Source organism: Callorhinchus milii, unplaced genomic scaffold, assembly GCF_018977255.1.
Source record: "Callorhinchus milii isolate IMCB2004 unplaced genomic scaffold, IMCB_Cmil_1.0 Scaffold17, whole genome shotgun sequence".
NCBI classification, from domain to species: domain Eukaryota; kingdom Metazoa; phylum Chordata; class Chondrichthyes; order Chimaeriformes; family Callorhinchidae; genus Callorhinchus; species Callorhinchus milii.
The window spans coordinates 1,874,659-2,003,597 of record NW_024704758.1 but is presented as its reverse complement, the minus strand read 5'-3'; the positions used below and the strand labels follow the sequence as shown (position 1 = coordinate 2,003,597).

At 48.8% G+C, this 128,939-nt stretch overlaps 2 protein-coding genes and 1 long non-coding RNA gene across 3 annotated transcripts; 1 reads left to right on the top strand and 2 right to left on the bottom strand.

Moving 5' to 3' along the window:
* The first annotated feature begins 21,951 nt into the window (after nucleotides 1-21,951).
* On the top strand, nucleotides 21,952-103,898 carry kcnq1.1 (potassium voltage-gated channel, KQT-like subfamily, member 1.1). The gene is made up of 15 exons (XM_042341439.1): nucleotides 21,952-22,039; nucleotides 32,812-32,938; nucleotides 33,204-33,282; nucleotides 33,637-33,733; nucleotides 34,341-34,481; nucleotides 35,297-35,407; nucleotides 35,827-35,922; nucleotides 36,926-37,042; nucleotides 37,425-37,572; nucleotides 43,445-43,568; nucleotides 68,145-68,220; nucleotides 68,958-69,052; nucleotides 69,434-69,480; nucleotides 70,262-70,323; nucleotides 103,396-103,898. Exons 1-15 carry the CDS (start codon nucleotides 21,986-21,988, stop codon nucleotides 103,582-103,584), a joined length of 1,563 nt encoding a protein of 520 aa, XP_042197373.1. The 5' UTR covers nucleotides 21,952-21,985; the 3' UTR covers nucleotides 103,585-103,898.
* Nucleotides 103,899-109,626: 5,728 nt separating this feature from the next.
* LOC121850343 lies at nucleotides 109,627-111,236 on the bottom strand. The gene is made up of 2 exons (XR_006085557.1): nucleotides 110,902-111,236; nucleotides 109,627-109,988 (listed from the first exon to the last, which is right to left on the bottom strand). It is a non-coding gene; the product is annotated as an uncharacterized LOC121850343 (long non-coding RNA).
* Nucleotides 111,237-124,133: 12,897 nt separating this feature from the next.
* Nucleotides 124,134-127,754, bottom strand: cdkn1cb (cyclin-dependent kinase inhibitor 1Cb). The gene is made up of 3 exons (XM_042341484.1): nucleotides 127,237-127,754; nucleotides 125,580-125,731; nucleotides 124,134-124,849 (listed from the first exon to the last, which is right to left on the bottom strand). Exons 1-2 carry the CDS (start codon nucleotides 127,736-127,738, stop codon nucleotides 125,622-125,624), a joined length of 612 nt encoding a protein of 203 aa, XP_042197418.1. The 5' UTR covers nucleotides 127,739-127,754; the 3' UTR covers nucleotides 124,134-124,849; nucleotides 125,580-125,621.
* Nucleotides 127,755-128,939: the final 1,185 nt, after the last annotated feature.

Sequence of the window (128,939 nt, the reverse complement as noted above, 5' to 3'; positions counted from 1 at the left end):
AAACACACATACACACAGAAACAGACATATACACACACAACCACACACACAGAGGCAGAGTTGTACACATACAAACACACAGAAGCAGACACACACATAGACATATCTACAGAGAGAGAGAGAGAGACACACAGAGAGAGAGACACAGAGAGAGAGAGAGAGACACACACACAGACAGACACACACACACACAGAGACAGACACACACACACACAGAGAGACACACACACAGAGACAGACAGAGAGAGAGAGACACACACACAGATAGAGACACACACACACACAGAGCCTCTGCGTCTCCCCTCCGCTTCACCACACGGTGCGGGCGATTCTCTTGTGAAGTCCTTCCCCGCGTTTAAAGCCCCAAAAAACTACACCATTTACTGCCATTCTCGAACGACTCTATTGATTGACTTTAAAAGTCAACAGAGGGGGGAGGGGGGGGGGAGGGGGGGGGGGGGGAGAGGGGGGGAGAGAGGGGGGGGGGAGAGAGGAGGGAGAGAGGGGGGGGAGGGGGGAGAGGGGGGGGGGGGGAGAGGGAGGGGAGGGGGGAGAGGGAGGGGGTGGGGGGGAGAGAGGGTTGAGGGGGAGAGGGAGGGGAGAAGGGAGGGGGTGGGGGGAGAGAGGGTTGAGAGGGGGAGAGGAGGGGGGGAGAGAGGTGGGGGGAGAGGGAGGAGAGGGGGGGAGAGAGAGGGGGAGGGGGGAGAGGGGGTGGGGGGGAGAGGGAGGGGAGGGGGAGAGGGAGGTGGGGGGAGAGAGGGGAGGGGGAGGGGGGAAGGAGGGAGGGGGGGGGGGAGGGAGGGGGGGAGGGGAAGAGAGGAGGGGGAGGGGGGAGTGAGGACAAGGAATCTAGAAAGTCTTATCGAGTCACTTCTGCTGGTTCTAAAAAGCGTCTCGTCACACGACAAGCGATCTGGCACGGTCTTGTCCCTGGAGCTGCGGCTGGTAGGAATTACACAGGGACGTTATGCTCTTATCAGCATTGCTTAGTGAGACCCGGTGGCTGTTTCCTTGACGCTGTCTTTGCATCTCACCTAAAAGAGCCACTTAATCATTGTTAATCCGTTCAGTTTAGACGTCTGCCTGCCTCCCATACGTGGGCTGAAGAGTCTCATTTATTAACGGTGGCTTATCAAATTCATTCCAAACATATCTCTCTCGCTCTCTTTCTCCCTCACACCCCTGCAAAGTGGGGGAAAAAGGAAATTTAGCAACTTGCGCCAAAGGTATAAGGCGCCATTCCAAATGACTGAGGGGGTGCCATCAATGATGATGTCTTTTGCATTCAAGGTCAGAGAGTTTGGAAGATAAAGGTTGAACCCGTTGGCTTGCCATAAAGAAGAACGTTTGATGAATTACTTGGACATTTTTTCACCCCTGCTTAGGAATGATTCATTGTTGAGCCAGTTGCTGTTACTTTTTACACCAAACCAGATGTCACGGCTCACCTTTGCTCAGTGTTTTCGATGTACTAACTCTAAAAGTCAGTGCATCCAAAACACTGACTCTGGAATGCATGGCCTGAAAGGGCGGTGGAAGCCAATTCGATACAACCTTTAAGAGACAAATAGATCACTATTTGGGGAGGATAAGTTTGCAGGGCATTGGGGAGACACCGGCAGAGTGTGATTGATTTGATTGCTCTTTTCAAAGAGCCGGCGTAGACGTGATGGGCTGAATGACCTCCTTCGGTGCTGTGCTGTGTAATTCTATGAAAAGTGAAAGGCCAGTTGCCTCTTCCTGAGTCACTTTTTTATATAGAACCAATTTCTCAGTACAGTACAAAATACAAAATTATACTTGTATAGCGCCTTTCAGGTCGGGAGGACGTCCCAAATTGCTGGACTGTCAGCGATTTGGACTCAGTAGGGCAAATACTTGGTACAGCACGCACGTGAAGGCTCGGCTGGGGCCAGTTTAAATGTCGCCCAGGGGAGGAGCCGTGGCGTAATGTTGCGGTGCCTTCCCTAGGGGTGCTGTTCATGGAGGCACGTCTTTACGAAGCGTACGGTCCATGGTCTAAAATAAAAAGCCAAGGCATTGGCACCATAAGGCACAACTTGATGACTAAATAGGTATCATTCCTGCTAAGTCTCAATAGAGGCAATTCCAAAGGCATGGTGAAAATTAGAAGAAGAATAATCCTGGCATTTGGCATGGCACCTTTCACTTTGGGAGGACGTCTCAAAGAGCTTCACAGGGTTTACTGTAAAGTGTAGTGATTCTAGATGAAGGTGGCAGCCAATTTGCATTCAACAATGTCCCACAAACGGCCAGGAGGTAAATGAACAATGTATCTGGAGGATGGTTGGCCAGGACATCAGGAGAAACTCCCTGCTCTTTTCATGGAGCGCCGTGGGTTCTTCAACATAAACTAAAACAGGCAAACGGGACCTCTGTTTAACTGAAGGATGGCAGCACCGACAATGCAGCTCGGCACCCCACCCTCCCCCCAGCACAGCACTAGAACGTCAGCCAAGACTGTGAGCTCAAAGTCTCAAATGTGACAGTTTCGAACCCGCAACCTTCTGACTCAGAGGCGAAAGGTGCAACCAGCCGAGCCAAGCTCAAGAGCTTAATAAAGTTAGGTGCCAAGTATGTGTCCACAAAAAAGCCATTGTAAGCATTGAAGATTACTGGACAGTTCAGTAGATTGTGCTCTTTCCCTTTAAGGATAGGGGGAGTAGCAGGAAATGTCATTCAGCGTGGCTTGACTGGCAGCGAGGCTTGAGTTTTACCAAGAATCTTCCATGTTTTCGCAATCTTGCACCCAATCACCTTGCCACTAAGCTTGTTCTCAGCTCTTCTGGTTATACTCGCAGAACTCGCTTGAGCTCAAACCTCAGCTCCCTCCTCAAAGGGCAGGCTAGGACGGTCAGATCCGCATTTGAGATTCACGTTGGCAATCCCCTTGCAGTCTGTCCATCTCGATCAAACCACTTTCCATCTATATCGGCACTGTAATCTAAGACGATTTACAGTCCTCCCCACCACCAACAACGAAAGCTGATAAGGTTGAAGATTGTTTGATACACATGCTGGGGATGGCGAGAGAAAACACAAAAGTTAGCTTGTCAGATCATTTGGAATATTGAGAAGGAAGCTAAGTTTGAAGCATGAAGGTTCCAACCCGTGTCGTCTCCCCCGCTCTCCCCTGTAGATAAATGAGCTGATAAAATGGAAATTGCCTTGAGATGATGGGCAGAATCCAAGGGATTAGCAGCCAGAACATTTCTGTCCTTTGAGAAGGGTGTTAATATCACAGCTCTGCTAACACTAACTCTGGGACAGAGAGTAGAAAGTGTGATATCAATGTTCAGTAGAAGGGGTGAGATGTGAGACGGGGAATTCTAGATGCATTAACCCGACATCTGTCAGCACTTTGTCCAAGTCACTGTCAGTCATCATCTAAAGTGGACAGCAATGAAAAGCAGACAACATAGCTCTCCACCCCGCCCAGCCGCGGGTGGGATCAGCTAACTCAGATGTCCTGAGGAGGTCCCGTCTGCTCGCTCAGGACGGACGTTAAAGATCACAGTGGCACTATTGGGAAAAAATTGGAAGAGAGTTTCTCCTTGTGCTCTGACCAGCATTTCCTCTAGATTAATTGGACATTCACCTCATGACTGCTTGTGGAATCTTTCGGGTGTACATGCCTGCTGAGTGTACCTACACAGTCACTACACTTTACAGTAAAATCCTGTGAGGTGTTTTGATAGTAATTACCTGAGAAGCACTTTCAGCGTTTGAATTCTGAAATTGGTAGAGTGTTTAAATTACATTATAATTATCCCCCCCAACCTTCTCCTCCTATTCCTCTCCCCCACCATTCCCTCCTCTGGATGCTCAGTTAGTCCATTCGGGGAAAAAATACGTTGATACACAGAATAGAGAAGTCCCAGAGTTCCTGATCGCTGCCCACTGCCCCCTGCTGGGACTGGATCTGCCTTAGCTGCAATGATCGTATAGCCTGACCGCACTCACCGCTAAAGTGGAGTGCCATAGAGCAGCGGTTAGTGCGCGCTCACTCTAAGCTGTGAATCAGAAGGTTGTGGGTTCAAGTCAACCCCCTTTTCAGGCTGACACTCCAATACAGTGCTGGGGGCAGGGGTGGGCTGGGGTGGGGAATTGCTGCATTACTGGAGGTGCCGTTCTTCATACAAGATGTTAAACCAAGGTACTATCTGCTCATTCAGGTGGAAGTTAAAATTCCATGGCTCTATTCGAAAATAGAAGGGAGTTTCTCTCTCAGCATCCCCCAACATTCCCCCAAACAACATCAGTCGCCCACTGTATGTGGGATATCGCTCTGTGCGATTGGCTGCAGCTATTGCTCCCAAAACGCACAGTCACTACTCTTTACGGTGAATCCTGTGAAGCACTTTGAGACGTCCTCCCACGTGAAATGATAATAATCCTTGCATTTGATATAGCGCCTTATCACGTCGTTGAGACATCTCAAAGAGCTTCGCAGAACACAGTGCAAAGTGAATTGGTTATGTATTAAAGTGAGATATCAAAGGCAACGATTATTGATATTAGTATTAGCATAATTAATATTTCTTTCTATCGCTTTTCTCTTCTCTTTCTCCTTGGTTTATTTCTTTGCCTCACAAATAAACAACGAGGTTTATTCATCCTAGGTGTCACACGCCTGTTAAAGCCCTTATCTCTCCCTTATCTAAAGACTTTATTGTTTAGTTTCCTACCCTCAATATCACCCTGGTAGGCTGTCTAATGCAAGTGCTGGGCACGTGAAGTGAAACTGACTCATGGGATTCCATTAGCAATTGAAGCTGCCAAAAATGTGGTTGTAAATGCTGAATCTGGAACAGAGCTGGGTTTTGGTATCAGAATTACACCCACATTAATGTGCTAAACTGATCAGCAGTGACACCATATGAATCACAGAAGGCTTGTTGATCAGAGGGCTCCATTGTGGAGTCAGTCCTGTAGCACTCGCCTCGCAAGCGGGAGGACCCGGGTTCGATCCCCAGCTGTGGCAAAACCTTAGGCAAGTTCCCTTACTCCACACAGCTGTGTTTATCTAGTGTTAGATAGGTTCCCAGTTGTTAGTTGATTGGCGGATCACTTTCTGGGGGTAATAATCCTCCGCCCCCCCCCCCGAAAAAAATATTATCAGTCCCTGAGGAATCATACCCCAGTGGAACAAAATTAGGAGGAAACCCCCCCCAAAAAAACCCCAACGTGCCCACTGAACACTGACCACACCATTAAATCAATGGACACACTGATCAGTGCATTCTCCTTATTAAACCATTGCCTACAAAACACACAGTCACTACACTTTACAGTAAAATCCTATGAGGCGTTTTGGGACATCCTTCCGACGTGAAAGGTGCTGTATCAAATGCAAGGACTGTGGTTATTATTTATCACAGCAATCTTGGCAAACGGACTATGAGTCTAACTCACAGCTTGGGATCCAAAGGAGTTCCATTTGGCCACTGTTAAGCACTCTAAGGTACTGCCCTGCATGTTGTTGTTGTTGGCCTCTCTAGGTCCTTTGTGCTCCCTTGTTGCCTGTTTGCTGGGCCCTTGTTTTATCTCCCTTGTCACACAGTGCAATAGTTTCCTAGCTGAGTAAACTAATGGCTATGTGGTGACACACTCGGGGAGTGATGATTGATGAAGAATGTTGCTTGCAAGGAGAAAACAGGATCTGCTGTGTTCAAGTGTCGCAATGACTAGTCATCTAGTGGGGACTGCCCGTTCATTGTGTACAGTACATGCAAGGCTGAAGGACATTGGCACACATACCCTCTGTGCACTTGGAGATCCTGGCATTGAGGTGTCTTTCCTCCCTAACATACATTAGCGGTTGGGTGCACCTGACACAAAGGCTCAAAATTACACCTAGTTTTACTCTTGAGAAATCTCAGCCTGTTGCTGACCACAAGCCCAAAATTCCACCGAGTCAACGCCAACAACAACTTGCTCTTATATAGCGCCCTCCACGTGGGGTAGCGTCTCGGAGCGCTAATCGTCTTAGTCTTGAGAAATCTCATCCAAAGTTGAAAGTCCGTAGTGCAAGGCTGAAAGGAACAGAAAAAAAATTGAACAGCTGAATTGGTAGCATTCTCTCCTCTTGGGTTGGAAAATCCTGGGTTCAAGCCCCACGTCAGGGCTTGTTGGAACTCATACTCTGGTGTAGTGCTGGGGGCGTGCTGCATGGGACGAGAAAGGGGCTATACAAATGTAATCTTGTTGTTGGTGTTGCATTGTTGCATGTTATATGCAAAGGTTTTTATTTTATTGTAAGATAAATGGTTAGGAGAGGTGGTATCCTTGGGTTTCAAATCCCGTGAAGCGCAGAAAGAGGGGAAGACTGGAGAAGGCAATAATCTAGGGAAGGAACGAGTTAGAGTTGGATTGAGTCAAGGACACACAGGCGCAAGGAGGAGAAGGAGGAGTGTCGTGTTTAGCACTTGACAGGAACATAGAACAAAATAGACAGAGAGCCCCCATGCTGTGTCATTCGCAATGAGAATGGGGAAGTTCCAGGCGGAGATGTAACTCACACCAATTCACATTGGACACTGAGTCTGAAACTCACTACGTTGCGTTGGGTTGAATAGCTTTTAGTAAAACATTCTTAAAGTTAAGGAAAACATTGGTGACAGTGCATCTATATGCAATAACTTTCAGTGCACACGCTGAGCACTCGTTTTGACCCTACACAGTGTCAGCCATGTATTAATTATTGCCTTTTACACACTTAACTGCTGATCTGTGCTGTATAATCTAACACTGTGCTGTGTGTTAGGAGGAACACTATGGTTTGAAGCCTGCTTTCCTTAAACCTTATGTTTGATCGAGTCTCTCTCTCTCCACAACACACTCACTCACCTTGACACACAGTTGGCATGTGTTGGAAATATGTACTTTGTTTAGGAATCTGCCCATTCGGTGAGTCCCTCTTCTTGTCTCTCAGTCCTCTGGCTGGGATAGGAAATGGCAAAAACATTCAGCATTCAAGATAAACCAGTTTGTAATCAAATCTCTGAAATAGGGTCAGTCTTTATGGTTCAAACACAGGGATTTGCTACTAAACTTTTGGGGAAGTAGGGTTTGTGCTCATAGAGATGTGTAGCATGGAAGGAAGAAAGCTGTTTGGTCCACCATGTCTCTGCCAGTGTTGTCTACCTGGTTTTCTAACTTGTCCTTTTATATTAATCCTCAGTGGCCCCCTTTAAATCTGCCAAACCAACAGCTCCCTTCGCTCATTTGCGTTTGATATCAAGCCTTATCACATTGTTGAGACATCTCAACGAGCTTCACAGTAATTATTGTAAAGTGGATTGACTGCATTTTGCGGGAGAAATGAGGAAGACAATTGCGCACAGCAGTATCCCATAAACAGTCGTGGATTGAGTGACCAATTATTATTTTTTTTGAGGGATTATTAATTACTCCTGGAAAGTGATCTGCCAATCGACTAACCATTTATTGCTAGGCAAACAGAGGCGAGTGGAGAAAGAAACTTGCCTAAAGTTTCTCCCCTGCCGGGAATCGAACCCGGGTCTTCTCGCTTGCGAGGCGAGCACGCTAACCCGCTACCCAGCGCGACTCCAAATGATAGCTTGGGCCCCCCGAGCTGGGTGGGGAGGAGAAAGATATTGGAATAATACTAACCCCTGCATTTGATATAGCGCCTTATCACATCTTCAAGACGTCTCAGAGCGCTTCACAGAATATAGTGTAAAGTGAATTGTCTGTACATTTTGTGGGTGAAACGTGGCAGCCAATTGCGCACAGCAGCGTCCCACAAACAGTCATGGATTAAGTGATGTCTGCTATTTGTATTCAGGGCAGTGTGGTCAGCTGCCTTGAGTTCCCTTGTTGGACAATGTTGTTTCAATGCCAGCTGAACTTTAACACTAGGATTTTAGTGACCCCACAATGTGTTTCTGAATGTAACCAACTTCACAGAGCCCGTTGCATGGAAGTTCTCTGCAGCCGTGTGCTGTTAATCCTAGCCCTAATTCTCCATATTTCTGCAGTTCTCACTCCAAGCCCCACGACTTGAAGTGCTGATAGCCAACTCTAACCCTCAGCTCAGCCGGCTCCATCCCAACCAAATTCTTGACATTTTAATGCAGGGAGCTGTGAAAACGGCACACGGTCAATGTGTGGGGATAGGAGTGAGCGAGTGAGTGAGTGATTGGGTGGGTGGGCAGGTTCCTGAGATAAGGCTCCTTGGAAGTGTGAGCTTCCTGAGACTGTTGGCATCAGGACTGGGAGTGGGTTTCTGGAATAGTTTTACATAGGGCTGATTCACTGGCCCGCTATTAGACTGCAGTCTGCTGTGTAGGAATTTCCAAAGGGATTAATGATAAGGACACTGGAAGAGCGTTAAATTGGAGTCCTGTAGCGTATTGGTTAGAGCACTCACCTCGCAAGCAAGAAGACCTGGGTTCCATTCCTGGGCAGGGCAAAACCTTAACCTTAAGTTTCCTTACTCCACATGCCTCTGTTTACCTAGCAGCACGGAGGATCCCGGTTGTTAGTCGATTGGCGGATCGCTTTCCGGGGATAATAATGCCTCCGAGAAATAAAAATTGGTCACTCAATCCATGACTGTTTGTGGGAACCTGCTGTGCGCAATTGGCTGCCGTGTTTTGCCCACAAGATGATACAGTTAATCCACTTTACAATATATTCCTTGAAGAGCTAGAGACCTCTCAACGAGGTAATGAGGCACTATATTAAATGCAAGGCTTATTATTATTATTCTATGACCATGCATGGGTCTAACACGGTCTCTTTGCGGTTATTTTCTAAGGCTGAATGTCATTGAGTCGCAGGTGGGGGGTGGTGGGCTGGAAATAGAGAAGAGAGCGGCTGTTTCTGAATTCATACCATTATAGGAATGAACAATGACTAGGCGTTGACTGACTAACCTGATAACACTGGATTATGGCCTGTCTGGAGTTATAAATGTATCCTTCCACTCCACTTTTTCTTAAAAAGACAATCTGTGGTAATTGCATTTCATTGTTATTTATTTTTTGGGGGGGATGGGAGGTGGGTGGAGGGGGGGCGGGGTGGAGTTAGGGGAATAGTCATCGTAACTCAAAAAATAGAAGGCGGTTTCTCTCTCCAAGTGTCCTGGCTAACAATGCCCCGGGTGAAATTGGGCATTATCTTCATGGCTGTTTGTGGGACTTTGTAAACCAACTGGCGAGTTTGCACACAAAACACACAGTCACTACACTTTACAGTAAGATCCTCAAAAGCACTCTGAGATGTCCTCTTGACGTGAGAGACCTTGTAGCGGATGCAAAGATTATTATTTGTATTATTATAAGTATCGAGTATTTGCATTGACGATTCTAAGAATTTTTATTGCTAAGCATTGACTAGGATCCTCGAGACTGAGAGCTATTGAGTCATTTGTAATCCTACAATAATTGGATTGTGTATGTGGCATTCCTGGGCTTGATTGTTTTAGATTTACACCCATTAACAAGACAATCATCCTATTTGCTTATGCCTGACAGACGTCAGGAAGTGTTTAGCATATATATTATTTGATACAGCGCCTATAGCATCGAAACCACTCAAAGCGCATCACAGGCAATTGCTGCCAAGGATAGTGATTAATTATTTGTTGATAAGGGCAGTTAATTTGGCACAAGGCAAGTTCCCACAAACGGTCATGAAGGGAATTCCTTTTTCTTTTCAATTAGCGTTTGGGATGTTTAACATCCATCTGAACTGGGCAGAGATAGGACCTTGGTTCAGCATCTCATCCAAAGGACAATAATAACTTTCAAAAGAGAATTAGATACATCCTTGAAAATAAAAATATTGCAAGGCTACAATACAACACAAAATTACATTTGTAAAGTGTCTTTCACGTTGGGAGGACATCCCAAGGCGCTGGACAGGCAAGGATTTGGACCCGAGGGTGCGGGGTGGTTAGGGAGAGTGGAGGGCACGGAGGGTAGGAGGGTGGCCAAAGGCACTGTTGTAGAGGAGGGTCTTGAGACATGCCTTGAAGGAGGCAAAGGAGGGAGCAAGGCAAAGGGAATGTGGGCTGGAATTCCAAAGGGTGGGAGCGGAGAGGCTGAAGGCCCGATGGTGGGCCCAGCCGGGTGGGGGACGAGGAGCAGGCCGGAGCCGCTGAATGTTCTGCATGATCTGTGGAGCTTGTGGAGGGAAGAGTTGGGAAGGCTTAATGGTTGGGGCACTCGTCTCGCAAACTAGAGAAGCCGGGTTCGATTCCCAGGCAGTGTGAAACGCTGGACAAGTTTCCTTACTCCACACGCCTCTGTTTACCTAGCAGTGAGTAGGAACCCGGTTGTTAGTCGATTGGCGGATTGCTTTTTCAGGGTAATGATCCCTTCAAAAATAAATAAAATAATAATAATAATTTGGTCACTTAATCCACGACTGTTTGTGGGGCACTGTTGTGCACAATTAGCTGCTCCGTTTCGCCCACAAAATACACAGTCACTCCACTTTACAATACATTCTTGAGACGAATCAACAACGTAATAAGGCGCAATATGAAATGCAAGGATTATTATTATTACATTGACTCGTGACATGGAACTTTTGTTGGGTGCTCCTCTCCCGAAACACACAACAGTTACATAATTCATTTGCGCGCGCGTGTGTGTGAGAGAGAGAGAACAATACAACGTATGCTCTCATTAAAGATGATGAGTGCTTACCCATCAGTGCAAATCCATCATTGCATCAGCACAATAACGCACCTGCTCGAAGCATAATAGAGTCCTTAATATGTGTTGAGGAAAGCTAGGCAGGTGGAGCGCAGGGTAATAATAAGGAAAACAGTGAGACAGAGCGAGAGACACAGAGAAAGAGAGAGATAGAGAGTCATGCTTGCAAAATGTGATTGACATACTGGCAGCACAACATTGGGACGTCCTCCCGACGTGAAAAGCGCTATATCAAATGCAAGGATTATTATTATTATTATTATTGTCCAATGTCCTAGGTGCCATCCTTTGGATGAGATATTAACCTGAGCTCCTTCATGCAGTTGTTAAAGAAAACCAGGTTGCTTTTGTAATGAGATGGGCATTCCTCTTGGTATCCTGGCCAACTAGCCTAGCCCCCTTCCCCTCCACCCCGCCGGCCTCAGATAAAACTGGTGACTGACATGTGCACAAACTCATCTCTGTGCTTAAGAACCAGACTAAGAGTTCAACATATGCATATAAATTTAATAATAATAGTTATCCTTGCATTTGATATAGCGCCTTATCATGTTTCGAGACATCTCAAAGCGCTTCACATAATATACACTAAAGTGAATTGACTGTATTTTCTGGGCGAAACACAGCAGCCAATTGCGAATAGCAGTGTCCCACAAACAGTCAGTCGTGGATTGAAGTGACCAATTTATTATTATTATTTGTTATTTTTTTTGAAGGAATTATAACCCCCTGGGAAAGCGATCTGCCAATTGACTAACATCAGGGTTCCTACTTAGTGCTAGGTAAACAGAGGTGTGTGCAGTAAGGAAATTTGCCTAACATTTTGCCCTGCCTGGGAATTGGATCCAGGTCTCTTGAGGCGAATGCTCTAACCACTGAGCTACAGGATTCCACAATTTCCCTGAGTCTGGAGTGAAATGCGCAATCCCTCCATGGAGCGCCGCGGCCCTACTTACCTAATTCTGAAGAGTATTAGGCGTAGGTTAGTAGAAGCCAAGGCTTGGGGGATCCCAGAGTGTGCCTCTGGGGGTAATTCCTGGAGTTTAACCAACTAAAGTGGTCCAGCATGCCTTCACAAACACTTGTCTGGGAAGCTTCCTGCTGCTTGTCCAGCTAGGACCACCCTACCCATCAGCTTTGGTTTGGTGAGGAAAGCAAACGGGTAGCCCTAGCTGGAACAGGCAGGCTTAATGGAGAGCCGACTGGGAAATGGAGAGGGTGGAATCCTAATATCTTTACTTTGATATTGGGCTCATGAAAAGAATACATGAAGAATACATCAGTTATTTTGTCATGTACGGCACGCTAATGCCATAAATCAGTGTCACTAATGATCGGGGGGTGGGGGGGAGGCAGGTTAGTGTGAAACACCCTGATTGTATTGTGAAAGTATTCAAACTATTTTGCATATAATACTTTAATGGAGTTTCGTTCTATTTGAAAAAACAACACAATCCCATTGTTTGAGCATTGTCGAACCACCTTTCCAAGATTTTGGTGCATAATTGATCCTTTGCTGAATGCATTTGGTTTACAGCCAATATTTGAATAGAGGATGTCTACTTTCTAGAGCAAGAATGGGGGTTGGGGTGGCGTGGGGGGTGGGGGGGTGGGTGGCGTGGGAGAGAAGAAATAACAACCTCTTCATTTATAGAGTCTTGGTCACTCCGCACCATTGAGAATCTTCTGATACTGGCATTAAAGAAGCTGTTTCTTTAAACATGGTCCCATCAATTTATAATTCAATAATAATAATCCTTGCATTTGATATATCGCCTTATCACGTCTTCTAGATGTCTCAAAGCGCTTCACAGAATATACGGTAAAGGGAATTAACTGTATATTTTGTGGGAGAAATGCAGCTTGAAGGGATCATTACCCCAGAAAAGCGATCCTCCAATCAACTAACAACCATGTTTCTACTTACTGCAAGGTAAACAGAAGCGTGTGGAGTAAGGAAACTTGCCCAACGTTTCGCCCTGCCCAGGAATCGAACCCAGGTCCTCTAGCTTGCGAGGCAAGTGTTCTAACCATTATGCTACAGGACTACAAGACTATTTGACAATCTTTGATCGAAAAATGGAATTAAAACAAAATGGGAGAGTTCTTCCCGCTAAGTTAGCCACTTTGATTCCACCCACGTTCTCTCAATGGCATGAAAGCGGAGGCATTGGATGCATCCACACATCAACAAGCAATAAAGGTGTGCTTGGCCCCTCTTGAGTTGTGCTTTGAGTGTTCAAACCCATTCACTCCCTGGCACCCCCCCTACCTCTCCGACCTCCTCACTCCCCAATCCACCACCTCCGCTTGACTGGCACCGGCCTTCTGCTTGTCCCTCGCACCGGCCTTCTGCTTGTCCCTCGCACCCTCCGCTCCACCATTGGAGGTCGTGCTTTCAGCCACTACGTCCCCCAAAACTATGGAACACTCTCCCTCAATCCCTCCGCCTTGCCCCTCTCTCCCTTCTTTCAAGTCCCGCCTGAAAACTTTCCTTTTCGACCGTGCTTATGGCCATCTCCCCACTACCCCCCCCCCACCCCCGGCAGCTCGGAATCAGGCTCCGTCACTGTTAAGCGCTCTGAGACGCTACCCTGCTGGAGGGCGCTATGTAAGCACAAATTGTTGTTGTTGAGTTGTTATGGGGCTTTGAATCTCCCCTTCCATTGATAATCTACTGAAGTATATTTTTTGGGCTCGTACGGCTGTTTGTGATAAATTGGCTGTTGTGTTCGCCTTCAAAATACAGTCACAGTAAAATCCTGCAAAACGTTTTGATAGGCAAATCAAAGTTGAGGATTATTATTATTACAATAATATTATTGTTGTTACAGCACGCCCTTAATTCTCTCCCATCGTGCCAGCGTGATTCACTGCGTACACTTTCGATGGTTCATTACATTACGTTAGAAAGGGCTTAAAAGATTAATGATTTCTGGCTTTCTGGGTTTGAGTATTCTGCTGGGATCAGTTTCCTATTCAGACAGGTCCGGATGCAGGAAGTAATATCTGGTTTCCTTCCTAATCATCGTACCTATGTCTGTATAAAAGCACTCTCACTTTTACACAGTCACTGACTGATACCTCAGCTCTCTGTGGGAAAATATGTCCATGGTGACTATGTTGATGCCATGTTACCAGGTTTGACATTTGGCAGCTATTATTCCTTCTGTTGTTCCAGCTGGATCTGTTGTCCCATACGCTCTGAGGCACAGGCACTGACGCCGTGAATGACCAGGGGACAACCTGGAAATCTCAGTGTGGTTTAACAGGAATGCTTTGTTTCCTGTTTGGACTGTGAGGATAATGAGGGAGCACTAATCTCACGTCCCTCAAAGATCTGTCTGAGCGGCAGGTCCTTCACTTGGAACAGAAGAAAAAAAAGAGAGAACAAGACCGCTCGTTTGGTTCCGGCCCCCTCCTTGTCCTCGCGCCCTCCATTCCATCATCGGTGGCCGTGCTTTCAGCCACTACGCCCTGAAACTCTAGACCACTCTTCCCTTATCCCTCCACCTTGCCCCTCCCTTCCCCATTTTCAGATCGCACCTGAAGACCTCGTTCTTCGACCGTCCTACTGTCACCTCCCCCCTCCCCTGGCTTGGCGTCGTTCTCCACAACCGTCAAGCGCTCTGTGACGCTATCTACCCTGCATGAGGGGCGCTATATAATCACAATTTGTTGTTGTTGTTGAGATCGACCCTAGTTTGCATTTCGTTCCTTCCCCCCCCACCCCCCACCCCCAATCTTAAGCAGCCAATTCAGAGCAAGGATCTAGACCAAGAGAGAGTGCAATGGCCTTACTATCTCCCCCTCCGTTAGCGTGTGTGTGCTGGGATCGAACTCTCTCCCTAGAGGGACGCAATCTGCTTACCTAATTCTGAAAAGTATCTCCCTCCCTTCAGATACCTTGAGTCTTGGGGCTATGTCAGTTGAAGGCACCTATAGGGCTGTCTTGATTATTTCCAGATTCCTGCCTCGAGGGGAAAAGGTGTTAACAGTAGACAATAAAACCCATTGTGTGTCCTGAGTTGTGTAAGTCTCAGGGCAGAACAAAAGCGAGGAGGTGAATTATTCAGAGGCATTTCACTGCTGATGCAAACCAGTTAGTTTCTTGTGTTGGGTCGTGTTGTGTTGTGCTAGATTAATGTTGAGTCAAAGAAGTCTTGGGGGAGTGGGGGAGAGCCAGAAATACTGGGACTAATTTACATTGGAAAAACACAATGATTGGAGTCAGGGAAATACATTATTGGAATAAGAGAAGGGATGATAGGTGCTGGTTGATGTAGTGTGGAAGCTTTTTGTTTTTTTGTCTATAGTTTGTGTTTTACAAACAATAGAAGTTAGCTATTTTAGTATTAGCATTATTTTCTTCTGCGAGTGATAGGGATTCGAAGCCATACAGAGGTTTATATATAAATAATGTAATATTATAGCGCCTTATCGCATCTTTGAGACGTCTCAAAGCGCTTCACAGAATATATTTTATAGTGGATTAACTGCAAGTTTTGTGGGCGAAACGCGGCAAGCCAATGGCTCACAGCGGCATCCCACAAACAGTCGTGGATTGAATGACCAAATACAAGATGATCAAAGGGACTGTATACCCAGAATTGTGCTTTCAGGTACCAATGGAGGACTGGAGGTCATGGGTTCAAGGTTTGCAAGTGGCAAGTTCAAAAGTATTTATTTTACCCGGAAGGCTAATTAACCGGGTTACCAGGAGAGAAGGGCAGTTGAGGCTAGGACACTCGCGCTCATTTAAGAAACAACGCCAACAAAATTACATTTGAAAGCGTCCTTCATGTCAGGAGGATGTCCCAAGGCGCTGATGTGTGATTGAATACGGCAAACAACAACACCTTACGTTTATATAGTACCCTTCACTCGGGGCAGCGTCTCGGAGCGCTTAACAGGGGCGGAGGCGAATTGGGGAGGGGGGGGGGTTGAGATCAAACGGGTCCCAGGGCCTTCTTCACTCAAACCGATCTTGTGGCGTGTAGTTAAATCTACAACGTAGTAACGCACGAGCAAAGTGACAGCGGTTGGTAAACATAAGTTGCAGAGGAGTCATGCCACTGATTACACAAGAACCTTCATTACTCCCTGGGAGCTCGTCATTTCATGAGCGATTCCCAGTCACAAAGGGACTAATTAATAATAAGCAGTGATCAGGGGATCTCTCGTCACTGCTTTCAAACGTTACAACGACCCTTCATAAGTTGGAAACCAACTGTCCGCTTGCCCACACCTAATAGCCCCCTTCCCAAAGGCTTTTGTCTTTCCTTGCTTTCTTATGGCTTTGCCTCGCACCGTGGAAAATAATGGGTCGCTCGCTCCATGGCTGTTTGTGGGACACTGTCGTGCGCAATGTCACAAGGTCACAAGATCGGTTCAGGACAAAGAGGCTCCACCGGCCCATTTGATCTCATTCCTCCCACCCGGCTCGGACTCGATTTGGAAGCCGGTGTCTCTAATAATAATAATAATAATAATCCTTGCATTTGATACAGCGCCTCATCATGTCATCGAGACGTCTCAAAGCGCTTCACAGACTCTAAAGTGAATTCACTGGGTATTTTGTGGACAAAACATGGGGAAAACAATTTCGCGCAGCAGTGTCCCATAAACAGTTGAAGACACAAAAAAAAGGTTGCGCGGGCAACGACTAGGTGGAAATTCGGGCCTCTGGTGTCTGCCCTGAGATTGCCCTTCACCTCTTCGTAACTGTGACCTCTCATCTCGCTGTTTCGGTGTCTCTGAAAGTACTGTATTGTTTACATTCTTTCCTTACAGCAATCGCTGTAATGAGTTCTATCAGAGCTGTTGAAAGCATCTCAATTTACCTGGAGTACATTAATACGGAGGGAGGGAGGGAGGGGGTGGGGTGAAAGCCAACGAAGTAAGCGTTCTGAGACTCTACCCTGCGTGAAGAACGCTATGTAAGTGCAAGTTGTTGTTGTTGAAAGGCACCGGGTTTGTTTCCCAGGCAGGGTGAAACGTTGGGCAAGTTTCTTTACTCTACACTCCTGTTTATCGAGCAGTAAGTAGGAGCACGGTTGTTAGTCGATTGTCGGATTGCTTTTCCGGGGGGTGGGGGGGGGTAATGATCCCTCCAAAAACAATTAAAATAATAATTTGGTGACTTAATCCACGGGACGCTTCTGTGCACAATTGGCTGCCGCGTTTTGCCCACACAATACACAGTCACCCCACTTCACAGTGTAACCTGCGAAGCGCTTTGAGACGTCTCCACAGTGTGACGAGGCACTGTATCAAATGCAAGGATTGTTATTGCAAACGCGGTGTAAAGTCCTCGGAAAAACGTGCCATTTGTTTATTGTCGGGTGGGTTGGGTTGGTGTGGAGGTGGGGGGATGAGGTGGCACGAGTACAAGAGAAGAGGGGTGTAGCCGACTGGACGGAGCGGGGATGGGTGGTGGGTGGGTGGGGAGTTCTTTTGCGCCTGGACTGTGAAATGCCTGTCAATGTTATTGATGTCTCGCACATTTTTAAGCGTGTCTGCGTCCATCTCAAACAGTGCCATTGACAGCCTGCTGGGAGGAGGCATCATCACAGCCGTCCGCGGCCTGTTGAATTGGTTGCTGTCCATCTGTTAGCCGCTGGCTTGTCCCTCGGAATATTTCTGGTTTGCTTTTGTGACGTCTTGCTGACAGTCGCATACAAGAGCAGGTGCTCTTACACACAAGACAGTAAATATTGGGATTGTTTTGTTCTGTGCTCGCGCCTCCTGATAGGTGGGCCTGTGTTGGGTTCGGTCGCAGATAATAATAATAATAATAATAATAATCCTTGCATTTGATATCGCACCTTAACAACGTCTCAAAGCGAAACTTGCCTAAGTTTCGTCCTGTCTGGGAATCGAACCTGGGTCCTTTCGTTCGTGAGGCGAGTGCTCTAACCAATGCCCTACGGGATTCCGCATGTTAATCGTATTAAGACAAGTGTACAAACAGTCACCTTTCCCCGCCTGTCACTTGCTTGCTGCCGAGTTATGTGCCTGGCATTGACTGGCAGGAGTTAACCTGCCTTTTTATACTGGGTGCAACTGAGCCGTATAGTAACTCACTCAATGCCTCCCTTTCCATCCCTCGCCTCCCCTCGCACTCTCTTAAGTCACATCATGTCTACCTTCTCTTGAGGGTCAAAATTCCCCGTCGTCGTCATTTATAGCAACGTTCACAATCCCCAGCCTCGGAATAGGGGTGCATTTTCCCCATTGCAATTCTCAATGGTATCTCAGGCCTGTGACCTACACTTTGGGACAATTTGCAAAAACTGGCAAACCCTGTTGGGAGACGGTTAATTAGAGCACTGCCTCGCAAACGAGAGGACCTGGGTTCGATTCCCGGGCAGTGCGAAATGTTGGGCAAGTTTCCTTATTCCCCCCCCCCACCACTCCATACACACACACCCCTCTGTTCACTTAGCAGTAGGAACCCGGTTGTTAGTCGATTGTCGGATCGCTTTCCTGGGATAATAATCCCTTTAAAAAAATAAGAAGAAATCGGTCACTCAATCCACGACTGTTTGTGGGGACGCTGCTGTGTGCAATTGGCTGCAACGTTTCTCCCACAAAATGCACAGTCACTACACTTTACAGTGAAGCGCTTTGAGATGTCTCGAAAAGTGATGAGGCGCTGTGTCAAATGCGAGGCTTATTATTATTGCTATTATTATTATATAAGATAACAGCCCGGCTCAGGTACGGGCCGCAGCGAAGTGTGGCTTTACACCTCGATCCGTTTTACGAGCCGCGCTATAAGGTTGAGCGCCGTCCCACTGACCCACCGCCCCGCACTCCGTCTGGCTTGGCATTGGCTGCGGGGTGTTGCACCTGGGGCAAAGTGGACCCGCTCTCCACTGGGGTGGCTCCGGAGAAGTGTTGTGCTGAGCGACGCTTGTCCCCTTGTTAACGTGAGCCAAGAAGCCCCTTTGCCCCGCCATCGCGATGGAAACCGGCCGAGGGCAGCTCGTGGACCGGCGTGCGCAAGCGTGTAAGTGAGTGTGCGCGTAGCAAGCGGGATCCGTCACGCCCGCCCTCAGAGCGATGTAGGAGTTTGCCCAACGGGCACACAGTGCCCCACAATAAATAATAATAATAATAATAATAACAAGCTTTGCATTTGATACAGCGCCTCCTCACGGCTTCAAGACGTCTCAAAGCGCTTCGCGGGATACACCGTACAGTGAATTGACTTGTGCATTTTGTGGGCACAGAAACGTCACCAAGTCACCCTGTGACTCACTTTCGGGCGGTTTTGACCGTTCCAGGCGTGGGATCAGAATGTGAGGGTTATTACTGTATCGTTATAATGGGTCAACAAGGGAAAGGCTGACACCAAATCCCTTTGCTTGTGTGTTTGTGTGTGTAATTAGACAATTGTTTTCAATACTGTGCTTCTGGTACACATGTAACAAATGCCTCTATTACCTGACTTATTGCTGTCCAGAAATCTGTCTCCTCGAAGGGAGAGGTTGGGTGTTGTCTCGTTTATTTCCAGTTTAGCCAAAATGTGGAATGTCACTCACAGTCGCAGGATGCTAATCAACGCTTAAGTGGTAAATTACCTGAAGTAACGTTGCAATAAAATTTGTTACCACACAATACAATAGCTCAGCTTGCGTTCTCCGGCTCGCGGGTATTTGGAGAAAGGGCAGTTTGTTGGCTCAGTGAGGGAGGTGTTCCCAAGAATCTTGCCTGTGGTGTTTCTGTGAACAAAGCACAAGTCACTGGTGTGCTTTCTGGCGTTACTCCCCACTTAATAATAATAATAATACAGTAAACCACAGTTAACTCATCACTGCAAAGGAAAGGAGCTTGTAAACTTGTACGAGGAATGAGCGCTCGCAAAACACAGCAAACGTTGGGCCTGTGCCATCGCCTGTTGCTGGTAGCTGTGTAGAACAGCCCTGTGTGGAACATGGCTCGTACCCCAGGGAGCACCCACCAAGACCTTCCCCTGAGCTTAACCCCAGAAGGTAAACACTCTCCTTAGCTGTTAAAGGGGCAGAGTCTCCGTGGGAAAGTCCTCAACAATGTGCTACAGTTTTTGTGTGTTCACGATAGTAGGGAGGGAACGTATATGAAAGGGAAGACAAGATCCGATCTCATCCCTCCAGAACCACCAACCCTACCATTCCCCCCTTACCGTCACAGCATCGAGCTCCCAGTGTCCCAGCCTCAACCACCCTTTCCTGGCATCTCTTTTCCGGTCGTTAATTACGCTCTGGTGTCTGTCCTGAATCTGCCACTTTGCAACGCTTAAACCCGTGTCCTCTTGTTCTACTGTTTTGGTGCATCCGATATGATCCGAAAGATCATGATAATAATTCGGTCACTCAGTCCACGACTATTTGTGGGTCCTGCTGTGCGCAATTAGCTGCCGCATTTCGCCCACAAAATATACAGTCAATTCTCTTTACAGTATATTCTGTGAAGCGCTTTGAGACGTCTCGAAGACGTGATAAGGCGCTGTATCAAATACAAGGAATATTGTTATTATTACAGTATTGTTCTGGGTTTACTTTTTCTGTTTAAAATATTCCAGAACCTCAGTAAGGTCCCCTCTTTGAGCAGTGAGCAGACCCCCGGGTTGTCTAATCGTTGCTCGTAGCTCTTTCCCCGTGAGATCTCGATCGTGGAAACGACCTACATTGTGTTGTGTTGAAACAGATTACAACGCCCTCCTCTGTGACTGATCAGACACTAGCCCAGGCTGGTACTGTTTGCCAAACACTACCGCGAGTACAGCATCGCTTTAATCCAAATCCCACCAGGTATTGCGTGCTGCCACCCGAGGGCGTTTTCAACCAGTCACAAAGGGAAAAAGGTCTTCGGGGGGGTGGGTTGGGGGGGGGGTTAGGGGCGGGGGGGAGGGGCAGGTAGCCAGCAGGCAGCCAGCTCATAACAGAGCAGAAGCCCCTTGGCAATTCAGTCTTTGCTCTGAGAGTCACACAGTGTTTACCTCTTCGCTCGGTATCCTTTCAGTCACTTGGCTTCCAAACCTTAACCGGTGATTGACTTTAAACAGCAGGACGCGATTGGGACTTTTCACGACAACAACAATTTACATTTGCACAGCGCCTTTCACGTCGGGAGATGTCCCGAGGCGCTGGACAATCAGGGATTTTGAACCAAGCAGGGGGTCGGGATCCAGAGGGGTGGAGAGCAGGGGAGGGTAATCCATAAACGACTGGGTGGTAAACAATTAATATCAGATCTAATAATTATAATAATAGTAATAATCATCCTTGCGTGTTGTCGAGACGTCTCAAAGCGCTTTGCAGGATACACTGTAAAGTGGACCGACTGTGTATTTTGTGAGCGAAAAACAGCAGCCAGTGTCCCACAAACAGTCGTGGACCGAGTGACCCATTTTAATGGAGAGCTTGTTAATAAATATTAAATCTTTGCATTTGAGATGGCGCCTTTCGAATCTGATGCGAAGCATCACGTTTTGCACCCGTATGCTCTTAATGGCTGAGGTGACTTTTGCAGTAGAGTTAGTGTGTGCGAGCTCTGGCTGCGGAGTGAAGGGTGACCTTGGAGTTGGAACTTGGAGCCACACAGAGTTCACTGAATTTCAGTGACAAACTAGCCTTTGTTACAACCCGCTGGTATTTTCTTTGGCCCGTGGAACCCTATCACGCAGGGTTTAGCAGAGGGAGCCCAGGGTTCCAGTAGTTTTCCAGGGTGTAAATGGACCATTTATTAACCGGACTATGGCACTGTTCACCGCAGCAACTCTGACCCCACTCTCGATACTCGACAGTCGGTATGCGTCCAAATTGGCTGTCGCATTCGCCTACGAAACTCACAGTCACTACACTTCACAGTCATCCTTGCATTTGATATCGCGCCTCATCACGTCGTTGAGACGTCTCAAAGCGCTTCACAGAATATGTTGCAAAGTGGACTGTATATTTTGTTGGGCGAAATCCTTTGAAGAGCTTTGAGACATCCTCCTGATGTGAAGGGCGCTGGATCAAACTCGAGGATTATTATTGGACGGAGCTCCAGAGAACGGGAGGATAAGTGACTGAAGGTCGGTCACCAATGGTGGGTTAGAGGGAATGAGGAACAAGCCGTATAATCACATGGGAAGAGCAGAGAGTGTGGTCTGGGGATAATGATAATCTTTGTGATGTTTCGCCTTAAACCGGAGCGAATATTCTCTGCCGTCAGCTCAAAGTCTTCTCGTTCCCTTGTTTTTCAGATTCCTTATAGTTTTGGTGTGCCTCATCTTCAGTGTCATGTCTACCATCGATGACTACCGCTACTTTGCCAATCAAGCACTCGTCTGGATGGTAATAACTTTCTCACTTCACTCCGTGGCTGTTTGCGTGGGTGCTTTGCGCTCAAATTTGGAGTCCTATAGCTCAGTGGTTAGACCACTCGCCTCGCAAGCGAGAGACCTGGGTTAAATTCCCGGGCAGGGCGAAACGATGGGCAAGTTTCCTTACGCCACACGCCTCTGGTTACCCAGCATTAAGTAAGAACCCAGTTGTTAGTCGATTGGTGGATCGCTTTCCGGGGGTAATAATCCCTCCCCAAGAATAAATCAATAAAAATACTCATAATTTGGTCACTTCAATCCACGACTGTTTGTGGGGACACTGCTGTGCGCAATTGGCTGCCTTGTTTCTCCCACAAAAATATACAGTCAATTCACTTTACAGTGTGTCCTGTGAAGCGCTTTGAGACGTCTCGAAGATGTGATGAAGCGTTATATCAAATGCAAGGATTATTATTATTATTATTGTTATCAAATTGGCTCCAGTAGGCAGTAGGATGGGCAGTACATCATGTCGCCACCAGATGACAACATTGACCATGTTTCCCATCTAAGAAACTCACTTGACTGAACCTCAGAGACAATGATATCCTAATTGTGGCATTTATTTATAATTGCGTGTGTGTGTGGTGGGGGGGGGTGTCTCCTCCTCCCCCCACTCCCCAAAGTTTCACACCACATCCTTCCTCAGGCGAAGCCCATTACAGCACTCAGTGCAACTGGCTGGAAGGGGTTTGAAAGCAGTGCAGATTAACGCAGGGCTCAATCAAGGCAGCTGGAGTCTATTGTGTTGGAGCAAGGACGGTGCGTCCGTCCGAGAGAACGCGTGGGACTGAGGGGCACTGGGAGCTGAGCTGAGCTGCGAGTCGTGGCTGTGGTTCCCAGACCTATTGTTGTGACGAGTGCCTTATTGATCCCCACTGCTGCCCTGCCCTGCCCTGCCCTGGGCTGGGCTGGGTTGAGCTGAGGCTCAGGCTGTAGAGCGTCTGCCCAGCTGTCACTGGGGGATGCCAAGCTGGGCTTGAGGATAGGTTCCTGGGAACAGAGCGGGGCCTGTGGGTAACTCAGTGGCGATGGCGGTGGTGGCTCAGATTGCCAGGCCCTGCTCAGCGCTGCGAGTTCCCACGTCCGTTCCCCCACCCCCCGCCTCTGGGGAACAGATGCCGGGACCACAGAACAAGGGCGGACCTGCTGCTCCCTGTGTGAAGCTACACTGCAGAGCACAGTGGCTGAGCTGTGTGTCTCAGGAGCTGTGAGTGTGTGCGTGTGAGTGTGTGCGTGTGAGTGAGTCTGTGTGTGAGAGAGAGAGAGAATACGCTAATCACAACCACCCAGCACAGTCACACAAACCCCCAAACATGCTCTTATTTTAGGATATTTCCCGCCTGACTTAATCCTTGCATTTGATATAGCGCCTTATCATTGATGAATACTACTAAGTTATTATTATATGATTCGATATGGCAATTTATTATTTATTAATGCTAATGCATTATGATTGATATTATTATAAGAAGAATTTGGTCACTTCAATCCACGACTGTTTGTCACTCCACTTTACCTGGGAAGCGCTTTGAGACATCTCCCAAGACATGACAAGTCGTTGTATCAAATGCAAGGATTGTTATAATTATTATTATGTCTTCGAGACAACAACAACAAGATTAGATTTGTATAGCGCCTTTCACGTCAGGAGGACGTCCCAAAGCGCTAGACAGTGTACAGCATTTCAGGAAGGGGTCAGGAAGGGAGAAGGGAGAAAGTGGGGTGGCCGATGGCATGGTCGAAGAGGAGGGTTTTGAGGCGGGATTTGAAAGAGGCTAAGGAGGGGGCGAGGCGGACTGATTGGAATTCCAAGGTTGGGGGCAAGTGGCTGAAGGCTCTCCCGCAATGATGGGTTGGGGGACGTGGAGCAGGTCAGAGCCGGCTGAGCGGAGGGAACGGGCGGGTTGGTAGGGGGTTAGGAGGTCGCAGAGGTAGGGTGGGGCGAGGCCATGGAGGGCTTTGTAGGTGAGGACCAAGATCTTGAACTGGATCCTCTGAAGAATAGGGAGCCAGTGGAGTCGGGCGAGAATCTGGGAGATGGAGTCACGGAGTTTGGTGCGGGAGAGAACACGGGCTACAGAATTCTGGATTATCTGCAGCCTGTGGAGGGAGGAGTTGGGAAGGCTGACAAGCAGGGCTTTTGCATAGTCGAGCCTGGAGGTGATGAAGGCATGAACAAGAGTTTCAGCGCCTGAGAGGTGAGGTAGTGGCGGAGTCGGAAAATGTTACGGAGGTGAGGGAAGGCAGAGCGGGTCATGGCTTGGACGTGGGGAAGAAAAGACAGTTGAGGGTCGAACGAGACACCGAGGTTCCTGACTGGCTTTGGTGAGTTGTAGTGTGCAACCATGGAGGTTGATGCTGCCAGAGACTGAGGTGCTGAATTGACTATATTTTGTGCCTGAAAGGCGGCGGCCAAGCACTGCATCGTTGGAGGTACCGTCCTTTTAGATGTGACGATAAACTGAGCTCCCAGTCTGCGTTTGATCGGGTGGATGTTAAGGATCCCGCGGCGCTATCGGAAAAGAGAAGAGAGTTTCTCTCTTTCTTTCCTGGCCAAAATTCCCCCCCACACTCCCCCCCCCCCCCCCCCGCCCACCAGATAAAACCGATCACTCACTTTTGTGGCTGTTTGTGGGACATCTCTGTGCGCAAATTGGGTGCAGAGTTCGCCAATAAAATACGCAGTCACTACACTTTCAAGATAGGGGTTATACTAAATGCAAGATTGTCATTATTATTATTATAAATAATACAATGCTCAGGTGTTTTTAACACAGTCTAAGGTTTTTAACTCTTAAGGCGTCAGGAACTTTCGATTATAATCCAATGACCAAATTCCTCTTCCTGAGTGTATTGTGAGCTGCAGTACCGCTGAGCAACACCAGGAGGCAGCGCTGAGCTGTTTGCTGACACTGCGGTAGCAGCGCCGCCACCTGCACAGAATTGGTACTGCAGCCCCGGTCCCATTATCTCCTCAATCCATCCTCTCCCAACAACAACAACAACAACAACAATCACATGTGGACAGTCTGGAGAGTCAGGGATCCGCACCCGAGCTGGTGGTTGGGATCAGGAGGGGTGGAGGGCGGGGTGGGCGGGGGTAGGAGGGAGACCGAAGGCAAGGTCGAAGAGGAGGGTCTTGAGATGGGTTTTGGGATGGAGTTCCCAAGGGTGGGGGCAGAGAGGCTGAAGGCCCACCCGCCAATGGTGGGGCGGACGAGGCAGGGAACGTGAAGCAGGCCGGAGCCCACTGAGCGGAGGGAGCGGACAGGTTGGCCGGGCTTATAATAATAATAATAATAATAATAATAATCCTTGCATTTGATATAGCGCTTTTCACGTCGGGAGGATGTCCCAAAGCGCTTCATAGAACACACTGTAAAGTGAGTTGACTGTATATTTGTGGGCGAACGCGGCAGCCAATTGCGCACAGCAATGTCCCACAAACAGTCGTAGATTGAAAATGACCAATTTATTATTGTTTTTGGTTTTGGAGGGATTATTATTAGGCTCTGTGTGGAGTAAGGAAACTTGCCCAAGGTTTCGCCCTGACCTGCCGGGGATTGAACTCGGGTCTCTCACTTGCAAAGCGAGTGCTCTAACCACTGAGCTACAGGACTCCACGAGTTAGGGTTAGGAGTGTCACAGAGATCGGGGGAAGCAAGACTTTGGAGGGCTGTGAAGGTGAGGACCAGGATCTTGAACTGTACCCTCTGAACAACAACCACAACTTGGGTTGAGGGCAACAATAGCAATATTCGTTGCATTTGATACAGCGCCTTATCACGTCGTTGAGAGGTCTCCAAGCGCTTCACAGAACATACTGTAGAGTGTAGTGACTATTATTTTGTGAGCGAAATAAGATAGGAGTAAAATTTGGAATCATGGAACTGACACAGACAGAAAACGTAGTGAATGCTTCGCATCGCAATATGTGTTTGTACAGGATGTCACTGTGGGTGGGGGGGGGGGGGGGAGCGAGCGGGAGAGTGAGAGAGAGAGAGAGAGAGAGAGAGAGAGAAAAAGAAAGATGGGGCGGTGGGGGGAAAGCGAGCAGGAGAGAGAGAGAGAGAGAGAGGTGGGAGGGAGTGGGAAGCTCTTCCTGTAGTAATGAGTCGGTCACACTTGGCAGCTCATTAGCACTGCGCTGGGAGGAAAGAGCCACTGAAAAGGCTTCCTGAATGTTCCTCGCGGCGACAATTCTGTCACTCTGCCCGTGGCCTTTCACACCGCGGGTGGAAATGGCTGTTCGAACTATGAAATGAAGACACTTCACTCAGGCTCGAGCCCTCGCCAGCCCACCTCCCTCCCTCCCTCCCTCTCCCCCTCAGCCCCGCAGAATGTACCGCTTTACTTTTGATTCCCCTTTCCGCCCCCACCCAACCCCCGACCCACACATAGAAACAGGAGGAGGCCATTCAGTCCCTCGAGCCCGTCCAGCCATTCTATAAGATCATGGCTGATCTGTACCTCGAGTCCCAACGACCCGCCCTCGCCCGGCTTGAGCCATTGCCTGTTGTCGTAAGCAAATAATTTGGTTGTTTGTGGGACGCTGCTGTGCGCAGTTGGCTGCCTTGTTTTGCCCACAAAATTCACAGTCAATTCACTTTACAGCATATTCTGTGAAGCGCTTTGAGACGTCTCGAAGACGTGATAAGGCACAAGAATTATTCTTATTATATGTGGGGTCGCAGATGCATTGTAGCTGCTCCACTGTCAGAAAGGTGAGCAGAGACTGACTTGACCACAACTGAAACAACTTGCTTTTACATAGCAGTTTTGGATTGCTTCCCAGACACAGACAGAAAGAGAGAGACACACACATAAAGAGCGACAGACACACACACACACACGTAAAGAGAGAGAGACACACACATAAAGAAAGACACACACATGTAAAGAGAGAGAGAGACACACACATAAAGAAAGACACACACATGTAAAGAGAGAGAGACACACACACATAAAGAGAGACACACACATACACAGAGATGCACACACCGAAAGAAAGAGAGAGAGAGACACACACACACAAAGAGGGAGACATACACACACACACACACACACAAAGGGACAGACAGAGAGGGAGGGAGAGAGAGACACAGAAAAATAAAAAGAGAGAGAGACTTAAACACAGACACAAATAGAAAGAGATATAGACACACACAAACAGAGGGAGAGAGGGAGGGAATTAGAGAGAGGGAGAGCGAGGGGCCATCCGTCGTGAGAGAGAGAGAGAGAAAGAGAGAGAGCGAGGGAGCAAGTGAGAAAACCTCAGTAATAAGTTCCCGGGGGCTGGGAGTGGGCCAAAGCCGGGTCCCGCTCGCTCCGGCATTATCCCAGCGGATCGAGCAGGGAGACAGCAGCTGGCAGCCACTGCCGCTGCTCCTGACGGCTGCTGGGTGGCTGGGAAAGGATGGTCCCCACAGCAACAGGCACAGCATCCATCTGCTCCCCCCCACCACCTCCTTCCTCCCCTCACCAGAGCCAGCTCAGCCCTCACGTCTCTTCTCCCCCCCCCACCATCAAACCCCCCGCAGATCTCTGCTGGGGACATCTGGTCGGTGAGGTTTAATTTCACCCAGGACTGAGCACAGGGGCTGAGCTCGGGCACCGGCTGATCAATGGGACGGGAGGAGATGTTAGCGTCAGTGGTTTTTTTTGTTCTCCCTCAGGTCAAGGGTTATCTGCCTTTAAAGGAAGCTTGTGTACTCTCTCGCTCCCTCATTCCCTCACTCTCTCGCTCTCTCATTCCCTCGCTCTCTCGCTCTCTCACTCCCTCGCTCTCTCACTCCCTCGCTCTCTCACTCTCTCACTCCCTCGCTCTCTCGCTCCCTCGCTCTCTCGCTCTCGCTCTCTCGCTCCCTCGCTCTCTCACTCCCTCGCTCTCTCACTCTCTCGCTCCCTCACTCCCTCGCTCTCTCACTCCCTCGCTCTCTCGCTCCCTCGCTCTCTCACTCCCTCACTCTCTCGCTCTCTCACTCCCTCGCTCTCTCGCTCTCTCACTCCCTCGCTCTCTCGCTCCTTCGCTCTCTCACTCCCTCGCTCTCTCACTCCCTCGCTCTCTCACGCCTTCGCTCTCTCACGCCCTCGCTCTCTCACTCCCTCTCTCTCTCACTCTCTCACTCCCTCACTCTCTCACTCTCTCGCTCCCTCGCTCTTTCGCTCTCTCACTCCCTCGCTCTCTCACTCCCTCGCTCTCTCACGCCCTCGCTCTCTCACTCCCTCGCTCTCTCACTCCCTCGCTCTCTCACTCTCTCGCTCCCTCACTCCCTCGCTCTCTCGCTCCCTTGCTCTCTCGCTCTCTCACTCCCTCGCTCTCTCACGCCCTCGCTCTCTCACTCCCTCGCTCTCTCACTCCCTCGCTCGCTCACTCTCTCGCTCCCTCGCTCTTTCGCTCTCTCACTCCCTCGCTCTCTCTCTCGCTCTCAGTCCTGTGAGACCATATCCCCAAAATAGTCTTTAACGTCCGCCCTGAACCAGGGACGGACGGGGCTCGGTTTAACATCTCACCTGAAGGACAGCGCCTCCGACAATGCAGTGCTTCTCCCCCACCAACCCCCCGCCCTACCCCCCCACCACCCCCTCCCACCACACTGCTCCGTGTCTCCCTGTGTTAGGTTTTGCATGTGTTTCATTGCTGGTTCAGCTCATTCCCGCTCAAAAGGTAACGGTTAAATCCAGGTCGTTCGTAAGCCCGATTTTTCTCTTCTTCTTGTCCGATTCTCTCTCTCTCCCTCTCCCTCTCCCTCTCTCTCTCTCTCGCCTCCGAGTCACAAGGTTGTGGGTTCAAGCCCCCAAATCGGGGACTTGGAATCAGCGTAGTCTTAAGCTGACTTTCCGATGCAGCGATGGTGGGGGGGTGGTTGTTGCGTTGTCGGTGGCACTATTTAACATTCAGGTGGATATTCAAGATTCCGCGGTGCTATTCGAAAAGAGAAGAGAGTTTCTCTCTCTCTCTCTCTCTCCTCGTGTCCCTGGCCGACAATTCCCCCCCAAATAAATTCGGACGCTCCCTCCATGACTGTTCGTGCGGACACTGCTGCGAGCAGCTGGCTGCCGAGTTTTCGCCGACAAAATAACGGGGTCACTCGGTTTTACAGCATATCCTGTAAAGCGCTTTGAGTCGTGATAAGGCGCTACATCAGGTGCAAAGATTATTATTATTATTATTATAGAAAGAGGTCAAGCGAGTCACTTGACTTGTTCCTGTGGAGCCTCTAGTGGCTGGTTGTGGAACTGCACCAATTTGAGGCCAAGAGGAAGGTTTTCGGGCAGGACTTGAGAAGGGGCGGGGAGGGGGCAAGGCGGAGGGGGATCGAGGGAGAGGGTTCCAGAGTTTCGGGGTGTAGCGGCTGATCACAGGAGATTGTTTGAAGAAACCAAAGAGAGAATAGTGATGGGTGTTATTGATGTTATTTTAAATGGAAAACGGGAGGGCTTCAATCAATAAGACCTTCTTTCCCACTTTCTCTCTCTCTCTCACTCCCTCTTACTCTCTCTTTTGCTCGCTTTTTCTCCTCTCCATCTCTCTATCTCTAGCTCCCTCTCCCTCTCTCTCGCTCTCTCCCTCTCTCTATCTCTGTGTAGCTCAATCTTTCGCCCTCTGTGTGTGTGTCTCCCTCTCTCCTCTCCCTCTCTGTGTGTCCCTCACTTCTCTCTCTCTCTCTCTCTCACCCTCTCTGTGTCTCGTTCTCTCTCTCTCTCTCTCTGAGTGACATCAGTCTTCCCGCTGCTGTTCTGTTTCCCACCCCCGTCGCCCCCACACCCAACCCTGGGCCAAGGCAGGGTCGGGAGCAATGGATTTCTCAATACTGTGGTGCTGGTAATTTGTTTTTCTGGTCAAAGCAACAGGTGCCCATGTTGTCCTGGGCCTTTCAAGCAAAAAGATTTAGCGACCCAGAATTTAGCTCATTCATCTGCCAGGCTCCTAGGAGACACATTCCATCAGACGTGTCATTGAGTGAGATGCTTCCCACTGAGGGACCAGTTCATTTATCCTCACACACACACACACGCGGCTACTGTAGCCAACAATAGCGTTTAAAATACTGTACATCTACATAGTGGGAGAGAGAGAGAGACAGAGAGAGAGTAAGCGAAAGTGAGAGAGAGTGAAAGGGAGAGAGAGAACGAAAGAGGGGGAGAGAGCGAAAGGGAGAGCGAATGAGAAAGAGAGAGGAGGAGGAGGAGAGAGAGAAAGAGCAAAGAGAAAGAGAGAGAACAAGAGAGAGAAATAGGGTAAAAGGGAGAATGAATGAGAAAGCGCAAGAAAGGGAAAGAGATTGCGAGAGAGAGAGACAGGAGGAGAAAGAGAGAGAGAGAGCAAGAGAAAGAAAGAGCATGAGAGAGACAGAGAATGAGGGAGAGAGGGTGAACGGGAGATATATATAGAGAGAGAGAGAGAGAGAGAGAGAAGAGAGAGAGCAAGAAGGAGATAGAGTGAGGGTATCAATACAGAAGCCTTTCTGCTGCTCTCGAGTTGAGGAGATCAGAGACCAATCCTGGAATTGCTTCCATCTTGTCTTAGCCTTAAGAGCATTAGGTCCTGAATTCCTCCCGAGTCCACGAAACTGTGTTGATTTAACACATAAAATTGTGCCGATCGATGGAAAATCCTTAAATTCGGGTTCGCTTGAAAACCTCAGGGATCTCCTAATCCGATGTGAAAGGCGCGTAGGAATATATTGTAATTTAGCTGCTGCGTTTCAGTCAATTTAATTTTTTTACAGTATATCCTGTGAAGCGCTTTGAGACGTCTCAACGACGTGATAAGGCGCTGTATCAAATGCGAGGATTATTACTGCAGCTCCGGATCTGCTCCCAACACTTTGACCGTCTCCCCGGGGGTGGGGGGAGGTGGTGGGGGTGTGGATGGAGAGTGTGTGGGGGGTGGTGGGGTGGGGTTGGAGGAGGCAGGAATCCAGATTAAGTGGAGCCAGAGAGCTAATTGCTGTCTGCTCCAGACGGATACTGGCTGCAACCAACGCGCTGGAGAGATGCCCCGTTTCGCTCGGGCACTCGGCTGCCCGTCACGCCAACCAAATCCTATTTGTGTTTGGCTCGAGCTCCCCCTCGGTTGGACCCAACTCCCCACACACACCCCCCCCCCACCCACTGCCTCTTAAAAGAAAACTCGACGCCACCCACTGAGGTTAACCACATTCACAAAGAAACTTTCATTAAAAGTTTCAGTTCATTAAACGTTGTCCACTTGGCTTGGGTTCAGCTGCGTATAGAGATTAATGTGGCTTCCAGTGATCTCAATGAGCTTAGCCTCAAGGCTATTTGTGTTACATAATAAGTCCGTCTGTCCGTTTCCCCCCCCCCCCCCCCCCCACCACTCTCACTGCCCTGTTAGAATCTCCTGCACAGTTCGCCTATTTACCAGTAATAGTAATCCTTGCATTGCATATGACTGGGGGTGTCTCGAAGCGCTTCACAGAATATATTGTAAAGTGTGGTGACTGTGTATTTTGTGGGCGAAACCCACAAACAGTCATGGATTGAAGTGACCGAAATTTTTTGTAATACAGTCCCCGCACTTTACTGTAAATCCTGGGAAGTGCTTTTGAGACGTCTTAACCATGTGACGAGGCATTATATCAAATTAAATTTATTTATCGACGTCCTGTGCGGCCTTTGAGACGCCGTCTCAGTGTGAAAGGCGAGCGCTGGACTAAATGTAAGGATGGTTACGATTTATTTAGGATTATTCTGTAACGGTCGCTTCTAGACCTTAAATGTGCCTCCTCGTAGGATCCGTTTACCTCGCCCTAAGTCGGAACACGGTTGTTAGTCGATTGGCGGATCGCTTTCCGTGGGAAACAATGCCTCAAAAAAATCGGTTGCGCAATCCACGACTGTTCGCGGGGAAGTTGCTGTGCGCAATCGGCTGTCGCGCTTCACCCGCAAAATACGCAGTCGATTCTCTTCCCAGTACGTTCTGTGAAGCGCTTTGAGATGTCTCGAAGACGCGATAAGGCGCTGCAATGGTTATCAGAATGTACTGTAAGGGGATTGCAGTTCAGCACATGCCCAGACTCCTGCCGAAGAGACCGCTCTCCGTCCTTCACCACAGTAACAGCAGCAGCTCCGAGTCACGTCTTGACAAACTTCAATGACAGGATATTTATAGCTCCCCCGCCCCCTAACACCCTCCCCCCCCCGCACTCCCCACCCACTTTAGCTTTGGCTGCCAGGGTGGGGGGTTGTTGTGGTTGCCAGCAGTTACCTGCCTGCGTTCTTGTACAGCCGCCCAGAACAACTTGTGCACCTTTGACCATTGACCTTCCGTGAGTGTCTGACATCCCCCCGGGGTCAGCAGCCCTTTATTATAAATATCAGACGTGAATAATGGCACCTGGCACTCAAACCCCCCCCTCCCCCCACCACCACCCCCCACCCCCCAGCTCCTCCGCAGTCACACTGGCTCAGAGCAGGACTGATCGACGTGAACTTTATCTGCCTAGGTGTGTGTGGAGCAAGAAATTCAAACCTCCTCACTGCTCCCCCACTCTCCCCACCCGCCCTCGGATCAGAGATGCGCTCTCTCTCGCTCTCCCTCCCCCCACTATCAGGACAAGTGCCAGCTCACAGAGTCACTGGGGGGCCGGGATTCTTTCCTCTCTGCTCCTGTTAACCCTGGCAGCCAAAGCTAAGATGGTTCCTCCCCCCCTCCCCCCCCCACCCACCCACCTAACCTGTCGGCTTCATCTTCTCGGTTGTTCTTCCCAACAGGAGATCGTATTAGTGGTTTTCTTCGGAATCGAATACTTGGTCCGACTGTGGTCAGCCGGGTGCCGGAGCAAGTACGTCGGATTCTGGGGGAGGCTTCGCTTTGCCAGGAAGCCCATCTCCATCATCGGTGAGTGGCAGCCATATTGGGTGTGGGTGGTGAGGTGGGGGGGTGTCACTGCGTGTGTGAGGCGTGCAGGGGGGTCACCAGATTCTTGGCCGCGCCCAGCACTGTTGGTACACAGGGTACACGATGTTGTTATTGTTGTTTATATTCTTGATGTTGTTATTGTTTTTGATGTTGTTGCGGTGGTGGTGGTGGTGAATGTTGCTGTTGTTGTTGTCTCCTCCATTTTCCTGGGGAAAGTGACCTCCTGTGACCTCCTTCCCCACAGACCTCATCGTGGTGGTGGCTTCAATCATCGTACTCTGTGTCGGATCGAATGGGCAAGTCTTTGCAACGTCAGCCATCAGGTAACGTGTAGGAAGAAGCTTCATCCCATCTAGCACCAACAGACCACCTCCCCTTTGGTTGATATTTCATTCACAAATCTTGGAATACGGGGTAATAATCCCTCCGAAAAGATAATAATAATAATAACAAAATAATAATGAATCAGTCGCTTCAATCCACGACTGTTTGTGGTGACGCCGCCGTACGCAATTGGCTGCCGCATTTCGCCCACAAAATTACCCGGTCAATTCACTTTATCCGTGAAGCGTTTGAGTCGTCTCGACGAATGTGATCAGGCGCCGTATCAAATGCGAGGATTATTATTATGAATGTTATCGGTTGTTGTTGTTATCCGGGCTGCCCTCTTGTTGCAGAGGTATCCGCTTCCTGCAGATCCTCCGGATGCTGCATGTGGACCGTCAGGGTGGCACGTGGCGTCTCCTGGGATCTGTCGTGTTTATCCATCGTCAGGTAAGGACTGAGCCGCCCGCACCCTCGGTGGGAGATCAGTAGGTGGAGGGAGGGATGGGGTGGGGGGGGGTGGGGTGGTCGGGGTGGTAGGTGAGGAGGAATCACTTCCGCACTGAGCACTGAGACTTGAGAGACATTCACCCCCAAAAATATCCATTTAACATTCACGTGAAAGAGACAACCCTTGGAGGAGAACTCCGAGGCCTGTCTATTTCTCCGGGACTTGGAACCCATATGGTCTAGGCTGACGCTCCAATGCAATGCTGGGGGGGGGGGTTAGGGGATGGCGGGGGGGGAAAGTGCTGCACTGTCAGCATCTCTGGCCCTCAATGAGACGTCGAACCAAACAGTAAGTCCGTGCCTGTTCGGGTGAACGTTAAAAGTTCCCGCGGCGCTGTTTAAAAAGAGAAGGGAGTTTCTCCCTCCCGATGTTGTGGCCAACAAGCACTGGCCACCTGCCACCTGTGCCCACGGAAAAAACACGTACAGTCGCACCACGTTACAGCGAATCCTGTGAAGCGCTTTGAGCCGCCGCCTCCTGATGTGGACGGCGCTGCGTCAAAAGTAAAACGGTTTGTTGTTATTTCTGTCCCCGTCCCTGAAACAGGAACTGATCACCACGCTGTACATCGGGTTCCTGGGCCTGATCTTTTCCTCCTACTTTGTGTACCTGGTTGAGAAAGACGCAGTGAACGACAACGGGGAACAGCCCTTCGGGAGCTATGCGGACGCCCTGTGGTGGGGGGTGGTGAGTTCCTCTTGTTGTTGTCCCTGTTTAGGTACGAGCTTGGCTCACTCACTCAGCCGGTCGCACGCTCATATCTGAGTCTGGTTGTAGGGTCAAGACTTTGAGACGTTGACCGGCTATTCTGACCCTCCAGTGCATTGCTGGGGGGAATGCCACATTGTCGGAGATGGAGGGGATCTCTCTCTCTTCTCTCCCCGGTCCTGGTCGACAATCCCCCAGATAAAATTGGTCTTTCACTTCACAATCATTCGCACCACTTTACAGTATATCCTGGGGAGGGTTTTGGGGACATCCTCTTGACGTATTATCCCCAAATTTTACATTATTCATCGTTTTGGAACCGTCTGCAATTCGGTCTCAATTTGGAAACTGGTCTTTGTAAAAGAGATTTTTCCCATTAAAGGGAATTGCCATTAAAGGGATTTCCCTATTAACAACAACAACAACTTGCATTTATACAGCGCCCTTTAAGCCAGACGGCCCCTCGAATCCCCTTAAAGGGATTTCCCTAGAAAAGGGATTTCCCATTACAATACAATACAAAGTTACATTTGCAAAGCGCCTTTCACGTCGGGCGGACCACCCAAGGCGCTGAACAGTCAGGGATTAGGACCCGAGCAGTGGGTGAGGAGGTGGTGTTGGGATCAGGGAGGGTGGAGGGGGGAGAGGGCGGGGGGGGAAATAAGAGTGCGGTCGAAGGCACAGACGAAGATGAGGGTCTTGAGGCGTGCAGGGAAGTGATAAACCCTCTAGAATTGGAATGGTTGATCGCATTCAGGGAGCCAAGCTGTTCCGGGTGTTTCTATGCTCAACAGGTCACAGTCACTACGATCGGATACGGTGATAAGGTCCCTCAGACATGGATTGGCCGAACAATCGCATCCTGCTTCTCCGTTTTCGCAATCTCGTTCTTCGCTCTTCCAGCAGTAAGTTTGCCGATCGGTTCAGATACTGACCACTTAACATCCTCCCGAACTGTCCGTTCCCTCCGCTCAGCTGGCTCTGGCCTACTTCACGTCCTCCGCCCTGCCCACCCCACCATCGGCGATCGGGCCTTCAGCTCTTCTGCACCTCCACCCTCTGGAACTCCACCCCAAAATCCCTCCGCCTCACCCCTTCCCTTGTTTCCTTCAAGGCCCGTTTCAAGACGTTCCTCTTTTTTAACCTCTCCAGTCACTCATTTTATTAGGTGATTGCTGGATGTCCTGACTTTAGACTGTAAACCTCAGGGCTAACTCCTAGCTAAGACTAGGTAGAATTTCAGGTCAAGCCCCCTCTTAAAGCTGCCAGCAGCTTTCACGTTCCCCAAACAAACCAATGATTTAATTTTCTTTCATTATTCCAGGGGATCTTGGGTTCCGGTTTTGCTCTTAAAGTTCAGCAGAAACAGCGTCAGAAGCACTTTAACCGTCAGATCCCGGCCGCTGCCTCCCTCATTCAGGTACGTTCCCGCGTGGGGGTGGGGGGGGAGAGTGATGTCTGGTCACCGGGCAGAACAGGGACCTTCCAACCCCAATCCAACAGGGCCGAAGGCGCGGTCGAAGAGGAGAGTCTTGAGACATGCCTTGAAGGAGGCAAGGGAGGGAGCGAGGCGAAGGAAATGCGGGATGGATTTCCAAAGGATGGGGGGGCGCGGAGAGGCCGAAGGCGGCGTGGGGTGGGATGTGCATGGGACGTGGAACAGGCCGGAGCTTGTGAAGGGAGGGAGCGACAGGTTGATAGGGGCGTTAACAGGTCACAGAGCAAGGCCATGGAGGGCCTTGAAGGCGAGGACGAGGATTTTGAATTCTACCCTTTGGAGGATTGGAAGCCATTGTAGCTGGACGAAGGTGGGGGTGATGGGGTCACGTAGCCTGGTGCAGGAGAGGAAACACGAGCTGCAGAGTTCTGGATGACCTGCAGCTTGTGGAGGGAAGAGTTGGCAAGGCCGACAGGCAGGGAGTTGGCGTAGGTAACAGTGTGTGAGAGAGACACAAGTGAGTTTCGCTGTGATTGTGACCTCTATGAATAGGAAACCCTTCAGTAAGGCATGTGGTGGGGGCTTTGTTATTCTATGTAAGCATTCAGGGCTGTAACCTGATATATGGGACTGTCTTCTCAAAACAAAAATCCTTCCCATCGTTGACTGGGTTCGACGACAAAACAAGTCTCACAGCCACATGTGCCATGGCTACAGCAAACATCTGGTTTACCCAAGCCGCAGACAGCCTAATCTTATTAATCTATTACTTTTTGAACTGTGACCGAAGAACAAACTGTGTCAAAGGACACAATTGGCGAACGGTTCTGTCATTTTGACTGTGAGCCTTTCAATATCCTACGGAATTACACAGTCACTACACTTCAAAATGAAATCATGTTCTAAGTTGATTGTTGCTGAGTGCTTGATGTGGGTTTGTCTAAACAGCTTGCTGTTGTTGTTGTTGTCTGTGTTTCCTGCTCAGACCTCGTGGCGATGTTACGCATCCGAGAACCACGAGTCAGCGACGTGGAAACTGTACGTCCGGCAACCGGTCAAGATGTATATTGGCTCATCCAGTCCCAAGCTGAAAAAATCAGCGGTAATTCTCATTCTGCTTCCTTCCCTTCTTTTCTCCCTAATTCCCTCCCTCCCTCCCTTCTCTCCTTCTCTCCTTCCTTCCCTCCCTCCCACCGTCCTTGGCGCTATTGCTATAGTGCAGAGATTACAGGTTATTAACCCACAGGCACAGCTCAGGGTAACCCCAGCTACAAACGCCTTTCACGCCAGGAGGACATCCCAAGGCGCTGGACAGTCAGAGCAGGGAGGGTAAGGGTAGGAGGGTGACCGAAGGTGCGGTCGAAGGGGAGGGTCTTGAGAGCGACCTTGGAGGAGGCTAATCCCACTCGCTGACATCAGACCGCATCGCGCCCGGCGCAGAGAGGTCAAGGTCACACGGTCATGATGCGGGCTTCCAATTCCAGGTTAAAAGGAAGAAACTCAAGCCCGAGAAGGACAACGGGCCGACCTCGGAAAAGTCGCTGACGGTGCCGTACGTCACGTACGACCACGCCATGGAGCTGGACGTTTGCAAACCAGAGACCTCCAACTCCGGGGCGTTCGATTCATCAGGTGAGAGACGGGGGAGGGGTGGTGGGGGGGTGGGGGCGGGTGGGGCACAAGGTCAGATTTGCTTCCAAAGACTTGCTTCGGGCAAAATACAAAGACCATTGATCAATGGCAATCGGTGTCCAGCAGTGACCCCCAGCTCTGGGTTCTCCCCCCCAAAGCGTTGGCTTCTGCCATCCTGTGCCTAATACTCCCTGAGATTAGGTAAACGGAATGCGTCCCTCCAGGGAGAGAGAGAGAGAGAAGGAGGGAGCACATTCCATGCCAACAAAATCTGTCTCTGGGATTCCCATGTGTAGGTGGGATGCTTGGAATTCTCAGTTGGGTCCGGGGACTCTTAAGCAACGGTGATGGATTTCCGCGCGTGTCAGACACCCGGCCGACCAAAAATATGCCTTGATGGTTGATATGATATTGGCTGCTTTGCCTTGCACTAACACTGAGACGCAAATAAATGGCACTGTGTCTGCGATCTCTACGAACAGGACTGTTCCACGTTAGGTACAGAGAGACTGTCTCCTCTGGTGGGTGGAGGGGAATCCAGAAGAAGTGGGTATCTTAATATTCGAGCTCGGCAATTCAGGAGTAAAATCAGGAGGCAGTTTGTCACACACCCAAAGGGTAGTGGGAATCCGGAACTCTCTCCCTCCCGAAAGGCTGTGATGCTGAATCCGTTCACATTTTCAAGACTGGGGTGGATAGATATTTGTGAGGTCAGGGATTCAAGTTGAAACGGGGTAATGGTGGGGAATTGGAGTTGAGGTATAGATCAGCCACGATCTTATAGAATGGCGGAACAGGCTCGGGGGGCTGAATGGGCTCCTCCTGTTCCTATGTATTACAGTCCAGTCAGCGAGGAAATGAAAGCGTTCGGTTAGTGCGATCTAAGACGGTGACCCGCGGTTGGAGCCGATCGCGTTTGGTCTGCCGTCGGGTGTTTACTGACTTAACGCGTGAGTCACCCTGTCAAACCGCACACTGCTCAGCGCCTCCTGTTACCAGTTCAGCGAAGGGTATATCGAACTCCCTGGATGCTCCTGGAAGCAATTGGGACCAAGCGAATGCAAAGCGAGAGAGCGAGAAAGAGAGAGAGCAAGCGAGAGAGAGAGAGAGAGAGAGCGTGAGCGGCCTTCAGATGTTCCTGATCAATCTCGCTGTAACTCGGTCCCGTTCAGAAACAAAATAAAACACAAGCGAGCTGCTTTTAATTAAAAAAAACTAGGAGCAGCTTCGCCAATGACACGACACAATGGCTTTGAACATCTGAGAGCTGCCCCTGAGCAATTGAAGTGTGCGGAAGGTGAGGGGGCTACAGTATAAACATCAGACTTGTGGTGCCTGGCAAACAAATTGATCCCTTAAGTATTCGCTGCAGTTAATTGGAATGTATCTTTTCTTGGCATTGCTAGCCATTAGTCGCAACGTCAGTGCTAGGAATTGGATAAAGCACGAGAGAGAGAGAAAGAGACTAATCATATTTGTGGACAGGCTTGAAGACGCCAAGTGAGTTCAATGAAAAATCTCGCCTGATACGTTCCCCTCTGATGGAGCAAGCGGAGTTGATCTATCTATTTGCTGGGCCCTCCGGCAACACAGGGAGAAATAGGAGATTGAAGCAGAAAGCATCAATGAACTTAAGAGAGGGAGGGAAAAGGGAATAGATGGGATGGGATGTAGGTGAGGGGGATAGGAGAGGGCGAGGGTTCACGTGGAGGATAACCACTAGAGCGACCGGTGGGGCCAAATGTCCCGTTTCCGAGCCGCAGGGCTCTGCGTAACTCTATACATCGTTTCATCGTGTTGCGTCATCCAATTAACGTAAGGACCTAAAGCTCTGGGCGTAGTTTATTACCCAAGTTGGCATCTGAGAACGAAAACGGGTTTCCTTGTGCCTTTATACGGTTTAAGGGATCAGCAATACATCAAATCAAGCCCACGCCGTGAGACTGCAGGCACTAGCAGAGGGTGCAGTCCGTGGGTAGAGTGGAATCTCTCAACCAACACTGACTTGAATTGGGTGCGACAGAATACAATGAGTTTGCTCCCTAAAATAAGGCAGCAACCAGTGACTGAGATGGTTCCTCAACAAAAGGCTCACAGGCCTGAACATCCACATAGTTTTAGCCTGCGTTTGAGAGACTGTTTAGCCTTTAAGATCACGCAGAGTTGTGCAAAGTCACTCAGTGTCAGTCGTATTTTTGAAGCCATCCGTTTCCTCTGACGTTTCTCTGTCTTTCTCTGTCCATGACTTATCTTTTTACCTCTCTCCCGCTTCTGCAAGTAAACAGGAAAAACACAGATGTTGAAAACAGACGGTAAGTTGCTTGTCGTGGCAGTAAAGATAGATTCTACCTTTTTATTCTTTCTCTTTTTTTTTTCCCCCTCCAATCTAGTTTCGTTCGTAAGTGACGTCTTGGGTGATTTTTCTCCCTGGTTGTTAACTTGAATAAGTTCCTCGGCTCCACCATCGGCAGCCACACTTTCAGCCACCGCGTCCCGAAGCTTTGGAACTCTCCCCCAATCCCTCCACCTTGCCCTGTGCTTCCCCTCTTTCAGATAATGACTGGAGAACCTTCCTCTTTCACCTCCTCGCTCCCCCCGACTCAGCGCCAGACCTCACCACTGTCAAGCGCTCTGAGACGCTGCCCCATGTGAAAGGCGCTGTATAAATGCAAGTTGTTGTGGTTGTTGAAATAACACCTAGACACAAGCTAAAGTTCTCTGCATGTTTGGTTTTTTTTGTGTGTGGTATACAGGTATTGATTGCACCTGCTTGGCTATATGCGTGTGATACAGTAGATAGCGAAATAGGTAAAACTCCAAAACTCTATCCACTATTTGCAGTTGGTGTAAAACTTGGGGATGGAGTGATTTTCGAAACAGGAAATATTTCTGTTTCATTCCTTACAGACTGTCCTTTGACCTCGAAGCTCCTGTCTGTCTGTCTTTGAGCCCCAGCACTGTCCCCAGAGATGTCTTATCTCTTGGGAGACGGTCCAGAATTCCGTCTAGTTTTAGCCTGTAAGACCATTTGGTCATAAACTCTTAAGACTGTGGAAATATTAATAACAATCCTCACATTCGATGCAGCTCCTTTCACGTCAGGAGGACGTCTCAAAGCCCTTCGAAGGATTGACTGTAAGGCAATGCAACCACGAATTTGTGCACAGCATTAATTAATCATATTAATAATAATTATAATCTATGCATTTAATACAGCACCTATTGCAGCGAATAGTTTCACATTGTTACTGTTAAGTGTCGCGGCTGTGCATTTGTAGCCTCACTAACCTATCTCCCACCCTCCCATCACTGTAGCTTTCTACAGATAAATGCTTTCTTCTCCCCACCCCCACCCCAAATGTTCTGCTATGGATCATTAGGGACTGAATAGTATGACAGCTTGGTTTGGGTACATTTAAGAAGAGTTTCCGTGTATTTCAGACACTAAGCTGACCAAAATAGATTACTTCCGAGTCATCTCATAAGATACCAACAATAATAATCCTTGCGTATAATACAGCGCCTTTCACGTCAGGAAGACGTCTCAAAGGGGCTTCGCGGGATCCATGTTAAAGTGAGTGACTGTGTGTTTTGAAGGCGAGTCTTGCAAACGATACCTGTCCGGTCTCGCGGAGTTTGTGTTTTGGGTGGAGAGTGAGACCGTCCCTTTTCAAATAGGTTCAAAGTCACTGAAAACACCTGTTTCAGACCCACCTGTGAACCACCGTGTGTTAATAACTGTTACTTGTTATCTCTTCCCTTTACGCTATCTGATTTCAAATTCTGTAATGAGAGAATGGAATGGATTGAAGTCCTTTCGGGCAGGTACGAGACTGTTTTTATTCTTCCATCTGTAGGTAACATAGTCTGTCTCTCTGTCTGTCTCTCTCTTTCTTTCTTCACCCTCTTCCACTGTCCTCCTCTCATTCTGCTCCCTCCCTGCCCCTCCCCTCTCTCTTTCTCTCTCTCTCTCTCTCTCTGTTTCTTTCTCTCCCTCCGTTCACCCAGGCCATCAATCCTCTTGGGCATCCTTTGCTCTGATCTTCTCCTCCAGCTCCCTTCTCCTTAAGGTACTACTCTAATACTGTGCCATTGAGTCTTTATAATAATAATAATAATCCTTGTATTTGATGTAGCGCCTTTTGAGGCGGGGTGCGGGAGAGGGATTATTACCCCCGGAAAGTGCTCCCCCATTCGACAAACAACTAAGTCCTACTTACTGCTGGGTAAACAGAGGCGTGTGGAGTAAGGAAACTAAGGAATACGCTACAGTGCTCTCCACTCTTTGTGTTGACAGGATAATGAATTGGCAGAGGAGTTTTTATTTCTACACTGGATTGAATTGCGATTCTCGTTGATGAGAAACGCTGAGTTGAACCCACAACAAAGTGCCCTGATAACCAGATCCAGTAGCGCACACCACGCTAGCCTCTGCAGTTGGCTCTTGGTACATGCCATGAATTGGCAAACAAAGTCATGTTGACTGATCTGGCGCCAGAGTCCAGTCTACCTCCTGCCTGGAGGTTGGCAGATACCCATCCATTTTCCTTCCCATTTCCTACTTGACAGCAGAATATAAATCAAATAGCATTTGGTCTATAAGTACAGGGAACGGTGGGGAACATGTCTCCCAATAAGACTAAGACTGTTTGCAAAGGGCTTCCATCCAACTGATTGCCACACCTTCCTCCAGAATGAAAATCCATCTCTAATAGAGACGCTTAAAGCGCTAAGAGCTCTTCACTTGGTAAGTTGCTCCGTTAGTTGCAGTCATCGAACAGTCTTCACTTAAGGAACTTGTAGCAAACCGGAATGGGATCAGAGTCCTGAAAGCTGAGGACACTCAAATCCTCTGGAGCTGGTTGTGGACATTGTGACAGCACTGAATTTCCTTGCTAGCCTCCTGCATAACCTGTTGTACAGACTAGTGGAGCTCTGAGTTGAAGGTTGTTGGTTCATGCTCACTGATTTAGGATTTGACGAGAGGTTAGGGTTAGGATTACGATTAGGGTTAGAAGAGGTTGGTCACAGATTTAGTGTTGTAGAGGGCAATTTTAGGCCAGACACCAGAAAGCTTTACTACTACAACAACAACAAGTTGCATTTATACAGCTCCCTTCACGCGGTATGGTGTCCCAGAGCGCTTCACAGACATTAACGCGCACGCAGTCTCTCCCCCCCCACCCCACACACCACCCTTCTCTTAAAGGGGACATAACAGACCTTCGGCCCCTTGTTAAGAAATCCCATTGGCAATCACCACATGTGAGAGACCGCACTCAAATAGATACCAAAAGTGTTAGTGATTCACAGTGCCTGGAAGACGAAGGTGCTTTAATCTTTCCACCCTCATTGGGACATGGTTTTCGGATTTTTTTCTTTCTCTCCAACCACAGGGAGGGTCGTGCAGAGCTCTTATTATTATTAATAATGATCCTTGCAGTCGATATCGCACCTTATTACTTTGTTAAGACGTCTCAAAGCGCTTCACAGAATATGCTGTAAAGTGTGTACTTTTGTAGGCGAAACGTGGCAGGCAATTGCGCACAGCGGCGTCCCACAAACAGTCGTAGATTGAGAGATCACTTTTTTGGGGGAGGGATTATTACCTCCGGAAAGCGATCCGCCAATTGACTAACAACCGGGTTCCTACTTACTGCGAGGTAAACAGAGGCGTGTGGAGTAAGGAAACTTACCTCAGATTTCATCCTTCCCGTGTATCGAACCAGGGTTCTCTGATTTGTGAGGCGAGAGCGCTAACTCCTACAGGACTCCGCATTGGCCTTTGACTCTTAACGAAGGTTCGGTGTTGAGGTGTTAAGCTGCGAGGGGGCGACTGACTCTTTTCCTTTGATTCTTGATTCCCCTGCAGTGAAGAAGTCGCTGGGAATGCTCGATGCCAACACGGGAGCCATCTCCAGAGCAAACAGCTTTGCTGACGAGCTTGACCAGATCGAGGGAGAGCCCATGCTGTACCCCATCACCCACATTTCACAGTGAGTCCTGATACCTGCTGGCAATGGCTGATAAGATTATACACACACACACACACCACACACGCCAGTGTCTGCCAAGATCAGCCGGCCACACTCTCACCTCTCGGAGTCAGACACTTCTGGACTCAAGCCTTGTGTCGAGGATTTGAACTCCCCTCCTGTCTACTCCCTCCGCTCAGCTGACTCTGGCCGGCTTCACGTCCCCAGCCCTGCCCGCCCCACCATCGGCGGTCGGGCATTCAGCCTCTCTGCCCCCACTCTTTGGAACTCCCTTCGCCTCCCTCCCTCCCTCGTTCCCTCCCTCGTCTTCTTCAATGCTCCTCTTCGACTGCACCTTCAATTACCCTCCTACCCCTTCCCTCCACCCCCTCTGATCCCAACCCACAGCTCAGGTGCAAATCCCTGACTGTCCAGCAGCTTGGGATGTCCTCCTGACGTGAAAGGTGCCGTGTAAATGTAAAGATGACGATTATCATCATTATTCTTATTATTATTGTCTGATAGCAAAGGGATTCGGAGATTTACAATAGTGGCAGAGATCCATTTGGGTTACTCATAGCCTCGCATTAAGCCCTGACATCAGCCAATGACATTGGCAATGCACAGGTGAAGAGTGTGAAGGATCTGAGATGAGATAATATATTGGAGGCTGAGGATTTGTACTGACAGATCTTCAATACTTTGAGTGTTTTGTGCATGCGTGTATGTGTGTGTGTGTGTATATGGTGTGGGAGTGGGAAGTGGGTGTAAAGTACGTACTTAACATTGAAACCACTACCCTATGGAATACAATCTCCCCCCCACCCCCACCACTTTCCCGCACCAGCCATCTCCCCTGGGAATTGGGATAAAGGTATTTACAAAGAGACGGCAACCTTTGCTAAACTGGAAACAGATGGGAGCGCGGCAGCCCAGTCTGGGTGTAATGGTGTCTGGGAGATGAAAGGGCGGCCGCGGTTTGCCTTGAAAGGAGCGGCAGAGAGATAAAAGTAATGAGCCGGCAGGTGTCCAGCCATCTCCTTGAAGCTCCGAGTCTGAGCAATTAGAGCTTCACTTCTTACTCTTATTCAGAGGGAGCTCGCAAGTAGGTGATGACCACAGTGTGGTAATGAGTCACTTTGCTGTGAAGTCGTGTCCACCGTATAGACAGACAGACAGACACACGCACATAGATAGATAGACAGGTACACACACACACATAGATAGATAGACAGGTAGACACACACACAGATACACACAGACACACACACACATAGATAGACAGGTAGACACACACACACATACACACAGACACACACATAGATAGACAGATACACAAACACACACACAGGCAGACAAGGAAAAGGGCCTGAAATTCCACCTAGTCTTAACCTGTAAGACGGATTTTTTTTCTTTCTGTGTTAATATTGACGCACAGAACAGTGGCAAAACACTTCAATTCTGCCTTTGTTTCAAAGTTGTCTCAGTCTCTCTCTCTCTCTCTCTTTTACTCTCCTTTTTCTCGGTATCTGTGCGTGCGAGTGTCTCTCTCTCTCATTCACTCTTTCTTTGCGTCTGTCTGTCTGGCTCCATCTCCCTCTTGCTCTCTCTCTCTCTCTCTCTCTTTCTCTCTGTTCTGGTCAATAGACCTCAGAATTAATTGGTCATTGGACTCGCTTCTCTGTACGGGACCTTGCTGATGCAGTCGACTGCTGCATTTGCCAAGAGGAACGGTCACTACTCTCTCTCTCTCTCTGTATATATATATATCTTATATATAGATATATATATATCTTCCCCCACAAAATATACAGTCAATTTACTTTATTATAATAATAATCCTTGCATTTGATTTAGCGCTTTTCATGTCTTCTAGACATCTCAAAGCGCTTCACAGAATAAACTGCAAAGTGAATTGACTGTATATTTGTGGGCGAAACTTTACCGTAAATCCTGTGAAGCGCTTCGAGACGTCTCGAAGACACGATAAGGCGCTGTATCAAATGCAAGGATTATTATTATTAAATGGGAGCTCTTTAAGAAGAAGCAAAGCTTTTACGAGGGCTGAGCTGGGGGCTGGGGGGGGGGGGTGCTGCGGTGTTGTCTGGTACTCGGGGAGTTTATGCGTCTCTGGTCTCAGCCCCCTCCTCACAGCTCTGTCAGGCCGGGCGGGCACCAGCTGCGAGCCGAGCCGGGGCTGGATGTGATTGATGTCAGTAATTAAAGTGCTTGATCTGAGCTGCTCACTTAAGTCAGCGCGGCTTTGATCCTTTGATCTGATAATGAAGCCTCAGCCCCTCGATGAACATCCTCCTGTTATTGTTTCTTTTGGGATGTCACACGAGGGCACAGCTCCAAGGCTCACAATTGCCAGCCTCACATCGGAGGTAAGCTGGTAAACACCCCTCCCCCACTTTCCCCCCCCCCATCCCCCTCTTCCTCCTCTGCCCCACACTCCACAGTTCCACAATGTCTGTCTATGGACCTGCTAATGAGAGGGAATTATTAAACTGCAGGAGTCATTCCCTGATAAAGGTCTGAACTATTCCATGTCTTCGCCCCCCACCCTCTCCCCCCCCGCCACACTCACTCGCCTGAACCTTTTCACCAGCTCATGTTGGGGGGCTGTGGAGGGGGGTGGTGTGTGGAGAGAGCTGTGACACTTCTGTCTGGAATTAGTTAAGTCTGTGTAAATTTGGGGTTCGTTTCCTGCTGTAGGCTTCTTACACACCAAGTTTTCCAAACATAATATTGACACTCAATAAGACACAGGACACTCAATAACAGGAAGAAGCCTTTTTTTTCTCTTCCCCTTTCCCCACGCCCTGGCCACCCCCCAATTTTAAAGACCCCCCCCCATCCCACCCCCGCCGTCCCCACTCCCCCAGGTAAAAATGTCATTGCCTACTTGTGGTACGTTGCTGTCCGCAAATTGGTTATCTTGAAATGCACAGTCGCTACACTTGATAGACGTGACTTGGGAAGTGCACATTCACAGCCTGACTCAACCCGGTCCCCGCTCAGTACTCAGTACTCCACTCTAAATGGGTAAACCCCGTGAAGTGACTTGAGACATCCCAAAGATTTGATAAGATGAGACCTGGAAGGCCAGGGTTATTCTGGATTACAGTTTGACTCGCTCGGTGAAATCACCAGCAGAGCGCGCTGTGCTCACATGTCAACCTCACTCACTCACTCACTCACCGAAGCAACACAACAACTGAACGGTCTGGGAGCGAGCAGAACTTGTGCGTGCGTTAAGTGAGGTTACTTTTTGTACGAGAGGAACCGAATGCAGAGGCGGAAAACTGATGGTGACTGAGATGTATCTTGGGTTACCGCTTTGTTTTGCTCTGTGCGTGTCAAGATGTGACCGTCTGGACTGCGTTGGGTTACGAGGTGGTGTTACGTGCTGGTATTCGGTACATGGGGTGGATTGTGGGGAGCGCTGCCGTGCGCAATCGGCTGCCGCATTTGGCCCACAAAATATACAGTCAATTCACTTACGGTATATTCTGCGAAGCACTTTGAGACGTTTCAATGATGTGATAAGGCGCTAAATCAAATACAAGGATTATTATTATTATATTATTATTATTGAAGAAATCCTCTGAGGGTTGGAGGTACACCGTGTCATATAACCTGTTGGCGGCCTGAGCTCTCTCCTATTCATCCCCATTATATAGAACTACAATGTGGAGTCCTGTAGCTCAGTGGTTAGAGCACTCGCTTTGCAAGCGAGAGACCTGAGTTCAATCCCAGGCAGGTCAGGGCGAAACCTTGGGCAAGTTTCCTTACTCCACACAGAGCCTAATAATAATCCCTCCAAAACCCAAAACAATAATAAATTGGTCATTTTCAATCTACGACTGTTTGTGGGACATTGCTGTGCGCAATTGGCTGCCGCGTTCGCCCACAAATATACAGTCAATTCACTTTACAGTGTGTTCTGTGAAGCGCTTTGGGACGTCCTCCCAACGTGAAAAGCGCTATATCAAATGCAAGGATTATTATTATTATTATTACAATGGACCTTCCCATTCACTGATCCTCTTTGGAATCCCAATGGACACAACACTTCCCTTTGACTCCTACCGTAGAACATTCCGAATGGGCCAAACCCCTGTTTACTCCCATTGCTTATAGAATTCTAACGGACCAAAGCTTTTCCCCTTCACATTCATTCTCCGATATTCCAGTAGGCCAAGGCGCTCCTCATTCACTTCCACGAGACTTGACTCTTTCCGGTCTCTTCTATCGTCCGCATTCCCAATGGATCAAACCCCTGCCTCTTCCCTCCCATGAACACACAATTCTGCTGAACGCAACACTCTCCCGTTCCCACTCTCATTGTACAGAAGTTGTGCAACAACAAATTACATTTGTGTCACACCTGGAGGACGTCTCAAGGCGCTGGACAGTCAGGGATTTGGGTCCGAGCAGGGGGTCGGGATCAGGAAGGTAGGCGGACACTGAAACCCTTCCTAATAATTTTGGCCTAATAAATGCTCCCAAGTTATCCGTTTCATGTTCCAGTGCTCAGCTTAACACGCTCGCCAGGCGCCCTGGTGTGTCCTAACCGGAGATAGGGTTGCTTCTAGCCATGCCCTTTGCGCAAAGTATGTTTTTGTTTAGTGCAGGCTTGGGTTTCTTCGAGAACAGCAATGTGTCTTGGGCAACTTGTGGCTGCATTTATCAGGACTCGCCTGAAGCTCTAAAAGGTTAAGTGGTTTAGTTGATGTTCATTGCGAACAGGATGTGTAGCGAGAGGCAAAGCGTTTAAGGCTTGAAAGGTTATTAATCATCAGATCAGATGAGCCTTTCTCTATTTTTTGAAGAGGAAAAAACTGAGGAAAGGTTGGCAGTTAGCCTCAAACACGGGTGAGTTGGGAGCAGCCCCATTGCAGTGGGAACTGGGGAGAAATCAGGAGAGTAGGAAGTGAGGCTTTAAACCATTCTTTCCAGGGAAATTCCTATTTTTGGGGGATCAATCGCTCAAAACCCTCTAGAAAATCAATCCAAACCAGAGTAAAGCTCCATCTACACTGTCAGTCCAAGCTCCCAGGTCAGCAACAGCACGGGTTAGAGACAGAGTAAAGCTCCATCTACTCTGTCCACCCACATTTGCAGGTCAGATATACTTGTTCCCCCCAGTTCTCGGCTGTTGCACTGATAACTTGCAGCACTATGCGGCAGTTTTTTTTCTTCTTTCTCTCATTCTGTCGATCCACTGAGAGGCTATCTCGTGTGGCGGGAAGGCTTATAAAATGCAAGTTGTTGTGGCTGTCGATGTCAGGAACCCGGTCGGGAGGTGAGTGACAATTAAGTGATTTCGCTACAGATTGCCGGAATTGGTGCACGTTAAGTGTTAAGCGAAACAGCGGTTAAACTGGCTTGTTCTGCGTGCAAGGGGAAGTGAAAGTGTTCGCTTTGCGTCTTTCACAATGACTCGGAGATTCATGAGGGTTCGGCTACAAGTGAGACACTGAAAAGCAGCTGCACAATGACTAGCGGTGAACTCTCTCAAAGTTACCTTTAAACTTTATGATAAATAATAATAGTCCTTGCATTTGACATAGCGCCCTATCACGTCTTCGAGACGTCTCTAAGCGCTTCACAGAATCTACTGTAAAGTGAATCGACTGTGTATTTTGTGGGCGAAACGCGGCAGGAAATTGCGCGCAGCAGCGTCCCACAAATGAGTGACCAAGTTATTAATTTTTTTTAGGGATTATTTGATGTCTGCACTGCGTGAAGAGAGCGACGTATATACAAGTTGTTGTTGACATTCAGGCCCACAAAGTGGGAACGGATCTAAAACCCCGATTGGGTTTAATTTGTTACAATTACAATAATAATCCTTGCAAATTGAACACACAGCAACTCCCCCCCCCCCCTCCCCACCGAAACAGCCATGAAGCCATGGGATTGTCAGCCCGGACACCAGGAGAGAGTAATTCTCTTTTCTTTTACAACAGCGCCGTGGGATTTTTAACGTCCATCCAAACAGACGCGGGCGGGAGCTCGGTTTTTACGTCTCACCCCGAGCCCTGCACCTCTCAGGGTGCCAGCCCGATAGGGTTTGGACCCAGTTTTCTGACTCGAGAGGCGAGAGTGCTACCCACCGAGCTTGCATTTATCTAGCGCCCCTCACGCAGGATAAGGTCCCAGAGCACTTGACAGTGGCAGCACAAGACTCCCAGCCAGGGGGAGGGGAAGGTGACCGTAAGCACGGTCGAAGGGGAAAGTCCTCAGGCGTGATCTGAATATGGGGATGGAGTGGATAAGAAGTGGGGTGAGGAAGGAGTTTCGGGTCACGAAACTTCACATTAAAACCCCTGAAGCGCTTTGAAACGTCCCTTTTGGCTTGAAAGGCAAAGATAACTAGTTATAATAATCCTGCTGCTGTTATTATGAAATTGTTGTTGCTGTGCACCATGGCTAAATCTTATTGACCCCACTCCCCCACATACCCTCGCTGAGGACATGGCCCTGTGCATCATTGGGTTTGCGTCCTGTAGCTGCCGTATCGTGAAGCCTGCGGTGGCATTGACAGTCCGTCAGGGCTGGTTGGTACTTCACTTCCTGTTGTCTGATCAGTGCACTGGTTTCCTGATGCAATGTGAGCACCCACAATCAGGCCTTTGCATCAAACCGGTGGTTACAAACCAAATTGGCAGCGGGGAGTTTCTGCGTAACTCTGACGCACATGCACATTTCCAGCGGCGGCCACAGAGACTCCCCAGCAGAGGCCAGACCAGCCTGTGTCTGAGCAATCGAGAGCTGCTGAACGGCTGGACTTACCCGGGCAAACCGCAGTAAATAAACAAGAGGAGATACGGTGTCAACGCTTTGTTTTTAGTTATCTGAGCAGCCACATCAGTCGGGCTGGTAAAGGAGATGGGTAACGTTTCGAAATGATATCTCGCCAGGCATCAGAAGCAACTCTTTTCGTTTCACATCTTTGAACCAATTTAATTTAAGCCACAATCACCAACAACTTGGATTTCTATAGTGCCTTCATAAGCGGTAGCGTCTCTGAGCGCTTTAAGATTTAGTAGTAAACGCACGCACAGAGTCCTGTAGAGTAGTGGTTAGAGCAAGCGAGAGAACCGGGGTTCGATTGCTGGGCGGGGGAAACCTTAGGCAAGTTTCCTTACTCCACGTGCCCCGTTTACCGAGCAGTAAGTAGGAACCCTTAGTGGATGTGAGGTAGACTCTGCCTCTTATCTGAATGAACTAGTTGTGATTTCCAAGCAACCAGAGGCAGAGCGGAACTCCATTTGTAGCCACAAAAGGTTATCTGATAACACTTGGAATTACCTCTTTGAGGTTGGTGAAATTCATTCTGGGTTTACCCAACGCGTATCACATTCCTGTCTGATTAAGTAGGGAGAGAGTTCGGTGGTGGGTGAGGGGAGGTGGGAGGAATTGGACCTCTAACCTTGTCTGCGGTTTAGATAATAATAATAATAATCCGTATGTTTGATATAGCGCCTTATCGAGTTTTCGAGACGTCTCAAAGCGCTTCACAGAATATACTGTAAAGTGAATTGACTGTATAATTTTGGGGCGAAACGTGGCAGCCAATTGCGCACCCAGTCGTGGATTGAAAGACCAAATTATTATTTTTATTTATTTATTTTGGAAGGGATTATTACCCCCGGAAAAACGATCCGCCAATCGACTAACAACCGGGTTCCCACTTACTGCTCGGTGAGCAGAGGCCTGTGCAGTAAAGAAACTCGCCCAACGTTTCACCCCACCTGGGAATTGACCCCAGGATCTCTCGCTCGTGCTCTAGTGCTCTGGACGAGTGCTCTAACCACTGAGCTACAGGACTCCACAATGAAAATAATCATCTTAAAAAGGTTGGAAGATGGGAGCTGGTGTTACCGGACAGACGAGAGATCACAACCCTCAGAACCCTTTACTAACCAGAGCCGGGAACCACTTCCATTAGTGGCACCTGGATCGAAAAGGAACTACAGCATTGGAAATGTTGGCCTCTTACGTTACAGTATTCCTTCAAAGATTTTAGCTGGTTAGACTCCAGCAGGTTCCCTAACGCACACTCTAGGATTCCCCCAAGCCTTGGCTCCTGCCAACCTGCGCCTAATACTTTCTGGAATTAGGTAACCAGGATGTGACTCTCCAGGGAGAGAGAGAGAGTGCATTCCGTTCCAACAATCTATCTCTGGAATTTCCATGTGTGGGTGGGATGTGTGGAATTTTCGTCTTGGTTTGGATACTCTTAAGCACGGTAATGGGTTTCCGCATGTGTCAGACACTCGGCTGACCCCCCAAAAATATTCCTTAAAAGGATTTCTTAATTAACATTCCTCCAGCCCAGTGTAGCTCTAGTCTGGTCTGGTCTGGCGTGTTCTGCTCTGCAGTGACACACAGTAACAGTGGCGTATTGACGAGTTGGGTTTGTGTGGTCAATTGCACTTTGCATGACACGTTTAAGCTGCCTTCACAACCCTACCGCCACCACCAAACTTTTGCCTCTCTCTCTCTCGCTCGCGCTCTCTCTCTCTCTTTCCTTTTCAAAAGACACAGAACGTGCTGTGCAGTCAGATCATGTTCCTCAAGTTAACTTAACAGCTGCCAAGGTATCAGCGTGTTTGCTGTCCGCTGAGAGACTGACCGAGAGAATGGCGAAAGTCTATTGTAGAACAATACCCTCAGCTTCCCGGCTTCCACCCTCCCAAATGCTTGACGGACGGACGGCAGGAAAAAGCCGAACCTTTTGTTTTGGGTCGGGTTCGACTGGTGTAAATATCTTGAGAAGTCCCAAAGGAAATTTTGTTTACCTCTGGGGCTATTCCAGCATTGGCCAGTTGCCCGTCCCACCACTGCGCCCACACACCCCCCCGCACCCCGACCATCAACACCACCGCTGTTGACACACTACAGTCCAGTTCACTCCCACTTCCCTCTCTGAATTTCAGAATAATACAATACCACACACCTCTGATTACCTAGCAGTAAGTAGGAACCCGGTTGTTAGTCGATTAATGGATCTCTTTAACCGGAGGTAATAATCCCTCCCCCCAAAAAATTGGTCACTCAATCCACGACTTTTTGTGGTGACGCTGCTGTGCGCAATGGGCTGCCGCGTTTCGCCCACAAAATACACAGTCAATCCGCTTTACAATATGAAAACACAGCTAACTGCTCCTAATCGTCATTTTCTTAACAAGAAGGCTCTCCTCTCCCTCCCAGTGACCAAACTCTCTCTCTCTCTCTCTGTGCTCCCACACCTCTTCCCTTTCCGATCCACTGCCTTTCGCCGCTCGCCATTATAATAATAATCCTCGCATTTGATACAGCGCCTTATCGCGTGGTGAAATCTGAAAACAAAACCAGACGTCGCCGGGAACACTCAGCAGGTCAGGCGGCATCTACGGAGCAGTTTCCCCCGAAACGTTGACTCACTTTCCTTTCTCCATAGATGCTGCCTGACCTGCTGAGTGTTCCCAGCGACGTCTGGTTTTGTTTTCAGATTTCACCACGCGATAAGGCGCTGTATCAAATGCGAGGATTATTATTATAATGGCGAGCGGCGAAAGGCAGTGGATCGGAAAGGGAAGAGGTGTGGGAGCACAGAGAGAGAGAGAGAGAGTTTGGTCACTGGGAGGGAGAGGAGAGCCTTCTTGTTAAGAAAATGACGATTAGGAGCAGTTAGCTTGGGTGTGTGCGAACAGGAAGACTGGAAATTGGTATGTGAATAATAATAATACTAATCCTCGCATTTGACACAGCGCTTTTCACGTCTTCTCGATGTCTCAAAGCGCTTCACAGAATATGCTGTAAAGGAAACTGACCGCATATTTGTGGGCGAAACGCGGCAGCCAATTGCGCACAGCAGCGTCCCCACAAACAGTCGTGGATTGAAGTGACCAAATTCTTTTATTTTTTTTCTTCTTGAGCGATTATTATCAGGCGCGCGCGTGTGTGTGTGTGTGGAGTAAGGAAACTTAGCCCAAGGTTTGGCCCTCCCGGGAATCGAACCCGGGTCTCTCGTTTGTGTGGCGAATGCTCTAACCGCTACGGGGATCCGTAATTAGAGGATCCGGCACTTTAACACTCCTTAAAAAATGACGGGCGATTAAGAAAGGAATTCATTGTACGGGGGCCTGACTAGAAGAGAGGTTTAATTATCCTCCTTCATTCCTCCTCTCCCCCCAACCTACCCTCCAGTGGGAGGGTTTGAGTGGCAGGGGCAGAACGCTCTATGCTTCCTGTTATTGTTGGTGGCCTGAGGTTGCATAAAGGTGTCACGTGCACAGGTGTTTCTTTCTTACGAGCCTTCATTAAACCCCCAGCAGCTGCCAGTCACGTGTGTTGCTGGGAGGGGGTGTGGGCTGCACTGTGCACACAGGGAGCTGCCCTGACCCTGTAGCTGCCTGTGTCCATCGCCCGCCCGTCCGCCACACAACAGCAACCCTGCCTCTCTGACCTTCCCCCTGACTGTGTGTGTGTGTGTCACCTGTGGCTCAGTCGCTTACCGCACTCGTCTCAAGAGTCAGTCAGAAGTCATTCGAGACCCCCCCCCCCCCCTACCCTACCCCCCTTCCCAACCCGCACAGGGCGATTTTGAGCTCACCATCCAGGCTGTCTCTGCAGTGCAATGGCATGGAATGCGTTGTTGGGGATGTCAGGAAATCATACATTTGATCTAAATTATTTGCGGGGACTTTGGGTCAGCGCTTTGCCAGGGGAGCAGCGATGCGTTGAGTGAGGACAGATGCGCTGCTTGAATTTGACACAACTGATACAGCCTTATCACTGAGCGCTTCGCAGAACTCACTAGGAAGTGTAGTGTCTGTGTGTTTTGTAGGCGAACGACCTCCCTCCACCCCCCCATCCCTCTCCCCCTCAACGCTGCACTGGAGCGATAGTATAAAGCGAGCAGCTGTCCTACGCTCAGCTACAGGGCGTTGCAGTAAAGCCCTGTTCTAATGGACAGAGCAAAGGTGGGTGGCAGCGGAGTGGGGGGAGGGGGAGGGGTTAGGCGGGGAGGGAGAATAGAGGAGGGTGTCTGAGCTGTGTTTGCTTTGCCTTTATCTTCTCATGAAGAGGTACAACCTCTTAAAATTAACAACCACCAGTCCTTTTGATAGCGAGGGCAAAAGTAGCGGAATTTTATGCAAAAGGAGTCCTCAACTTTTGTCCCCCATGGCCCCCTCCCCTGCCCCCATGCACTCCCCCCCACCCCCTCCTTTACCACCCAGGTTTGTAAGGGCTGCTTTCAGACGAGAATGACATTGACAAAACCCCACACAATAGAGCCGTTACATGCCTCGTTTCATCATTTTTAAAACTCATGTCCTGCCCAGCCAGAAGGAGTCAAACTTAGAGGCTGTGCTGGTGGTAGTGGGGGCTGAGGGGGTTGAGGGAGAGTTGGGGGGGCTGTTGAGGAGTGGGAGAGAGAGGGAAGGGACACTTTGCAGACTGCGTGGTGCACGCTGGTCAGTGAGGAGAGACAGGATGGAGAGACACACAAAACTCGCGTTGCTAAAAACCCGAACAACTACCCATGTCATGATGATGACGGCTGGAATGGGGAAGCCATGGAGAGCAGACCTCAAACTATTTACACCTCCTGCGCTAAGCCGATTTCCCCCCCCCCCCCCCCACCCCTACACCCACCCTCCACAGACATACATAGACACACGCACACACAACAACTCGTATCAGGAACTTGTCCCGTTCCTCTTTGAACGTCCAAAGTAAGTCCTCAGTGACTGCAATAGCTGAATCTGAGATGAGGTGCTCAGGCTCGGGGTCACTTCCCCTCGAAGTGCCTCAGCATGGAGAGCGACAGGAAAAGAGCTGGACCGGGAGGTTTGAGGCAGTGTGGAGGGGTAAGGGTAGGCCTGTTGGGGGCTAATCAGGCGGACTGTGGGAGGACGTCCCAAGGCGCTGGACAGTCAGAGATCCGCACCTGCCTGTGAACTTGTGAGCCCAACTGAGATGCACATTGTATTGTATCTGGAACCCTACCCTGAGTGAGGGGAGCTATATAAGTGCAAACTGTTATTGTTGGGCCATATCGCATTCCAGCGCCATGGGACGTCCTTCTGACATAATAGGGGCTCTATAAATGTAATTGGCTGTTATGAAGATTGACCACACAATCCCATATTAAATCTGGGGTATTAGGATCGAGGGTGCGATCCTATATTTTGCGCTCGACGGATCAGGATTGAGCGTTGAGTCCCGGTTTTCCGGTTAACAACAGGACCTTTCGGAGTGCCGGGAAAGGGAAGCGTCGAGCCGGTCCTCGGGGTGTGTTTAAACTCTTTACGCCGTCTTTAATTACTATTTCTTCTGCCGTTGGAAGAAAACAAAATAGGTGAGCGATTCAGGTCAACTGGAATGGACACCCAGAACTGCAGCCAGCGCACAGCAGAAGTGTGCAGAGAGGCTACAGGGCACTATAGACCACCCACACTGTTTATGCTAAACTCTTTGCCCATTGTGTTCATGAACCAGAAAATGCACGGCTCATATTTCACCTTTTAAGCCCCCACAAGATTGATTTAAATTATAGACTGAACGGTGGAGGCAAATGGCTTTTTTCTAAAGATAGCAAACCCTGCGTGCTTTCTAGTGTAGCGGGCCAGTTGAACACTCAGCCAGCCTAGGGATCAGAGCATTATTAACGCAGCCATGTGTGTGCAAACACAGACAGAATACCGAGAGGGAAGAGATTCCTTTACAATAATAATAAGCCTCGCATTTGATACAGCGCCTTATCACGTCTTCAAGTCGTCTCAAAGCGCTTCACGGAAAATACTGCATAGTGAACTGACTGTGTATTTTCTGGGGCACAACGCGGCAGCCAATTGCGCACAGCAGCGACTCACCAACAGTTGTGGATTGAGTGACCAAATTCTTATTCTTCTTATTTTTTTGAAGAGATTATTATCCCCGGAAAAGCGATCCACCAATCGACTAATAACCGGGTTCCTACTTACTGATAGGTAAACAGAGGCGTGTGGGGTAACGAAACTTGCCCAATGTTTCGCTCTGCCTGGGTATCAAACCTCATTTGCGAGGCAAGTGTTCTAACCACTGAGCTACAGGACTTTAATACTTAAAGGCTGTGGAATGGTTGTGGGGGGAAGTGACATAGGGCTAAGTTGATAAATAAAAGCTCTTTGAGAGAGCGCTTGCTTGGAGGAGTCGTAGAAATGGGGGGGGGGGGGTGGGGAGCTGTGGAGAGTGGACTCGGAATGGGAGGAGGTGCGGCGGGGGGGAGTGGGGGAGTGAGAAGGGGGACTCCGCTGTTTTGGAAATCTTTTACAGACGCTTCGTACCCACTTTACCCTCAACCCCACAGTAACCGTCCAGTGACACGGCCCAGGAAACAGTCCGTGGCTCTCATTTGGGGTTTCTATGTCCATCTCTCCTCTTCCCCTCTCCTGCATCCTTTATTCCCCTCTCCTACACCCCTCTATTCCCCTCCCCTACACCCCTCTATTCCCCTCCCCTACACCCCTCTTTTCCCCTCTCCTACACCCCTCTATTCCCCTCTCCACCATATATAATACTTTTACATGACAATTCCCACATCCCCTCTCCACCCTCTCCCCCCCCAAACACACTCACACACTTTGTCACAATGCTAGGACCTGATATCGCAGGTATCCATCACTGTGCTTGGCGGAGCGCGCCATTTAGGTGCTGCTGGTTGAAGGAGTGGTGGGTGGGGGGGATTGAGCAGGAGCCCAGTCCGTTCAGTATAACATGGGTTTGTAATGTAACGTGGGTGCGTCGTGGGCCAAAGCCAGAGGAGGCAGAGCCCAGTGCATCTCAACGCCTTCAGGAGAGGAGGAGGAGGAGGGGGAGGAAGGAAATATATTAAATAGAATAAAGAGTTAATTAAAGTGTGGCGGCCCCTCGAGCCAAATACCTCCTAATATATGACCTTCCTGCATCTAATCACTGCACAATTAGAGGCTTCACTTCATAAAGATAACCAAACGGTTGAGAAAAGGGATTGTCTAAATCGACGCGAGTCGCACAGTGACCCTTTGTTAGTAAACATGCCAAAAACACACTGCAAACCATTCCAGCGCTCAATTAGCTCCTGTCTCCCTCACAATAACATATTTTCGATTCAGAGCGTAAAACTTTGTGCCCTATGTAAATCCCAATTTACCCATTTGCGAGCGTTAAGACGTAGAGTGTGGGCGATTGAGTCCGCTTGCCTGCTGCTCATTAACATACTCGGGTTACAAACTTAACCCCTGGTATTGTCGCAGTTCGCAAAGCCTCACATACTGCCGCCCGCACCTATTATTGCTTTGCCCACTAACGAGAGCCGTTGGTGAATTGCCCCAAGCAAAATATTCTCAGCTTTGTTCGGTGTCACTCGTCCAGGCTAGGGATCCCAGAATATTTTAACGTTTGGTTTCCGAGCGATGTAGGGTTCCTGCTCCGCCCGTGGGAGTTTGAGATTCCGAAGTCTTTTTTTTTAGCATAATAATGATATGATAATCCTTGCATTTGATACAGCGCCTTATCGCGACGTTGAGACGTCTCAAGACGCTTCACAGGATACATTGCAAAGAGGATTGATTGTACATTTTGTGGGCGAAACACGGCAGCCAATTTGCACACAGCAACGTTCCCACAAACAGCTGTGGATTGAGTGACCAAATCATTAGTAGTATTTATTTTTGAAGGGATTATTATCTCCAGAAAACAATCAACCAATCAGTTAACAACCGGGTTCCTACTTACTGCCAGGTAACGGAGGCGTGTGGAGTAAACATATTTGCCTAAGGTTTTTCCCCGTCTGAATCAAACCCAGGTCCTCTCGCTTGTGAGGCGAGCGAGGTGAGCTACGGGACTCCACACTCTAGTAGACTGTTGGGATTTGGGTTTGGGCAGCGGTAGGTAATGGCTATCAATTGATTTTGAGAAGTCAGCGTTAACCTGGTAAAAATGGTGTGAGAGACGCAGAAAATGGCCGGCCAGAGTTTTCAGAGGGGAAATGGAATAATCATCCGTATTCGTGCAGACCGAGTCCTGAACCATGCATGTGTTCTCCTTGCTTCTCAGACTGAAGGCATTTCTGAGCTGAGTGCTGTCTGCCCACACCGAAATTCTTAGAGGTTGTCCAGTAGGCGTCTGGCCCCCTCCTTCCTCTCCTCTTGAAAAGCGAGAAGAATATTTTATTTCCCTGTTAAAATGCCAGGAGCTCGTACAGGCTCTGATTGACATGTTGTGACTTCAGGAATTAGTGAGGAACGCCAGCGATGAGGGACATTCACTGCTGCCAGGAAACAGAGGAGTGGGTGGGTGGTGGGGGGCACGGGTGGAGGTGGAAGGTTGTTACCCCACATCCCAGATTACTACTAGGAACCTACGGGCAGATGTGTGTGTGTGTTTAAGGATTGGTAAGTGCTTTGGGATGGCCTCCAGATGTGAAAGGCACTGTATAAATGTAAACTTGTATTCCATCGAAATATTTCAAAGTGCTCCACGGGGACTTTATTTCCTTTTTAAGTGTTCCGCGACGCTGTTTCACGTGCACGGAATTCTCAGGTTAGTTTGGATACGCTGAATCCTGTAACTCAGTGGTTAGTGCACTCGCCTCGCAAACAAGAGGACCTGGGTTCGATTCCTGGACTGGGCGAAATGTTGGGCAAGTTTCCTTACTCAATGTCTGCTTACCTAGCAGTAAGTGGGAACCCGGTTGTTAGCTGATTGACGGATGGCTTTTCTGGTGGTAATAATCCCTTCAAAAATAAATAATAATAATAATTTGGTTCCTCAATTCATGACTGTTTGTGGGTCACTGCCGTGCGCAATTGGCTGCCACGTTTCGCCTAAAAAACATACAGTCAATTCACTTTACAGTATATTCTGTGAAGCGCTTTGAGAAGTCTCGACGATGTGATGAGGCGCTGTATCAAATGCAAGGATTATTATTATTATTATTATTACTCTTAAGCGTGGTGATGGGTTTCTGCATTTTTAGACATCCGGCTGTCCAAAACAAATATGGTAAAAGTGGCACAGAAAGTCGCAGCACTTTTTGTGTTGTGCCACTTTAACAGCGGGCATCTTGCCTTGTCACGAACACTGGCACTCCGAGAAGGTAAGGGGCAATTTTTGCAGAGACTTTTCCCTAAATGCCAACCACCCTGCGGATCAATGTTTCCCCTTGCCCCCAAACACATACACCACACAAACACATACATACATATACATACACATATACACACATACACACAGAAATATGCACACACATACACGCGCGCACACACTCACACATATACACACGCACACACGCGCACACACACACACACGCATGCACACACTGGCATTGCCTGGGACAGTGACTGAGTGTTTAGAAAGGCAAGCTGCTGGGGGAGAGGGAAAGGCCCGTGAATGAGCACGGCTCAGCGAGAGGCGAGTGAGCATTCCATTGTGTGCTTTGTTTCAGGATTGCAAATATATCATTACCCGGGGAGCAGCATTCCTGACTTATTTCATCCCTTAACCAGACAGCATGCATCGGATTAATCGATTGACTATTCTCCTGTCACTCACATCTGTTGCTTCTTTTCTCTCTCTCTCTCACTCTCTCTCCCCCACCCCTCATTCTCTCTCTCTCTCTTGCACTTATGCACAAATACTGATATACTCGCACACAACCTACACACACAAACACACACACACACTAGACACAGGCTCTGTACCCTTCACTCTATTGGCTCTGACGTGGCCGTCAAACCTCAGAGCAACAAACAAACCTTGGGAGAGAAAACTCCTGTAGTAAATTTCCTTCAATTCCAGCCACAATGTCGGTGAGTTGTGGGTTTGACCCCCAATAGATAGCCAGAGGGTTGTGGGTTCGAACCCCTTCAGGGCAACTCTACGAGGTGGCGGTGAGGGCGGGTGGGTGGGTGGTGGTGGAAGAGGGGTGGTGTATGTGGGGCAGAGAGAACCATTTACTGGCTCAGTCTGTAGCGCTCTCGTCTCCCGAGTCATAAGTTGCGGGTTCGAGCCCTCTAAAGTCAGGGCGTGTGGCTCCCCGTCTAAGCTGTGTGAGCGCGTGCGTGCATGTGTGCGTGGAGGGTAAATAAATGGACCCGTCTCTCACAGTTCTCGTACTTGCAGAGGCAAACCATTTGGGTGCTTTTCTGTTGAAAAAGAATTGCCGTGCCCCTCACTGCAATGGGCTGTGTGTAAACAGCAACCAGCTCTGTTGTGTTTACAGCTGACACACGCTGCATTTTCATATCAATGCAGATGGTGGGCTGGCACCGCAGGGGTTCGGGGCTTCACGCATTGCAAGGTACGTATCGGACCCTGCCCCTGACAGCTGAAAGCCCCTCGGTGTTCCTTTCACACCAGGCAAGTGCGGCGGAGTGATTAAACCCTCTCCAAGGCCTGCACTGTTGCATTGACGGTCTAACACCTGCCTGACATGAATGGGGAGGCTAGAGGGCAAACCCTCACCTCTTCTTGCCTAGTGCTCGGCTCACAGAAGCTGCCTCGCTGCCAATAGTGAATGCAGGTGCTGAGAACTGAGAGGTGATGTAGGGCAGTGGTTAGAGGGTTCGCCTCGCAAGCGAGAGGACCCGGGTTCGATTCCCAGGCGGGGGCGAAACCTTAGCCAAGTTTTCTTACTCCACCCACTTCTGTTTACCTAGCAGTAAGCAGGAACTCATTGGTGGATGACTTTCCGGGGGTAATTATCCCTTCTGAAATAAATAATAATAATAATTTCGTCACTCAATCCACGACTGCTTGTGGGGACGCTGCTATGCGCCATCGGCTGCCCCGTTTCGCTCACAAAATACACAGTCAATTTACAGTACAGCCTTTACAGCGAAGAGCTTTCAGACGTCTTGATGAGATGATAAGGCGCTATATCAAATGCAAGGATAATTACTACAACAACTTGAATTTATATAGCGCCCTTCATTCTGGATGGATTTGTGTCAGAGCACTTAATAATAATAATAATAATATTATTAATAAGGTTCCCCTGCATGCGCACAATGCAGTGAGGCAGAGATACGGTGCAAGACTTGGCAAACTCTCGGGGGAGGGAGAGAGACATCGCAAAGTGAGGTCATTGATCTTGTGAAGTATTGAGTCAGCCGGGGACCTCTGGTGATCAGCTGGGAAGCTTGGTCGTGTCAGATCCCACGCTGATCAAACGCTCTAAACACACAGCCCGACTTCCTGTCCCACCGAATGTCCCAGAACAAAACTGAATACAGGCGTCTCTCACCGTGCGCTAGAGAGAGAGAGTGAGGCCTGAGATTGCGTTCCTCCAACCCCAGCCTTCGTCTTGTCACGTCACTTTGTCTTCATCGGGAAATTTTGGAATGGATGGCGCACTCTCTCTCTTTCTCTCTCTCTCTTTCTCGACTTTCCCTGGAGGGACTTACCTAATCCCGGAGAGTATTAGGCGCAGGTTGGCAGGAACCAAAGCTTTGGGGTGGGGGGGGGATCCCCACAGTGTGGGTTGGGGTAACTGCTGGAGTCTAACCAGCTAAAACCACATAACTTGCCATCGATAGCACTGTCTGGCAAGCTTTCCCGCTGCTTGTCCAGCTAGGACCACCCTCGCCCATTAGGGCTTTGACTTGCAGGGTTAAGGTAGGTAGGGTTAAGGCAGGGTTCCTCCCAGTGACCGGTTAGCCTTGCGTGAAGGACACTGTATAAACACAAACCCTTGTTGATGTGGTGCACTGTGTTTGCTCGTCCCAGGGATAGGAGTCAGGTTACTGAGCTACCTGCAGGCTATCCTGATTCCAGGCTCTGAGTTGATCCCAGGCTATGGGCACCCGTGTCTGGCCTCCCGATCACGTCTGCCCCCTTGATTGATGTTCCCGTAGCCCCTCTCTGTAATTTGGAGCCAGGTTCCTATCCTGGTGCCAGTTAATCATTGACTAGAGCGTAAAATAGCAAGTTTCTCGATAAATTGCAATAAATTGCAATGTTTGTGTTTTGGTTTTGCCTGGAGTGGCTCCTGATCCCTTTGATTACTGCAGACTCTTCAAAACACTTGAAGGAAAAGTGGGACCTCTTATTTGAGGGCTCCAGATCACAAGGTCGTCTCTTTTGAAGGTTATTTTCTGATTTTCAATCTCTTTCGCACCAACCACCCCCCCCTCTCCCTCCACCACTCCGCTCCCATTCCCCCTCAAGTGGGGGGGGGGTTATCTTTGAGTGCTAGAATCGGAATACCTTGCGTCCATCCGCCTACAAATGCACAGTTACTACACTTCACAGTCAATCGAGGGAAGATTCGGCCTGCGTTTTTGGAAATAACGCACGCGATCTGAAGGGGTTGAATTAACCTTACCGAGAATTCCCCCCCGACCCCCACCGACCCCATCACCAAGAGAAAATCTTAATGAAAGGCCCCGAGTTTGCCAGCAACTTAGCGTGATGATAAAGCGCATGATACTGCTGCTTTGATTGAGATATGCTTAATACATCCCACACCCTATCCGTTCAACAAGTCCCTGTGAATTCACTGGCTGCAGCTTCGCTGGCTCAGCAGAGAGAGAAAAAAACCTGTGCTGTTGACATTATTTATCTTATCTTCTGTTTAAACGTTCCGCAATTTGGGACAATGTGTTTCTACGACAGATATCGTGTTCCGGCTTCGGGGCTGGGCTGGGAAAATCCACAAATCCTGATGTTCTCAGGAAGTAAATTATTTGTTTGTTTGCTGTGTTGATGACGATTCACACCACGATACTCATCAGCAGAGCGAAGCCAAAACTTACCAGGTCACAGGAAACACTTTCTCACTCTCTCTCTCCCCTCTCCCATCTTTCTCTCTCTCTTCACTCCCTCCCTTCCCTCTATTTCTCTCACAGAGCATACAGTCGATTCACATTCTGTGAAACGCTTTGAGACGTCTCAAAGACGTGATAAGCCGCCGTATCAAATGCGAGGATTATTATTATTGTTGTGCAGAAATCATGAATCTTCCTTGCTTATTTAAAGAAAGCCGAAAGGATTGATTTTTCTTTAAAGAAATGATTTTTTTAAAAAATCGGCGTTAATCGAGGGCCTGAACTGTGGCGTTAACACTGCCTCATTCTTGTCCTGGTCGGGAGAGAAGGAGCCTGACAGACCCCACTCGCTGCACATCAAAGAGCTGCTTAGAGGATTAAATAAATGCTAACCGGCAGGAGGAGAATGCTGCAATTGTTTCTGCTCTGTGTCATTAGCGCTATATATTCTGTGGATTATAGTCAGCGTGCCAGTGATCAAAGTCAGACTGGCCTATGTCGCTCTCCAGAGCGTGAGTCATTGCAAAGCCCAACTTGAAGCAAAGACATCCATCCATCTATACACCCACCCCTCCTCTCTCTATCTCTCTATCTATATCTCTCTCTATCTCTGTTTCTCTCTCTCTCTCAAAAGAAAGAGAAACGAGAAAGAAAGCTTTTTGTAGTCTTATCACGTTGAAATGTCGCAGATGGGGGGAAAAACACATTTGGAAGGAATCGCAGGCAGGTGTAGTGACTTGTTTCTGCTGATTTTTATTTTCTGGGAGCTTGAATTCCCTTCAAATCTTCAAATCCTTTCACTCCCTGGCACCTCCCTACCCCTCCAACATGGTTACCCGCCACTCCACCACCCTCCATCTCCGCTCGGCTAGCTCCGGCCTCCTACATGTCCCTTGTGCCTTCTGTTCCACCATCGGCAGCAATGTCAGCCACTGCGCCCTGAAACTCTGGAACACCCTCCCTCTATCCCTCCGCCTTGCCCCCTGCCTGAAGATCTTCCTCTTCAACTGCGCTTACGGTCGCCTCTCCATCTCCCCAGCTCGGTGCCGTGCTCCGCCACTGTCAAGCGCTCTGAGACACTACCCGGCGTGAGGGGCGCTGTATAAGTTGTCATTGTATTGAATTCTGCCGTGAGCGCTGAGATCTTCTGGTCCCTCAGTCGCTGCACGGAGCTTTCCAGTGGGAGCGAGCGCTGTGATGTCGGGAAGTGCCTCTGTCCCTTGTGATGTAAACGTAAAAAATGTAATGTGTTGTTGTTGTTGCGATCGCCTTTTCCAGGGCGGCCAGGAATGGGAGTGAGCTCTGAGAGTCAAAGGTTAAATGGGTCAAGAGTGGAGTCGGGTGTGACCCTCCGCGTAACATCACCTCTGACCTCTCGAGGACGATTCCGACTCAGTGTAACTATTGAGTGGGTTTAATGTGTGTGTGTCTGTGTCTGATCAATAACGTGGCAAAGCCCTTCACAGAGTACACCGTCAAGTGAAGTGACTATAGTTTGTGCGTAATTGCGCACAGCGGTGTCCCTCGAACGATCGCGGAGTGGAGTCACCAAATTCTTATTGTTTTGTTTTGGGAGGGATTATTACCCCTGGAAAAGCGATCTGCCAATCAACTAGCAACCGGGTTCCTACTCACTGCTGGATAAACAGAGGTGTGCGTGTGATGTAAGGAAACTTGCCTGAGGTTTCGCCCCGCCCGGGAATCAAACCCTGGTCCTCTCGCTTGCGAGCGCTCGAAGCACTGAGCTACAGGACTCCGCAAAGTGGATGGATCTGATCTCTGTGCACCCTCCCCCCCCCCCCTCCCACCCACTCATTCCCCCCACTCAGTATTGTTTTACGTACCTCAGTGGGCGGTGTGTTGTGGGCAGGGCAAACGTTGACCTCGGACACTCGGGAGGGGCTTTAAAGGATGATAAATGTTTATGGGAGAGCCCGAGCCAGTGAAACGGGATCCGGGTTATGGCTGAAGTGATTCTAATGCAGTAAAATGCTTTGCAGTCCAAACCACGCTCCGAGGCTCAGTATCACTCTGACCCTCAGCGGTCTGTCTAGCTTCAGAGGGTCATTGCAGTACAAGCGTTGGTACAAAACACAGAGATTACCAATTAGAGGCAAGGCCATTAACCCCTTGAACTCGCTGTAGACCACCCATTATATGTTAATGCTGGTCCATTTGAGAGCAACGAGGTGGAATGGAAACTAAGCCGAGTGCTAATCTGTGGCACCACGTCTGGCAACAGCAGTGCTTGAGTGGGAGGGGGGGGAAGGGAGAAGGTTCAATTAAAAGTGTCCTCCCTCCCCCACACTGCCACCGATACACTCTGGTTGTTTTAATATAAAGGCTTTCGAACCAGCTTCCCACAAAGTGAAGAGATAGTGGGGCATAGGAGTGGGGGTTCAAACCCCATGTCAACTGGCTGCTGTGTTTCGCCCACAAAATACACAGTCAATTCACTTTACAGTATGTCCTTTATGTCCTTTGAGACGTCTCAATGACATGATAAGGAGCTATGTCAAATGCAAAGATCATTAGTAGTACATGTCTGTTTCTCTCTCTCTCTCTCTCTCTCTTTCCGGCTCTGTGTGTGTTTCTGTCTTTTTCTGTGTGTCACGTGTGTGTGTGTGTGCTCCTGTGTGTGAATGTATGTTTCGCTCTTTTCTTTGTGTGTGTGTATGTCTCTCTCCAGCTCTGTGTGTATCTCCCTCTATGCTGTTCCTGTGTGTGTGTTTGTGTGTGTCTCTCTTTCTCTCTCTCGCTCCTCTGTGTGAGTATGTCTCTCTCTCTCTGTCTAGTCTGCCTTTCTCTTTTGCATTGGTTGTCTCCCTCAAGCGCTTTGGGACGTCCTCCCGACGTGAAAAGCGCTATATCAAATGCAAGGATTATTATTACAAGTGCTCTTGCACTCAGTCTCGCTGGGTTTGCTATCTCTCACTTGTGTGATCTCACTCTCACTCAATTGTTATCTTGCTCATTCTCTCTCTGGCTGTTTCATTTCCTGCCTCGGTCTCTGTATCTGTCTTGTTTACCAGCGTGCTTTATCAGCTTACTCACGCTTTCCATAGTCTCTGATTCTCACACTTGATTTTTACACTTCTTTCTGGATTGTCTTTCGCTTCCTCTCTGTCCGTCTCTCAATATCTATCTGTTTGTCCGTCTGTCTGTCTCTAATAATGATAATAATCCTGGCATTTGATATAGCGCTTTTCATGTCTTCTCGACGTCACAAATTGCTTCACAGAATATGATGTAAAGTGAATTGACCGTATATTTGTGGGTGAAACGCGGCAGACAATTTCGCACCGCAGCGTCCCACAAACAGTCGTGGATTAAAAATGACCAATTTATTATTTTTTTGAGGGATTATTATTAGGCGTGTGGAGTAAGGAAACTTGCCCAAGATTTCACCCTGCCTGAGATTGAACCCAGGTGTCTCGCTTGCAAGGCGAGTGCTCTAACCACTGAGCTATAGGACTCCACTGCCTCTACCTCTCTGGCCATCTCTCTGTCTATCTCTATTCTCTATCTTTTTGTCATCTCCCTGTCTCCCTCTACTTCTCTGTCTGTCAGTCTGTCCATCCCTAACTCTCTGTCTGTCCCTCTCCCTCTCTCTCACCTGCTCCGTATATCTTTCAGAGTCTCGTTTTAAACAGGTAATCTCTAAAAACTTGAGCTCTAGCAAAAGAGTGCGAGAAACAGAGAAGATATCAGTATCCATGTTGTATCAGATACCCCTATGGTTTTCAGTGACAACAGTGTTGAGTTACCCATGTTTGGCTTTCAGTGTTTATTATTACCAAACCTTGAAGGTTTCTGTAATTAATTCCACTGTTGAGGGGGAGGGGACGAGGTCACTGAGCCCTTGGGTGAATATCAGCTTCCCAATGCCAGCCAATCTCACCGACTGTACCGCAAGCCACAGGAAGCCTCGGCTACAGACTTTGGGTGTCGCTGGCACGAAACGGGGCAGAAAGCGCGGTGGGCATCAGTCTTTACCAAACCCTCGCCTCTCGCTGTCTGTCCCCGGCACCTTGTTGTCAAATGGTTCAGGCAAAGAAAATTGACGGGGTTCAGTTTCATGAAATCTAAATGTGCTACGGGTTTTTGTCTGGAATCGTGGCCGAGATTTGTCTGGGAGCAGAGTTTCATGGGGGGGGCTGTGGGTGCGCGTGTGTGTGCCTGTGTGTGTGTGTGTCTGTGTGGTTATGGGGTGGGGGTTAAGAGCTTAAGAACATAAGAATTTGCTTTGGTAAAAGAAGACGAAGATCCATTCAGTTTGCCTTCCACCATAGCAGATGAATGCACATGTTGAGTTAGGTTATGTTTATGTGCGCGTGTGTGTGTGGTGGGGGGGGATTTGTTTGTGTGTGGGGGGGGGGTCATGTGTGTGTGGGAGAATTGGTGTGTGGGTGTGTGTGCATGTGTGTGTGGGGGGGGGTGTTTACGTGTGTATGTGAGGGGGGGGAGGTGATTCCAATCACCAGTGTTTCCAAAATCTAAATAAATGTTGACCCCACCTCCCCCCACACACACTTCCCATCCACACACACACACACACACACACCTGGAAAATTTTTATTCCTGGAAAAACATAGGTAATAGATACGTTATTCCCAATTGTCAGCTAGCCCCCGCCCACCCTTTCCCTCCCCCCCAACACTATCCTCATCATGGTGACCTGGCTGGCGCAGTGCGAGATGCCGCAATGACAGTCACTACACGTGGCTGAAGAGACGTCCGTTGGGAGAGGTTTATTTGGGACGAGCTGAAGCTGTGTCTCTCTCTCCCCCCCCACCCCCCGCAGGTTACAAGAGTCTCACCGTCTCGCCATCAAGGTGATCCGCAGGATGCAGTATTTTGTCGCCAAGAAAAAGTTTCAGGTGAGGGTGAAAGTTATTTTTCCTCCTTACATTTCCGCCTCCCAGAGAAGAGGAGTCTCTCTCTCTCCCGGTGTCCCAGCTATCAGTCCCCCCCCACCATAAAAATTGTTCACTCACTCCACAACCCTTTGTGAGACGCTGCTCTGCGCAAATCGGCTGCCGCGTTTTGCCCACAGAACGCACAGTCACTCCACTTTACGGTATATCCTGTGAAGCGCTTTCAGACGTCTCGAGGGGACATGATAAGGCGCTGTATCAAACGTAAAGGTTATTATTATTCTTGTCCTCGTCTTCAAGGCCCTCCCCGGCCTTGCTCCTTCCTACCTCTGTGACCTGCTAACCCCATATCCACCTGTCCTCTCCCTCCGCTCAGCAAGCTCCGGCCTGCTACAGGTCCCCCGCCCGGCCCACCCCCCACCAGCGGGCAGGCCTTCAGCCTCTCAGCCTCCACCCTTTGGAACTCCATCCCACATTCCCTTTGCCTCGCTCGGTCCTTTGCCTCCTTCAAGACACGTCTCCTCTTCGATCGCGCCCTTGTGCACCCTCCTACCCCTACCTTGCCCGATCACAACCCCCTCCCACCCCCTCCAGCTCGAGTCCAAAATCCCTGATTGTCCAGCGCTTTGGGATGTCCTTCCGACGTGAAGGGGTGCTATTCAAATGTGATTGTGTATTGTATTATTACTATTATTATTGTTATCATTAATATTCTCGGTTGTGTTTTTTTTGCTCTGCAGCAAGCCCGCAAGCCCTACGATGTCCGAGATGTGATTGAGCAGTATTCCCAGGGCCACCTCGACCTGATGGTGCGGATCAAGGAACTGCAGAGAAGGTACTTACCCGGCTCGGTTGGGACCACAAGTTTTAGAGCGAGGAGATGCAAAACCTGTCACGTCGGATGGGTCAGCCTGCAAGACACAGCGGCCAAAGGGAGTTTGGGTTTACGCTCGATCTCCATTGTTGCCCCCGCTTTGTTATGCCATTGACCTCTATCGTTACCCCTTTTCCCCTTGCGACCGGCTAGGTCCGTTCCGCACACCGTGCTCCGGATGACCGCTTTGCGGGTCATCGGGTCACTTCCTGGTGCTTACATGGGTCTTTGGAGTTGACGTACGGATCAGCCATGACCTAATACGATGGTGGAACAGGCTCGAGGGGCTGAACGTCCTGCTCCTGTTCCTATGTTAATACAGCTTCTCCCCTTCACCCCTAGACTGGAGCAGTCGTTAGGAAAGCCGTCGATGTTCCTGTCTGTCTCAGGTAAGTACACCAAAGTTGTCTTGCCCTCTGTCACGATCAGACTAGGCCGGACAAGAACGGCGGATCACAAGAGATGCTCTTCCCAAGTTTGGTGAAAAGTTCTTCAGGGTTTGCAGATATCTGGAGGAAACTTAGCCCCACGTGCTCAGTGCAGTCACTACTCTCTCTCTGATTGTCCATGCTGTAATCGTGTGGGCGATCACTGCTTCCCAGACCCATCGCTCCCCGTCCTCCCAAATACTATTAAGTTCACTCCAAGCAGCGACCTACACCCTGGGTTGGAAAATTGAGACATTTCGTCATGGGTTCGATATGATATTTAGCACATGTTGCATTTTCAGGGGAATTGTTTGGCGTATAAATTCACAAGCACCAATTCTCTCGTGAAAGGTAGAGTTTTACACACAAACAGCAACCCCCCCCACCTTTGACTGCACTATCAAGGCTGTATTTGCCTGCAACCCACAGTCACTGCATTTCACAGGAAAATCCTATGAAGCACTTTGGGATGTCCTCCCAACGTGAAAAGTGCTGTATCGAATGTAAGGATTATTATGACTGATTAATTATTATTATTATGACAAGATTAGTGTTAATTTCGCAACGGAAAGGCTTGCTTCATTCAGTCTGAGCGCTCGAGAGCTCGGCAGGGAGTGGGGTCCAGTGGCAAGGCTGTTGTGAGGTTATTTTAACAGAGTTTTAACACATGTCTCTCATATCTAATTGTTTGCTCTTCTCTCCTCCCTCTCTGCCCCCCCCCCCAATGGATGTGGCGGTGCAGAAAAGAACCAAGATCGGGGGAAGAACACGATCGGAGCTCGACTGAGCCGAGTGGAGGAGAAGGTAAGAGTGGGGTCTCCTCTCTGGGTGTGTCAGTTGTTTGCTACAGTCACGTATCTTGGCTGTTTCTCTGACCTTCCCCGTCCAGGCTTTTCTGGGCAGTATCGCTCACACACTCACAGACTCGCACTCTGGCTCGTTGTCAGACTCCGCTGGTGTCCAGCGTCCCGGGGACACCACCCCACGTGAAGGGCGCTATATAGATACAAGTTGTTGTCGTCCTCGTGTACACGATTGGGAGCACGTCTTGTACACTCACAGAAGGATAAACACACGTGTACACGCAGACGCACACGCCTAGGTGTGCAAGTGCCTTGCCAGCCAAGCTGGAGCGCAGTCTCCCGGGGTTCAGCGCTGACGGCCCTCCCGCTGACCGTTGGGAGAATCTCCGCTCGCGTCTCCTGAACGAGGAACGCGGTCGGGAATTGCTGAGGTCACAGACCGTCACTGAACGTATTCCGGGCAGCGCGGCAACCGCCTCAGCGATCCCGCAGAGAGTAAGTGCCTCATCAAGTCGTCAAGACGTCTCAAAGCCCTTCATGGGACATACTGTAGAGTGGAGTGACTGTGCGTTTTGTGGGCGAAACGCGGCAGCCAATTGCGCACAGCAGCGTCCCCGCAAACAGCTATGAAACAAATGACCAATTTTTATTGTCGGCAACCCGAGGATTTCACCCTCCCTGAACCTAGTGGTGCCCGTGGCCCATTTGTTGCCCCAGTGCAGGGCGTTGATGGCTCATTTCTCCCCCCGCCCCCTCATCCCCCCCCCCCCACCCCCAGCCCTCTCCCCTCCTCCGAGGAGCTTGCCTTTACCCTCTCGGCCAGTGGGGGGAGCTAGCAACCTGTTTTCGGGCTTGCAAGCATTGTAGCCTTCCTCTCCTTTCTGGGTTCCTGAAGGGTTAACGGCAGCTTCGGGTCTCGTTGTCGAATCATTAACCTGTCGCTGCCCTTGTATACACGCTCTCTCTCTCGCTCTCGCCTCTCTCAACACAGCCAGATCTACCTGAGCCTTTCGGCTGTTAGCTCCATGTATTTGGATTTTTCTCCCTCCAAAAGCACGACGACAGAGAGAGAAGAAATTAAATCTCACCCCCTGTCCCCCGCCCACCCACCCACCGTATACCCCCCCCCACCCCGAAAACATAAGACCCCAATGGCTTAGAGCCAGGAGACCAAAGAGTGCACAGATTGGCAGCCAGCCCACCAACCAGCTCATCTGACAGCTCTCAACAACAGTAATAACGCTAATGAAAACAACATGGCCTGTAGTTTCATTGACTTAATTTTACTAGGTAACAACTTACAAATAATTTGGATTGAAACAATATGGGAACTTGCCCTCTTCTTTCCCCTCCCCCCACCACGCTCGCTTCTATCCTCCTCCCCCACACCTCCCCCACCCCCATCCCACCCAATTACTCTCTCCCCCGCTTTCCCTTCAAGCAAACATGACCAGATACCGGGGACATTAGGCTTCCTGATCATTATTTAGATATACCCCATCCCCCCCCTCCCACCCCCATTCACACGCACATAAACACTGTTTCCTTGCAAGAACGTGAGCACTTTTGAAGGAGAGAACGTTTTAAGGATAGATGTGGACAGTCATGTTATCTCCCCGTTAAGTTGAGCCACTGTTTCAAGCCACCAAAAGGCTCTTCCCCCTCTTCATCCAAACCTCTCTTGCCATCTTGTGACGAGGATTGTTAGGGGAACGTGGCGGACAGATTTGCGCGCGGCAAAGTCCAGCAAACGGTCATCAGTCGATCTTTACCTAGGGGTAGGACAGCACCTCCCAATAAGGCACTGCCCCCCCCAGCGCTGGACTGGTTTAGCAACTGACAGCCAGCAGTGACCAGTGTGGCGGTCACACTTTGGGACAAAAGTCCGGCTTTTGTGTGGAAGGAAGTCAAAGGTGTGTTTTTACCAGAGATGAACACAGAGAAGAAAATTTACCTTTAAACACATTTATAAAGCTGCCCACACCCCCTCCCCACCCAAATCCCTAAACCTTCTCCCCCTGCTCACGCCGCTGGTCTGTAGCTGCGTTGGGAAGATATGAGTTCACCAGCTTATATACGGTGGTTGAATATTACAGAGCTGTTGCCCGTCTTCAGGAAATCCTTGGAATGTCTTTGAACGGAGACGTTAATCTGGCTTTTAAGCTCCATCTCCGAGTGAAACGATCTTGATATTTCGCCGCTTTTCATGTTATTCCGACTGAGTGCCTTCTCTCAGCAAGTCACGACGGGCAGGTCACAGGAGACTTCTCCACCTGCCTACTGAGCACATAATAATAATAATAATAATAATCCTTGCATTTATTGTGGCGCCTTATCACACCGTTGAGACGTCTCAAAGCGCTTCACAGGATACGCTGTAAGGTGAATTGACTGTATCTCGTGTGGCCGAAACGCAGTGGCCAATTGCGCCCGGCAGCGTCCCACGAACAGCCGTGGATTGAGTGACCACATTTTTTTAATATAAAATCCCAAAGGCTATTCCTCCACTTTGGCTCGTATCAAAGACACCTTCAATATATTGACAGGGTGGTGGTGGTGGGGGGTGTGGATAGTGTTCAGGTGGGGGGGTGGGGTGGGGGAGACTGCTTTATAAATGCTGCCGTTTGTTTCTGGAACTGCACTGCCTGAAGTGATCTGCTCTCTATCAGAAGATTAGCCACCCTCGATAGAGCTGCCCCGTAAACTCAGCGGTGAGTGAGTGGGTGTTGTGCTGGGATCTCGAGCTCGTTTCCAGTAAGTGTTTGCTCGTCAGTGCAGATTAGCAGAAGAATGTTCAGTTCCAGCCCAAGGACACACTGGCCAGTGCGCTGGCAAAGCTTAGTTGTTGCTGAGGTTCACTGCACTGATTGCATAATCTGCCCGACAGTCATTCTCATCTCCTGCTCTCTCTCCCTCGCTCCCCCCCCCCCCCCCCCGCCCCCATTCGCACGCTTGCTCACCGACCATCACCGTTTCACTTATCACCCGCTCGCTTGCCGCTCATTCGCTCTGTGTCTCCCGAGACACTAACTCTGGGTGTAGGGTGGTATAAACCTGCAAGTTGTTGTTGTTGTTGTCGTTCCATCTCGTGTGTGTGTGTGTGTGTCTCTCTCTCTGCCGTGTGTGTGCGTATCTGCCTTTCACTGTCTCTTTTGTATGTTGATGTCTCATCTCTCTCTGTTTGTCTCTCTCTGTCTTTTCTCGCTGTGTTTCTCTTTCTCTCTCTGTTTTTCTCACTGTTTGTCTCTCTTTCTCTCTGTCTGTAACTCTCCTTGTCTCTCTCTCTCTCTCCTCCTCTCTCTGTCTCTCTCTCTCTTTCTCTCCCCCGTCCCTGTTGTGTGCCAGATGAGAAGCTACCTTGCATTATCAGTCAGCGGTCTCTGCTCTATGGAAGTATCTGCCTGCTGCAGTAAGTAAGAGTGGAGATGGCTCTGTGAGGTTTGCTCCCCTCCGTGGGCTGCTTCTTCAAATCATTTCTTTTGTTTGAAACCTTGGAAGTGAGCCTCAAATTCCACCAACATGGGGAGAGGGGGAGAGAACGAGAGAGGGTCTGTGGTAAGCTGAGACGACAGTGCACACTTAAAACTCACCGTGCGCACAAGAACAACAACAACAACAACAACTTGCATTTATACAGTGCCCCTGACACACATCCACCGCCTGACACATCCGCCCTCTTATAACTGTTGCTGAAGCATTCACTGCCTCCTCGCTGGCTCACGTTTATCAGAACAATTCTCCACTTCACTCAGAAGGTTAAATAAAACCTTTTCGTCTCCAGTTGTGGTAAACCACCCCCCCACCACCCCACCCTCTTCCCTCACCTCTCCCCTCCTACCACCCCTCAGTATTTCCACTCCTCCCCTTTCTCCTCCCCACCCCCCCCAAATCCGTGACTGTTTAGTGCCATCTTGTTATCTCTGGACCTGCAAAAGCTTTGGACCAAGGTAGGCAGACAGGCAGGGAGGAGTGCAAACCGTTGTCTGTTCATCGCCTCGAGACCTCATCCCGACATGAAAGGCGCTGTAGAAAAGCAATTGGTGGTGGTGGTTGTTGTTGTTGTTGGGTGATGTGTTTCGGTTGGGATCCATCACGCGTGCTGCAATTTCACCTAAGCTTTTCAACCCCTGACGATTTTTCTCCCCTCTCCCTGACCCCATCACATCCTCCCACTGTCCCCGACCCGTCCGAGGACGGAGGGAGAGGCTGAACTGGCGGGGTTTCAGTGTGAGAACGAGTTCCGCCCTAGGCTGGGTGCTGTAGGTGTCGGCCTGTGGCAAGTGGGTAGCACTCTTGCCTCTTTGAGTCAAAGAGTTGTGGATTCGAGTCACACATCAGGGACTTTGAGCTCATGGTCTAGGCTGATGATGCAGCGGGGAGAGTGCTGCCTTGTCGGAGACGTTTGCCGAGGCTCTGCGCTCTGTTCGGGCGGATGTTAAAGATCCCGCGAAGCTATTGGAAAAGAGAAGGGAGTTTCTCTCTCCCGGCATCCGGGCCGACAATCTCCCCCAGATAAAATTGCTTACGCACTGCCTGGCTGTTTGTCGGGACGAGGCTGTCTGCAAAAATTGGTTGCCCCGTCCGCCCTGCAAAAACACACAGTCACTACACTTGGCAGTGTATCCTGGCAAGCGTTTTGAGACGTCCTCCTGATATGAAAGGCACTGTTATCGAATGGGAGGCCGAGAATAATAATAATAATAATAATAATTCTTGCATTTTATATAGCGTCTTATTACATCGACAAGATGTCTAAAAACTGTTCACAGGCTATACTGTAAAGTGAAGTGACTGTGTATTTTGTGGGAGAATCAAGGCAGCCAATTGCGTGCAGTAGGGTCCCACAAACAACCTCAGAGCGAGTTACCAATTTTATTTGGGGGATTATTGACCAGGACACTGGGAAAGACAAACTCCCTTCTCTTTTTGAATAGCATCGTGGAATCCACCAGACGGGACCTTGTGTCATCCAAATGATGGCACCTCCGACAATGCAACACCGCCCCCCACCCCAGAGCTGCATTGGAGTGTCAGCGTAGACTGTGTGATTCCAAGTCCTGACGTGAGGCTTGAACACACGACCTTCTGACAGGCGAGAGCACTACCAACCACACCGGGCTGACACGTGATAAGTAGCAAATCAAACCCGTGTGTGTGGGGGTGGGGGGAGTGGGGGAAGGCAGTGAGGGGGATGTTGTTCAGAAGAAAAAAACCCGCTCTGGGAAAGCCGAAACGCTTTCCGTCGCAGGTTCCTGCGAAGCAAAAAGATATAAGCTGTAATGTTCGCTCGCTGCATTTCTTGCCCGTTCCCCACACGACAGGGAGGAATTTTAATTGGCCCTGAGTTGTTCAGGAATGTTCTCCATGGAGCAGAGTTTTTACAGGTGTATCGCTGTCTGCTTTCAACTAAATGACCCTCACGGTGACGGCAGGTGATCGATTGGAAAGATGCTTTTTATTTTATTTTTTCGGGCGAGGATTTTCCTGTGGACTTCTCCCCCATTGATTGTTGGGAGTCCTGTACCCTATTGGTTAGAGCACTCGCCTCGCAAGCAAGAGGACCCGGGTATGGTTCCCAGACGGGGCAAAACCTTAGCAAGTTTCCTTACTCTGTTTACCCAGCATTACGTAGGAACCTGGTTGTTAGTCGATTGGCTTTCCGGGGCGTAATAATGCCTTTTAAAAAATAATAATAATTTGATGACTCAATCCACGACAGTTTGTGGGACACTGCTGTGAAAATGGCTGTCACGTTTCACCTGCAAAATATAGTCAATTCACTTGACAGTATATTCCTGTGAAGCGCTTTGAGACGTCCGAACGACATAAGATGCTATATCAAATGCAAGGATCGTTATCATTATCATCGCTTTTAATCAGCAATCAATATTGGTTGGGGATGGGGAGGAGGTCACGTGATTTTATGTGATAGGCAATCACTGAGCTCTGATGTGAGCTAGGAGTGGATTGGGGCAGTGAGATTTACTACAACAACAACAACTTGGATTTATATAGCGCCCTCCACGCTGGACTGCGTCTCAGAGCGCTTTACAGTAACGGATCCTGGGGCCGAGTCAGGGGGAGGGGGGAGAAGGTGACTTACCAAAAGTGCGGTCAAAAAGAAAGGTCTTCAGCAGTGACCTGAAAATAGGAAGGGAGGGAGGGAGGTGAAGGGAGGGAGGGAGTTCCAGAGCCTCGGGGCGTAGTGGCTGAAGGCACGGCCGCCGAGGGTGGAGCGCAGGAATCGGGGGATGAGGAGGAGGCCAGACCCCAGAGGAACGAAGGCAACGGGGGACTGTTTTGAGGAGAGAGGAGGTCAGAGAGGTCGGGGGGTGCAGAGGAGTGCAGGGATTTGAATACGAGGGTGAGGATCTTGAAGTCGATCCTCTCTGGGACAGGCAGCCAGTGCAGTCTGGCCAGGACTGGGGGGATCGGGGAGCGGAGTTTCGTGCGGGTGAGAATGAGGGCAGCAGAGTTTTGAATGATTTGGAATGGTTTTACTAAACAGCGTTGTGGGCTTTACCACAGCCTGGTTTGAGTTGTGTGTGTGTGTGTGTGAGACAGAGAGAGACACAGCCTCCGTCACTCAGAAAAGCCAGACACAGACAGTGGTTTATAGGTTACAAACCACAGGTTTTCAACCCTCCCACGCCCCCGATTTATAGGTTCGAGTTACCATTGCCAACTTTTGGCCAAGTTTAAGAGGTCGTTGATGGTACTGTGAGTAAAGGAACTCCCTGGTCTGACTAACTGACGGTGCAGAGACACTGAGGTTGGCTCTGACACCTTTCTTCCCTTCACACCCCACACCCGAAGGCCAAGTGGGAGTGACATTTCTGAGTGTCACAAAAATAATCACCTTTCACAAATCTTATTCGTCCCAGTTGACCTCTAAGACCGTGCTTATAGTCACCCTCCACCCTCCGCCCAACTCAGCATCGGGCCACGACACTCTTAAGCGGTCGAAAACGCTGCCCGGTGTGAAGGGCACTATATAAGTGCAAGTTGTTGTTGTTGTTGCCCCCACACACGCACACACACACACACACACACACTCTCCCTCCGGCCCGAGAATCAAGGCACCACCGAGTGCGGTCACAGAAATACTTTTCAATTGTGTAACTTCTGGATAAGATTACTTGCGTTCAACAAAGTGTGTTTTACAGCGCTCAATTAGAAAGAAAAATCTCTTAATTACTGGCGGCCAGCCTGGGTTTTTTTTTAGAAACTGTGGCCGCAGCTGGAACTCGTTCGGAGTATAACCCCCCCCCCCCCCCCCGAGACAACGTTTGATTTAAGGTTTTGAAATGGTTTTTTATGGGAGTTGGAAAGCTTCCTTCACACACGCGCGCACACACTTTTGTTCCAAAGGTTTGACACTTCATAAGCTTAGTAAAATGTGTATATATGTGTGTGGGGGGGGGGTTGGGGCGCGAAGTGGTGGGGGAATTTGTTGGATTATTACTGCACATTTTTTTAATTCTCTCCAAGAAAAAGTAGAACCTCAGTTATCTGCCAAATTCAATTATCCATCAATTATCAATTGGCTGTCGCGTTTCGCCCACAAAATATACAGTCACTTCACTTTACTGTATTCCTGTGAAGCACTTTGAGACGTCTCGAAGACGTGATAAGGCGCTGTATCAAATACAAGGATTATCATCCATGGCTTGTCAGAGTGTCTCAGTATGTATCTTCAGTGGCTGGGAACACGCAGCAGGTCAGGCAGCATCTATGAAGAGAGGAAAGTGAGTTAGTGTTTCAGGTTTCTTTCGTCAGAACAGAACAGGGAAGGGGGGGGGGGGGCAAGGTGGGGAGAGAGGTCCAGAATTTGTGGAAGAATGATGATGATAGTTGTATTTAGAAGTACTTAATTGTATTCCGTACAAGTGTTTAACTGTATTTAGACAGCCAGAGGATGAGTGAATGTGTGGGTGAGAGAGTGTGTGAGTGTGTCTGTGTGTGTGTGTTTATGTGAGTGCATGAGTGAGTGTGTGTGTGTCTGTGTGAGTGTGAGTGAGTGTGTACTTGTGTGTGTGTGTGTCTGTGAGTGTGTGATTGTGTGTGTGTGAGCGTGTGTGTGTGTGAGTGAGTGTGTGAGGGCCATCATTTTCACGGCAGATCTGTTGCCATGTTCGGCGCCGAATCTTCTGTAACATGGATGGAGTCAGTGAGGAGGAAGTTACTGGTGTCAGACATTGTTACACTCGACTCAACCAACAGAAAATAAAAATTCATTGTCAGAAAAAAATAATGGGGTGGGGGGGGGGGTGGCCGGTGTGTGTAGTAACAGGACTTTGCGAACACCCTGTATTAAGCGTAGACGTCCCTGCACTCAAAAGGGTTAAGTGCTTGACATCTCTCTGGCCGGTCGTTCAGTGTGTGCTGTGCTGTGTAGTGTGAGCCAAGGCACACTGCGTAGCTGGCAGTCTGGACTGTGCAGTGCTCGCTAGGCTTCGGCTGGAAAGTTTACACTATACACCCAGCTCTCGCTCCCCGTTGCCAGAGCTCCTTTACCGTCCAAACCTGAATGAAATCAGACAGGGAAATTGCGTGGCTCGTAACATTACATGCTTTGCTGACGGCACCAAGATGTTCAGGGAGTTGGGAATATACTGTACGAGGAAGGTGAACAGCAGTGTAAAAGATATTTAGATTAATCCTTACATTTGATATAGGGCCTTATTACATCGGGAGGACGTCTCTCTCTCCCTCAATCCCTCCACCTTGCCCCCTCCTTCCCCATCTTCCGGTCCCGCCTGAAGACCTTCCTCTTCGACCCACAAAACAACGCAGTCATTTCACTTTACAGTATATTCTGCGAAGCGCTTTGAGGCGTCTCGGAGTACGTGATAAGGCGCTGTATCGAATGCAAGGATTATGATCATTATTTCGACCTCGTTGTAGTTAGTTCACTCGGAGAATGAAACAGAGTCAATTGAGCTTCAGGAGAGTAAGAGGGTGGTGGGGGGGGGAATAAAAACCTGGCGATTACAACAATTTGGAACAAATTAACAAAAAATGTTGGAAATCAGTGGAAACCCAAGCTGCAGTTGGCCCGTGGTTGCCCTGATGCATTGCAAGTCCTGGTGGGACAATGCATAACACAATAAACCTGTGCAGCTTTACAGCTGGCAGAGAGCAATGGAAAAAAGAGCGAGGGGGAAAAAAAACAAGAGAGAGGGAGAGAGAGAGAGAGATTATCTACAGACTCTTGTGTTGTAATGGAAAAATGTTGTGGACAGTGTGTGTTAAACGCCCCCGCGGGCTAGCTGCTCTTTTGAGCCCCCGATTCCTCAGCGTAAACAGCCAAGCCTCGCACCGCAAGCCAGACCGCAGAGCCTGGGTGACACTCTCACAGCTCAGCTGACCAAAACATGCTCTCGCCACAAAGAGCACGAGACAGGGGCCGAGCAGAGATCCCTCACTCGCCTTTTGCTTCCTCTTCTCTGGCTTCCAACCGCTCCGTTAACCCCTTGTTGTCCGCAAAAGCACACAGCGGCTCCGATTTTACAGGAGAACGATGAGAGTAACAATAATATTAATCCTTGTCTGATCCCGTCATCGAGTTCTCTAAAAGCGCTTTACAGGATACACAAAATGACATTTGTATAGCGCTTTTCAGGACCTGAAAGGCGCTCCACAATATACTGTCAAGTGGAGTGACTGCGTATTTTGTGGGAGAAACACGGCAGCCAGTTGCGCACAGCAGTGCCCCACAAACAGCCGTGGATTGAGCGATCGATTTTATTTGGGGGATTGTTGGCCAGGCCACGAGGAGAGAGAGAGAGAGAGAGACCCTCTTCTAGTTTCGAATAGCGCCGCGGGATCTTTAAACAGATGGGACCTCAGTTTAACATCTCATCCGACAGACAGTGACAATGCAACACCTCCCCAGCACTGCATCGGAGTGTCACCTTAGACTATAGAATTCCAAGTACCAACGTGGGTTTTGAAGCCATACTGACTCATAGGCTGCGCCAGGCTGACACATAACGCTCTTTGAGACGCCCTCCCAGCGTGGAAGTCGCTATACTTATCTGATTTGTAAAAAAATAGATATGCTTGCATCACCTCTGAACATCAAGGGCCCGAGATTCCTCCTGAGTTTAGCCCGGAGACCATTGCCTTAGCATTTAGAATGGTGTGGAGGTTTGAGACGTTCTTAGTTATAATAAGTAAAGCGCAGTAATCCTTACATCTGATGCTTTCACGCTGGGAGCAAGTCTCGAAGCGCTTCGCAGGGGCTGCTGGAAAACTGTAGCGATTGTGTATTTTGCTCACGGGAACCTCGCCCCCAAATATCCGGCAATGTGCGTCCATGGGGGCGGTCATATATCTGACTATATGGGAACCTTTCAAGAGATGTCAATTGGAGATTTCTCCCCACCCACCCCTTTGCCCAAACTAGTCCTTGATTATTTTTTGCAACAGCTTAATTTCGCTTTTAAAGAGCAGTCCCCCACCCCCTGCTATCCCCCCACCCGCCCCAGTGTTTGTCTCACCGCAGGATATTGAGTTGGTTCCTGCAGTGCTGTTTCTACGGGTTATGTGCTATGTTACGTAAACGTCAAAGCCCAGCCTTTCTCTTCAAGAATAACTCTTTCCGGCAAAGGAAAGCGACTTCAAGGCCACGGCAACCTGCACCTGGATTTCCCTCCAGATCTGAAGTTGTGGCTTATTGCGGGCGAGAGCGTGTGGCTGGTGTTAGAGGTGGGTTAGAGCTTTGTTATGGATGCACGCAGCTAGACTGGTGTGTATTTGTGGGGCGGTGGGGGGGCGATGAGTGGGGGGAGATACTGTCAGCCCATCTATTCCGAGGCAGTGTTTATAGCCTCTATTTCCCCTCTCTGTTCCCTGAGTTTGCCAAGTAGGAAGAGGAGGAGGCCATTCAAGCCCTTCCAGTCTGTTGGGCCATCAAGCCAGTCGGTCTCTGCAAATCCCTGCCTTTCCTCCAAGAATAATCCCTACTTTTGACACAGCAACTTTTACAGCGGGAGGTCATCTCAAAGCGCTTCACAGGATTTAGCGTAAAGCGCAGTGGCTGTGTATTTTTGCCGGGCGAACGCAGCAGCCAATTTGCTCGCAGCGACACCCCACAAAACAGCAATGGAATGAACGACCAATTTTATTGGGTGGGGGGGAGATTGTCGGCCAGGTCACCGGGAGAGAGAAACTCCCTTGTCTTTTCCGGTAGCGTCACACGATCTTTAACGTCCACCTGATCAGGGCACAGATGGGATGGGACCTCGATTCAGTGTCTCATCCAAAGGACGGCACCTACGATATTGCAGCCTCCTCATCCCGCCCCCCCCCCCCCCAACCACCACCACCTGCCCGTCTGTCCATCAGCAACACGGCAGAATATATCCCTTTATTAAAAAAACACTGACAGGCACCTTGGAGTCCGCAGTTCTCACTGACTGACTGACGGACTGACAGGCCCTGCATTCTTCCTGCTGTTTAACAATATTCCCAAGCACTGCGCTCCAAGGTTTTTTTGGCTGGAGAGTTGTCCGTAGGGAGAGAGAGAGAGAGAGAGAGAGCAAAGAGACAGACAGAGAGAGAGAGAGGGGGAGGGAGGGAGGGAGGAGGGAGGGAGGGGAGTGTGTGTTATTCCTGCTATCCCGAGGCAGTGTTTTGATGGACATCCCTTTGGCGGTGACTGGGGAAGGGCGGCGGTGGTGTTGGGGGGGGTGGGGAAGGCAGCTGTACTGTGCCGAACTAAAACCCCACAGGCTGTTTGTGCTGTTCTGGAGCCGAGAGTGCCAAAAAACTTCAATCAGAGTCAAGTGAAAGAATTTTAATCAGGTTTTTGCTGAACTAGGGATTTGGCTGCACTCAATCTCTCCCCCCCCCCCCCCCACAGATACACACACACACTCCCTATTTGTCTTAATGTTGGGTTGGCTTGAAGAAGCGCTTATTAACTGTTTAGTAGCCGTTTATCTGGCTAACACACTACCGGCAGTCTCCAGTTCCAACTCGGTCTGTCTGCGGTCAGTCAGTGGCCATCCGCCAAGCTCCTATCGTCAGGAGGTGGAACTCAGGCAGATGTTCCAGTGCAGCGCTGGGGGGAGGAGAGGTGGGGAAGGGGACACACAACACTGTTTCGTCGGAGGTGCCGTCGTCGGATGACGTGAGCCCTGGCTGGGCTGGACGTTAACAATCCCGTGACAATATGGGAAAAGAGAAAGGAGTTTCTCTCTCCCGGTGTCCTGGCCAAATTCTTCTCCTCACCCTCCCCCTAAGTTGGGACCTTCAAGTCCTCGGAATCTTCTCCCAACCAGATCTCCAGACACCAAGAGTTACATCAGTCAGGACCTCTGTTGATCTCCCTTCATGAATGTTGATACGTCCAAGATCTCCTGGTCCTTTTCGTTGATTGTAATCCACTTTAGACAGATTAAGAGGGCCTTTATAGCCTTGCCCTTTCCTACCTCTGTGACCCGCTAACCCCTTATCAACCTGTCCGCTCCCTCCACTTAGCAGGCTCTGGCCTGCTCCACATCTCCCGGCCCACCCCACCATCGGCGGTCTGGCCTTCAGCCACTCCGCGCCCCCCCCACCCTTTGGAAATCCATCCCACATTCCCTCCCTCCATTGTCTCCTTCAAAGTAGGTCTCGAGACCCTCCTCTTTGACCGTGCCTTCGGCTACCTTCCCACCCTCCTTCCCTCCACCCCTCCCTTACCCCAACACCCCCCTCCCTTTTTTTAAGGGATTATTATCCCTCAAAAAGTGATCCGCCAATCAACTAACAGCCGGGTTCCTCCTTACTGTAGGTAAAAAGGCACGTGAAGTAAGGAAATTTGCCCAACGTTTCGCCCTGCCCGGGAATCGAACCCGGGTCCTCTCGCTTGCGAGGCGAGTGCTCTGGCTCAGTGGTAGTGCTCTCGCCTCGGGAGTCAGAAGGTTGTGGGTTCAGCCCCCATATCGGCACTTGGAATCTAAACACACTCTCACAAACGCTGTGCGTGGGCAAGCTTGCCCTAACACCTGTTACTGGGAGAGCAGCAGCCCGCCCGCCCACCCACCCACCCACCCGTCTGCCCGCCCGTCAGTGGTCAGTGCACACATGGTATTATTTAGGTGCTTGGCGTCAGTGTTTTCTAATCAATGTTACCGCTCTGCAAACAAGCTCAGACAGCAGAAGATGCCTTCACAGTCAGCGCTGCCCACACGGACTGACCCCCGGTCAATGGGATTTGGGAGCCAGTGAATTCTTCACCTTCCTTCGTCCACTTTGTTCCACGTTCCTCTTCTTTCCGACCCCCTACAAAGGATTTTAATTTGAGCTTCACCGTCGGGCTCCGTTCTGTCCCATTAACACTGAGTTTGTGTGTGGGGGGGGTTGGGGTGGGGATGGGGGCAGTGAAGGGGGGTGGGGAGGAAGAGCGAGAGAGCTGCTCAAAGCTTGTCTCTCATCCATTAACCCCTTCCTGCCACGAGCTTCTTGAATAACGGCGATCCACATACTTTAAAGAGCACAAACAGAGAGCATGTTCTCTCTGTCTGTTAGCTTCAGGTCTATCGTGGAGGAAGGGTGTTAGAGGGAAAGAGCAGCAGATCGTGGTTAGGATAATAATAGCAATAATAATCCTTGCATTTGATGTAGCGCCTTATCACGTCATTGAGACATCTCAGCGCTTCGCAGGATATACTGTGAAGTGAACTGACTGTATATTTTGTGGGTGAATCAATGCCTTTAACATAATAAACACAGCAAAGTACTGTCAAATAATAATAATAATCCTTGCATTCGGTGGGATTTGGGAGCCAGTAAATTTTAATGACGTGACTATAGTGTAGTGACTGTATTTTTGTAGGCTGGTAGCTGGTCAATAGCTGTGTGTAACTACACTCCCTCTCTCCCTTCTTCGCTTCTCCTCTATCAGTTGAATGTCTATGTCCTGGCCTGAGACTGGAGCCATCTCTTTTGGCCTAAGGTGACTGAGTTACTGTTCACACACTGACATGAGGTATCTGCTCTCAGAGCTGCTGAGTAAGGGTTGCGTTTAATTTGAGTTTGCTGCCAGTGTCTGAGATTCCTAGAAATCTAGTGGGAGAGTAAGAACTGTCTGTCATCGCCAAGCTAACAAGCCGATTCATGTGCCGTCAACACTCCCTGATATTTGCTTCACCAATAGTAATTTTGAGCACAGACTGGACACCCCATTTACTTCGCTCCTCGTATACAGCTGATATTCTCCAGGGGTTCTCACACACAGAAAAGAAGGGGGGAGAGAGAGGCAGCTTCTCTTTCTTTCTCTCTCTCTTTCTCGGCCCCTACCTTCCTCTCCTATTCTGTTAGATTCATGTCTGACGAAGAGAAAGGGTTTAGGATCCTCTCCCTTCCTCCCTGCTATCAAAATCATTTTTAAAAACGTACTTCTTTCATCCTCCAAGTCGTTATATGAATGCAATTTGTTCTTGTTGTGCCTTCGGCCATCTTCCCCTCCCACCAGCCCCCCAAATGTCTGCAAAATACGTGACGTTAGTTAATTTTTTCCTTCTCCCTGGCCAGGAATGTGTCTACGCTCCATTTTCATACTTCTCTCTTCTCCCCTTTTCCCACCTCACCCCCCCCCTAACCCCCACCACACCTATCACCAAGCTATGGGGTTCAGCTATTTGAACTCTCGCAGTTACCATAACTCAAATTCTGGGGTCCCCAAGCCAAGGGGCTCTTGCAACCTACGGGAGAGAAAGTGCGCATTCCATTCCAGATAGAGGGAAATTTCTATGTGTAGGTTGTACATGTGTGGAACTATTAGACTAGTTTGGCCACTCTTTAGCACGGAGATGGGCTTCTGCGTGTCAGACACCAGGGTTATTTGCTGATTGGTTTCCATTTGTGTCAGACACCTTGCTGGTCACAGCAATGGGTGATATCGGCTCATCATGACAATGTGTTTCCCCAAGCCTTGACTCTTGCCAACCTGCGCCTAATACTCTGCGGAATTAAGTAAGCAGGATGCATCCCTCCAGGGAGAGAGAGCGCATTCCATTCCAACAATCTATCTCTGGGATTTCCCTGTGTAGGTGTTCTCAGTTTGGTTTGGAAACTCTTTAAGAGTGGTGATGGGTTTCCGGCGGACCAAAATGAAGGTTTCCTCGTGTGTCAGACACCCGGCTGATCATGGCGATGGGTTTCCACGTGTCTCAAACACCCCGACTCCCCAAAACAGATCCACAAAGAGTTCCTGGTTTTCACATTATGATCCCTGCATTTGATATCACGCCTTATCGTGTCTTTGAGACGTCTCCAAGACGCTTTCAGAATATACTGTGAAGCGAATCGACTGTATATTTTGTGGGTGAAAACGCAGCAGCCAATTGCGCACCACAGGATTGATTGGTTTTATTGGTGGGGTGGAGGGGGAAGATGGAGAGGAGGGGGTGGCTGAAAAAAGGGAAATAAGAGTGCAGCTTGGTGAAATGTGAAAGCGATAATTGGCTCCTGAGTTAGTTGTTGGCACCCATTCACTGCCGATCCAGGGTTTTGTTTTGGGGGTTCGTTTGGGATGGGGGAGGGGGGGGAGGAGGATGGGCTGAGTTCCGCTAAGCTTTTGCTGAGCAGATGGTGCCTTGGCTTGTGTACGCATGAGACTTGTGTAGCGAAGGAAGTGGTTACACACCAAGAACACACAGTCCCCTCGGTGGGCAGGAAGTTGCATTTTGTGGCTTTTCGTCTCCTACTGCAGAAGCTGAGATGCCCAGCGCACGTATCTCACAATAAATAGGCCTGCTTTGTACTGCGAACTGATTGGGACTCGGAGCAGAGAGAAAAAGAGAGAGAGAGAGAGAGAAACCTCCGAGCGTACCACAAAGGGCACTCATTGGTCTCACTGTACTTAATCTCCAACCACCTGGTGTGTCACGTACATTTGAGAGAGTGAGAGATGAGAGAGATAATAGTAATAACAATAATAATCCTTGCATTTGGTAAGGCACCTTATCACGTCGTCGAGACGTCTCAAAGCGCTCCACATACTGTAAAGTGAATTGATTGTATATTTTTGTGGGCGAAACGCGGCAGCTGATTGCACACAGCAGCGTCCCACAAACAGTTGTGTCTTGAAGGGACCAAATTATTATTATCTATTTTATTTTTGGGGGGGGCGGGAGTTCTTACCCCCGAAAGCGATCCATCAAACGATTACCAACCAGGTTCCTGTTTACTGCTAGGTAAACAGAGGCGTGTGTGGGCAGGAAGGAAACTTGCCTAAGGTTTCCCCCTGCCCGGGAATCGGACACGGATCCTCTCGCTTGCAAGGCGAGCGATCTAACCACTGACTCCACAATGAGGAGGAGAGACGAGGGATTTGGTGAGGAAGGGACACTGGAACCAAGTGCTTCAGGTGTCGGCCGGGCTCAGTCGCTGCCGATCTTGCCTCTGTGCCTACGTGATGAAGTCACGTAGCCCTGGATTTCGAGCCTCACGTAGGTGACTTGAGCTCACGTAGTCTAGGCTGACGCTCCATTGCAGTGCTGGAGGGGAAACACCGCGTTGCCAGAGACGCCGTGCTCCGGATGAGACGTGATTCCGAGGTATCGTCTTCCTGCTCAGGAGGAACGTTAAAGATCCCAGGCCAAATATTGGAGAAGAGAAGGGAGTTTCTTTCCCCCGGTGTCCTGGCCAACAATCTCCCAGATAAAATCGTTCGTTTATTTCATGGCTGTTCTGGACTTGGCTGAGGTATCTGCATTTTAACTCCCCCCCCCCACCCCCTTGGTTTGGTTTTCCAAATGGGGCAGAAGAAAAGTTTGCCAAATACTTCCCCCGTATCGCCTCCTATCTCTCTCTTTCTCTGCCTCTCTCTCTCACTCTTTCTCTCTCGCTCTCTCTGTCTTCTCCATGAACACAATGGCTCTTTAAATTCCCCTTTAAAGATTTTTTTGGAGGGAGGGAGGGGGAGCGGTGGAGTGGGGGGGGGAGCTGTAAGCCTCAGGCAGTAAACACAATTTCGAGAAATTAAGAGTTTGAGTGAAGCGTAGTAAAGGGGGGGGGGGAGTTTTTTGGGGGGGAAGGGAAGAGTTTTTCTAAACGGGTTTTAAAGACTTAATGAAGTATTAAAAGCCGTCAGAGCAAGAGCACGCAGCCCTTGAGTTCCAGTTATTTTGGAGTTTAATGTGTGTGGGTGTGTGTGTTTGGTTGGGTGGGGGGGGCGGACGGGGTGGAGGGGGGAGGGGGTAGGCTAAAGGGAGCCCGTGACTGTGTCGGAGGCTGAGCTTTGTGTAATGGTCTGAAGAGAGAACACAATGTTCTAGCTCCGCAGCATCTCCCGGCTGCTTCCTGTGTTTACATCAGTCAGGGCACAGGGCAGAGAGAGTCAACGCCATTGCTCTGCTCTGCTCTGTTCCGTTCGGCGGAGAATCAGAGGGGCAGGTGGGCATCCCTGAGTCAGCAAGTGGGCAGGGGCAACAGATAAGCCCCCTTTGGTCTCACGTGTTTATGATTCACAGCATCCCATCTCCCCTTCCCCCACTCACCACCAGATACACACGCACGTACTAGAAAAGTACATCACTACCCCATCCTCCTTACCCCCTCTCCCCACACCGCTCCTCCCCCAGGCTCCCCCCCCCCCCACCACCCCTCCTGCCCTCCGCCCCCCGCCTCCTCCCCTCCTCCTCTCCCCCCTCTCTCACACACAGACACACACACGTGTCTCGATCTTGGCTCACTCAAGTCAGAACTGACTTGTTTTTCTGCGAGATTGTTTTTTTTTTTGGAAGGTTTTTCTTCGAATCTCAAAGGATCCGTGGGTTTTCTGCGTGCGCGTGTCTAAATATACTTAAAACTTTTCTTTTGAAAACTCCCGTCGTTTAAAAGGGGTCCTCCTCCTGTAAAAAAAATGTACGTTTTGGGCCAATTTTCAAAAAAGTTTTCTGCTTAACATTTGTTATCTTTTTTGTTGGAAGAGAAGAAAAGGTCAGCGTCAGACGCACAAAAAAGTCAGTCTCAACACAGAGGAGAAACCCTTTAGGATCCCCTCCCCCCCTTCCCCCCACCTGCGCCCTTTCTCGTTATTTAATATTAATAATAATCCTAATCGTCCTTACGTTTGATAAACGCTGTATCACGTTGTGGAGGCACCTCCAAGCGCTTCCCGAAATGTTACTGTAACGTGTAGTGACTGTAGGTTCTGGTAGGTGAACGGGGCAGCCGATTTGCGCTCAACAACATGCCATAAATAATCATGAAGTGAATGACTGATTTTATCGTCCACCTGAACAGGCACAGACTGGCGGTGGGGGGGAGGGGGCGGGGGCGGAAGACTTCACCTTAACGTCTCATCCGAAGGACGACCCAATCTCCTGCCCAGTGGCATGGACCACTTTTGTCAATGGTCCGGGAAATGTACTGCCTGCAGGAGGAAGTGGGGGGAGGGGAAGAAGTTAGGCTCAGGGCAAATCAGTGCATCTTCTTTGCTGAGTGAAGATGGGTATCTAAAAGGGCTTCACGTGCACGTGGGAAGCAAACAAAAACAGGCTTCAACAGGTTTCCAGTTTCAGCTGCATGTTATTATACAATAATATAGGTTACATTTACACAGAGCCTTGCCCTTCACGTCAGCAGAACATCCCAAAGCGCTTGCTAAGCCTGGATGGGTTGTTGGGTGGTGGTGGATGAGTGGGGGTTGGGGGAAAGATGACCGAAGGCACGGTCAAAGAGGTACGTTGCCTTGAGGAGGGGAAGAGATGGAGGGGGGCAAGTTGTATGGAGTTCCAGAGAGCGTGGGGTCGGGGGGGGGGGGTGTGGCGCAGAAATATGGCAGAAAGCCTGCCCGCCAGATGGTGAGGTGGACAGGGCGAGGGACGTTAAAGGAATGTGTATGGATGTAATGGGGGAGGGTGGGTAGGAGGGAAAAAACAGTCACTACACTCGACTGTAATTACATGCAAAGCACCCTGACGTGTTTGTAAGACGATGAAAAGCAAAAAGAAAAACAAACTCTTTCTCCGAGTGCAGCTGAGCTTGCAGTGCTCTGTATAATGGTTCAGCGCAATGGTTGTGTCTTGAACCGTCCTGAAATCTTGGCACAATCATCGAGATCGCACGCCAGTCCCATAGGGGAATATTATTGTACGCTTGGGCGGGCAGTAAACACAGATTCTACTATTATTTTGCTGACCCACATTTTACTTCCCTTTTCTCTCTCTCCAAACTTTCAAGACAGAGCATGTTGTGTTTCTCTGCCGGGCTCTGGGAAGCAAATCGTCTCTCTTCCCAGGCAGACCACGCTCTGGAAGCCATCCAAGTCCCATGTGATGTCTAATCTCGTTGACAGACACGTCATGTTCATAAGAAACAATTATCTAATTGCTTCTGTGTTGACCGTTTTTGAGCACGTTAATGTCCACTGTTGCTTTAATTGTTTGTTTGTTGTTTAAATCTCATGAGAAAGTGCTTACCCAGAGCTCAGGCCACAGTTTAGCTTTTATATAATCGACAAGCATATTCAGGTTAGACTCTGCTGCCAACTCAGGTCTGTTCCCTGACAAAACAATGTGAGCCCTGTGTTTGCTTAGCCCCACGCCTAGCGAGAGGGGGGGGTTTTGTGCTCACAGCCTAGGCTGACATGCCAATGTCACTGGTGCCCACGAGAAGGGGGGTCGGAGGGGGAGGAGAAAGACAGGGGGGAAACCACAATTATTTTATTTCACTTGCATCATTTACAGACCCATTGCCAAGGGGTAGGCGTCCTGTCTGCCCGTCCATCCCCCCCACTAATTTTTGCTGAGCATTCCTTGTACATATTGCTGGCGTCTCTTCTTTTTAATCTGTTTTTGCTAGTTTCAGCGATACAAGAGCTTAGCCTAATGAATTATCTTCAGTATATGGTGTTATAGACTGTACGCGAGTTGAGTTCGATAGGTACTGGTGGGCTGAGCGGGGTTAGCGGGGGCTGGGGGGGCAAAAATAGCTCAGAGGAAGGGGCATGGGCAACCCTTGCCAATGCAGTACAACAGCAACAACTTATTTATATAGCAGCTTTCACACAGGGTAACATCTCGAAACACTGAGGGACTCAGTCCCGTCTTGCTACTCGTTTTTAGTGGTGGATGTTAATAATAATAATCCTTGCATTTGATATAGCGCCTTATCACGTCTTTGAGACGTCTCAAAGCGCTTCACAGACTATACCGTCAAGTGATTTGACGGCATAGTCTGGGGGGCGAAACGTGGCAGCCAGTTGCGCACAGCAGCGTCCCACAAACGGTCGTGGATTGAAGTGACCAATTCCTTTTGAAGGAATCCCGCCACGCTGTTCACAAGGAGAAGGGAGTTTGTAATCTATGATGTTCTACTCCTCAGCCACGCCCACACCCCCAACACCCACACCCCAACCTGAAGGTCGTGCATTTGAACCCAGCCCAAAACACACTAGTGATGGAGTATGACCTCGGCTGGGGGGGGGGGGGGAGAACTGGGCCTGACCGATGAGAGCAGATGAGAGTCTCTCCACTCTGAGACAGCCTGAGCTGATTGCCACCTACAACCAAGCTCACTCTTCTCCATCACAAACAGGTAGATAAATGGCCATGAAAAGCCCTTTAGGATAGGCGGCATTGTGCAGGGGCAGAGGGGAGCACTCCCCAGTTCCGTAGACAAAACGCCTTTCAAATGCTCGGTCACTACACTTGAGAGTAAATCCTTTGAAGGGTTTGAGACGTTCTGACGTCCTTCAAACCCGCACTGTGAAATAATAATCATCCCTGCATTTGGTACAGCGACTTTCACGGTCAGGAGGACGTCTCAAAGTGCAGTGACTGTGTGTTTTTGCGGCATAAACGTAGAGACGTTGACATTGTACGCTTGCAGGCAACAGGATCGTACATTACGCTGGACAGCAAATGCAATATCATTGCCCAGGAATTGAACCCAGGTCGTCTGGCTTGTGAAGCGAGCGCTCTAGCTACAGGACTCCACAAAACAGAGAGGGTTAACAGGACTTTGTAAACACCCCCGTGTGCAATAGGAGACTGGGAGTGGAGGGTGGGGGGAGGGAGATTTCACTTTAAGAAGTTAAAAAAGACTTTTACTGCTCAAAATCAGCAGGATAAAAAAGGGCAGAATATAAGAGTCTGGTATTCTGAGGCTGCTGGAATGCTGAGCTGTTCTTGAAACGCTGTTTTTAGAGGAAAAAAGCCAAGAAACCTTCTCGCAGCAAATGATAGATGAACGGCTGTGCTGAGCTCTCGGTGCTCAGAACTGCTGACTCAACTGCTTTCCAGCAGCCACATCCGAACCAGGAGGCCAACCTCGGCTCACAGAGGTGTGCTGGAGGCTCGCTCGCTCGCTCATTCTCTGGTCTTCCGTCTCTCTCTCTCTTGTGTTCTTTCTCACCTCTATCTCTCTCTCTCTCTCCTCTCTCGTGTTCTGTCGCTCTCCTCTGGGTGTTCTCTCTCCCTCCCTCTCATGTTCTCTTTCTCTCTCTGTCTCGATCTCATGGATTTGCTCTCTCACTCCTTTTCTTTGTGTACTTGCGTCCCTATTTGTGAGACCTTAATTACTATAACTATTTCACCACCTTTGAGGCGGATGAAGATCTCTACACTGGAGGTCAGACTAGAGTTTGGTATGTGCGAGCAATGTCAACACTGACGTATTCCCACTGCAGGATTTCAGGTGGGGGGGGTGGGAGGGCAGATAAGCCCCCTGGCTCCTGGACTATACTGAGATGCTCACTGATGGGAGGGTGGTTAGCGAATGAGGTTGGGGAAAGGCTTTTCTCTGCCTGCCTAGATGAGTGGAATCCTTTTGCACTGGACGCACTTCCCTCAACACTTAACTTCTCCTTTAAGCGCGCAATTAAAGAAGTCTCTCTTCTTTTGTGAGGCTTATACAAGGTTATTCCTGATAGTATGCCTGAGGCAGGTATCACAAGGCCAGAGGGGATCTGTGCTGGAAATTCACTGTTGTTCTGCCCACCGTGTGCGTCAGCTTGCCTCAGTTGGTAGGATGGGTTCCTCAGGGTCAGAAGTTTGTAGGTTCAAGCTCTACATTGGGACCAAAAGTCATAGATGCTCCAGTGTTGTACGTGGCTGTGTTGTCGGAGACCAAAGTCAATATTCTGTTCCACTATTGGAAAAGAGAGGGGAATTGTTCCTGATTGCCCGATCCTAATTCCCTATCCTTTCTCTGTATATTTTCATGGTGTTTCTCTTGACATACTTATCCAATTCCCTTTTAAATGTCCCGGCCTTAGCTTTCACCCCACCTCTCCGCCTTCCCATCACAGCATCGAGCCACTGCTTAGATGAGTCCCAGCGAACAGGCCTCAACCACAATTCTGGTTGTTAGTCGATCGGCAGATCTCATTCTGGGAATAATAATCCCTCCAAAATAATAATTTGGTCACTCAATCCATGACTGTGGGACCACTGCTGTGCGCAATTGGCTGCTGCGTTTCACCCACAAAATACACAGTGAATCCACTTTACAATATATTCTGTGAAGCGCTTTGAGGCATCTCAACGACGTGATACGGCGCAGTATCAAATACAAAGCTTATTATTATTATAAGAGGACATCCGATGGCACGGCCATCATTAATCAAGCGTACATGTTGTCACGTGCTCACTGCAATAAGCAACGTGGTTTGGACCAGATCTTATCGATGCCGTAACTGTGTTTACACTCTCCAGTAAAACAGCTTGGCTCAGTGCCAAGTCATACTGAGGCCCATTTTGGTTGGTCTCATTTACAGTTTTGATGTGTGTGTGTGTGTCTCTCTCTCTCTCTCGCTCTCTCTCACACACACATACATCAACAGGCTGGCTCACTGCCAATCCACAATGATGCCTAGGTTCCTATTTACAACCTCCCTCTCTCTCGCTCTCTCCCTCCCTCCCTCTCCCGCTCTCTCTAGTAAACTCATTCACTGAGGGTCAGGCTACAGAGAAACCTGTTCCAATGTGTCCCACGTAATTAAAAACTTTTGCACGTATTCAGTGCACTCTCTGTTCTAAGCCCCTCTCTCTCTCTCTCTCTTTCTCTGGGACTATGGGATGCCAGTGACTGCTTGTTTTTTCAGGTGGACGTTAAAGATCCCGTGACACTATTCAAAAAGAAGGGAGTTTCTCCCGGTTGTCCTGGCCAACAATCCTCCAGATTAATTGGTCCATTCACTTTGTGCCTCTTTGTGGGACTTTGTTAGTGTGCACACTGACTGCCGCGTTTGCCTACAAAAAAACAGCCACCACACTTGACAGTAATTACCAGTAATTACTCTCTGAGGAGTTTTGGTGTTATTAGTGCTGTATTGAACGCAAGGATTATTGTTATTACTATTGCCGTATGCAGTGTGGTGCAGTCCACTGACGAAGACACAGTGACCGTTACTGAGAACACCTTACAAGATGACATTTGTCCTGTAGTGGAGTCCTGCAGCTCAGTGGTTAGAGCACTCACCTCGTAGTGAGAAGATCTGGGTTTGATTCCCGGGCAGGGTGAAACGTTGGGCAAGTTTCCTTACTCCACACGCCTCTGTTTACCCAGCAATAAATAGGAACCCGGTTGTTAGTCGATCGATGGATCGCCTATCCAGGGGTAATAATCCCTTCAAAAAAAAATCAATAAATAATACTAATTTGTTTGTGGGACAATGCTGTGCACAATCGGCTGCTACGTTTCGCCCACAAAATACACAGTCAATTCACTTTACAGTGTATTCTGTGAAGCGGTTTGAGTCATCTCAACAACATGGTAAGACACTATATCAAATGCAAGGATTATTATTATGTTTGGAGCCAGGATCAGACCTTGATTGATCCAGTCTGCCCTCGAATCACAGCATCTCTGTCGAATCCGATCAATTGGGTAAAAGATCCGGGGAAATCCAAAATTGCACCTAGTCACACCTGTAAGACTTTTTTGAGGGAGGGATTATTAGAAAGCGATCCGCCAATCAACTAACAACTGGTTCCTACTTACTGCTAGGTAAACACAGACGTGGGGGTAAGGAAACTTGCCTAGGATTTCGCCCCACCCTGGGATCGAACCTGAGTTCTCTCGCATGCGAGGGGAGTGCTCTAACCACTACTCTACAGGACTCGCCCAGAATAGTGTGGATAGAGAGAGAGAGAGAGAAAAATATTAAATTCAGCTGTAATTTGGAAAGCTGGGTTTCTTTTTAAAACAAATGCAAGAGGAAACAGCTTTCAAATTAAGAGTGAATTGAAATGAATTTCCCACTCAGCATTGTGAGGGATGCTAAGGCAAAATGGTCTCACAGGCTAAGACTAGGTGGAATTGGAGGCCTTTGGAGCAGGGGTATGGGGGGCGGGCGGGAAGCTTTGCAGGAGATTTAAATAGGTTGGATGGAATCCACACTGGAGCAGAATGGAAGGAATGGGCAGATAGGCCTTTGTTTCATTGCAGACCAGCTTTTTCTCCTCGTGTTAAATTTCTAATCTTAACTAAGCCTCTTCTGGAGAGGTGCTGAGTGCAGTCTGGGCTGTTCCACCCGGTAAGTGGGAGGAGGAGGGGGTTAGTGATCCATTGGCAACTGGATCCTAAGAAAAACAATCCTTGTATTTGATATAGCGCCTTATTGCATCGTTGAGATGTCTCAAAGCGCTTCACTATTGCAAAATGGAGTGACTGTGTATTTTGTGGACGAAACACGGCAGCCGTTTGCACACAGCAGTGTCCCACAAACAGTCGTGGATTGAAGTGGCCATATTTTTTGTGTTTTCTTTTTGGAGGGTTTATTATCTCCGGAAAGCAATCCACCAATCGACTAAGACAGCTTCTTACTGCTAGGTAAACAGAAGTGTGTGGAGTAAGAAAGCTTGCCTAAGGTTTCGCCCTTCCCCGGAAATCAAACCCGGGTCCTCTCGCTTGTGAGGATGTTAGTAGGCAGTATTAGCATGTGTCTGGCACACGGTATTCACAGCTTGGCTAAGGTGGGGGGTGGCATGGGAGTGAGACTGACTTCATCAACAACGACAAGCAACAAATTGCATTTACACCACATCTTTCATGTCAGGAGGACTTTCCAAGGCACTGGACAATGAGGAGTTTGCACCTGAGCTGGGGGGGTTGGGATCAGAGAGGGGTGGAGGGCAAGTGGTGGGGTGGAGGAGGAAGATGACTGAAGGCACAGTCAAAGAAGAAGGTCTTAAGACAGGCCTTGAAGGAGGCAAGGGAGGGAGATCTCTAACGTACTCACGAACAGGCAGGTAGGTTTGACAGCCGAAGTCCGTTGCCTCTGACATTGCAGTGCTCCCCCCAGCGCTGTGCTGGAGTGTGATCATGCTGATGCTGGCTTCAGGCAAGGCAAGACTTAGCTGCAACCCTCCCCCGTCTCCCCACCCCTCACCCCCCAACCACCCCCAGGTCAGGGGATAAATCAGCCGATAATAGGTGTTGTCAGAAATCAAACGCTTGCTGTAATTTCACATTCAGTGAGTTACAGCTAGGAAGTCTTTCTGATCTCTGTCCAATCTTTGAAGACTGTTAACAAACTCCCAATTAAAATCTCACAATTGACAGAGAAGTTTTGTGTGCGGGGTATGGGGGGGGGATGTTTTCAAATCAATTATTGCCCCCCTCCCCTCCCTTCCTCCCCACCTCCTGAGATCTGAAATTCTCCTGAGTCTTAACCTGTGATTCCATTGTTTTTCCTTAAAAGTTAGTATATAATCCAGCCTTTGGCTTGCCAACACTCCCTGTCGGGGATAATGTCACCTTGAATAAGATACTAGCGCTCTGAGACGCTGTTGAATAGGTACTTAAATAGGAAAAAAAATCGCAGGGTTTTGGGGTAAGAGTGGTGGTGGGGGGTGGAGAGAGGGGGACTAGTCGGGTAGCTCTTTCAAAGAGCCGACACAGGCACAATCGGCTGAACGACCTCCTTCTGTGCAGTAAGATTCTATGATCCGCGCTGTTCGGGTTGACCTGGGTCTGAAACCCACTGATCTGTACACTGTGTGCCACAAAGGGTTAAAGTCTCTCTCTCCCTCCCCAGCTCTAGGGCCAGGAAGGTCATTAGATATGGTCTCAGTGCATCACCGGCTGAGCAGCCAGGAATCCAGGAACTTGGCAGACTGTCAGCCTCTGTGCTTTGCCTCCTGGCTTTCACATACAGCACAACACAACGTAGAGGAACTGGCCATGTTTCGATGTTTTGTTTCTTCGAGGAGTACATGCTCACTTTGTGTGGTTTCTCTCTGTATCTCTCTCTCTCTCTCTTTCGTGATGTAATCCAACCGCAACAAATTCCGTGTGTACGAGCGTCTTTCACGCCAGGAAAGCTCCAAGGAGCTGGACGGTCAGGGATCCGCATGGCGTGATAGAATGGCGGAACAGGCTCGAGGGGCTAAATGGCCTGCTCCTGTATCCCGTGTTCCCTCTCGTTCGCCACACGCCCTCTTGATACCTCAGCCAAGTCAACCTCCGAGTAAGGCACAGCCCGTGGTGGCGGTAACAGCAGATGTGTGACCATGTATTAGTTCGAGAAGCGCGGCAGCCAATTCTGCAAGTAGCAAGAACCCTCAGAACAGTGCCTACTGTATTGGCCAGACAGCAGACACATACACACACCCAGCATCAGCCTGGACTGTGAGCTCAAAGTCTTGACCCACCACATCCTGTCTGAGCCAGACTGACGCTCACTGCCCCCCTCCCTCCCCAACCAAACCCCTGCCCTCCCCACGTGAGGAGCAGTATGGGGGCACTAGGCCTGGTTGAGTGGTGGGCTCGAGAAGGCTGGAGACACTGAATTAGGGAGGCTTGCTTGCAGCACTGTGACAGCTCGCAATGAAACACAAGACCTTTGGGACTTGCCTGTTGGAATAAACCCAGCGGGCTGACTCTAGGCTCTGTAAGCGTGCGCGATTGGCAGAGGGTTGCGCTGGGAGAGAGGCAAAGGGAGGTTAGTGTAGGCAGACTAGTATTTCACTGGCACCCAATTATGCCAAGTGTTGCTCCGATTCTATTGTGTTTCCTTTACATACCTGCGAGAGAGTGTGAGAGGGCGAGAGAGAGAGAGACAGTGACAGAGAGACCGTCTGTCTCAATGCCTACCATAATAATAATAATAATTCTTGCATTTGATCGGCTCGGGATCTCATCTTGAGGGGAAGGCACCTTGTCCAGCCAAGGCAGGGCTTCACTGGAACTCAAAGTGAGCCTGAGCTGGGAGCTCAGAGTGGGGACTTTGAAGCCATAACCTTCAGTCAGGATTTTTGTGAATGAATCTTGACTCCCTGTTGGCTCCAGAAACAGCAGATTAGTCCGAGCCCAGTGTGGTAAACAGCGCGTGATCTTCAGCGTCTCTGCAAACAGTAACAAAAGAAACTTGTTTGTTCCTATTTCCATGTGTGTGAGTGCATATGTTTTTTTCTCGCTGGGAGCAATCTTCAAGCTTCTCACACTGTCTGCATGTGAAAAGCTGGTATTCTGTGTCCTTCGCATTTACCCTGTATCTGCCTGCACACACACACTCACACACACGTACACACTGGGTCAGTATTGCAGGCCTGTCATTGATTATGTTGCTGTGATTACAAGCTTCCAGAGAAAGGAGGTCTGTTCGGTTAAGGTTAAAGACGTTGTCTATTTGGAGTTGGTTAAAACACAGTTCTGGGAAACTGGGGTGAGGAGAGAAAGAGGGAATGTGATGTGATGAAAGGTGACATGTTTGGCAACAGAATGCCGGAATCGAGCCAGCCCTCTGCAGCGGTCTCGGTAGTCCGGTTCCTGAGCCAGGTGGGCCCAGGGCACAGCTGATGACAGGACAGACAGCCTGACTCATTGGCAGGACTTGGAAGGGCAGACCAGTTCACTGGGGGCAGGGAGTCATCCAACTCAGCTCCTGTTAACCCTGCAAGCCAAAGCCCTAAAGGGTAGGGTGGTCATTAGCTGCACAAACAGTGGGAAAATTTGCCAGATAGTGATATCAATGGCAAGCTATGCAGTTTCAGCTGGTTAGACTCCAGCAGTTACTCCAACGCACACTCTGGGGTCCCCCAAGCCTCGGCTCTTACTTTCTGGAATTAACTAAGCAGGTTGGGTCCCTCCAGGGAGAGAGAGCGCATTCCATTCCAACAACCTATCTCAGGGATTTCCATGTGTAGGTGGGATACATGGACTTCTCAGTTGGGCTTGGATACTCTTAAGCACGGGGATGGGTTTTCGCATGCGTCAGACACCCAACATTTCGCCTCACAAGCGAGAGGACCTGGGCTCGATTTCCGACAGGGTGAAACATCAGGCAAGTTTCCTTACTCCACACACCTCTGTTTACTTAGCAGTAAGTAGGAACCTGGTAGTTAGTCAATTGACGGATCGCTTTTCCGAGGGGCAATAATTCCTTCAAATAATAAATAATAATTTGGGCGCTCAATCCACAACTGGGACACTGCTGTGCACAAATGGTTGTCGCATTTTGCCCACAAAACACAGTCAATTCACTTTACAGTGTGTTCTGTGAAGCGCTTTGAGACGTCTCGAAGGTGTGATCAGGGGCTGTGTGGAACCCAAGGATTATTATCATCAAGTTGTCAAGATTTCTCAAAGCGCTGGGTGCAACACGAACACTGTTGCCATTACTCTTTCCTCTCTTTGGACCCAGCTCCAGTCTCGAGAGCTCTCAACCTGGTTGGCTTGCAAAGTGGGTCTCGATCGGCCCCATCACCACCAAAAGTGCACAGCGCTCCCTCAAGCCGCCGAGTGGCCGGCCTCTGTGTGGCAGTGCCACCTGCCCGCCCTCCTGCCCTTTTGCCCGGGTGACTGCCTGCGGATGCGTAGAGCAAAACCGCAAGGGTAGAAGAAAAGGACGAGCGAACAAAACTGCAGTGATTTACAGGGAAAAAAAAATCTCGCCTTAGGAAAGTTTTGTTGACTTGTCGCTGAATTGCGGGAGGGACTTTGTCTTATGTTCCTAACTGTTTTTTTTTCTCTCCCGACACCAGATGTCAGGAAATAGCCAATTGAGTCAATATTCCGAGGTTTGTCGATAAATGTGTTGAGCACATGCAAGGCAAGCTCAAACAACAGCCCCTCTTATTTGACAATGTCTGGCGGGATAAGGCGTTCAAATGCGTCTGCCTTTGCTTCAGGTTGCTGTGTCAGCCTGGCTCGGTCGGTAGTGTTCATCGACAACAACTTGTATTTATACTGCGCCCCTCGCGCAGGCTAGCGTCCCAGAGCGCTCGACAGCGGTGGAGCACGACACCGAACTGCGAAGGGGTGGCACGGTCGAAGAGGAAGGTCTTTTAGGCGAGATCTGAAGACGGGGAAGGAAGGGGGCAAAGCGGAGGGATTGGAGGAAGAGCGTTCCAGAGATTCGGGGCAAAGCGTGGCAGTTGAAAGCCAATCGAATTATATTTTTCTTGATTGAATATTTCGCGATTTATGGCCGTGCCAATATATTGATCTTTTTTTGACAGACTTTTTGAGGCCCCCACAGGCCGCTTCTGGCTCACGGGCCGTGGTTTGGTTGGCTACCACCGGTGTACTGGCGTGGGGGTTGTGCTGAGTTCTTGCAGGTGCCATCCTATGGCTGAGACTTTAAACAAAGCTCCCGTCTGTGCCCTGTTCAGGTGGATGTTAAAGATCCCGCGGCGCTATTTGAAAAAAGAAAGGAGTTTCTCCCTCCCGGTGTCCTGGCCAACAATCCTCCAGATAAAATTCATCATTCGCTTTGTGGCTGTTTCAGGGACCCTTGCTCTGTGCAAATTGGCTACACTACAAAATACAGTCACTACACCTTACAGCAATTCGCTGGCGAAGCACATTGAGACGTTTAACACAAAGCCTTCGGCAGTGCTCTGGGATTTGACCTGCCCGCCTGTTTAAGAGGTACAGACTCACACCTGGACTCAGTCCAGCTAAACTGGTGATTAAGCAGTGAGCCAGGGGTCGGAGATCAGTAGCGAGACTGAGGACTAATCCCCAGATACACCTGGACAAACAATTGCAGTCTCTCACACCTCCAGCACTGTGAGGGGCTCTGCTCCATTCACTCCCTTGTTTGCATGAAACCTATTTTACACAAAAAAAAACGCAAAATCCATAATCCGCCCGGGTTTCACAGAAAAAAGGACTTGTTTCCATCTGCAATTTGCTTTCGGCCTCACAGGGATCAACAGAAAGGGATTTGCTCTGTAAAGCAGGAGGTGCTGTGTGAATGTTCTTAACATCACGTTTTAACTCTTTCATTGGAGGCAGTTTCTGGACTTTCAACTCAGCAATTTCACAGTGGCCACTGAGTAGAGCTGTTGTCTGTACACGCAGTGGTGCACAGTTACGCTGAGCTGTGTGTGTACACAGTTGTACACAGTTAAACTGAACTGTGTGTGTACCCAGTGGTTGGCAAGGACACTGAACTGTGTGTGGACCCAGTGGTTGGCAAGGACACTGAACTGTGTGTGGACCCAGTGGTTGGCAAGGACACTGAGCTGTGTGTGGACCCAGTGGTTGGCACGGACACTGAGCTTTGTGTGTACACAGTGGTTGGCAGAGATACCGAGTTGTCTGTGTACACAGTGATGCCCAGGGACACTGAGCTGTTGTTTGTGTACACACAGCGGTACGCAGGGGCACGCCGTTTTTAAATCGTGTCACGGGATCTTTAGCCTCCACCTGAAACATGCAGACACAATCTCGGTTTAACCTTCGATCTGAAACTCGGCCAGGCTTAGACTCCTATCATCCCCCCCCCCCCCCCACCCCGCTCTCCTCGCTGACTGACGACTTTAGAACATAAGAACCTAAGAATTTGCTGGGCGAGAGAAGACCGAGGTCTATCCAGTTCGCCTTCCACCATCCCGCCAGTCGCTTGACACATCGTGTCCCAAACTATGTACTGTATCCCGAGGTATTATTTTCTAACAGCCAATCCCGCTCACTTTGCCTCTCTGCCTTTCAGTCGATGTGTTGCAGCTGTGTTTAGTTCAGTTTCCTTTCTGGTGGCTCTGTGGTGTCTCACCCTGAATCTAGGCGCAGCAATTGTGGGCACCTCTCTCTCTCTCTCTCTCTCTCATTACTTTGCGACACAGTGACAGCTGCTCCATTCATCCAGGACTCTTATCTTGGGCTCCCACTCCCACAGCAGCATCCCCTGCTCCTTCCTCCATGGCAAACAGCTTCTGGCTGGGATTGGATTGGGCTCCGGGCACATACGTAGCCTTTACTGGCTAATGCAAGACTGTTCGATAGGAGACAAATGGAATTGGGAACAGGAGAAGGAGCATTCAGCCCATCTAGTCCCATAGTGTAGTGGTTAGCACCCTTGCCTCGCAAGCGAGAGGACCCGGGTTTGTTTCCTGGGCGGGTCAGGGGCGAAACCTTAGGCAAGTTTCCTTACTCCACACGCCTCCGTTAACCTAGCGGTAAGCAGGAACCCGGTTGTTAGTCGATTGGCGGATCACTTTACAGAGGTGATAATCCCTCAAAAAAAAATGTGGTCACTCAATCCATGACCGTTCGTGGGACTTTGCTGAGCACAATTGGCTGCCATGTTTCGCCCACAAAATACACAGTCACTCCACTTTGCAATATATTCTTTGAAGCGCTTTGAGACGTCTCAACGACATGATAAAGCGCGATATCAAATGCAAGGATTGTTATTATTATCAAGACCGCTCCATTTCTGCCTATTCCACACCCCGTGTAAAACCCAAACCTCTCCTTCAATCCCACCTCCCCGTCAGATCCCTTCATATATTTCCTCCCTGAGGAAGTAACCATCTCTCTCATAAATCCCTTACCCTGAGTATCCAAACCGAGCTGAGAATTCCCTGCCTCCCACCTACACATGGAAATCCCAGAGATAGATAGTTGGAATGGAATGCGCTCTCTCTCTCTCCCCCTAAGTATCAGGCGCAGGTTGGCAAGAGCCAAGACTTGGGGGAGCTCAGAGTGTGCGTTGGGTTAACTGCTGGAGTCTAATCAGCTAAGACCACATAGCTTGCCATTGATATTGCTACCTGGCAAGCTTCTCTTGCTGCTTGTCCCGGCTAGGACCACCCTACGCTTCTCGTCTCTTGGTTATTGGTGTTAAATCGAGGGCAGAGATGTTTATTACTTGTGAGTCCACACCTTTGCTGAATGGAGGCTTAGAGTTGGCCGTTGCCCTTGACTTGCTGAGTAATGGTGCCATGCTTTAGTAACCTGCTCCCAGTTAATATAGCACACTTCAGTTACCAAAGTCAATTTGGATTGGCACACACGATGCTTTGCCAACTCAGTACGTGTTTGGTTGGTCGCTTGCCTTTGGCATTTGATGTTAAATGTTTCACTCAGTGAATTAGGTTGGGGTGGGGGTGGGGGGGGGGGGGGCGATAATCCCTTTACGCCCCCACAAAAGAAATTGGGTCACTCAATTCACAGCTGTTTGTGGGATATTGCTGTGCGCAATTGCCTGAAACATTTGATAATAATAATCCTTGAACTTGATATAACGCCTTTTCACAACTGTGAGACGTCTCAAAGCGCTTCACAGAATATACTGTAAAATGAATTGACTGTGGGTTTTGTGGGCGAAATGTGGCAGCCAATTGCACTCAGCGGTGACCCACAAACAATCGTGGATTGAGTGACCGCATTATTTTTTTAATGGGGGAGAGTGACTCCTGTCCTCTCTCATTCTCTGTCGCTCTGCCTCTGCTACTCTGGTTTCTCTGCCTACAAAGTACAGTCACTCACTTTACAATAAATTGCAAAAGGGATTTTGGCAAGAACGTGATAAGGAAACATGTGTTGGGCAATGGGGTAAGAGCGGGAGAGTGGGACAATGTGCCGAATGGCCTCCTTCTGTGCTGTAAAATTCTATGATTTTATGATAAATCCTGCAAAGCGCTTCGAGGGGTCACCCTGATGAGAGGTCACACTGTATCAAATAATAATACATCTCAAAACGCTTCACAGACTATACTGTAAAGTGAATTGACTGTATATGTTTTGGGTGAAAAGTGCAAGGAATATGATTATTAATACCGCATTATGACTTTGTTTTGGCTAAGTTCCTGTTGAATTGACAGCGTCCGTCCTCTCTCTCTCTCTCTCTCTCTCTCTCTGCCTCCCTCCCTCTTTCTCTCCCTCCCTATGGCAGATGGTGCACATGGACCAGAAACTGAACAGCATCATGGACACACTAAGCCGTCTGGCTGCCGGTCATCAGGCCCAAGGCCCGGCCCAACCACAAGCCAATGCTCTGCAAGCCGCTTCTGGATTGCACAACAACCTCCCCAGCTACGAGCAGCTGACCGTGCCTAGGAATCGCCACAACAAAACAGCGTGACACCTGGGCTCCTTAACGTCCATCGGTTTGCACCGTGCAAGGAAACACGAAGAGACGTCTCGGTTATCTGGGGGGACACCGGCTGGTGAAGACATGAGTTTGGAACTGCGTAAAACCTCCAAGGCTCAAACTCTTCTGGTAGCTAAATGGATGAGGACCTTGAAGAGCATTATACACCCATTGAGGCTTAGGGTTTCTCTTGACCTCAGTGAACCTTTCCAATTCTGGGTTTCGCATCTCAGCAAACTAGCAGAGAATGCGATGGGTGCTGCCTCAGAACACCAGCCCCTTCAAGCCCCCTCCTCTGCCCCCCACGCCCATCCTCCCCCCCTCACCGCCACCCCCCCTCCCCCCATGATAACCCTATCACACTGAAGATTGCTCTCAGGCGCTGTGCAAAAAGAAAAAGATGATCGTGTCATCCCAACATTTTGTTTCCCCCACACTATAATAGTAATATATTTTTGACAAAAAAGAATCATTCGTAATAAAAGTAGGTACTCCAAATCCTGTAGAGTAGGCTGCGATGGGCACGGTTCTGGGGATTAAATTAAATTAAAGCGTTTCCGTTGAGGGTTTTTCCAACTCCCTTCTAGGTGGTTAATGCGGGTCTCTCTCTGTCTCTCTCCTTTTTTTGCCCTTTTCAGTGGCAACTTACAATGCATTTATCCCACTCCTCCCAACCCCACTTTAGTCCTACTCCCTGACAAAGGGAAGAAATCTGGGTCACTCTGTACAGGCCCCATCTCAAGGTGTAACTGAGGTCACTGAGATCTTTTATGCTGCTGTTTCATTTGCAAAGATGAGCACCTCCCCACCCATAACCCCTCCCTCTCCCCGTCACCCCACACACATGATTTCTCCTGTCCTCAAGGTGCAGGAACTGCTGTCTTCCGATTTGCGACCACATGGAAACTTTGCCTTGTTTTGCAAAGCTGATCCAGCGAGGAACATGGCTTCCAAATCCAGCTTGGATACAAGACTGTTGAAGAGTCCAGCACAGACCATGAGGAACATAGGAACAGGACTAGGCCATTCAGTCCCTCGAGCCTGTTCCACCATTCTATAAGACCCTGGCTGACCTGTATCTCAACTCCAGTTGTCCACACAAAGGAACGTCTCGCCCCTTTGGTTTCTACAGAAGAAACACCTCATTTTTGAGCGCGGGAGGAGAGATCGCTGTGATATTCCTGCACGTAGACACTTTATTATCTGATGTACCCAGCACACAGACTCGCTTGAGACGCAACAAAAAACTGAGCGTTTTCACTCTGAATCACTCTCCTCCAGGAATCGTGTACCGTTGCCTCTCCCACCCACACCCACCCCGGCTTCTCTCTCCCCCACCCCCTCCCACCCACCCCCCCCCCCCCCCCGTCAATAACGGTTGAAGAGAAAGAGATTTAAAAAAGGCCTTTTTTGTTGTTTTTCAAAATAGTGAACATGCGGTAAACCACTACAGTACAGACAAAAGCGAAGACAGACTTACTGGGCACCAGCATCCTTTTCCTTTGGGTGGTTGGGGGGTGGGTGTTGTCTAATGGGTGGTGGGTGGGTGAGGGGGGAGAGAAAGAATTGTCAAGGAATCTATGTTACAAAGTGAAGCTAGCCGGAATAGGGCTAGACACGAGTGGTGGGGAGATGGGCGGGTGGGGGGGTGGATGGTTGCCACTGTGACAAAATTAAATGGAGTTCAAAGAATCAGACAGCAATCTGGTGACAATGTTACAAAGCTTGGTGTGAGGGATGAGGGTGGCAGGGGGTGGGCATAGGCGTGGGGGTGGGATGGGGTGGCTCGAGTCGGTAGGGGAAGGTTTTGGGCAAGTTCTCTACATCGCAAAGGCACACCTGATGCCAGGGTTATACATACAGAGCACTACATTTTGCCTATGAAGGTGAAATCACTGGATTCCTCGCTCCTTTTCCTGCCTCGGGGATCACAAGGGGCTTGGCAGACAGGAACCCTTCGGCAATCAACTACTGAGCAAACTGACAATGAGATGAATGGTTACTTCTGCTATGTACAGATAATATATAGAGTATATATGGTAGATTTATTTTCTACTGCTATTTACGTCCGCAGTGGGGGGGGGTGGGGGGGGTACTTTTTTTGTAATGAATTATCTTTTCTAACTTGCAGTTGATTTACTCAAAGCCATTAATTAGTTGGTGTATTAATCATGAAGGACTCCATTTCTCTCTGTTCTCCCTTTCACCCATCCCCTCTCTCCTGTGCTCTCGATGCCCCCACTCCTGCTCTCCTCGCTCCATTTTCTCTCTCATCTCTTTTCTCTCTCTCTCCACCCTTCATTGTCTCTCTCTCCCCCCCCCCCCCCCCCCCCCCGCTCTCTTCCTTATGTACCCTCTTGTTTCTTCCATCTCCCTCTCCGTACCATCCTTTTCCCCATTTCTTTCCTGTTATTATCTCTCATCTCCATCTCTCCCTCTCACCTCTTTCACTCCTTTTGGTCCTCGTTTCTCTCCCCTTTCGCTCTCCATCCTCCACTCTCTCTCTCTCTCCCTCCCGCTCTCTCCTTCCTCTCACTGATGCTGTCACTATATTTCTCCAATGGAGTAAGAAATGGCTAAGAATTTCATGTTGCACTGTTTTGTCTCTTGATTCGAAACCCGAAAACAATGAACTGTTTCGGGAAAAACTGAATGAAATGCTTCGACCAAATCAGCAGGAATTCACGTTGTGACTAATGACTAAGGTCAAATTCATTTTATAATGAGACTTTTTTTAAAAAAAACCTCAAGATTCTTTGTATAAATTTGAAGACCGAGCCAGTTTTGGTAATGGTGCCTTAATAAAACAAAAATGTCAACTATGTTCAGCCCGCTTTCAAATTTATTTTCATAACATTTTACACAAACAGCCCGCATGTACATGCCAGAACCAAAGAGGGTGCATTCCTGCAATGTTACAGTAATTTGCTGCATTTGTGTCTGTCTCTTTCCAGTTAACAGCTAAGGTTTGCCACCATTGTCATTTGCAAGGAATTCACAAAATATTGCAGACATTTGTGAGCTCCCTCAATTCCAGTCAAGAAAACATCTTGGAGTCCGTCTGTCTACCCTCTGCGTGTGTTTTCTTATCCGTGTTGTGTGTATTCGTCTGTCTGTCATCTTACGTGTCTACTTTCTTATGTGTCTGTGTCTGTCCCCTTGTCTATTTTCTTGTGCGTGTGTATGTGTATTGTCTGTCCTCACTGTCTGCAGTCTCTGTGGCTATGTGGGTGTCTTCCCTTCTCCCTTCTGTCTTCATTTCTCTGTTCCCTTTCTCAGTCTCCATGAAAGTCTCTCTTCATTTTTTTGTGTCGTGCTTTGACTCTTTGGGTGTTTGTCAGTACCTTCCTATCTCTCCCTCTCTCTCTCTCCCTCTTTCTCACTGTGTCTGAGTCTCTTTTCCCCGTTCCTCATCTTTCCGTGCGTGTGACTCCTTAGCCTCAAGTTGAATCATGAAATTTCTATCCTATCAAAACAATTTTTCGTACCATACAAATCCCTCAACAAAAAAAATTGGTCACTCAATCCACGACTGTTTGTGGGACGCTGCTGTGCGCAATTGGCTGCCGAATCTCCCACGAAATACACAGTCAATCCACTTTACAATATAACCTGTGAAGCGCTTTGAGACACCTTACACAATGAGTGAACGAGTGAGTGAGTGGGTGGGTGAGTGGAGCGAGTGAGTGAGTGGAATGAGTGGAGTGAGTGACTGGGTGAGGTGCTAGTTTGCTTTCACTGCCTATGTGGCTTTAAGTCGCTACCAAGTTAGACGCCAGTTTATTTCCTTTTCCCCTTGAATGTTAAACCCAACTTCACTGAACGTGTTCTCTAGAGTTCTGCTGAGCCATGAACAGCCCAAGAGCTAACGTTTCCGTGACAGTGGCCAAGGGTTGGTTGTGATATAACGAAGCCCTGATGGAAAGCACCAACATCCATTGGAATTCAGTAGTTACCCATCTTGAACAAAGAGAGAAGCGCCATCTCAGTTGACGGGGAGGTAGACATATTGCTTTAATGTTCCTCTCCGCTATATGTTCTTGTCCTCATTGCTCCCTTCTCCTCCCCCCCCCACCCCCCCCCCCCCCACACACTCCCCGCCCCCGAACACTTGCACACTTTCCATTTTGCCCCTGGCCGGCTATTGTTCGTGTAAGACCCTGCCCTTAGATTTTATGAGTGTCTTCCCTCTAAAGGAACAGATGGCGGCCTGTTCTGTCTTCTGAAACGATTTGCAGCCTAAATTCCACCACTTGATGCTGACAGATAACCAAGTAACACAGCACACGACCATCTGGTGTATGACACATCTTATGTCTTGCAGACAATGCTCCGTCAAACCTTCTCAGGGGAGAGGCCGGTCTCTATGACAACGGCAGCATGTGCAGCTCCAGGCCTTATTCAGGAACGAGCCTCCGCGCTCGGTCCCCTTTCTTCCCCCTCCTATTGTTGTCGGACGGCTCTTAGCTGCATGGCTACTCAGATGCTGACAATATCCGTCAAGGTTTTGTCCCCCGCTCCGGTTACCTTTGTCTGCAAACTTTATTCCTTTATTTGTACTTTCAATATCCAGGGGCTGCCTGCAACATCTGCTTCGGCTTCGGGCAGACAATTCACGTCAGCCTCCTCCTTGGCTTCTAGGCCGAGAGACCTCCTGTACCTCTGTAGCCGCTTAGGCCGAAAGAACCTCTTCCTCCCCCCCCCACACACACATCTCGAAGATCCCCACACAGACACACACACACACACGCCTCAAAGCCCCCCCACCCACGTACACGGACGCACAATTACCCACTCAAAGCCCCCTAGGTCTCAATAGCACCCCGGCGCTAGCCATCCCTTCCTCATTTCAGGAACTAGGCTGAAGAACCCTGATACTTGCTGGGGAAAGATGGGCAATGGGCTGCTCTGCCACCCACCCCGCGCCACCACCCACCCACCCACCCACCCCCACTCGCAACCTTTCCCCTCAAATGGATCTCAGCATCGTCAGTCACCACCTCAGCCTGATGAGGTGCCCGGCTCCCAGGTGTGTCACCAGTGGCAGTGTAATAATAATAACAATAATAATCCTTGCATTTGATATAGCACCTTATCACGTTGTCGAGACTTCTCAAAGCACTTCACGTAATATACCATCAAGTGGATTGACTGTGTATTTTGTGGGAAAAACGCGGCAGCCAATTGCGCACGGCAGAGTCCACAAACCGTGTTGGATTGAAGAGTATTTCCGTAGGCTGTGCGGAGAGACATCCTTCAAAGCAGCCGTAAAGTGCCTCAGCTACATCGCTGCGAATTTCTATGGTTCCACGCCAGCCCTCAGCAAGGCCGCTGTGCTCCGGATCGCAAACAAAATCTCCGCCGAATATTGACCGTTTTTAGCCGCAGCGACAGGTCAACACACACGATTCAATTCAATGATTTGGACAAAAAATCTTTTATAAAAAGCCTTCGGTTATTTCCTCTTTGCGGTGACCGACAAAAAGGTTGACCCAAACACTGTTACCCAAGTCCTGAAAGGCCGTTATTATCCCAAGCCTTTAGCCAAAAGCAAGTCAAGGGAACGTGTTAATTTACTGTGCTTTCCCCCTTAATGTACTGTACACTTATGTCGTCACGGCAAGAGTGTACTACGAAACCTTTTTTATAGTCTTCAGAATTGCATTAATTGCGTTTTAATGAACCGGCTTTATTTAAAGCTCCTTCTGTTATTCTTGGCTGCCTGAAAACCTGCCCCGTGGGGATGAAGTATGTCAGCCCATCTGCTTGGCTGCGATTTGTGGGCCCCCAGCACCGACCGTGGTTACTTAAGTCCCTTCGCGCCGACCACCTTTTAAACAGTAATAAAACGCTGAAAATCCTCGCCTTCGTTACGGTGCCTTTCGCGCAGGGAGGTCGGTGGGCGTCCCAAATGCGATTCGCAAGATTATTACCGGGACCGTGGTTTTTTTTTGGGGGGGGCTTGAACCCACAAACCTTCTGACTCAAGAGGCAAGAGTGACAGCACCTCGCCAGGCTGACACCTAACACCGCTTTCATATAGGAAATGCAATTTATTACACTTATACATTGGAGTAGAATAATATCTGGGGAAACAATGCATAGTCTGGGACACGACACATCATGCGACTGCCAAGGATGGTGGAAGGTGAACTGGATGAACCTTGGTCTTCCTTCTGCCCTAGCAGGTTCTTGTGGGAGAGCAGAGAGTGCCGGTCACCGCAGGCTGCTGGAGAGGACTTTGTGTTGTGAGAGGGGATGGTGCTGTACGTGGAGGAGCTCCAGCTGTCTGTGAGAGGATGTGATTCACAGCCACCGGGTGAGGAAGGAACTTGTGCAGATGCGATTGAAATGGACGTCAATGGGAGACATCGTGTCAACACTAGTCACTTCATCTGCCAGACAGGATGTCAGTGGTAAAATTCTTGAGTCATCATCACTGAATACTGTACCACCTGTTACATTAGAGTTAGCTCAACCTCTAACACTGCAGAAAAGTTACTCTAGAGAACCAACTGGACATCTCCTCTGTCACATCATCATCAGTAGCCCTCTCTATCATATTCCCTTCAGTATCCCCTCAATCAGATAATAATGATAATAATAATCCTTGCATTTGATATAGCGCCTTATCACGTCTTCGAGACATCACAAAGCGCTTCACAGAAATATCTGTAAAGTGAATTGACTGTATATTTCGTGGGCGAAACGAAACTATTTGTGCACAGCAATGTCCCACAAACAGTCATGGAGTGAGTGACCAAATTATTATTATTTTGTTAAGGGATTATCACCCCCGCAAAATCGATTCGCCAATCGACTGATAAGCAGGTTCATGCTTACTGAAACAGAGACACGGGGAGTAAGGCCTAACGTTTCGGCCTGCCCGGGAATCGAACATGGATCCTCTCCCTTGCGAGGCGAGTGCTCCAACCAATACATTACGGGACTCGCAACATCTCTGACTTTGGGGTGGCTGTTCCTAAAACTTTGGGCAAAAAAAAAAGTTTGAGAAGTTTTTCGACTTGTTGAGAAATTTCTGGTGGCCGAATACCGTAGAGGCAAATGGAAAATCAGCTGTGGATCTCTGGTCAATTCTCTTCTTGATTTCACCCTCTGGAACTCCTTTCCGGAGCCCCTCCACCTCACCCCCACAGTTGCCTCCCTCAAGACTTTCCTCTTCGATCTTGTTTTCAACAAGAAAACACCTCACAACACCTCTCACTTCACAACCCCACTGCTCGCACACTCCCCCTCAAGTCCAACCCCCGCTCCCCCCCCCACCCAGCTCAGGTGCAAACCCTTAACTGCTTAACTGTCCAGAGCCTTGGGATGTCCTTCTGGCGTGAAAGTCCCTGGCGTAAAGGCAATTGTTCTTGTCGTTCATCAATTTCTCTTGTATTGATTCATAATAAGAATAATAATCTTGACCCGGCCATTTGATGAAGCCCCTTTTCATGTCAGGAGGACGTCTCAAAGCCCTTCACTGTGATTTAAAGATGAAAAATGCATCTATTTCGCCTTAACGGAGAGAAATGGGTGTAAACTCTTCCCATTCTCTCTTTGTGTGTTCATGAACTAACTTTTAGCTATAAACGTTTCTGACGTACATTCCAGTGAACGCTTCTCTGACATTCTCTCCTGCACCTGGGTAGGTTTGACCCTGCTCTGTCCTCGCGTCATCTCTCCCTAACTAAACAGCCCAGACCAATAACAAAGCTTTCAATAGCAAAGCTTGTATGGACAATGACCTCAGTGTAACCTTGAGTTGTGAGTTAAAGATCGGGTTGCAAGCGAGTCTATCCATCTGCATCCAGGCGAAAAGCTTTCAAAAGCAAAGGTGCCGTGTTTTTAAACAGGTGAAAAACCCTGTGTATCTTCACCAAAAGGCATTAGCAACCTTCTCTGCGCAGGGCTGTCACAATGATGCCCACAGGCTCTTTATTTGATATAGAGGCACCTGTTCCAACAACAAGTTAAACTTAACTCTCGACGAAGGAAATAAACTGCAAGAGTTCTTACTGAAAAGCTACTGAAACGCCCTGGGAAGCTGTCTGATTTCAAGATTTATTTCGAGGGAGGCGACTTTGCTTGCTTGATATGCCTGTACCTACGCGAGAATCAGTGATCTGTATCTGTCTGTGTTTCTGCTCTGTGTCTGCCTCTCTCTCTGTCTGGGTGCACTAACACACATATAGTCCCTCCGTGTCTCTATGCCATGCGCACTTGTAGTGTCCATGCATTGCGTTTATGTCTGTGTTATTTCTGTGTCTCATGATTGCATATAACATGTTTAGGCATGCAGTGCATGAGTGTAGTACATCCATGGCTTTGCTATGTGCGGTAATATGGGTGTAGTTTTGGTAATGTAGTGATTAGCACTCTCGCCTCGCAAGCAAGAGGACCCAGGTTTGATTCCCGAGTAGGGCGAAACCTTAGGCAAATTTCCTTACTCCGCGGAGCCTCTGTTCACCGAGCAGTAGGTAGGAAATGGGTTGTTAGTCGATTGGCGGATCACTTTTTGGGGGTAATAATCCTTCCAAAAAAATGTGGTCATTCATTCAATCCACGACTCTTTGTGGGACACTGCTGCGTGCAATTGGCTGCTGAGTTTCGTCTACAAAATACGCAGTCAATTCACTTCACAGTATATTGTGTGAAGACTTAACTGAAGGCTTTGTATAGATGCTCACAACTGAAATATCGATCTCCCCAGTAACAGTGCTGGTGAGGCGACAGGTCAGTGCAGTGAAATGCATCTTTGAGAGGTCGGTGGAGGTGGTGGTGGGGGTGGGGGGATGGGGGGGGAAGGGTCGGAGTGGGGGGTGGGCGGTTGGCAGTTGAGTCCTGTTCCTGTCACAAAGTGAAGAAAGAGAGTGATTGTGTTGGGGGTGTGAGATGGATGGGGCTGAATGGCTCACTCCCCAGGGCTGACCAACTGAGCAAACCTGCCACGAGCTTCCTGTCAATGTGCCTTCTGCCCGGTCGCTTCGCCTGAGTGAGCCTCCCTTTGTGCACATTGCGAATGAATGCGAGATTGGAAGCATGCACAGCACCCACATACCTACCTGGGAATGGGGCAGCTGGCAAGGGAGAGAGAGAGAGAGAGAGAGAGAGCCAGGCAGGTCAGGACAGGCAGTTTATTAATGAATAAATAATACGAATTATCCTTGCATTCGATATAGCGCCTTATCACGTCGTTGAGGCGTCTCAAAGCGCTTCACAGCTCCCAGTCCATACCGTAAAGTGAATCGACTTTTGTGCAATTTGCGAGCGAAGTATTCAATTATTTATCACTTGAAATAAATAACCACCGCAGTACCAATTCCAATCTAATTTCGTCCACACCCCGGCAACTCTTGCGTTGTGTTGACTCTCTCTCTCTCTCTCCTCTCTCTCTCTCTCAAACTTGGATGCAGCCGAATTTGAAACGACTGCCAAACCACCAAATAAAACACAACAAAGTAAAAAAAAAACGACTTTTTTTTTGCAAAATGTTTGCATTGTTTTGAACGCAAACCCGACTCCCCGCCAAGACTTAAAATAAATACAGGTTTACAATGGGAGTTAAGCCAGGCATTATGGTCATGTTGATATCTGCCCTGAAAGCTCAATACACCCTATTTTGTTTTGTTTTGAGCTAAACAGGAGACAATCTCACTCGTTCTCGTTGATTCGAAAAAAACACAGAAAACTTCCTAGAGAAAAGGCGGTGATACCATCACCCCTCTATTTCCCATTCTCAGGTCGAGGGGAGCAGGCCCCAAAGAACATTTCGCTGTCGGTTGTTGTTGTTGTTGTTTGTACGGGTAAAAGCCAGCGCACGATCAAATGTTAAGGTGTTAAACCAGTTTTTTTCGGTCGAAAATATATATTTGTTTATAAATGTAATACTTGGTACAGCGGAAATCCAAAACAAACACAACGTCTTCTGTTATATTTTTTTCCCTTCCTCCCGATGCAAAAAAAAACCTTCCGTGGTTTACGCTACATTCCTTCACCGCACGTAGGTTGCGCACACGTATGTTTTTTTGGGGGACGCTCCCTTTAACACAGCCGGGAGTCGCCCCCTGTGTGCACCACCACACCCATGTGTGCCCGTCCGCCCACGCCCTGATAAGGCGCGCTTGCTGCTTTCGGAAGGTGCCCCGATGTGCGCCCCACCTACATTTTCGGGGATGTTACACCCAAGTCGGAAATGTTTTCACGATGGTGGGTGAAGGTTTGTGTGTTTGCTGGTAATGGACAGCCTGAAAGACATGACCAGCCACTCACTACCTCATTCTTTAGTGGGTCAGTTTCACTTCTGGCGCCAAACACCCCCCCCAACACCTCGCCCCTCCCCTCCCCTCCCCCCCACCCACCCATCCTCACCCTCACACACCCACCCATCCTCACCAACCCCCACCTTCGCACACACACACACCCTCTTTCTCTCTCTCTCTCTCTCTCTTTGTGATTGATGGATGATGACAATTACATTGAATTTGACAATTTCTGGTTGGAAAAAAAACAGGCCAGATTCTAATACCACTCTCCCTCCACTCCCCATCCCCCTCCCACCCTCCCTCCCTCCATCATCTATCTCTCTCATCTCTCTTTCTCCTTCATAACCAGCTAAAAGACAGCAACCACTCTCCCTCCGTAAAAAAAGCAAAACACTACAGTAAAATGTATAAAATGCAATGAAGTTCTCGGTAGACTTTCAAACTCCTGGGACGCTGCTGTGTGGGCTGCCGCGTTTCGCCCACAAAATATGCAGTCAATTCACTTTACAATATATCCTGTGAAGCCCTTTGTGACGTCTCGAAGACTTGATAAAGCGCTATATCAAATGCCAGGATTCTTAGAACTCGGCGCTTCGAGGGAAAAGAACTCATTGACCAGTAATCCGGAGTTATGAGTTAGGCATATAAATGCCTAAATAAACACAGCCGGGATATTGACAGCACGATGACTTGAGTTAAGCCAGGGTTGAGTTATTAGGAGTTTACTGAATCTTCTCCTCCGACTGAAGTAGCTTCACAGGATATACTGTAAAGTGGAGTGACTGTGTATTTTGTGGGCGAAATTCCACTTGGGTCTGTCCTGTCTGGCCATGATTAATGTGGGGGGTTTCAGAGAGTCCAGAAATGTGGCAACTTCTTAACGGTGAAGCCGGTCGCTCTCTAAGTTTCTTTTAAGAACCAAAAAGGCAGGGAGTGTGAGAGGATGACTTTGAAGTTACGCTCGAATTGAACAGTTCGCTCGATCCTGGACACCCTTAAATTGCTAGGCTGATAAGAACGAACCCACAAACACACAGCAAGGCTTCACTGAGAGCGAGAGGGAGAGAGGATTTTCTTTGACACTTTTATTTGTTCTCTTGAATTGGATTGGGGAGTGCGGGTAAGAGAGAGAGAGAGAGAGAGAAAGACCAGTGCGTTTAAGCCCCTGGGGCTGTGTGTGTGTGTGTGTGTGTGTGTGTGTTGGCTCGCCACGCTGGGTTTATTGTGTTTGCTGTAAGCACAAGCACTTTGTTGCTAACTCCTGAAAAAAAATCTTGTTGTTGTTATCGAAGCTCTTAGCGCATAATAGGGGTATGTGAGAAGGCAGACGGTACTGATTAGTGTTTCCGTTCAGAATGGAGGTCGATCGGGCTGATTCAGGTCCCCTGGACTGGAGAGCTTTAATTCGCCAACAATAGTTTATTAACGGGTCAATAGCATGGCACGCTCACTGCTCCCCTCAGTCTAAACTCGCCGTGAAGCAATCTTTGTTATACCCCAACCACCCCCTCCTCACCCCCAACCCCCCCCCTTCCCCCCCCCCCACCCCCCCCCTCACTCCCCTTTCTCCAAACCTCATCTGCTTCCAAACAAACCCTCGGTGCCAGATGTCCTGTAAAATGCTAATTGTTTTAAAGGTTTTTTTTTGTGTGTGGCAGGTTTGAAGTGGACTTTGGAGATGGGGAGGGGAGGAGGGTGAGAGAGGGAGTGGGGCGGTGGGGGTAGGGAGATTAAATTGTATTGCTTTGCAGATGGGTGAGGAGTGTGCGATTATAATGTGAGTCGCACGTTTGGAATCTCAATAGTAAATCCGACAGCCTCCTTTGTAATGTTTAGTGTAAATCTAATCTCTCTCTCGCCCCCCCACCCCCTCCTCACTCACAACCTCCCCCACACCCCCGCCCCCACCCCCACACCAGCCCCCAACTCCTGCTCTTCCTTCCTTTCTCTCGCCTGAATCCTTTCCCATGTCACACACTTCGCTCACTCACTCCTTTCTTCTGGCGCTTTTCCTTGTAAGAAGGAGAGAGAGAGAGAGAAAATATACACTCAAGGTCATCACAGATTGATTGCCAACACGACTGAAAATATCTGGCCTTTTACTGTGCATTTAAAAGCCCTTTTCAGGTGTGTGTGTGTGTGTGTGTGTGGAGGTTGGTGAAGGGAGGGTGAGGTGAGGTGAGGGGTATAAAGAGATACTACTAATAATAATAATACTCGCATTTGATGAAGCGCTTTTCACGTCGGGAAGACGTCCCAAAGCGCTTCACAGAACACACTGTAAAGTGAATTGACTGCATATTTGTGGGCGAACGCGGCAGCCAATTGCGCACAAATAGGGGGAGAGATTGTTAAATTATGATTCGTAAACTGCCCAAGATAAACATGCTACTACCTGCCAGATGATAGCAAATAGGAGTACATGTGTTCAGACCTGCTCAAAGCTGAGTTCAGTGTGTGTGTGTGTGTGTGTGCGCGTGTGTGTGTGTGGGGGGTGGGAGGGTGGACGGATTTAGGCGCTGAATCATCAATTATTTATTTGCGTGCTGTTTGGCTGCAAAAACATGCCCTCACGTCTGTACAGTAAATGCAAATGGCTCTATCTCTATCTGAAGGGTGGGGTGAATCAATCCCTGGCACGAGAGAGAGAGAGCGAGAGAGATAGAGAAGGGTTCTTTCTCAGTCTTTGTACCCCGCACACTTCACATCCCCTCTGAACAACAGACCCGTTCTGTCTCCCTGGGACAGCAGGGACTTATAATAATAATCCTTGCATTTGATTTAGCGCCTTATCGTGTCGTTGAGATGGATCAAAGTGTTTCACAGAAGATATTGTAAAGTGAATTGGCTGTGTATTTTGTGGGTGAAATGCTCCTACATTTTTTGCGTGTGTGTCTTATTATAGGTAACAACAATAATAATCCTTACATTTGATACAGCGCCTAATCAAGTCGTTGAGACATCTCAAAGCTCTTCACAGAATATATTATAAAGTACATTTTGTGGGCAAAATGCAGCAGTGTCCCGCAAACAGCCATGGATTCAGTGATCAGTTTAAGTTTATTTGTTGAAAATTTATACATTTTCAAAATTTTTAATTTTTTTTAAAATTACATCAAAATATTGAAGGCATCCCAACAGGCAGAATAATCCCCTACCCCCATGTGAACAGGGTGTGGGGGGAACTTATTTAGACACCTATAAGTGTTGCAATCTTGAATCTCACTGTAAAATGAAGTCCCACACGCCCATCATTTCAGTGGGGCATTGCAATCTGTCACACTGTGAAATATAATAATAATAATAATAATCCTTGCATTTGATATAGCGGCTTATCACATCTTCCAGGCGTCTCAAAGTGCAACACAGAATATACTGCAAAGTGAATTAATTGTTTGTTTTGTGGGCGAAGAACAGTCGTGGATTGAGTGACCAAATTATCATTATAATTTATTTTATATACAGTATATACACAGAAATATATACACTATACATATAAATAATCCCAGCTCCTCGTTTCAAAGCGATTGGCAAGCTGTCTCTCCCGCTGTTAATGTTTTTAACCATTTTGAAACTAAAATCTCCATTTCGTATTCGGCAAACGAGGGGCGTGTTGTTCAACGTTTTAAAAGATATTTTTTTAAAAAACATCTTAAAAAGATATATTTTTTTAAAAGATGTCTAACACCCGCAATAATCCATACTGTCGTTGTTTGGTCCTGGCTTTTACAGCAAAAGGCTGGTGTTAAACGTTGGTCTAAATTAAAACACAGTAAAACCAACAACAACAACTTGCATTTATTTATGCAATCTCACACAGCACGCTTCACATAGGTGGACAGACAGAGACACACAGACATACAGACAGACCCACACACAGAAAATCACACGCATAAACCCGCTAATGAAAAGAAAGCAACATTTTTTTGTGTGAATCACACAAAAAAAAGAACTTATTATTGTCTGTGGAGCCGCACACAATAGGAATTGTGTAGAATGTGTCATAATGATTTTATGAAGGTTGTGTGTGTTGAGTTACAATGGGAAAGGATTGAATTACTACCCCCACATTCTAGTCTTGAAAAGATTTCGCCTTTTATTTTGGACACATCCAACACACACAAACCAATGGGGCAGCTGGTGTGATCTGTGTGTGTGTGTGTGTGTGTTTAATGAAGCCTTACACATAAATTCAAAGATCATATCTTTTTTTTAGTGTGGAGTGTAAATCACAAGGGCGGGTGGAGGGTGGGAGATAAAGACGTTTTTGGTGGAGTGTTTTATCTGATGATACTGTGTGTAGTATGTGTGGAGGGGTGATGGAGAAATTGGTTCAAATAAAAAGATTGAGGCAGATACCTCCAGGGTCTGTCTGAAGATTTGTTGAGTGTCTATGAGATGTTTGGCCAAACAATCAAAGCTGTTTTTGTTTAAAGATCAGTGATTTTCCTTCCTTCCTCCCTCCCTCGCCCCAAAAAATACACTTTCCAAAGTGGTGAGCACTTTCAGGCACTCCCATCAGAAGTTATTTGTGGAGTCCTGTAGCTCAGTGGTTAGAGCACTCGCTTTGCAAGCGAGAGACCTGAGTTCAATTCCAGGCAGAGGGCGAAACCTTGGGCAAGTTTCCTTACTCCACACAGAGCCTAATAATAATCCCTCCAAAACCAAAAACAATAATAAAAATTGGTCATTTTCAATCTACGACTGTTTGTGGGACATTGCTGTGCGCAATTGGCTGCCGCGTTCGCCCACAAATATACAGTCAATTCACTTTACAGTGTGTTCTGTGAAGCGCTTTGGGACGTCCTCCCGACGTGAAAAGCGCTATATCAAATGCAAAGATTATTATTATTATCAATGAGGCAATGTCTCAGAAAGCAGCAAGAGATGTTTTTGAGCAACTGACTGACCATTAACCTGGTTTAATGTGGGTTTGCGTTTACTCTGTTCACCACTTGAAAAATTCAGAGGACTCCCCATCCTTGCTCCAATGACTTTATCAACAGCTTCAACTGTTTTTTTTATTGTGCTTGTGTGTGTGTGTGTGTGCAGCAGTCAGTCATATAAAACAATATATTTATTTGCTTACCATGAGCAAAAACGCAAAACAAAATTAAGATTAATTGTGTTCCACTCTCCCCGATCCCACTCTCACCCCCAGCCTTTGATCTGGAGTGTAAATTCACACCATTTACTGTACCTTAGTTAGTAAATGCAATCTCTCCCCACCTGGTTAACTAACCTGGCTTTACTTTTACTCTATATAGTGTGCAGACATAATCAATTACTCTTTAAATCGAATGCGTTCAGCCATCCACAAGTTTATATATTATATGTAGTATAGTTGCACCTGCTGGGAATTATTATTATTATTATTATTCAAGCCTTAACAATAATACTTACATTTTCAGCTCACGTCTCAAAAGTGCTTCACAGGATTTAAGTGCAGTGACTGACTGTGTGGTTAAATTCCTATTCCATGTCACCCTTTCGGCACAGGTGCTTGAATTGAACTGTGTGATATTTGTAACATAAAATAGAAATGGGAAAAAAAAGTAGGTCTTCACCCAAGAACAGCATTTGAGGCTGATGCGTACAATGGTGAAATGGACATTCACAGGTGAAATGGGATAATGATTGATTCCCTATAATTATGTGGCTGTAACGTGCAGTTAGACTGAGTTTCAGACTGAGATGAAACACTGGGAAGAGTCAAATAGTGCAAACAAAAGACAAATCTTTCCTTAAAAAACACCCCCAACACACACACACATACACACAGACATATATATACACACACACATAATACACCCCCAACACACACACATATACACACAGACATATACACACACACATAATACACCCCCAACACACGTATATATCATATACACACAACCACACACACAAATGAAAAGGCCAACAGCTATAATGAACTCTGCTGAAACTATTAACCTCAACTCTCCACTCTCTGTCTACATTCTACATCAATGGGTCCAATGGGAGTTTGGGGGGTGTGGGGGGGAGAGTAACATTTGGGGGCTTCTATTGTGGACACTGCCTGAGTTTATATCGTGTATATCTTTGGCTCAATGATTCATTCCAACAATGCTTTAAAATAACTTCATCAGTAACGCTCTCCCACCCCACCACCCCTTTTGTCCCGCATGCATATGGCTTATTTACCATTGAAATGTCTGCAGTTAATTTAATTACTCCTAAAACTAAAGGCACATATGGCTCGGTCTTATAATTAGCTGTGTAGCACCCCCCCCCCCAAACCCCCTTTGCAAGTTAAATCATTTGCCCCCTTCTCTCCCCTCTTATTCGCCTCTTATATATGAAGCAGGAACAAAAGTTGTGATTGTTCCCTATCCAAAAGCATTATCGCTCCTCGAATAAATGGATCCAGGCTATGTGTGTCTACAAGGATTGGCCATATGGCGACAAACGTGGCTAGATAATAGCAGCCCTGCTTGCTTTGTGTCAGTAATGACAACAAGTCTCCTAGGCTGATGGGGGGGGGGGGGATAAAAAGTAACAAAAAAATCCCGACAAGGAAGTTAAAGGAATCATCTGCAACCTGGAACCCCAACCAGTGCTGACCTATTATCACTCTACCCCCACCCTCTACACACACACACACACACACACACACACACTCACTCCCTCCTTAACACCCCCACCTTCTCCCTTTCTCCTGAAAAAAATAATGAACTTTGTGAAATGAATATATTTTGGAAGGGTCGTTCATTGTGATTTCCATCAGGCTATTTTGGATGCAGGCTGTACTACACACAATGCCCCACAAGACACCTGCTCCCCATTCGCCTACAAGAGCCGACATATATTGGCCTCCATACAGCTGCCTTCGCTGAGCCCATTGTTAATATTGTTTAACACGGTTACGGAATTACAAAGGGCAATCTCTCCCCGCTCTCCCACCCCCCCCCCCCCCACCACCCCTCCCCAACAAAACCACCATCACCTACCCCACACTCCGCTCTGCTCTTCCGAGCGAAATAAAAATCATATCGCAGAGGAGGTGTTCAAACGATAATAATAATTATCCTTGCATTTGATATAGTGCCTTACCACGTGGTTAAGACGTCTCGAAATGCTTCATAGCTTATGTTGTAACGTGGATTGGCTGTATTTTGTGGGCGAAACGCGCAGCCAATTGCACACGGCAATGTCCCACAAGCGGTTGTGGATTGAGTGACCCACTATTTTTTTGAGGCATCATTACACCCGGAAAGCGATCTGCCAATCGACTAAAAAAACTGGTTCCTACTTGCTGCTAGGTAAACAAGAGACGAGCGGAGTAAGGAAACGTGCGTATGGTTTAAATCAATCAATCAATCCTTATGTTTGATACAGCGCCTTATCGCGTCATTGAGACGTCTCGAAGCACTTCACAGGGTGTAGTGTAACGTGGGGTGACTGAGTGTTTTTGGGGAGGAGAGTCGAGGCAGCCGGTTTGCACACGACAATGTTGTTTCCCAGTTTGCAGTCTTCAACCATTCTCTTCATCTCTTCCTGCTCTGGTCCAGTATTTCGCAGTGTAAGACACTTGTTCGGGTATCATTTTAGATCTGCAGCAACGGATGTGTGTGTGTGTTGTGGTGTGTTGTTTGGCTGCCGGCAGATTTGGAGGGTTAAACGTTAAGTATTGGGAAGACGGCACTGGGGTTGGAAATGAAAATAAAACGCAATGACGGCTATTAAACCACACACGGCAATGATTAACTCAGTGTATCAGCCTTTGCATTTTTATGAAGCATTTGATACAGTGTCTTTCCTGTTGCGTCTCAAAGTGTTTCGCAGGATTTACCGTAAGGTGTAGAGAGAGTTTCTTGTGGACGACACGCAGCAGGCAATCTTGCACACAGCAAAGTCCCGCAAACAACCTGCGAAACGAACGGCCAATTTTATTTGGGGTATTGTTCACCAGGAAACTGGGAGAGAACAAGTTTAACATCCACCTGAGCAAACAGACGAGGCCTCGGGTTACCTTCTCATCTGAAGGATAGGTCCTCCGACCATGTAGCACACCCCCAGTGCTGCATTGGAGCGTCATCTTATGTTATAATAATCCCTCAAGAAAAAAAATAATAAGTTGGTCACTTCAAACCACGACTGTTTGTGGGACACTGCTGTGCGCAATTTGGATGCTGCATTTTGCCAACAAAAAAAGTTAATTCACTTTACAGTCTATTCTGTGAAGTGCTTTGAGACGTCCAGAAGACATGAAAAGCACTATATCGATTGCAAAGATTATTATTATTATGTGATTCCAAGTCCTGACATGGGGCTTGAACCCACAACCTTCTAACTCAAGAGGCAAGAGTGCTACCAGTGAACCAGGCGGTCATACTTTGGGGAGGGAGGGGAGACAGGCTGTAAAACCATTTTAATAACCGAGACCAATTCAACAACAGCCTCCCCCGCACCCCTCCATCCTCTCAATTCTAGTTATGTTGTGGTGGGATAGTGAGTGCACGCCAGCGCAAGTTGACAATTGCTATCCAAGGCAAATGCTATCTGGATCATACTGTGGAGATCCGTAGTGTAGTGGTTAGCGTGCTCGCCTCGCAAGCGAGAGGACCGGGTTCGATTCCCGGGCTGGTCGATGCATTGAATTATCGGAGGTGCTGTTTAATATTCAGGTGGATATTCAAGATCCCATGGTCCCATTGGCAAAGAGAAGGGAAATTCTGACAAGTTTTCTTACTCCACACACCGGTTTACCTCTCAGTAAGCAGGAATCCGGTGTTGGTCGATTGTCACAGATTGTTTTCCGGGGCTAGTAAGCCCTTCAAGAAAAAATCCACGACTCTTTGTGGGACACTACTGTGCGCAATTGGCTGCCCGTTTTGCCTACAAAATACAGTCAAAATACGCTTGACAATATATTCTGTCTCAACGATGTGATAAGGCACTATATCAAATGCTAGGATTATTACTATTTATACTGAAGTTAGCACACTCACCACCCCCCTTGCCCCGTATTAAATTTTGTGTCATTAAATAATGGAAATCCCAAAATACAATGAATAAAAATAACTTCCCCCCCCCTCTCTCTGTCCCTTTCACTGGCCCATTCAAACAAACATTGAACTGCGGCCACAGCAGGAAATGATGAGTCAATGCAATGTGAATTGCTGCCCAACGAAGGAGACCCCCACAGGAGCCCCCTCCTCCCCCCCCTTGGCTCAGCGCATAAGTTATTTAAATGAATCCAGTCAGATCTTGATCAATGGCGGACAAAGGCAGGTGGTGTAACCTTTAAAGGCAATATCCATCAGAGATTTTTTTTGAATGCGAGGCTGAGTGAATCACTCACTCACTGATAGGGTTTGGGGAACCCGCTTTGACCCTCCAGGTCATCAGCCGTCTTTAATCATAGCGACTGATTTTTTTTGGGGGGAGGGAAAAAATGTTTGGTAAAGGGGGTGCAAATTAAGGAATATTTTGAGTGCAAATTTAACTGGTTGCCCCTGACCTTACAACCTCACTCCTTCCGTCTCTGACTCTCTCCCTCACGAACACAGGGACTTGTGACTTTTTACTGAGCGATTGCAGCAGATGCAGCTTTAACATTTTAATTGTTCAAATACAGTTCAAAAAGGGCTCATTTTCAGTGCAAATGTGAAAATACATACAATGTGGTGTACTTCTGAAACATACACCCACACACACCTTACCCCTTCATTGCAAGGGATAGGAATAGCATAATGAAAGACCATCAAGGAAGCCTAAACGAGATACAAAGATAGAGATTTCTAAATAAGAACTTGGGGGCAAATAAGCAGATTGAACAACAACTTTCAAAAAGGGAATTGGATATACATGTGAAAACAAGAGAAAATATGCAAGGCTATAGGAAAGAGCAGGGGGAGTGGGACTGGTGGCTTTTTTTATATAAAAAGAGCCGGCATAATTGGCCAAATAATGATCTCTGTGCTGTAAAATGCCATTATTCTAAATTAGCCTCCCCATACGTCACCTACCCCCACTTTACCCGATACAACCACCAAATTATCAAGCACCAAAACTCTGTAACTCTCTCCCCCTATCCCCTTTGCTTTGGCCTTCCTTCCCCATCTTCAGGTCACACCCAAAGACCTTCTTCTTGGACCGTGCCTACGGTCACGCACCCCCCCCTCGGAGTCATGCTCCGCCAGTCAAGCACTCTGGGACTCTACACTGTATGAGGCACGCTGTATCAATGGAAGGTGTTGTTGAAATAATGCAGATAAACCATGAAACAACTGTAATGAAATTGCATTCATTTATTCAGGTGAAAGATTGGGTGTTTTTTTTTCTCTTTCCAATTGTTTCCCCCAATTAAAAGTGGCAGTGGTACGTACAGATACGGCTCAGACCTTCAAGTATATACTAAAGACGATTTAACTACGAACAGCAATGTGAACACACAAAAAAGAGACACGGAAACTAAAAAACAACATATTTACATTCTTGTTTCAGTAAATAAAGCGTGCCTTGGGTGCCCTTTGGTCCCACAGGATAAGGGGAGTTATATTGGTTCCATAAATCAATTCAAAACAAAAAAAAATCCGAACATAAATAAGAAATAAGTTAGTAATAAGCTTTTGTTTTTTTTACAAATTTACATCACGAGTTGCACTGAGATTTCAGAGTGTACCATGTCTCTCCCCCAGTGATTTATTCATTGTGGCTTTACATTTCTGGGCCACTCTGGAAGTTTAATGCATATATTACGAATAAAAATATGCAATAGTCTTGGTTTGAATTGCACACTGCAGTCCTTTAACCCTGAATCAGTGGCTTGTGTAGGGTTGATGCTACATCCCAAAGAATGCTCCATCCATCCTTCCGTCATTCCAATTGTGTCCATTCTTGTTCTGTTCAGCCCAATGTTTGACAACGATGATCTGTCAGACAATTTCTTTGTGTTTTTCTTAAAAAATATTTTTTAAAAAATCACCAGAGTGGAGTGCAAATATCTGCAAGAGATTTACAAGTTAGTTATCATACACATATATATATATATATATATATACCACACACATTATATCATATACATGCACACTTTACAGGTCAGCATGCTTGCTAAAAAAATATTTATACAAGAATCAGGGCTCATTAAAAAAATCCCAACCTCATTAAAAAAATCCCAGTAAGACCATCTTTTTTTAAAAAAGTTTACTACGAGTTAAGTAACTGGTGCAAAATTGTATACACACACACAATATATATTATAAATATAAAAAATAGAATAACGTTAAGTAAATAGTTAAATGTACACGCACAGTTAACATGCAGAAGTCATAACAATGACTATTCATTTGGCAAGCTGCCCAGAATTGCTTTTTAAACTTAAATGAAAGAAAAGCAATATATATATATATTGAGAGATATATATATATATATATATATATATCTCAATCACACACACAATTTCCAAACAAAAATAATGCAAGATTTAAGGTTGAAAGATAAGGACAAGAAGCCACTGGACTGGCTTTTGCTGTAGCTCTCTCACATACACATACACACACCAAAGTGTCACGGGACAATGACAGCTAAAACCTCGCCCCCAAAAACCTGACGTAAGTAAGATCCAACTTGTTTACTACTCAATACTACGAAGCTTTTGCTCATGTCTCCAGGAGGGTGCACGCGTGTATATTTGCTCGCTCGGCCACGAGGAGATATATGATGCGATCCGCTCACCTTTTCCTTCTCTTTCTTCCTCCTTCTCCTCGTCCCTCTCTCTTATCGTATCCTCTTCCTTGGAGGCTGTTCTCCAGGTACAGGAGGGCACAGAGACACGTTCTCACTCGTACCCTTAGACCCCACTATCCTCTTTCTCTTGGCAAAGTAATCTGTCAGGACAAAAGATTCAAAGGGGAAAAAAGTTTTAAAATCTCTATTTTTTAAGAAAAGGTGGAATGTTCTGAACTCGAAGTGTGGGTTTTATTTGTGAAAAAAGTGTGAAGGTTTGGATTTATTTTTAACGTTAGAAACAAACACAAATTGGCTTTGACAAACAGACAGACAGAGGCAGGCACAGAGAGAGACAGAGACACACAGAGCGATGCCGGTGGCCACAGCACCGGCTGGTCACAGAGCCAGCCAGCGACACAGAGCCAGCCAGAGGGACACAGGGACACAGAGCCAGCCGGAGGGACACAGAGCCAGCCAGCGACACAGAGCCAGCCGGAGGGACACAGGGACACAGAGCCAGCCACACAGAGACAGCCAGCCAGCGGGGCACAGGGACAGCCAGACAGACAGCCAGCCAGCGGGGCACAGAGACAGCCAGCCAGCCAGCGGGACGCACAGAGACAGCCAGCCAGCCAGAGGGACGCACAGAGACAGCCAGCCAGCCAGAGGGACGCACAGAGACAGCCAGCCAGCCAGCCAGAGGGACGCACAGAGACAGCCAGCCAGCCAGAGGGACGCACAGAGACAGCCAGCCAGCCAGAGGGACGCACAGAGACAGCCAGCCAGCCAGCCAGAGGGACGCACAGAGACAGCCAGCCAGCCAGAGGGACGCACAGAGACAGCCAGACAGACAGCCAGAGGGACACAGCCAGACAGACAGCCAGAGGGACACAGCCAGACAGACAGCCAGAGGGACACAGCCAGACAGACAGCCAGAGGGACACAGCCAGACAGACAGCCAGAGGGACACAGCCAGACAGACAGCCAGAGGGACACAGCCAGACAGACAGCCAGAGGGACACAGCCAGACAGACAGCCAGAGGGACACACAGCCAGACAGCCAGAGGGACACACAGCCAGACAGCCAGAGGGACACACAGCCAGACAGCCAGAGGGACGCACAGCCAGACGCACAGCCAGACAGCCAGACGCACAGCCAGACAGCTAGACGCACAGACAGACAGCCAGACGCACAGACAGACAGCCAGACGCACAGACAGACAGCCAGACAGCCAGAGGGACACACAGACAGCCAGACAGACAGCCAGAGGGACAGCCAGAGGGACACACAGACAGCCAGACAGACAGCCAGAGGGACAGCCAGAGGGACACACAGACAGACAGCCAGAGGGACAAACAGACAAACACAGACAGACACACAACAGACAGAAAGGCGAAGCGGCAGAGACAAGCAGCCAGACAGAGAGAGAGGGGCAGAGACACAGACAGACAGAGACAGACAGTGTGTGTGGCGGCAGACAGAGAGAGACAGAGAGAGAGACAGAGAGAGAGACAGAGAGAGAGAGAGGGGCAGAGACACAGACAGACAGAGACAGACAGTGTGTGTGGCGGCAGACAGAGAGAGAGAGAGAGAGAGGCAGAGAGAGAGAGGGGCAGAGACACAGACAGACAGACGGTGTGTGTTGTGGCGGCGGCCCCTGACCTGTGATGTGAGTGTTGTTGTTGTTGTTGGCGGTGCCGGTACCGGGTCTCCGGGAGGCCGAGTGTTTGTTGGCTCTGCCGCTCGGGTGCACGTTGACCGACCGGTTCTCCTGGTTGTTTTCCTGACTGTGCAGCCGCCCCGGCGTCTCCCCGGCGGCGGCCTGAGGCGGGCAGACGGCCTGAGGCGCCGGCGGCCGCCCCTTCCCGCGGCCCTGCACCGTCTCCCGGTAGAAACCCGGCGACTCCCGGGCGCTGCTGGACTCCCACTCGAACTCCCCCTCCAGCGGCGTTTCGGTCTGGAAGTCGAAGTTCCAGCGCCTGCGGTCCCGGTCGCCGCACTCCCTCAGCCGCCGACTCATCTCCCGCCTCAGCTCGTCGTGGTCGATCGGCCCGAAGAGGCTCCGGCACACGGCGGCCGTCCGTCCGGGCGGCTGAGCGCGCGTCCTGGCGGCCGCCGTCCGCTCCGGACCGCTCGCGCCGGGCAACGGCTCCACACTCGACATGAGGGGAGGGGGGAGTGTTGGGCGGGTTTTGGGCGGGACGGTTGCGATTGCAAACAAACGCCGCAGCACAGCAGAGAGAGAGAGAGAGAGAGGTGGACACCCACACGCGCGCGCACCAGTCAAGACGAGTGAGAGAAAGATAATGCACACACAAAAAAAACAAATTGCCAAACTTATTTTTTTTTGGGGGGGATTGCAAAAAAAAAACACCCGATGCAAAAGCCGCTTTCCAACATCAACCGATCGACCGACCCACCCGCCGAAATGCAACGAATCGCAATTGCACAGCCCGACCGAGGGGGCCGCGGTGGCGGTGGTTGGGGTGTGTGCAGGAAAGGGGCGCAGCGAGTAAAGCGATGCCGTTTACAACGTCTCCGACGCGGGATCTCTGTCTCTCTCCCTCTGTCGCGCGCGCTGGGTCGCTATTTAAACCCGCGGCGGCTCCGGGCGCTCCGGACCCCGCCCCCCCGCCCCGCGAACTCGCCGCTCATTGGCCAGCGCTCTCGTTCACGGCTCACCGGCTCCCGCCCCTCGACCGCTCCCGTTGGCCGCCTGACCGCGCCTCCCCCCGCCCCCGCTGCCCGTTGGTCCGCCGCCTGTCACTCAGTGTGACGAGGTGGGGGTGGGGGGGAGGGGCTGATTGACAGCCGGGGCCCGCCCACTCCCGGGCTCACGTTCCATTTGCTGACGCCGAGCTCCGCCTCCTCCTACCGCCACGCGACTGCGCACGCGCTCCTGCGCAGGCTCTGCTGTGCCGCAGGCGGTTGCGAGTCTATAATAATAATAATAATCCTTTGCATTTGATATAGCGCTTTTCACGTCGGGAGGACGTCCCAAAGCGCTTCACAGAACACACTGTAAAGTGAATTGACTGTATATTTGTGGGCGAACGCGGCAGCCAATTGCGCACAGCAATGTCCCACAAACAGTCGTAGATTGAAAATGACCCATTTATTATTGTTTTGGGTTTTGGAGGGATTATTATTAGGCTCTGTGTGGAGTAAGGAAACTTGCCCAAGGTTTCGCCCTCTGCCTGGAATTGAACTCAGATCTCTCGCTTGCAAAGCGAGTGCTCTAACCACTGAGCTACAGGACTCCACAAGTCTGTGGCCTTTTCAAATGCATTGCTGATTGCAGAACAGCCCCCAACGCCCAACCCCGATAACAACAACAACAATAATAATAATAATCCTTTGCATTT

Coding starts and splice junctions, on each gene's coding strand:
- kcnq1.1 (XM_042341439.1), top strand. CDS start 21,986: ATGTCTACCATCGATGACTACCGCTACTTTGCCAATCAAGCACTCGTC. Junction 22,040..32,811: donor ATCAAGCACTCGTCTGGATG/GTAATAACTTTC, acceptor TCTTCCCAACAG/GAGATCGTATTAGTGGTTTT. Junction 37,573..43,444: donor CGGGGCGTTCGATTCATCAG/GTGAGAGACGGG, acceptor ATTCCCCTGCAG/TGAAGAAGTCGCTGGGAATG.
- cdkn1cb (XM_042341484.1), bottom strand. CDS start 127,738: ATGTCGAGTGTGGAGCCGTTGCCCGGCGCGAGCGGTCCGGAGCGGACG. Junction 125,732..127,236: donor CAACAACACTCACATCACAG/GTCAGGGGCCGC, acceptor TTGTCCTGACAG/ATTACTTTGCCAAGAGAAAG.